The 144179-nt window shown below is 47.2% G+C and overlaps 1 protein-coding gene across 1 annotated transcript; it reads left to right on the top strand.

The window, feature by feature from the left end:
* The first annotated feature begins 42747 nt into the window (after window positions 1-42747).
* LOC144142501 (nose resistant to fluoxetine protein 6-like) lies at window positions 42748-133632 on the top strand. The gene is made up of 15 exons (XM_077674055.1): window positions 42748-43646; window positions 56723-56934; window positions 61645-61756; window positions 64360-64444; window positions 64698-64786; window positions 68856-69032; window positions 69941-70034; window positions 72533-72619; window positions 97651-97816; window positions 112994-113076; window positions 113172-113294; window positions 117816-117936; window positions 121930-122119; window positions 131429-131571; window positions 132628-133632. The coding sequence occupies exons 1-15, from the start codon at window positions 43364-43366 to the stop codon at window positions 132874-132876; spliced, it is 2214 nt and encodes a 737-aa protein (XP_077530181.1). The 5' UTR covers window positions 42748-43363; the 3' UTR covers window positions 132877-133632.
* Window positions 133633-144179: the final 10547 nt, after the last annotated feature.

The raw sequence follows: 144179 nt of genomic DNA, 5'->3' as shown, positions 1-144179 counted from the left end.
GGTAACTCAATAGAGACCGTGATTTTATTAATTTTACCATTATTTCAAAAAATAAGTTGTTTGAAGAGTTTCGAAAGTTTTTTGAGCGTGCCTTTGAAAACGTTGCCTTCGTGGTGAACCGGTGCACCGCGACCGCCAGCTAGTTCAACAAAAAAAAAATGAAAACGTGGCGTTAAACAGCCGTGGACGATGACAAGATAGGACGCATACAAGCGCCCGTATCTGCCGTATCTTGTCTTGGTCGAAGTACGTTTTGTTTCTTCTTTTCGTCGGCTACAAATTTCGCGGCGGCATATTACTCGCTCAGTCATACGTCCTTCGACTGCGGCATGAGCAACGTCAGGTGCGATCACGCATTGCCTGCTGTATCACTGAACACGGCGACCACAGAAACGGGAGGATTTCGGCTTCCTTGTAGCTCGTGAACGTGTGAATGCATAGTGAAGAAAGCAAATCCCAAAAACCGCTTAAGAATCCAGTTGTCATGCCAAGCTCAAGCCAAAAAGGATGAACCCTTGAACCCCCACGACGACATGGCTTACGAGGCGCAGTTTCCTCTCGAGTATACTTACTAAGAAACTCTATGCCGCTGGGGACTGAGGACCGAGGGTTAGTTGGCGTATTCATGGGAGGTTCTGGCCATTACTACACCAGGGTGGCCAATCCTGCTCTGGTGAGGGAGTGGATTACCGGCAATGGTCGCCGGGGTCAGGCCGCACCCCAAGCCCCTTTGTGCAATTCCATCAATACGCGGATTTTTTCCTTGTTCCTTTTTTTTTAATCCGGTGGGAATTGTCCGCCACCGGAATTCGAACCACGGTCCTTCTGCACGCGAGACGGGTGTTCTACCTCTACGCCATCGCTGCATCCTTTTTATCGCTGCAAACTTTTTAGTAGCGCGTAGTAAAACAAAAAAAAAAGCGTGAAATCCAAGAGGGGAAGGGAGGGGTAAGTGGCCCCCTTTGCCCCGAAGACGATCATGTTGGAAAGCAACTCTGTTGCTTAGCAGCGTCAGAAGCATAAAGTTTGGATAGGGGGGTGCACTATTGTCTAGTCCTGCATATCAGAAACAAAGGACTAAATTTTTGGAGTCGTCAGTATTATAACAAAAGCATCGCACCCGGACTCGCCGATGAGCTTCATTGTGTACCCGCCAGCGTACATCAGATCAGAGCAGGTAACAGAAGTCGGTTGTCCACAAAGTTGTCCCTTCAGGCATGCATGGTTTCAACAGGCGGGCGCTCTACCGGCCGAGGCCATCAAACGCAGACAAGGGAAGTCCCCAGCCACATCAAAGGCAAGTGCGAACAAGTACGCGGAATGCCCTGCGCAGAGAAAGCCAGCTTTTCCGCGCCCGAAGGCAAAAATAATCAGAAGCGTCACCCCGCGAACTAACAACTACCGGCCCCCTACAAGGAGAGCTTGCGAGGGACGCCTGCCCGCCGGGTGCAGTCGGAGAGACGGTGACGCACGCCCGTCTTTCCTCAATGCGCGCGAGGAGCTTTTCTTTCCTCAATGGGTTACTGTAAGGTGGTGCTGGCATCGCGCGGCGATCCAGACAACTAACTGTCTTGAAAAACTTCCTTTTGCAGCGCCGGCTTCGGGAAGGCGCAAGATGCGCGAGAAGGGGGAGCGAAATCGAGGCTATGAGTAGACAGCCGTGTGTAACGTAACATCATCAAATTTGTAGTATTCGAAGCACAAAATTTCTTTTTACGGCATTTGAAAAAAGCATTGTTACACCCTCCTTCGCCCCACTTAAACTCTCGTCTGCGTCGTTTGATGTGTTATCTGAGAAAGAATTGGCAAGAACACAGCCCTGACTGCACAAATTCAACAACCCTGTTAAGCCTCGATCATTAGGCTGCACTGAAGTTTGCACAGATGCTTCAAAAACTGCATTTTTATTATCAGTTTAGCTAACGGATAGACTTTCTTGGCGTATTAGACTCTATATCCGAACGCGATCTATAAAAAATCTGCAGAAATTCAGAGAACTGTCTACTAATGCGTATCATGCTTATTTCGCTTGTTTAGAGTGACATCTTACGACTAAATATGGCTGACTAGCGAGAGACCTTGGATTATTTTGTTCTTTTTAAGTGTTCTTTTGTTTCTTTTCGCCAATGATGTAAGTACATACCATTACAGCGACGAAGTGCCTTTGCTTCACTAATTATTGCTTTTTTTAGAAGCAGCAAGGTGCACTGCAGAGTTGGCCCAATTACGCTATTTTTATCCGCATTTCCCACGTTTTTCGCAGACGTTTTTTTGTTTATTTTGCCGTATGGGGGGAATATTTCTAAGATGCATATTTTTCATTTTGTCAGATCATTTTCATCAAAATTTCAGTTTTTTCTTTTTTATTTGTGGTTTTTCAAAATACTGTTCGACCGATAATCTCCATTTACACTGTTAAAACGAGTACAGGAGTTAGTTCCACCAAATTTTTATTTGTGTGGAAAAATATAGGGGGTTACACGGTTTTTCGCCATGTTCATGATTTCTTATCCGCATTTTGAACGTCTTTGTGCGGTCTTTTTTGTTTATTCTTGGGTTTCCGGGAGGAGATGTATAAGAGGCAAAGTTTCTATTTTGTCAGGTCATTTTTGTGAAAATTTTATTTTTTCCATTTTTTATTTTTTTGGTTCCCTAAAATTATGTTCGACCCATTATCTCCATTTACGCTATTACAATGTTCACAGGTGCTACTTCTGTCAAATGTACATCTTTGTGGAAATGCAGGCGTTACACGGTCCTGGCGGTGGAGGTAGACGGCAAAGAATGCTACGCATTAAAAAGAAGCTTATGGAAGTTTGTTGATACCTATACTACAAGCCAAAACGCTTAAATCTACCCTATAAAGAGACTCCTAGAGCATTGTACCAGCCCTGTCTTTAGGAAGGAACCAAAACAATCCACTTTTACTCCCCCCCCCCTCCGCCTTAAAGGGGCCATGCAGACAAAATACAAGTTTGTTTTATTCTAAAGATTTAGTGTTTTATAGTGTCCCAGCGCTTGTCCCGCAGCAAACGATGCCGTATTCACTGAGAAAATATTCAATTTACATTAAAATTTTGATTCTCCCGCCAAATCGTGTGTTTTCGTGATGTCTGCCATGAAGTCACAGGGGCGGGTATTCAAACGAACTTCCAGTGTGCCATTAGGCTCTGCAGCCTTGCTTACCATCAGTCCTGTCAGATGGCCTTCCTCCCAAGTACTGACCGAGCCCAATTCTACTTAGCTTCGGTGATCGGAGGAAGCGCCCTCCTTGCTGGGAGGCATGGGTCACACCCCCTAAGGTGCTTGAAGAACTCTCTTGGACCACGCTTGTGAGCCACATTAAAAACACGCCAGGAATACAGACGAGTCCCTGTAACCCAAGCAAGAAGCCGAGCAGTCCTTTGGACACAAATTTCAAAATAAAGTTTTGTCGCTCTCTCTCTCGCTCTCAGATGGCGCTACCATACGGAGCCGTGGACCGTTGCCCGCTGTTGCTTTATTTTTGACCGTATTTGCCCCTGGCTGGGTTTTTGTCATGGCAGAAAGTTATCGTTTCCTGAAACATGGGGTATGCTCGACAAACAGGGTCACGTAAGACAAAGTCGCCTACACCAATCGGCCAGTTTCGTGTAAGACAACTCCAAAGCGGCGGAATGCTGGGCAGCTATAACAAGCGTAGTGCGCCCAGTACCAACAGCTGTGCGCATCGGTACTTCTATATTTACGTGTATTTTCGTAACTTTCCCGGTTTACTCCTCCATTCTTGCGGCTGTAAAATGAATATGTGTTACATTTAAGCGCAAACTGCTCGTTCTGCAATCTTATAAGCCCTGCCTAATTGGCGTTTCCTTTCGCCGGCCTCAGCCAATCGCAGAGCTGGACATACGACATCATAGGTTCTGTTGCGGGAAATCAGCTAGTGGGTCGCATGGCCATTCCCTTTTTCCTAATTATGCAGCTTATTTGAGCGAAGCTTACGTGAAAAGTGGGGTCAGTATGATTCTAACGAGGCAATCTATCGAATGAACTAAACTTGTGTTTTGGCTGCATTGCCCCTTTAAAGGGACCATGCAGATAAAACACAACTTTGGTTCATTGGCGGAAGAGTTTATGCCCGTGTGTACCTTTCCGTGTTTGAAACAGGTACTACGAGACGCAATTTCCAGCTGGCCTCTAAACAACCGGACTCCCAGGAACAATTGAAAATGGCAAGTAGAATTGTTTTGGCCTTGCTGCCAAGGTGAGAATGCAACGCATGTAGTGCCGTCAGGGCCAGGAGCCGAATCTCGGTTAACCGACCTAAGCGAAACTAAGAGTTCGGCCATTGTGAACGGAACGTCCCTGCTAGCAGCATTCCATTGAGAAGTGTCAATGCAACGTGAATGAACTGTTGGTTCCGAAATGATTTTGGCGCAAAATTCTTCCTCTATATTGACAACATTAACGCGCCGATTGAAGGCTATGGACTCAAAGGGACGCCGCTGTGTCGCTTGTATGCGAAGCGGCCATGTACGGATTTTGTTTTGCCCAAAAAGTTATTTTCTTTACTCTAAATCAATCAAGAATTAGTTCTAAAAGCACACGAGGTCGCGGGTTCGATTCCGGGCCGTGGTGGCCGCTTTTCTGATGGAGGCGAAAATCAAAAACGCCCGTGTGTACGAGATTTCGGCGCACGATAAAGATCCCCAGGTGGTGAAAATTAATCCGGAGCCCTCCACTATGGCGCGCCTCGTCGCCTGCGTTGCGTCGGCGCGTTAAAACCCTACAATCAAAATCAAATCAATCAAGTTCCAAAAGCACGTGTAGTAGTTTGCAGCAGCTTTGCTGGACATCCACTTTCGCTGGGTCGAGATAGCGCACAAAAGTTTTAACAGCGGAGCTGTTTAAGATTTCTTCTCGCCGTGCGTATTGTTAACAGGAAATTCCACTTGGCGAAGCGCAGGGGGGAAAAGCGAGGCCAAGAGGTGTGAGGGTAAGTGGCGAGGAGGCAGGGAGCCCCCGAGGAGGTGTTGGGAGCGGACGGCTGAAGAAAAAAAAAACTTTCTCGTGGTCGGAATCTAACCTGGGCCCCTCGCGTTATCACACCTGAGTCTGTACAATTGCGCTATCATCGCATTCGGGGCTCACATCATTTCCTTTGGGTTCGTAGCGGTGGTGTTGGCTTTGGACATTGACTGAGTTGAAGTGGGTTTCGGCTTCGGACTCCGGAAGTTTATGATGATGCTGGTTGGATGTTAATGGCGCAAGGCCAACTAGGGCAAAGAGCGCCAAAACAGTGGTTAAATATGAGAGGTGAGAACTTAGACACTGATATCAGTAAGCAAGAACAAAAGTAAAATCAATAAAAGACAGTGAGGATGGCTGGTGTAAAGGGCCAGGTTGTGATGGTGCGTGGCATGAAATAAAGCTTTAAAAAAACTACGCGTGATAGGAAATGAGATGTAAAAACTTGATGTCACTGAGGAACTTAAAAGTGCGTTGCACAGGAATCACGGGATCATCCGCTAGAAAGAGTGCTGGGTGTAGTGGAATGTGTTGCCTGTAGAGTTGAGGGAAGTGCTTGCGTCTTGTTGTCTGGAGTGCTTTGCATGTAATGAGGATGTGAAGTACGGATAGGCCCTCCCCACACCTGCTACACAGGGGTCTTGGAGATCCGGTGAGCAGATGGGAGTGTGTCGCGTGTGTGTGGCCTATCCGTAATCTACCTAGGGCAACTTCGATGAATCTGTTGTGTGAGTCACTAGTGTATTGTCCTAAGTGTGGCTTTACTATGTGTAACTTGTTGTCTGTCTGTGTATTCCAGTCGGCTTGCCATGTTTTGCGAAGGTGTTGTCGGATGTGTGGCTTGAGGTCAGTGTAGGGTATTGTTGTTATGTCCACTGTGCTTGCAAGTGCAGCAGTGGCGGCCATTTCATCAGCGGTCTCATTCCCCGCGATTCCAGCATGGCCTGGAACCCAGCACAGGATTAGTTGAAAATTATTTGCATATATAGACATTATGAAATTAAAGACAAGATTGACAATGTGGTTTTTCTTGGGTCTGTGTGAAGACAATGCACGTACAATGCTCAAAGAGTCTGTGAAGATGACGGACTTAGGAATTCGTTTTTTAAGAATGTGCTGAACGATGAGTAAAATGCCATATGCTTCTGCAGAGAAAATAGTGGTGTGTACACTCATGGTTCTGCAAGCAATAAAGTTGGGGCCATGAGCGGCGCACGACACTGTAATTGAAGTTTTCGAGGCATCGCTATAGAATTCGGCACATTTATATTTATCCTGAAGCGACAAGAAATGCTGCAGAATCGCAGCTCTCGGAACCCTGTTTTTATCTATTTTCATAAATGAAACATCACAACAAACAGGCGGCAGTTGCCATGGTGGTATAACGTCAGAAAATGATGAAGATGTACAGACATCTAAAAACCCAACGGAAAGACCTGAAGCTTCCTCTCTCACCCTCAGAGAGTAGGGCAAAGGAACAGATGGACGATTTGAGAATAGCTGGGTTGTAGATGTATCGTTGAGGACAGGTTTAAAAGGATGGTTATTGAATGACGAGACCTTAAAAGCATATAATAAATCTATGTACATTCGTTGATGTTCCAGGCACCATTTGTTACTTTCAGCGTACACACTCTGGGCCGGGCTAGTGCGGAAAGCCCCAGACGCAAGGCGCAGGCCCAAATGGAGAACTGGGTCAAGCATTTTTAGTGCTGTTTTTGATGCCGACCCATACACAACACTACCGTAGTCTAGCCGAGACCCGACTAAGGCGGTAAAAACGCGAAGAAGGAGTTCTTTGTCTGCACCATAGGACTGGTGGGAGAGGACTTTGAGAATGTTTAGTGTTTTCAGGCATTTATGTTTAAGTTGTTTGATTTGTGAAATGAACGTGAGTGTTTCATCAAATATGACACCTAAAAACTTGTGCTCCTTTTTTACAGGGATAGAAGCGCGATGAAGGGTGATCTCCGGGTCTGCCTTAATCCCGCGCTTGCGGGAGAACACAACACAAGTACTCTTTCCAGGGTTCAGTTTAAAACCGTTTGTGTCCGCCCAGCCAGCAAGTTGGTTCACCCCAAGCTGGACTTGGCGTTCACAAACTGAAAAGTTACAGGACTTAAAAGATATTTGAATGTCATCTACATATATAGAACAGGAAATGGTTGGTGGCAGTGCCTTCCGAAGTGAGTTCATCTTAACAATAAACAGTGTGCAGCTCAAGACACCGCCTTGAGGGACGCCATTTTCCTGCACGTATACATTCGAAAGGGCACTGCCAACCCTCACTCGAAAGGTCCTTTCCGACATGTAGCTACTGAGCGTGTTCAGCATGTTGCCGGAAACACCAAACGACTTGAGGTCACACAAGATGCCGTACCGCCAGGCCGTGTCATAGGCCTTCTCCATATCGAGGAAGACTGTTATACAATACTGCTTATGAATGAAGGCATCTTTTATATATGTTTCCAATGCAACCAGTTGATCATTGGTGGATCTCCCAGCCCTGAAGCCAGCCTGGCAGCTGTCGAGAAGACCATTGTACTCTAAGAAGTACATGAGTCTCCTATTGATCATCTTCTCGAACAGCTTACACAGGCAGCTTGTGAGGGCGATGGGACGATAACTTGCGGGAGAGGAAGGGTCCTTCCCTTCTTTCAGAAAGGCCACTACAATGGTCTCCCTCCATGACCCTGGGAGGTGCCCCGAAAGAAATATTTTGTTGTAGAGGTGAAGGAGGGTTTCAAGTGTGTCTGTGTGCAAGTGTTGAATCATAGTGTATGTAATGTTGTCTGCGCCTGGAGCTGAAGGTTTACAAGTACTAAGTGCGATCTTCAGCTCATGCAGTGAGAAGGGGGTGTTATAAGATGAGGTCGACTTATTACTGTCTCGTAAGGACTTCTTCTCACAGGATGTTTTGTGTTTTATGAAAGTGTTGGTGTAGTGCGCTGAACTGGACACATGTTGGAAGTGTTGTGCGAGCGCGTCAGCCTGGTCTTCCAGTGTGTCCCCTGTTGTACTAACCAGGGGCAGGCTGTGTGTCTGTTGTCCTTTTAGTTTATGTATTCGTGTCCATACTTTTCGCGTGTCAGTGTAGGAGTTGATGGAAGTGAGGAAGGTGCGCCAACTCTCCCTTTTCGCCTCACGGCGCACTCGCTTCCCAAAAGCCTTGGCCCGTTTAAACGAAATGAGATTATCTGATGTGGGGTACCGGCGAAGGACACCCCACGCCTTGTTCTGGGCCTCTCGCGCCCGCCTACAGTCCTCATTCCACCACGGCCTCCTTTGGTTGCGCGGAGCGCTGGAGGCGTGGGGAATGGATTTTTCGGCAGCGTCGCGGATGTGTGCCGTGATAAGTTGGGATGCTTCCTCCACGTGTAGGTGTTCTATGGTTGTGTGGTGTAGTTTAGATGTTTCTGTGAATATACTCCAGTTTGCTTTTGATTCATTAAACCTGTAATGGGAAGATGGACTGCATGGGCCTTTACCTATATATGTTAGGGAAGTGGGGAAATGATCACTACCATATGGGTCTGTGCCCACACCCCACTCAAGACATGGAAAGAGAACTGCGGAACCAATAGCCAAGTCGAGATGTGAGTATGTATTATGTCCTAAGTTATGGTATGTAGGCTGCTTTTTGTTGAAAAGGCATGCTCCTGAAGATGTAAGAAATTTCTCTATCAGGCGACCTCGGGCATCCGTTCTGGAGGAGCCCCAAAGAGAGTTGTGTGCATTAAGGTCGCCTGTTAGGATGTACGGTTCGGGCAGCTGGTCGACCAGCGCCTCGAAGTCAGAGCTGGAAAGTGCATAATCAGGACGAATGTAAATTGAGCATACCGTTACCAACCTATTAAAAATTATTGTGCGTATTGCTACAGCCTCAAGGACGGTGTTGAGAGTGATAGGGTGGCATGCTAGGGATTTCCGGGCTATTATGGCTACACCGCCCGAAGAGTGTGTGCAGCCAACCCTATCCTTTCTGAATACCATGTACCTATTTAAGAAATTTGTGTGATTGGGATTCAAATGCGTCTCCTGAAGACACATCACACTTGGCTGGTTCGAATGCAATATCTCATGGACATCATCAAGATTTTTAATGAGGCCTCTACAGTTCCATTGACTAATATTTTCTCTTCCCATTATGGAGATTTAGAAGCTACTGAAGTCTGTGTGTATTTGTGTTCATGTGTCTTTCGGGGCTGTTACTCTAGGATTTGGCTTTTTGGGCCTTTCTGCTGCTGGCTTGGGCGTCGGAGGCCGCTCCTTGCGCTGCGTTGCAGGCAGGAACGGCCCGACATCCATCTCGTCGTCGGATGTCCGAGGGGTGCCCGACGGACCGGGCCCCCCAGACTTGGCCCCCATTCGGGAGCCCTTCGTTTGAGCCGCCACCGCCGCGGGCGTCGGGGACGCCAAAAGTGGCACGGGCGGTGCGGTGGCGGTGGGAGCCGATGCGGGGCCCGTGGTGTCCATCACCTCGGTAGCCTCCAACGCACTGGAGGACGGGGAGGCGGAGGCGGGAGCGGCACCGGTCCCTACAGAAGAGGTTGTCACCACAACCGCTGCTGCCTCAGCAAGCGGCGTGGTGGCGGGTTGGGCTGCCTGAGGCACCCCAGGAGGGGGCGGGGGAGGGACCAGGTCAGACTCGCTGAACTGGGTCCCTGTAGACACCAGACGCCGCTCCGCCCCCCGGCGAGCCGCGTCGGCGTACCTCCCCAGGGGGAAAGAGGCGAACCTCTTTCGCGCCTCTGGGAAGGTGATGTTCTCAGTTATCTTGATGTTGATGATCTTTTTCTCAGTGTGAAATTTTTCACATTTGCGGGAGTACGCTGCATGCGGCCCCCCGCAGTTCACACACGTGAGGGTGTTGGATGGGCAGTTGTCACTGGGGTGATCGTACGCGGCGCATTTTGCACAAGTCATTCGGCCACGGCAAGAGTTTGTACTGTGCCCGAACCGCTGGCACTTGAAGCAGCGGCGCGGGTTCGGAATGTAAGGTCGAATGGAGCATCGGATGAAGCCTGCATTTATATATTGTGGAAGTGCCGAGCGGTCAAAGGTCAGGATGATGTGTTTGGTGGGGATTATCTTGTCGTCCCTGCGCATCGTGATGCGCCGCACAGCTGTGACGCCCTGATCCTTTAAACCTTCGAGAAGGTCGGCATCTGTTTCCGTCAGGAGATCTGTCTCAGAAATCACACCCTGAGAGCTGTTCAGGCTCCTGTGTGGCGTGACCCTGATGTCGAGATCATGGATGCGGGTTTGTGCAAGAAGAGTGCGGGCTTGTTGTTCAACATTGACTTCTACCAGGATTTCTCCGGTCCTGAGCTTTTTAGCTTGATATTTGCCACCTATGGTGCTTTGCAGAAATTTAGAGATCAAGAATACGGACATGGATGCGACAGGTCGTGCTGAGTCAGCAGACTCAATCACAAGAAAGCGAGCATAGTTATTTGCGGTTGTTGACAAGACAGTTGTTGAAAGAGGTGGGTACGAAACTTCGGTGCGGCCCCTTTTCGGGGGCCGATCACGTTTGGGGGGGGGTTTGGAAAATGCCATATGACACATTGGAAAGCAGGGAGACGGGGGTACTTTCTCCTTTGACCTTACCCTGGTAGCCAAAGAGGTCCCGGAGCACCCTGCCTGGTGAACAGACAGGGAGCCCATCCGCCGGAGCTTGACCTGGGCTCCGACGGCCACCGTTCACGGCTTCTAACCCTCCACCTATAAACACATTGCCACGGTTGGATCCAGCGTATGTTTGGGGGCTCGGGGTCCGCGGTATCGCCAGTACCGTCACCAAGATTGCTCAAGGCGCCCCGTGCGGGGACTCCGGAAGTTTAGATTTTGGACTTTAGGAGGGTGAATGGTTGACTTCTATTTAACTCAGTTTGCGTGGAGAATGCGTTGCTTTTTAACCATCATTCTCTTATGGAAGAGGGAGACCTAAGAGCCAAGTTAAAGCTAGTGAAGATCACCATCTCCGCTGTTTCCTCAGTCTTCGAATCTCAATTGCGAAGGTGGCAGGATGTTTTTGTAAAATTTAATTGCACGTACGGTCCTCGATAACCTTTCTATCCCACGTGTATTACGAAATGTGTATGTGTTGTTTTTTACGTGTGGAAGGTTGCCATGTACAAAAAAAAATTAGCAGAGGCTTGCGCAGCAAGATTTGGTAGGGTTGTTATGTTGCTTTTGTTTGGATGCGTTGTGGCCGTGGTAGCACTTCCGCAACTATACAGCGCCCATCATCTGAATTTGGCTTAAAAACAAAGAAAATTGACGGCAATACAACGAATTTAGAAAGCTTAGGTAGGAACGTTAGGTATGAAATTTACCAGTGCCATAAAGTTCATGCCACCGTCCCCAGCTAGGATAGGAACCACTTTTAAGTCAATATTTGGAGGCTACATTGGGGATAGGAGTTGGGAGTGAAATGTGTAAAGGAAGGCCCAAATAAATACGTAGCTTCAGTGGCGTGCAGAAAACAGCGGGAGTAAATGACATGCGCAGTATTTCTTTCTACTCACACATGGATAGGAGAGATTTCTCATTCGGGCGTGTTGTTCCGAATGTGAGGCCGAATGGCGCATTACTGATATATCGAAAATAAGTTCCACACTGAACAACTTGCTTCAGCTAGGTTTTTAGAAAAAGTAAGTGAAAATGAGCAACATACAGAATTTTGCTGCCAATTCATCTGTCGCATGTCGCCCGTTTCCCTGTAATGATTTAAATATACCTCTAAGTTTGTTTTCTTTACGGAGCGTTGTCCTTGCACAGAATGTGGAATCGAAAACAAATACTGCAATGATGTGATATCTCAAACTGTTCTTAAAGCCGTCCTGTAAAAGAATCCAATTTTCGCCTAAATATACGTTGCACTCGCTTCTCTAGAAGATAAAAATAAGGCAGCTTCATCAGATATCGGAACCTGGAGCGGAAAGTATGCGGGGTTAGGAGGAGACAGCGACCTGAGCAAGAGGCTAGCGGATCGTGATGCTATCTCATGGCGGTCAGTCGAAAAGCGAGCGTGTCAACAACCCGATCCTCTATCGCGGGAACGCTCCTGACGCATAAAATGAGGATCTTAAGTTTAGCGGGTAAGCCACACAAACCTCAAATTTAGCGAAATCGTGCACTGTGACGGCAACTGAAGGCTAGGGCGAATGTAGCGGACGATAAAGATAAAGCTATGAGGCACTGTGAACACTGCTTTGGCAGGACCGTGCCACCATGCTCCAATGTCACAGACGGGACCTTGTGCTCATGGCCATACAACATTAAACAATGTAGCAACAGCGAGTGTGCATGATTTTTAAAAGACGATAGTCTTTCTTGGGCTTTTCATAAACACGGACATTTTGGTCTGCCTGTATGTCCGTCCCTCGACTCAGCCTCCCGGCCAAAACATGGAGCACTCAAACGAGAAGTTTATGTAGGCAAAACCTTTCCAAACCACTAAATATGGTACCACTCTTCATACTTGTCAACATTGTTGAGCAAATGAAGCCTTAGGGATCATCATCATCAGCAGCATCACCATCATCATTCCACTAGGTCCCCTGCAGAACGAAGGCCTCTCCCATCGACCTCCAACTGATCCTGTCCAGCGCCGCTAGAGTCCATTCTTTGCCTCCGAAATTCCTCATTTCGTCCCTCCACCGAGTCATCTGCCCCCCCATTCTCCTAACCCGTCTCTCGGTATCCGCACTATCACCCTGGTGGTCTACCGGTTGTCATTTCGCGTAAATACGCCGCCAGCCCAAGTCTATTTCTTTCTCTTTATTTGAGCTATGATATCTTCTACTCTAGTATGTTTCCTGATCGAGGAAGCTCGTTTCCTCTCCCTTAACGTTACTCCTATCATTCGTATTTGCATGGCCGGCTGAGGAAATGTATGTTTGCTTTCAAGTTGTTCAGTAAGGTGTCAAGTTTCCGTTCTATATGTACTCATCCGGAAGGACGCATTGGTTGTATATTCAGCTTTTCGGTGATGGAGGCGCCTTATTTTTCATTGTTTGGAAGTGTTTGTTTGTCGAGTGCACCCCAGCCCATACCTATCCTGCGAGGGATTTCCTTCTCGTGCTTGAGATCAGCACAGACGACCTGACCGAGGTATTTATTGTCGCCTCTTTCTCTTAGCGTTTTGTTACATATTCTGAACACAGCGCTTTCAGAATGTTTATTCGTCGTTACATTAGGTTTATTCATATTTATTTTTAGACCCACGGCCTTACTTCTTGAATTTAGTTCAAGCATTTCTTGAAGGTCTTCTGCAGACTCACTTAGCATGACTATGACGCCTGCAAAACTCAAATGGCTCAAGTATTCTTTGTTTATCCGTAATCCCGTGTTTTTCCAGTCAAGTTTCCTGAATACCCCCCCCCAGACAAGCTGTGAACAGTTTTGACGAGATAATATCACGGTGGCGTTCGCCCTTATGGATCGGGAATATGTCGCTTGATTTTTGAAGAATTACCCCGCCCGTATATCCTTAGTATATGTCACCTAGGACTCGTATATAGGTCTTCCCTATCCTCTCGTCTTGAAGTGTTTCCAGCACTGCTGCGGTGCTCACTCAAACGCTTTTTCGTAGTCTATAAATGTCATGTAAAGGGGTTTATTATATTCTGCGGTCTTTTCTATCACTTTATTGGCGACATGGATGTGATACATTGTTGGGTATCCTTTCCTAAACCCAGCCTAGCTGCTCTCTGGGTTGATGCGACTCAAGGCTGATACTTAATCGGTTAACGATTACTTTGGTAAACAGCTTGTGTACAACCGAGAGTAGGCTGGTGGGTCTGTAATTCTTAAGGTTTTAGGGTCCCCCTTCTTATGAGTCAGAAATATGTTGGTGTTTTTTTCAGGCTATGGGCACATTTAGAGTCTTTAGGCATTCTGAAAATAGTTCAGCAAGTTGTTCCACTACAATATCTCCTCTCTCTTTTAAAAGATCTGCGGCCCTGCCATCGTCACCTGCTGCTTTTCTTTTTATGTCATTGAGAGCTTTAAACTTCGTCTTGGGTTATTAGCGGGCCTTCGCGAGTTAAGCCTGTATATTTAGTAGCTTTCCCTGGTCTGACGTCGCTGGCGTATAGCCTGGTATAAAACCGTTTCCCTACTTAGGTTAGCTCGTTCTAGTTGTGTGTAACGTTTCCCTACTCTTCTCTGAGTTCGCGCATTCTGTCTTTGCCTCAAGCTGGCTTATTTTTAGGTGCTCCTAGGCTTCCTCCCATTTCCAGCATTTTTTTCGATCGCTGCCATCTTGTACGCATGAATGTCGTTTGTTTTACTTCTGTTAATCGATTTCGACACCTCGGCTAATTCAATCATATCCGCCGTACTCGACAGTTTCATTACCTTACGTTTCGCCATTAGTTCCTTCGTTTTCTGAGTTAGTTTTCCAGTTTGCTTCCTACAGGCTACTTCTCTCACAGCTGCGGCTGGTTACCGTTGTGAGGTTTTAATTTAGCTTGTCTACACTAACCTCGTCTTCTGCGGTTAAAAGCGCTAATTTGTTGTCAATGGATATTCTGAAATACTGCATCCTGGCTCTGACTGATTAGATGCTAGGTGTCTTACTTTTCACGTCTTTTTTTTAGAGTTAGACTTTACTTTGCACCTAACCATACTATTGTCACGTAGCCAAGGACGAAGCAGGTTTCTTCAGGGAGCAAATGTTCATTGGAGCGAAGTTGTGCTCCACTAAGAGCTCAAAGATTAGTCAATCGGCGACGAAGCAGTCAACAACGTGACGTACACAGGATACTATCGGCGAATCGAATGCCGCGGTATTTACCTTGAGAGCATTCATCCTTCGGCGCTAATCCTTCGAGAACCATCGAATCAGGTGTAGAACACTGACGATCAAAGACGAACATTGTATGAACTGACGACAGGCGATGAAGACAACTTACAGTCAGTCTATCTATCATTTAATTGCTTAAATCCGGTTCAACGCAAGAGAGGGCGCCACTGCCTCACCAAGCGCGTGATTGCTCCTCCCACCGGCGCTTCTTCTGCGCCCAATCAGCGCGCGCTGTGTGGAAAGAGAGACTTGCAATCTTTACATACACTTCTACACGGCATGCTTCGCCCCTCCCCATGTTTCACGTTAGTTGAGATGGCCCGGGATTCTTTTCTTGTGGAGGGGGGGGGGGAGAGGGGGTATATTTTATTTACTGTTAGAATTTTTGGTCAGTAAACCTTGCCGATGGTCTTCCTATAAAATTATGCCTTCTTGTCATTTTTCTTCACGGCCCTGTTTGTCGATATTTATTCACGAGCTCTGCTCCTCTTTTGCGTTTTTATTCGTTCATTTTTGCACATTCTCTACGCATTGTCGCGCAAACCTCTTTACAGGTATTTTTATTAAGCTGTGGCAATGACCACTCTGTAGAATTCTTTGCAATTGTTTACCTGGGCATGAGCTTTATCTTCGAGTTTGTGAAATTCCCCATTCTGCACGTATCAAAATTGGCTTTTCAAATTTCGAAACGTTGCCGTTGGGCATGGCTGCGTAGTAGTAGGAATATTTTGGCTGCTTCTCCCCATTGCCGGCCTTAGGATGTACAGGAAATAACTAAACACTTTTATTGTCTACAATATCCTGCACTACTCTGACATGTCCTTCAAAGGACACTTCAAGAGAAATTTTCCTTCACAGGCCGCAATATGCGACATATTGGTGGCCTAGTGCGGTGATTTGCTGTTTGACTTCTTTTATCGATATCCAGTGAAGCACTCCTTCGGGCCCGCTTGTACAGTCATGAAAAAATGAAACGCGATCACGAAAATATGAACCAGAACTCACAAAAAGTGCTATTTCTTTCCATGCAGGTCAAATTGACGCGTGGCTTAATTACAGTAACAAAGTTAAACAATGTGGCTTTCAGATATACCAATAACACGCCATTGTTGGACCTCCCCAAACAGTACGTTTTTTTTTAATTTTTCGTGTTCTAGTTAGTATTTTCATGTTCACATTTCATTTGTACATGACAGTACATCGTCAACTTAGGCTGGAATACTTTCGCTGCTTATAATGCCTAAAACACGGACGGATACGGGGAGACACGACACAAACGGAAGGCGAAAACTATCAACTGCCTATTCTTTTGAGCGCCTCCTGCCGCTGTGCAAAAAAAATAAAAAATAAATAACCTGCACCCCTCTGTCTAACGACGACGATGCTTGAACGCGAAGATTTCTCGGAACGGGTTCCTTGGTTGTCCTCTAAGTTTGGAGTCAGGCTCCACCTTGTCGAAATAAGCAATCGCATAGACGCCAGCTTCATAACGCGAGGGGCCCAGGTTCGATTCTGGCCACGGCAGCGTTTTTTTTTTTTTTTTTTCACTTCACCGTGACAATTCATTATCATCATCAGAGCAAGTTGGCTTTCAAGCAGGGCGTTTTCGCGTTACAGACGCCATCACTGAGAACACTAAAGCTTCGCTTTAAAAAGGGAAACACTGGATAAAAGGCAGTGTGGCAGTTAATACAGAAACAGGAAATTATGCACAACATAAAGACCGATGGGGGAGACATGCGGATGCGCAGCGGCTTCAATGCTCTGTTGGTGTAATTTACTGCATACACCTGACCTGGGGTGCTATTCCAGAAGGCCCGAGATAGCTCGGTCCCGAGTTTCCAGCTACTCGAGTTAACAAAATAGTGATAGTACAGCATCCGATAAACCTCAAGCGACACCGGCGCAATCGCGCGAAGCACGCTTAGCATTATCAGCGCGCCCAGCTGAAGCCACTCACGTTGAAAAACCACAGCTTGCACGATTATCCGCGTGCAGCGCCGTCTAGAATCGAGTTGCAATATACATTCCGTTATGCAAGGTAAATAACCCAGCTATTCCTTTTAAAACTCCGGCCTGGCCACAGCCTTCTTTTAAAGCTCCGCCCTCTAAAAGCGGCGCGGGGCGGCTCCAATTTTCTCGTTGTTCTGTTCTTCCACTGAAATGCGTTTGCTACGTGGTTTGAGGGTGGCTCCAGTGCAGCTCAGCGCAAGGCCAAACCAAGTAAGCGAAGCAGTTCACTGTAGCGAAAGGAACGCGCCCTTCTCCGACTGTCAAACGTGACCGGCTTTGTTTACGTGCGGACGGCGGGCGTAGTATCAGACATCGCCCCAATTAGCGTGTCATGAGCGTGTTTCAACATTCTGCGAGTGCGTTTTAGACGTTGAAGGTGTGTCATCTGTCGTAGATTGTGTTTTTGCTGTGTATGAATACGGCTGCCATGGGAAAATCTTGTCGTCTAGGCCGCTCCTATCGTCCGGACTAGAGCGAGCACTTCGTTCGGACCAAACCCCCCCTCCCCCCCCCCCCCCCCCCCCTGTGACTGCGGCAGCATTTGACTGACGGTGGCCTGGGGACGTCATTCGTTCATTGTTTTCTGCTAAGCTTTGCTACCAGAGCATCAAATGCAAGTGACTTCGTAGCTGCGACGCTACCCATCGGCGATGTGAACGCCATGGCAGCCATAGTTAAGTGGGGCTTCGGTCGCTACGCCGCACCCACTAATGGGCTGGGTGTGTGTGATTGACACGAAAACTCGGAAGAAACTCGGGAGAGATATTGCACGGCCGAGTTGAACTCGTGACGCTCGTTTTCGCGGCTGCTGCAGCGTGGATCATGGTTAACGGTCGCCGTAGCAGGCATATATCTATCCCGACAGAGTTTTTCCTTATGCGGAGGAGGAACTTCAAGCCCTTTTTCGTCTCTCGAAAGTACTGTGCATTGGCTGTGCAGCCATATGGCACCCGACCTTCTTTTCGACGACTTTGAGGCGGCTTTCGCTCCATTACCGCTGAGGAGCAAGTGTTGCGTGCGCTGCGGTTTTACGCGACGGAAACCTTCCACGGAAGCGTTGGTAGCGACCGCACCAGCGGCCGCCCTCAGTCGACAGTCAGCCGGTGTGTGCGCGCTATAGGATTACTGCACACAAGTTTTTCGCCTATTTGAGGTGGTTAGCCGGACATGGCTTCCGCAGGTTCTACCATGCGTTTATCCGTCTGCAGCCAGAGCGTACGCTTCAGTCGCGACCACTCGATGGACAGGTTTCCATCGAGTGGCCGTGCTTCAGTTATCGTCTGCTAGCAAATCTTTCCAATGTGGCGTTGCATGACCCTGCGCGTCATTTATCGTCAGCGCGGCAGACGGTTTCCTTGAGGCCTTCCGTGTCACACCATTCTTGCGAAAACTCTACACGCAGGATAGTATATAATCAACGGTGTGTGTCTATTATCGGAGGCGATATTTAAGCATTTCAACGTGTTTTGTCCAGCGTCTTTGTCGTCTGGCTGGAAGCGGACCAGGAAAACCTTGTGAAGGGAAGATTGAGACCGAAAGAAACAGCGTGACGCCCGAAGGAGAGTGAAGGTATAGAGTCCATAAAAAAACCCACGACTGTGCAGAGCTTTGTCAAACAAGAGCTGGGAAGAGCAAAGTGAAATAAAGGAAACAAATTTGAAAAGCTGTGGTTGTTGCTATTCCTTTCTTCGTAGCACATGGCCAACTAGGTGACTTCCCCGCAATTGAGAGCTTTGAGGAGCGCACGGGCTCCGTTTTGAAAATTCAGAAAGCTGTGAATTGGAAAATACAAGATGCAGAATAATGCGTGACACGTGAACGTGATAGCACATGAGAATGACAGGTGCACACAAGCTGCGGAGCACCACGATTATAGGGAGGCTGCGCTGTGTGCCAGCCTTCTTGCTGGCGAGTTCACTACGAAATCAAAGAGAAGAAACTGACGCAAACATGGTATAGCAGCAAAGAAGCCGGTAGAAGTAATGCCAAAGTTCATGCCGAAAGACAAAGAAATAAACGCGAGGAAAAATACGCAAATGCAATATATCAGTTAAGAATTACCGCAAGTAAAACTATCAGTTGCTAATAAGTATCGCAAGTACAATGTATCAGTTGTTATTAAGAATCGCCAAGCTTCCCACTTCAAATCCCGTAAGCAGACTAAAGTGCTTCTAGGAAATTTCGTATCTGAAAGCGGACGGAGGGTTTCAATAGCACCGAGCAGCAAGTACGTTGGATGTGGCCCGTTTCGATCCCTCGCTGTCTTTTTTTGCCAGTCGGCCTTAGTCACGTGATTTCGTTGTCTGCCACCGACGGCAGAAATGGGCAGAAACTGCTACTTAGGATGGCGAATTTCAAACAGAATGCTCATAAGAACGCCTAAAATAAAAAAATAAACAAACTTTGTAGTGAAATACAGATTATTAAAATAAAAGCGCGATAAAGTAATGTAGTTGGATTTGCTTGCCCCCAGTAGCCACCGGTGCAGCAGGGGAACGAGAGACAGCAGTGAAAAACGCGCCACGCCCTAGTCGCGCCTCCTTGAAACGCGCTGCTCTGGACCGGTTACGCCACCCCAATAATCAGCAAGCAGCATGAATTGCATTTTTAAAGCACTTTAACTCCGCCTCTAAATATTATCATTACGTTACGTGGGCGTCGCTAGAGCTCATTGTTTTGCGAGTTTCGCTTAATCTCGGACCTTCTGGAATAGCACACCTGAACTCTACAACCGCGTGGCCGCTAAGGAATTTAGATTGAGCAGCTGCGGAGTCCGTATGTCATTTCATTTCATTTCATTTATTGCATGCTTAAAGGCCCGATGGCATCCTTAGAGGGGGGGGGGGGGGCAACAAATTCTCTCTGAGGGTGTGCAATTCAATGTGAACAAGTTATATGAATTGCAGTAATAAACGCGCATATGGTAGCTTGGTCAACAATGACAACAAAACAAAGGAACAGCTAAAAAAAAATGCTTGAACTGGGTATTAGAGGTTGGAGAGCACTAGTTCATCGGGCTTTATGCTGTGCGTCGTTTTCTGCTTCTGTCTTAATTGACAGCCGTCTTTTTTTCTATGTCCTTCTCGTTTGTGCGTAGCCGTTGGAGACGCTCCTAAGAATAAACAGTCCACAATTGAGGCCCTTCCGTTTATGTGGTGTCTTCCCGTCTACGTCCGTGTTTGGTAGAGCCTAACCACCTGAAAACATTCCAGTTAGAGTTTCTTTGATGTCGCTACAAAATTTATCGAAAGCCCGCATTTTAAGCAGGCATACTGAACCAATGGTACCCTCGAAGGCGCACTTCAATCTAATAATAATAATACATATCTTGTTAGTATTCTTTTCTATTTCGATATTCACAATTGCGTCTTACTAGCCAGAATATGATGCGACTACTTACTTTGTTATCCTAATTACTGCTTTAGCGTTTCATTTTGTATCCTAAGTACTCTGATTTGTAAATATTTTCTGTGTATAGTTTCTACATGTGTATTTAACTAGATGGAAAAAGTGGCTTAGTTGGTGGAAATCCTGTTTACGTCGCGTAAGCCTCTTGTTATGATCTCAACGGTAACACAGCTCAATTTTGTTACTCGGAGATAAATTACTACGCTCGGCGTAAGAGGCTATTCAGAAACAGACAAATTTAAAATTGGGTGATTCTAGTGATTCTGGAAAAGTACGAATTTTCCTTCAACTGGGAAGTTTCCGAGAAAGCTGTACAGCTTTCTTTTGTACCCGTACGGCTGCATTGCGGTGGGTCACATTTTCCTTCGCAGAAACTTACTCCACCTTGGGGATTTATTTCCCCTAAAATGTGGTCGAACGGGTGGCCATCGCAAGTCATTGTAATCTCATTAAAACTCGAACTTCTCCGCTTTGTGCATCCTGATATACCGCTGGTTAAACCAGGCAACGCAGTGCACGCTGCCTTCGGAATGATGACTCGTGTGGTTAAAAGCATCATGTGAAAGCACCCCTAAAATATGGTTCACAAAAAAAAACACACAGTAGGGTACCTCAACCTATTAAAGCGCATACTGGCGTGTATCAGCCTTCCCTTTTTTCCTGATAATACCGAACTATGGAATTAAGTACAAGTGATGTTGTGGAGTGTTCGGAAGTGTAAAAATTTTGAATAGGTGTCCATAGGTTCATGAGAAATGGCGCGTAAATCCCAGTCTTTCATGACTGCGCTTCGTTGGAGTGTTTGTGAAATGTACTGCATTTGTTCTCACCCTGTAATGACCCTGAATAGAAGGTTGATAGTGCGGTCAAATAAATCAGTGCAGAAGGTCAGTGAACGGAAGAAATGCCTCGCCCATAGGCGTTTTGGGTTTCTGCTTATTCCAAGGTTGAAGGCAGTGGTAGAGGGCAGAAATGATTCATCCTGGGTCACCACACAGACCATTTTAAAATCATGGTCACAGCCTTGATTTTTGTCTCTTCCGTCTGTAACTTTTTTTTTCAGACTTCCCGCACGCACACTTCGGTATCATTTCCACTTTCCTTGCGTGCAACATTTGTAAACGAATTAATAACGGCAACAAGCAGGGGCTTTTTATGTGTACGCCGTTGCCAATTCACAGTGACGCAAGCGTGTCGCCTTTTCGTACATTGACTTATCGGGGCGAAAATTGAGCCTGGTTGATCTGAGCAAAGTTGATGTTTGATACCACCTGCTGGCTCAACGGGCTCGGATATTTTTCCTTGCGCAGCCTTGCATCATGGCCAGCGGCATCCCCTTCCCCTTATCATGACCGAGGATAGAACGCTGATATCCTTGATTGATCACGGGGGGATAATGTGCGAGGAATTACGAGGTCGACGCTGCGCGAAAGAGAAAGTCGCCAAATGCCATTGACCGCCCTTTTTCAAGGGCGCATTACCGAATCAGTCGTGAACCGAAAACATTTCCTTTCTCTTTGAGGCTATTCCAGAAGTTTGGCGCGTGAAAAAGACCGGCGGTGTGACGGTTGCAGTTTCGGGTGCAGTCGCAGTTAGACACCATGTTAAGTATTATATAACACAAATGAGTCCTTTCTCAATTGTAGTTACCTGTATCAAATCTACCCTTAAATGATGAGCTGCTGTTACGGACGTCATATTGTGAATAATCTAAGACGTAAAAAGTGAAACATTATTGTTCGGGGTCTCCGTCCTCCTCAACATCAACAGGAATTCTGTGGCCGTGGAACGCCTCAAGGAGCAACATGCACAATAAAAGGAGGATCGTCTCAGAAATTACGCTGCGGGGAGTTTCAGAGAACGTCTTCGACGTGAGCACGCAGCCAAATGACGCACGTCTGTTCCTACCGAAACCTGATTTCCTCATTTGAGTTGCTAACCAGAAGATCTTAGTGTCCATGACGCAAGTGCACGGAACAAGATAACTCTGTGAAAGGCCGGCCTATTAACATTTGCGTGCGTGGCATTGGCAAGACTAATAATTCAAAGCAGCCACCAGCGCGACAAGATAGCACGTTTCGCTGTCTCCCATAAAAATTTACATCCTACACTACGCACGAAAGGCTATATCCGCAAGTTTAACCAGCCAGCCAAATGGCACAGGCTTCCTACTGGCTACCTAGTAAACGCGGCACGTGCAGCACTTTTCCCTCTATTGCGTAGCCACCAGAATGATAACTACTGACCAGATTTTAGGCTATTGCATATTCTGCTCCATGGGCTCCTATCGCGCACGAAGGAATAAGTTAGCGCAAAAGACAAGGACGAAGAGAGGACAAGACGAGCGAAACTTCCAACTGTATTTTGCGTGAAATAACAATACACATATATACCTCCCACCGGTGTTGCCCTTTTTCCCATCAGCAGCCGCACCACCCAACTCGGCGTAACAACAATCACATGTCGAATACAACAAACAAACAAAAACAATTCGATAAAATGGTGTAACCAAACAGTACGCACCAGATAACAGATACTACTTAGACTGTGTACATGCCTTCGACTATCAACACGTGTCGCACTTGAAATTAAAGATGAAACGTATAAAATCAGAGCCAAAATGGCATAAAACCACTAAGAATAAAATGATAACATGACTGCACGGGTAGAAGAATCGAAGTGATGAACAACACAGCTCGCGTTTCCAAGACTCATGAGAAGCCAAAACGAATCAAACTTCGATACTACACAAGCTTTTTAACAGCAACACGTGTCAAACCTAAAACCAAGGATGAAAGAATAAAATAATAAAATCAGAGACAAAAGGCACAAAAACGCTAAAAATAGAATAATGACAGGGGTGGGATGGGAGAATGGAAGTGGTGACCAACACAGAGGGTGCGTTGCAAACATTTAACATTTGCAAAAGCCTGAAAATGCCTAAAAATATCCAATTTCTTTTAAACATGGCCTTCTAAGAAGGTGACCTCAGTGGGTAGGAGGCTTACCGAGGGCGTGCTGACGCAATCTTCTCCATAGTGTCTAATTCGGTAGGTTTGAACAATATCTCTCTCTGTTTGATCTTTAGCTCGTCCAAGGAATTCGGTATCTTCAAGCTTGGGACCGCAGCTTGGAGATATCAAGTTCGAATTTAAAAATTTGAAGATGGCTATGGTTTCTACAGTTTTCACAGTGATTCTTAGACTACATTCCGCGTGCCCTCCGAACATATTTCTTGAAATATGAACAGTCGCCTCTTAATTTCTAGAAGCATACTCAAATCCAACTGTATCTCCAAGGCAACGGTTCGGCATGTAGAACACTCATTTGTTAATCACTCCACATTGAATAGCCAACTGCGAAACATCAGTGCGCCGCTGCATTTCCTTACGCCTTAAAATTCACACTGCCGGCGGGCTCTAAAATGCGTTTTTATATAAAAATATGTTTCGCTGCTAAACACCTATTGAAAAACGCTGTTCAAATGTGGAAGCGTGTTTGGCAGTGCTGGAACATCTGGATTGTTCAAATAGGATATCATCGTACCTGAGGAAATTGTTAAAGTTGTACCCAACTGTCCTCCTGTAAGAACGTAGTATTTTTTCTAGGTAAATTGTGTGTCTTTCTATGGCGTAGTGAATAAATTGTGTCAGGTAGACGTAAACTATACTTGGATACAACTTATGAACGACAACGGGAGTTGCTACAGCGCTTAATCACCCAAGCCGTCTGTTCCTCCGCGTTCAACGCGAAGAACGCCTTACTGCGAGTAATTAGAACTTGACGCGAGTCATTTCAGTTATTTTCATGCCTTATCTGCTTGTAAACGACTGCCGGGACGACAAACAAACTACGTCAGAAAAGGCAGGCGATGATACGCATTAAGCGCACTCCCCTTTTAAACCGGCGCTGACGTAAGGTGTCGCCGCCTCGACGGAGTGAAACACTGCGTCAGCTATTGCCGTTCTTGACTTGTACCCTAGTATAGCGCTTTTTTCAATCGGTAGTTCCAGCTCTTAACTACTTTTTTTCGTGGATGTTCCACTATATACGATGCTCGAGCACGGGACACTGGCCAGTGAACATGAATGTGAGCGCTGCGTTTTTGTATTAAGCCAATGGACATCCATTAGTTCAGCAGTTTTATGGGCAATTGAACGGCTATATTGAACTGTTGCATCCTTGTTTCCATTGCAAACCATAACAATTTTGGTTTTCTTTTCGTACATACAGGTCGCGCACGTCTTCGCTTGAAATTATCTGCATTTAGAAAAAAAATAGTGATGACTACATTTCTAACGTTCGAAGCCGAAAACGTTGCTTTGCCTGCCTGTTTTCGGCGCCTAAAGCGCGCTTTTTTTGTTGCATAACAGTGCGGCCTCTAATGATAACTGATGAAACCGCACTAAAAAATTGGTACGCTTTTAAGGTGCGCGTGTTAGGAACTCCCTGTCAGGGAATGTTAACGTTCAGTCCACCCTGTAATTCGGTTTGCGGCGGTTTGATTTAAGCATTCCGGTGAGCAGTGGGTTCTGAGCACCCGTACGTTCTTGCTCATGCCTTAGACAAGCATTCTGGGAGCCTTTGCTTTCATATGCGAAGTGTAGCTTGCCGAAAGCAGGCAGGGTTTTTGAGGCCATTTCCTGTGTGTCGGCTTCCTGGCGTCTTTTTTTTCGCGCCGTTTACAACTCCTGGGGACGGAATACTGCTACAAGCATCCCTTTCAGAACAGAGTCTGAATACGGAGTTGGTGTAGCGAAGCCCTTTCGAAACTGCTAGCACTCGTGACTTAGCTCATGCCCGTCGACGATGTTTAGCGCAACGGTAACCTTAGTGATATTTGAGGCTAAACATGAGTACGCACAACCGAGAATACCAGCGTTATTTTATTTACAGAAAGTAAAATACGGTTCTGGGCTCAAACACCGCGGGCTCAAAAGCTGTGGGCTCAAACGGCGCGAATACCCAAGTTCTGGTGGTCTAAACTATACTGATTGTTGTTTTTGTGAACAAAAACCAGAAAGAAACTTCTTCACGTTGCCGCGGCCTGCATAAGCTGTGTTGCTGGCGCGGTCCGGGCGGTGTGGCCCGCTCCCCGCTGCTACACTCTAAAACTGGCCACGCATAGTAAGCTTGAAACACGCTGCTTGGTGTCCCAAACTTCTTTTTGAGCACCACGTGACTCAAATTAGCGTTGTTCTCTACCTTCCAAGCGTGACGCGGGTCGATAAAACCTACATTCGCTTTCTTTTACGTGTGGTGCAGGATTGTATGTGTTTGAACCGGAAAAATCACGCTTAAGAAAACCCCGCGCCGGCGATCGCGCCTGTCTTCATCACGCATATACATACCGGGATACATATCCCCATTGTGCCGTGCGACGGGTTGCTGCATGCGGGTGTGACTCACGCTTCCTCTGTTCCTTCTTTCTTTTTTTTAACGCGAAGGCGGCGAAAGGTGGCGCTCGCTTCAGTGATTTTGGCGGTTAAACGGAGTTGGAGCCGTTGGAGGCATCGGCCGAAGCAGGCGCTCTGTGCGTCGTGTCTGCCTGCCATTCAAGTGTGTGCTGTGCGGAGTGCTCGCTTTCTTGTGGTAAAGAGTGGCGAAGAAGGAACAACGTGATGAATAACTTAACATCGACTTACCCGTGTGGTGTGCCGCGGGGTAGGTGCGAGAACACTGAGTGTCAACTGCCGGGAGTTCTCGGGCGGCACGGTGAACTCCACTTTTCTTTTCGGGTGGCGTTGTTACAGTGGCCAGTCAGCTGTCATCCGCGGTCACTTGTAACATCCAGGTTAGCAAATTATTTACTGACATCTTTGCTCATTATGTATCTTAAAACTATTTTCGGAATAACGACATTTTTAGTGCATGTATTGTGTAGGTCTTCCTATTGACCTCGTAACTTCGCGTTAGTGCCAGGCCTAGTTCTCTTTGAAGCTTCTGTCTGACACGGGTCATGCGGTCGGCCGAGAAATATGACCATAAATAAGGAAGGAATGCGTTTTTTGTTGTCGTAGCTGTGAGTCGTTTCTCCTTTTCGCAGTCTGGTTTCCGCTGGTCTCGGAGCCTCGCGCTGGGCATCTTTAGCTCACTGGAGGTAAATTTCGCGGCCGCGCTCGCGGTTATCGTCGGTGGCCGTTCTTGGGCGAGGAGGCGCGACACCTCCGGTGAAAGAGCCGCCTGCTCTCTCCATCCGCCGCAGAGCACCCAGAAAACGACGAAAAAGATTGTATATCGCAATTAACACAGGCCACGTGCACATTACGAAGCATTGAAAATCGTGTCCCATTCTAGAGATGTGCGCATTTATGCTGCACATCGCGGCAGCAGTTTCTGTGTTGTGTGAGTTTGAACGCATCAGTCTACAGGGAGTTCCAGCTATCATGCACCGACATATTTAAAAAAAGCAACGGCGCAACGCGAAGAAAACCTAGTGCATAATGTGTTCAGTATAGTGGATTAGCGGCCAGTATTTTCTAGTTAATGATATTTAATTAGGTAATTGTAATTATTTTTAAAACTTCAGAAGTACTTTCCCAATCATTAAAATGCCAATGAGGCACTTGTAGGTACCAACGAAAGACATCTGACTGCGGCATTTTAACTAAAGTACTTATTGCGCACTAATTTATTTTTACTGATAAGGAAAGCCTGCGAAATACGAAAAATAACACGTGACTGTGCTTTAGCCCGCATCATAAAGCAGTGCCCTCGAACAGGCTCCCTCTGAGTTATCCGGAATGCAATAAACAAGAGAAAGAAAGAACAAATCGCGACCGAGTTTTGTGCCTTCTGCCACATGCGCCCCGCGAAACTTCTGTTGCTGCTCCTTCCATGTATGCCATCATCAAGGTGATGCGCTGCCTCTTTGGGCGTGTGACAGGCAAAGCAGGTATTGCAGTCAGCTTATTTGAAAGCGCTGATTTACGACGCGGGCGGGCCGCAACTCCACTGCACTGGAAACATTATGCACTAAGTTTTCTTCGAGTTACGCCGTTGCTGTTTTTAAACATCTTTGGTGCATGATAGCTGGGACCCCGTGAATGACAATTATATTGAAGCAGCTTTTTATCTTTTCCAGGTTTCACCCGTGGACATCCTTTGCCGGTGCACTGTATGAGGCGACCACAAGCAGCTGGTACGCTGAAGAACCCAGAGAAATCTTGAAGACACGTCACTGGAAAAAGCTTTGGTGCTGTGTTTGTGTGTGTATTACATAGAGGACGTTACGTATCCGTCTGCTTTTGGGCAGTTGCCAGGATTTCTTCAGGTAGCATGTAGACGTGATGGCATCGACGAAATTTCATGGGCGCTCAGAATGGTGCGTGATTTGCTGATGTATATACACTTCGTCTGAGTTAAGGTTCGTCTGGAGTTCGTCTGAAGCCTATTTTATAGTTCCTGTCTTTATTTCTCGGATTTCTCTGTATGGAAGCATTCTTGTAAGTTATTGTGAATAAAGAAGTTTCAGTAAAATTTAAAAATTTTTTTAAATTTTCTGTTTGTGTTGTCCCTCAGCTTTGATTCAAAAGCTTGACCTTCGCAGCAATCCTCACATACTTTTTCACTGAATTTTCTTCACCTACGTAGAGATAATGACGCTGAAAGAATCACATCACAAGCTTAACTGTATGGGATTAGCTTGTTACACTTGTTCAAGATGCTTTATGAACGTTTGTCTTCCACTGCCTTCAACGACGCTTAGGTTTATCAACCGCAATTCAGAGGCAATCCTTAACCCCCTTATTCCGCTATCACTGCTAAGTTTGGTGTCGTGTATAGCGAAGAATTCACGCCGCAATCGCAATGCGAGTTTTCTCGATCCGTGACTGGCGACCTTCTTATCGCTTAGTGAAGGAGAAAAGAGGATATGTGTATAATACGCCTCTCTGACCATCAGAAATCTTTTAAAAAAAAGCTAAAAGAAGATAATGTTTGCTCTGCCGTATTTATGGGTTTGGTGGGTGCTCCAAGCTACACAGACCATAAATACCGCACAGCAACTATTATTTTCTTTCAGCTTTTACTTAAACTATTCCTGGCGGTCAGAGAGGCGTATTATACACAGCTGGAGAATGCCGCATCGGGTAAGTAGAAATCCTCTTTTCCCCTTCACTAAGCGATACGAAGGTCGCCAGTCATGGGTTGCAAGCGTTAGTGCTAAGCGTGGTACTTCACCACGCCTAAAACAAGCGTGCAAAAAATACATTTTACTCACGCTTCGTAAGCGTTGCACATCCCGCGATTCACGCTTAGGAAGAGTGATTTTTCAGGTTGACAGCACATCACGCTTGGAACAAGCGTGCAAAAAATCGCCGACACTCACGCTTGCTAAGTGTTAAAAAAATTAGAGTGATAGTGACGTCGGTGGATTGGGTTGCTACGGGTAGCTACGGCCGTTCTCCCGTTTGGCTCTATTTTTCTTGCTTATGATCTCTCATTCTTCTGGTACGAGAATGCGTCCGCATAAATTGAAGCTCGTCAAATAAACTGACACTAGCCATAGCCTACACATTTGTTTTTGTTTAAACGAAACATGTGATTACTGACGGCAAGTTTTTGCGCCACTGATTACGTTTTCCATCCCCCGAGAACCCTCGTGTCGTTGTTTTAATCTACACTCTAAAGGAATGCCGAGGTTCAGCCCCCAGAATGGACTCGATTGACCATTCCAAGCCACCAACAAAGCGAATTTGGCAAATGACAGCAGCGATCCTACAAATCGATTCCAAAATGCAGTCTGGGCTGTGGCACTGCGCAATGCAGTGGCGCAGCGCATGCGTGATGCAACCGTGAAGCACTGACCTTTGCGTGGCATGGTACGCGCGGCATCGTCATTCGACACTATTTCAATGTCGGCGGCAGTGATTGGCTAGTCGCGAGCATATCAGGGAAACTGATCCACAGGATTGTCTTAGAGCGTTCATTACGCCCTACCCTATAGTACCCATTCAAATGTACACTTACACGGAGACAATTCTGTCATGTGCCGCCACCCTATTAGTGATATCGCTTATGTTAACACACTCCAGACTGACCTAAATCAGGCCCGTATGTAGAAATTGGCTGTAACGACAGGCTCAAATCCTTACACAGCCACTACTGACCGCTTTTTTTTTCTTCTACAGTAGGCAATCGTGCCTTCAACATAATTACGGTTCCAAATGGTCGTCTTCGATATTGTACAAACATTTCTTCGCCAACTTATCCCCTGTCTAATTTTTTAATAACTAGGGAAGCCAAAACCGTTTTCTCGTATTTACGCCGTAGTTTGAGTTCAACTATACTAGCATATTTACCTCGACTCCTTCCAAAACGGATATCCACGCGCAGTTTGGCACCCTCACTATTATCTGTTCATTACCACACTTTCGGAAAAACCAATCCAACGCGCATTTATATACAAAAGAACGCCGATAGTTTCATTTACGTACTTACGTTTTGCCTCAAATAGGCTCTGGCTTTCCGCTACGCTAGAACACTGAGCCTGGCACCAGCTTGCCTATGCCAACGTGCCTTTAACAACCTGTTGTTATCTACCATTGACATTTTCTGCAATGACATGGTTCTTTTTAAACGCGCCTTGAAAATTTTGACATTTTGAATGCACATGTCGCACATGCACTTCTTCCTCTGTTCTTATGTTTCTGCGCTAAAAGCACCACCTTATTTCTGCTTGTATGGGTTGATTAGGGCATCCTCTTCCCACGACCTCCGAGCTTTTGCTGGTCAGAAAATTTTTTCGCCTCTTGCATCAGTCTCCTTCTTTATATACATCAACACACTTATTTTTACCCATTTTCGATTTATTTCCATTCATGTATGTTGTCTTTTGTATGCCTTATATTCATGTACCCAGTGCATCCCCTGAGAAGGCCCTTGCGCTGTTTTGAGCCTTTCAAATAAATAAATAAATAAATAAAAATAAATAAATGCATACATGTATGAATTGTGCGATGAGGGCTACTTGTTTGGAAAGGTGTGGCCTGCATATGCATCGACTTCATGATGTTTGTTATTGCGTAAATGCTTTTTGCAACAGTATACGGTCCGCCGTTAGCTGAAAACGGCTTCTTTAAAAAACCGGGCCATCTCCACTAACGCGAAACATGGGGAGAGGCGTAGCAGCAGTGTAAAAGTGTATTCAAAGTATCCCAAAGTGTATCCCAATTACGAAGACGGAGAAGTGAAATTTGAAACAGAGAACAGAAAATTTTAAAGTTAACGAGAGTACAGAGCAATAGAAGCAAGCAACAAGCGCGAACGAAAGACAAGTGTCGGGTGTGTTCTTTTAGTGGGCGTTTTTTGCCCATGGAGATGAACCGTTCAAGCGCGAGGCGTGGGAAAACGAGTGTCCCGGTGTTTTAGTACCGCGACTGCATGAGACTATGACGACGACAGGAGACGCCAAAGCGCGAACCCCTGAAGTGCTCCGCCCCTAACAAGAACGCCAGAAAAAGAACACCAAAAAACCTGCACGGGTACGCCCACATTTGCTTGGCATATAATAAATAAATAAATTAATGTTAGCATTCACAACTCGCCACGCTGTCTCTGCATCTGTACCGGGGAGCGATGAGGTGAGGCCACTGGAGGGCCTTATATTGGGGATGACAGACGAGTCCGAATGGGCGTAGTATACACGCTGTCAGAGCAATAAAATGCGTTCAGCTTGTCTTGACCTCCGCCAAAAGGGCGATGAGAAAACTGATGGAAGCTGCCCCGAGCCAGCGAGTGGTGACGACAATACCATACTTAATATAGTCCCTGCATTCCTGTAGCTGAGGTAAGCCCCAACCGCCGACAGGTTAGTGCGCAACCGTGGGTGGGATCTTGGGGTTTTCTTAGGATGACCCTGCCACACACACATGGCAGCCTCCGAAGCGGGACCTGTGTACGCAAAATAGTCAGATCCCGAAGTACGTGATCCACGTGTAATGTTGCCATTTGCTTACTCGCCCCCCCCCCCCTTCCCTTTTCCTAAAAAAAAAATTAGACTTGCGTGGCTTGTATACGCTGCTATCCTGGAGCGAATGAAAGTTCAGATTCTGTACTTTTCAAGATAATACGTTCCGACCGGGGAAGGGGGACGAGGGTCTTTACGTAGCCCTCATGAACACTGGATTGATGAACATTGGGAAACTTACTTGGGGTGCCTGATTTCTCGCTGATTTGAAGTGTGGCAGAGCACAGGCATGAGGTTCTGCTTTATTAAAAGGGCATTCTGTAATACCGATAAATCGGACAGTCTCGATAATTCGGACTGCTTCGGGGCGCCACCGAGGGCCCCATAGAGGTAATGTATAAAGTCGACCGATAATTCGCACATTCGATAATCCGGACTCCGTTCCTCACGGTCGCGCACGCCGAATCGGCCACCATTATCTCCTCTGGCACCTCGAAGATACGAAGTTCGGCCTCACAAAAATAAAAGGTATTTGGTGACGTGCGAGGCCTGATTTTGTGAGGCCCCAGAAATAATCTGAAAACGCCGATCTTGGAGGCACGACCTCAATGGTGAGGTCGTATGAACATCGCGATCATGACTTCCTGTTGCAGCATCCCCGCGCACGGGCCGCTGACGCGCAATCACCATTCTCTGGTTTTCCTTCTTGCGTTCTTTACATCGTCCTGCTGGTCTGAATTTGTTTGGGCAGTTCTGCTTGCTAGGCAGCGATTTGCTGTCTCCAAAAAGTGCACCAAATGGCACACTCCGCGCCGGAGACCATGCCGATGAAACGCGGCTAATACGCTGACAATGACGAAGAAGGCGGCTATCATTCATCAAGTGGCGGCTCTCATTTAACACACCTAAATCCAGCCTTAATCAGTGTACAGCGATTATGCCATATTGGTGGATATCTAGGCGGACTTAGTTGCACGTAAGCCGAAGTGCGTGCAGAAACGCATCGACAACTTCTTTTATCCGCAGGAGCCTAAGAAAATAAAATGATTTTTTTTTCATGCATCCGTTTTTTTCGGACACTCGATAGTTCGGACTTACAGTAGCCGACCGATTTTTCGTACCTGGAGGGGAACGAAAAATAGTCCGAATAAAAGATCTGTCCGAAAAATCCGTGAGTCGGAAAAACGAACTCTATTTCATTTAAATAGTGCTGAACGAGTAGCGAATGGTTCAGGACAAACCTGGTGATGACGTTGCTTATAAGTCAGCGTCACCTGGTGCCAAAAAAAAGTGGTGTTTAAAATTACGCCCATCTTCCCGCGAGGGAACCCTGATGTGATGCGACGCATCAGGGGGGAGCGTTTGGACTGACGCTGGTATTGGATTGCGTCAGTCCACTCGCTGAAGGGACTGTCGCTTCCATCACGTCTTCATCCCAAGAATCAAGTCAAGCACGCAGTCGTCAAACAAAGTGACGCGAAGTCGAACGAGAGCGTGCGCTGAGTGAACCGCCGCAGCGCCCTACCCGCTTAGATTCACAACGCCTGAAGGAGAGGAGACAGCGGAGGAGAGTCGCACATGCGCGCACTTGCGCAACGGGAGCGGAGCGAAGCGAGCGAAGCGCGCGCACGCAGCTGTTGTTTATGATAATGAGACGGAGTGAGAGTGTTGCGCACAGCTGTAGGAGAGAAGAGCGGAGGAGAGTCGCGCATGCGCAGTTGGCGTGCGGACGCCGCCGACACCGACGCAGGAGGGACATGCCTCAGAGCAAGAGATGCGTCGCATCTAAAAAAAACTGGCCACGTAGGACCTGTTTCCGGTGTTGGAGATTGCTTCCGCCGCAGGCGACATGCAAAAATATGGCCTCCAAAATGTACGTTTGTTACCCCACCAATCCCCATCCAATCCGTAGCTAGCCCGTTCGCTTAGAATTCAAAATGGCATCATCCAGGAATCGCACCGTGGCTCTGTCACGGAAAAGTTTGTCCGGAAAAACGATCTTTTGGCTTTATTTTGTCCGAAATATCCGTTGTTCAAGTACATTACTCCTATGGGACAACTGGCGGTTCCTCGGGAACGTTGGGAATATCAAGCAAGTCCGAATTTTTGAAGCCCGAAAAAACGGTCGGGTACTGTACTTACCTTCCCCGCGAAGACCGAATTATCGGTCATCAACGGTACCTATGAAGTCGTTTATAAAGTCATGGAATGCCTCTCTATTCATTACATTAAATTACGTAAGCTGACACCTTTACCTGCAACTGTATGGTAGTGTGTATTTACAATTGTGCTCTTCTCGCTTCAGAGGCGCTCCCACTACAAAAAATCGCCCACCTCCCCTCGCGGGAACACTGGTGTGATGCGACACTGAGGGGGGTTCAAGCGCAAGCGGAGAGCAACCGTCGACCGAAAGGCCGCCGGAGAGCGGCACACCGGTCATATGCGCAGCGCGCCCGAAGGAGAGGAGACCGCGGAAGAGAAAGTACTGCACATGCGCCGGCGCCAGTGTGTCTGCCGCGGCTATGACGCAACACAATCCAACACAATCCACTTTAATCCAATCCAAACCAAATCCAATCCAAGCCAAGCCAAGCCAAGCCAATCCATTCGAATCCAATCCAATGCCCCTCGCGAGAGAGGGGCATCGGAGAGGAGAGGGGGTGAGCGGCGGAGAGCGCAGCTCGCGCGGCGAGGAGAATGGGGGAGGGGCGGACGACAACAACGCCGACGATACTGCATGGACAAGGCGAGTGAATGAGATGCAGTCGCATCTAAAAGTCACCTAGGTTGAATGTAAAGTTATAATAGCGGCAGAATATTTTCTGTGTTTGCACCTTGGCTAAAGGTGATGTTTGTATATAAAGGAAAGCTATATTCTTGTGGGAAAGCGTGTTTAAAAAGTGGCTGTGCACTTTAATGGTGCAGTACTCATGCTTCATCTGCAATTAATGAGGAGGTGGCTACTATCTGCTTTTATTTTCCTGAGAACATGAATGTTTTGAAATTTTCTTGATAACGTATAAATTGATTGCTTTTGTAAAGTATTTGCTTTGTTAAAATTTGCGATTTTATTAGTTACTGTTATATTAGACGAAACTAATGTAATCCGCTGAAAAACATTAGTTATTATTCACTTTAGCCTCATCTCCGCAGGTGCTCTTATGCTATGCACTACCCCTTTATTTTTATTTATTAAAGAGAGAATTTTACCATACCAGCTATAGCTACGATAAGGTCGGCGGGTAGCGAGACTTGACTGCGCATGCCCGCGCGGGAGGACAACGGAGGCAATCTTGCGGACAACGGAGGCATAACTTCTGAAGTCCGTGAGCAAACGACGTCCGGAGCATAGTATTCCGCGCAGTACGATTATTAGCAAGAGAAAGAAGAAATGACCGCTATTCTGTTGCCATGCGATACGAACAGCCAAACGGTACTTTATTAAATAGAATATGGTTCGCAAAGGCGACAGGAAAGCGATTCATCACACAAAAACCAGTTTTATACAAGCGCGGGATTGTCTCCGCGCAGCGCGCGGTCACGCTGTCATTTCGCAGCGGCTTCCACTGAACACTAGCAGCGCCGCCCAAATAAGAGATAAAAATAAAAAGACGGAAGCCTGGGATGTTACCAAGAGAACGAGAGGAGAGCAGGAGTGTGCGTCTGTGTGTGCATCGCCTCCCGGAAGCGAAAATGTATGTGTGAGGGCAACGCCTCCTTTAACCCTTCAACTGGGAAGATAAGAACAACAGCGGAAAAAAAATTTTGCGGGTTTATTTCTTCTTTAGAGCAACCACAGAACCAACAAAACAAGTTTCATGATGTTTCATAAAAAACTAAAAAAGATAGCGGAGGTCAACAATTTTGTTGATCTGCCAGTTAACGGTAAAAAGGCGTGGCTTAAAAAAACTTTTTTTGTTTATCTAACTTTCTGACGCATTTACTCCGGTGATTTTTTTTATCAGTTTTCACAAAATGGTAGCGGGCTCGAAAAGTAAGAAAGCAGTTGTTTCCGCTCTTCACACCGCATTTAGCGCACTCGAATCCAAAGACGCCCTTGCGGCACATTGGCGAAGCTACCTCTTGTCGGCTTTCCTTGGTGCGACGGAGAACCAAAGGCACGTTCTAGACCTGCAACTGGCCCGTGGCTGGGCTTGTCGTAACGGGTATCATCAGAAGCCATTGCATGTTTCCTCTTGGGGACAGAAAGCATCAGGGCTTTCATGCGAGGTCTTCCAACTGTGCGTGGTATGACAACTTGGTTCGCTGATTTCAGTGATTTGCAAACCGAGAGGCGAAAATCTTTGAGAGGCATAGTTTTTTCGTTTAGGGCAAAGCAGTGCCCCTTGCAGAGAAGCCGAGCGTTTCCTATGCTAACGTCCAAAGAATACCCAAAAAGCGGAAAGTGCCACCTTTGTCGCAATCATCATCATCGTCCGAAATGGGCACGCGGACGCGATTGCGGCCATTTGCTTTCTTTTATGGAGGGCAGGAGCTACTACCGAGAATGATCATTTCGAGAGCCCTATACTGGTTCTCTTAGAGCGATCAGGGCATCTGGTTCCGCCATCAGCGTGGTTTGGTGGCGCTTCTGAGGTATCCGCGTGCAGAGTTTTATCACTTGAGTCATCATCACTGGAGTCAATTTCAGAGCCACTTAGATGCTGCAGAACAAGAGCAACACCCCTTTCCGTTCCCCGCTTTCCATAGAAGATGTCTGTCCATTCCTGCAAAGAAACAGATCTCTGAGTTACACGAAAATCCACTGGTGCCGTTCCACTCTCAAACATACCATATTCGCGGCCCAAAGCTTTGATTGTGAAAAACTGCAAAATAGTTATGGCTCTGAGTGCCCACGCAATAGCTTATCAGGCTTTATCTGCGATAAGAATATTACAGCCGCCAATAATTAGAATGATAAAAGCGCCCGAACTGAGGCATGCAGCAGCCAAACCCTTCATACGGCACGTGCGGCGTACCTCAACCCTTGCCTGGCAGCTCAACAATTTTGTGGACCGCGGTAGCGGGCTGCTGTCTTAGCGTCTCGGCTAAACAACACCACGATATTCACATAGCGGGTTCCTCGTACCTTGTTCTACATGCTTAAAAAATCTCGATTTGCTTACCTTGTAGGAGCTCTGGGAACCCGAGGCAGAATTCCGCCGTGGTGGTGAACGTCAACAAACCGCAAACCGCTAAATTATTGTTAACAAGGCATCAACTGGCGGTATCTGTCATCTTATTTACCAACTGGAATGAAGAACATGTGTCCTGTTGCCGCTAAACTTAGCGAAATAAGCTTACGTTAGGCGCGCGTTTTGAACAGGGGTGGTTTTTTCTTGGGTCTACAATATTGTTGATCTGCGGGTTAAAAGGTTAAACTAGTTAAAGGAGGCGTTGGTGAGGGAAGGTGTGATCCCTCCACCAGTGGAAAATTTTTTGTGGGGCCGCCAGCCCCCGAAGAGCATGAAATAACGGCATAACATCCCAACGACGCCAGCACCGCCTTGGTTGCTGTGGTCGCTTTGGTGGATTTGATTTATTGAGCTTTAGATCAGAACGGCTGGGTTAGAACTGCTGGCATAACCAAAAAGTTGGCGGACAGCTTATTGTGAGGAGAAGACCGACTACGCGACTTCATGGTGCTTGCAGAAGCGAATTTCTCCCTTGTATACACTCCACTGTGCCTTGTACGTGTCAGGAAGTGATTCGATGTGTGTGCGAAATCGCGGCCAAAGGTTTGTGTGTATATTGCGACACCAATGATAAGCGGCTTCAAGAGCCCGAAGATTCAGGTTTGTAGAGGCAGGTATTTGAAAATGCCAACTGCTTGAGTAAACTCTACCTCAAACTGCTGAAACTACAATGAGTTCGTTGGATGGGCTCATAAAAATATCGCAATGCTTTTTGAAGTGCTTTCATAGGTTTATAAATGCGTACTTAATAAGTGAATACTTTTGGACGTAGATGCGCGAGACGAGGCTTTCATGAAAGCCTCTGAACGTTTATTTACCTTGTTTATCGCTAGAAATAGACACGGGCAGAGATATGGTAGATCGCACAACAGGAGCTTTAATTGCGCACGAACGGTTCCTCTCGCATTCGGAGTGCCCTTGATAAAATAAGACCATTTTGAATGATGGAGATTGTTTCAAAGCTGACAGAGTTGTACGCGATGCTTGTGTGACTACGCTGGCATGACTACATGCCAGCGTGAATAGTTGTGCTGGTGCAAGTTATCTTTGTCAGCAAAAATATTTTCCGCAACAAGCCCCACTTGAACTCGTTTTTCACTGACTGTCGCAAAAACGCAAACTACAAGTTGTACAGGAACATATGTTTGAGATATTTGAGAGTCCTTTAAATAAAAGTGTCCATGCGAGTCTCCGAATTGTGGCTGGTGTGTGTCCATCTGTTTACGGTTGTGTCGCAGTGTAGCGTGAATATTTACGTTTCTGTTTTCATTTTCAAGTTTCATATTTTGCTGGTATGACTACGTACAATTCAAGCATGCATATCCGGGAGTTGTTCCATGTATTTTCTGATGCGTGCACAGATTATACTGACACCAAAGGCTATTTGAGGCGCTACAAATATATGCACTGGATACACGGCATTTTTTTTGCAGCGGTATTACGCGAAGTAGCGTGCACATACGCAAATGCACCTGTGGATCTGTTCTTTTTATTTCTTTTCGGGTACTATGTGCTTCGTGAACGACGGCGTCGCAGGCAGCTGATCCGTGTACTGTCGTCTGCTATTATTGGAGAAGGGGTGCTTTGTAAATTATTTCAGCTTGTATTCCCGCACAACTCGTGAGCGCAATATTTCTATTATTATAAAAAATGTGAATTAAAAAAACGTGGTAATTGTTGTATACTGATTTTACGGTTGTTGTTTAAATTAAGCCGCGTAGCGAACTGCTGTACATGTTTATTTTGTTCTTCAGAAAAAATTCCGCCGCCGCTCCCAGGTGGCGCCACATGTTTATTTGAAACTGCAGTGCACGAGGCCCATAGTGACCGCTGCACCTCCTGCATAAAGGTGTGGACTTGCGGCTATTACGCGCAGCGGTAACGTTCCACCTCCTGACAGAGGGACGTCACTGTCACCCGGCAGCGGAAGACGCCGCCACCTCTCCTTCGTGAGTCGTAAAGCAAGACCACTGCCAGCCAGGCAAGGCGATCCCCTCGTTCCCCTTTTCTTCATGATTTGGCCCCTCCAGCCGATCTGCCACATGCCAAGAAGCTCGCAAATGCGGGGGGTGGACCGTGGTAGTCGAAAAGATTCGCGGATTTTCTATTTAAATACGTTGAGTGTTCCCCTACAGCGGTCTTGTGTAGGGGAACATAAAAATATGAAGGAAGCTCACACTAATGCGTAAGACCTGAAGGTACCGAAGCTGTACACAACCTTCACGACCATCGCGACGGTTTAAGTTCACGATTGCAGCCGATTTGCTTCTTCTTCGCTGCCGCATGCTCCATCGTTGTTGCTATAAGTATCGGCGTCCTCCATTTTTTTGGAAGTGGTAATCGTTGAACGTCACCTTGGAGGGGCGTGCGCTAGACGTGTCTTTCTCGTTCCCACCAAGTGTTTCCACGATTACGGCGAACGCTGGAGTTTTTTTGCTTTTTTTTTGCCAATTTCGGCCAATCTCACTAAGTGGGTATGCTTGGCTTGACAAACGTGGGACGGGGTCGCTGGGCGGTCGCCGCAAGGAACGCACACCGAAGCGCTCGGCATTTTCTTGGGCTTTTCAACTGCCGGGTCGCCGCCGCAATATTGGGCAATCTTCCTGAGGGAGTATGTTTGGCTTGACAAATGGGCGGCTGGGGTGGCCGCGAGGCACGCGCTCACGTGGGCGCGCTGACAGTGCGCTCGGAATTTTCGTGATATTTTCAACTGCGGACACGAAAAAGAACGATTTGCTAAACGGCTTCGCTGTTGAAACAGACGTGTATGTTGGCCATCGTATGTATCCAGAGTTGAAAGAGAATGGTCACGTGGGGGCTAGGTTGAAAGAAAAAAGGTTTGGCCGTAAACCTCTGGTGATTTTGATCACGACAAAGAAGATGACCAGTTCTGAGCAACAATTCTAAAATTGCATGCGGGCTAGCAGATTGAGCGGGGGATTCACTGAGTGGGTAGGAGTAGCGAAAGTGTCGACATCTTGCGCAGTGAAACTTAATCACATTTAAAAAGCCCGAGAAAACTTAAGAACTTCTTATTAAGCGCGAATGCGAAAGTACGGATGACCTATTGAACGCCCGAGGCGCTTTCCTTAGCTTTTGTGTTGTCGTATAGTTGCTTAATCTTGCGGCTTGTGACGCTTAATAATGAATAGTAATTCCTTCATTGCATAATTTCCTTATTGTTTATCTTTTGAGGTGGGGGACGCAAGGAAATAAAGCCGTAAGAACAGCTTGACTTGTCCCCTCCTCCCTCCCCTCCACTGCTCTCCATATGAAATACAACATTACGCGTGCACAATTTTATCAGCGTGCAGTGAAAACACGGAACAGCACAAATAAGAGAAAAATAGACAGCACACAATGGTTCCCCTTACATGAATATTTTACGTAGACATGACAATATCAGAACTGCGCGCCGCTGTCCCTATTACTCACATTTTCCACTAGTTCATGCAGCTACAAGAAATAAAAGAACAGTTAAACGCGTAAAGAGAAAGAGAAAGAGAAAGAAGGTACAAAATGCCTTCTCCAGGGTCCTTTCGAAATCAATATTCTTTGAGTGGCGACCTTGCAGTGATTCCAGATGTTCGTTTCAGCATCCATAATTTGTTCTGCAAATGAAAAGTTTTCAAATTTCATTAGTCAGTGTGGGATGCGCGTTAATTTTTGTGGGTAGGAAGGAGAATTGGGAGAGATAGTTTTTATGTTAAGTTTAAAACTAACAGCCAAGCGATGTGAATACGAGTGATGTATTTTCATTTTGTTATTGCCCACAAAGAGCTCGGCTGAACGGTGATCAAAAGAGGCATTAGACACATCTTTTAAAATGTTCTTTTACAAGGCATGAATTGTATGTATATTAGTGATTCTGGTGTTGCCGCACACCAAATGGCAATAGTTAATACGCGAGTAAAATAACAAGATCTAGCGAATTATTTTACTTCAGTGCGTAGTATGGTCTTGTAAATAAAAGTTATTTCCACCTGTTCTCGATCATTTTGATTTCATGCGATTGATATGCCCATCCTAAGTAGTTTTTTTTTTGTGAGGATGACCTGGAGTGTTCATACGCAGTGACTACCTCTATGGCTGAAATGTTGTACTTAATGGCATCGAAAATATATACGTGCATTTGATGTTGCTTTGTTTTTGCTTTGCTTCGCTATCCGCTTTAGGGGTTTCGAATGGCATCGATCTGTGTCCTAAGTTTTTTGCTGCCTGGTCGTTCCCGCCGCCCTATAATGACTAGGACAGTTTATGACGACGGTGAATTTTGCTGCGTGTCTGTTCGCTCACTGGGTTGCGTTCTTCCGCTCCGTCCACGTAAGCTAGCGCTGGGGAACGCCTCCAAAGGAGGCGTTTCCGTTTTGCGAAGCCGGCTTTTTCGCACAGAGGGCTATTTAACGCTTTCGCATAAAAGTTGGCCCACTGTTGTTCTTTTGAATGCGGGCCTTGTGGTTGCTCAGTTTTTCTGGTTATTTGGAGCAAAGCAGACGCACCAACTGTTTCATGCGTGTTGTCCTAAGTCGCAGTGGCGGAGCGACCGTTTTGTATTCCTCTACCAAAGATGCCACGCCGAATGATGAGTAAATTGGAGGACATTTACACCACGCAGTGCGGGTGTCTCCGGCCCAGAATTTTCGGCCAACTGACCCGTAGTACACAGGTTGTTACTACTTCATTATCCAGAGCGCAGGTGCAAGGTGTATTTGGACGTCAGGAATTTGGAAGGCAGCTCCTACTAATTTTTACTTGTGCATCACCATATATATTGCGACTTAAGAATTTTCTCAGCAATATACATTTCGGAATTATTCCTACGTCGTTTCGACTCCTGAGGACTTTGAGTATTTTCTTGCCCATGAACGCTCGCCGATTATGAATGCATGTTTTAATGCGAGCTCAAAACATTTCTTACCAGTGAATTTTCCTGCTGTTTACCATTTTCGCAATCAGAAGAACCTTCTAAAAACAGCGTCTTCCGAACACCGTGGATGTGGTATACGCACAGTGCATTTTTGCGGTGTGTGTGCTGCATTACGGTATGTTATGTTTGCCAAATCTGTGTTGAGCATTTTTTTGCCAATGGACTGCGCGCTTACAATGGTGAAAATGTAATTCGGTTTTAATATCTGAAAGTTATGAGACACTCCATTTTTCTACTGCACTATAAATGTCTTTTAGTTCTCAGCGTTTCACATATGTCAGTATACTAATATGAGAGTTGTTTTTTAATGAAAATCTTTAACTTAGAGTAAATAATATAACGTTTACACACATAGCTTAAGAAGAATTGTATCTGTAGCCACGTTATTTCATTTTGTTTGTCTAGGACAATTTTATCATCTATAGCATGCGCAAGTGGTTCGCAGGTCTTTTTGTTTCGCTTCAAATGAAGGAATTGATCAACTTTCCTCAGGCTGCATCATGTCACGGACGCTAATGTTGATAAGTACACGTTGTTCGGCAGTCACCCTGATCTCATTCGGACTCAGTGTTGCTCTGAATGTGGCATGCTGTTGTGGGCTTGCACAAGAAAGCTGAAACTTCTCTGTTTCCAAATAAGGAGGTTAAGAAAAGTTGGTGTTCAGCAATGTTACAGCAAATTCTCAACACCTAAAACTTTTTCATAACACAATGAACAGCAGCCATATCCACGTAGCATACATTTTCTAAATTTTGTATTGGAAACAGTTCAGTAGCGTCCATTAGGCACGTAACAACCTGGCACTTAATTGTAGCGCGCCACAACATCACTTGCTTTTCCAAGTATGTCAATACTGCAATGTAAATAAATACCTCGTAAATGCATCACTGGGACATTTTCAGCGGGAACCTTTGCGATGCTGATATGCAAGCTTCCCAAGAGTACTTGATTTCAGGTTAGTGGCTTTTATTAAAGCAATGTCTGTTAGAGGCGTTAAACATTTACTGCCTATTTCTCCTGGGTGTTACAAAAGAAGAATGGTTTGATGGACCACTCGTATTCCTTCTTTAAACAAGGAGCTTTAGTTCAAAATGGCAGCGTTCAGTCTTTGAAAGTAGCAGGTCCATTTTCTCTCTCTCTCTGTCTGTTTCTGTCTGTCTCTCTCTCTCTCTCTCTCTCTCTCTCTCTCTCTCTCTCTCTCGCTCACTCTCGCTTTCGCTATCTCTGTCTCTCTTTTTGTGTATGCTGCTACGCCTATGAACAGGGGCCAGGTTGGCGAACGTGCTGAAGGTCGTAACACGCCCGTGGCGGCGCACACATGTATATACATGAGGCGGACCTGATAAAGCGCTCCGGGCCGTGTCGGTGGGGCCTCAGCGAAAGAAATAGAAAAACGGCACCGATGACGCTCAGTGTGACGCAACTTTCTGAAGCGGCGGACTGGCGCGGTACAGTTCAGTTTCAAACAAAATTGCGCTAGGAAACGTGTTCGAGTTGCAAACCGCTACAGCAACCAGCTCCCCAATCGAGTGATCGCGCGTGCTGGCAAGGGAAGATAGGCAGTTCACCGTGCGAGTAAACAGCAGAAACAACACGGTGACGTGAATTAGCTTAATTTCAGGAAGGAGGCGAAGGCTTTTTTGACCCACCTTACGTCATTCAGCGTGGATCCTTCTCTCACTAGGAACGTGGGGCACGGGAAGGTCGTAAATGTTTTCCTGAAAAAGAGAGGGCACTATCGTCAAATCACAATTCCACATTAACTCGCCATAGAGGCCACCAAGGCGTAAGTCACGTGAGAGGTCAACCTGAGAATGACGATTGGCTTTCGTTCAACCCCGTACTTTGCTCGGCGACTTTTAGTTGGCACAGACGTTAAACAACAATACCACCAGCGTTCCTGCCAGTCAACTCTTTATTAGTGCAGTGCGAACACGGTGAGCAAGCTCTCGCTTTCCGCGCTATCTGTGGAAGCGTCCGTTCGTAAGATCATTTTGTGCAAATGATCTTTTTAAGCATTTAATACTGTATATTTATTCCGCATGTTTAACAAGAAATCCAACTAAAGAAATAGTCCTCCCGCCAACATGCTTTTCTCAACCTTACAATGGCTAACTGGCGTCGCATGTTTGGTTTGCGTGGCTCCCTGGTGCAACGCATTGAGTGCTGCCCCTGTAAGTGAAGTTCCTCCCGAGGCGACCGCTCAGTCAAGCCTGGTGGACTCTATGCGTTCCGCCCTCGACAATGTGCTGGACCCCGCTAACCCGCTGGCACGAAAACTTCTGGAAGCCGAAATGTCGCCCACCTGCGGTTTGGGTCTGCTCCGACTGGTACGCTCCATTCGAAATCTGGAACCCTGGGCGCTACGAAGTAAGTACGTGCCGCACCTGTTCAGGCTTATGCAAGACAGTTGTGTTAGGTTGCAGGCAGTCAGTTTGCAGTTCTGTCTGCGTTCGTTTAGACAGAATCGCAAATCGGCGCGTAGAGTGCCATCTCTTGCGAAAAACGGCACGTACCAGTACCCTATTTGCTTTCACAGAGACAGTGATTTCCCCCAGTGCTTGCAAGACTTGGCTGGTGGTATCTCGGCGTTTTTCACCTTTAACAATACTAGTTCCCTCCCGAACGTAGCCACGTTTTCTGCTTATAATGGCACTGTTTCTGTGCCTACCCAGAACATGTCATTGAGTTCACACCTGAACAGCCCAATATTGTTGGAACCTCATGGTGTTTTATCGTACAAGTGTTTCCGCTTTCTCCGCTTCTTTGTCTGCTTATTTCTTTCTCTCCATCTGTATTTCAGAATACTTTTATTGCGGCTAATCAATCAGCTTCTACTCTAAAGCTTTTACGGACCAAATTTTGACGCCCGTTCTGAGCCTTCAATAATTTTACATCGCTCAGGCTTGGGGAACTTCATTATTATCGATAGGGAACCCTCATTGCGGACCAACGACTACTATTCGGAAGGTTTAGTATCCAAAGCATAATGGCTGCCCTCATAACCTCTCTGCTCCAATAAGCATACTCCACCAAAATGGCTTTCCTAATATGCGGGACTCTCGTCTTGGCGCCAAGTTTTTACTGGAAAGTGGTCATGCATGATTCAGAAAATATTATTTTCCTTTCTGGATCTGTGAGACGATCTGCAGCCAAATACGCCAGTAATATTTTGAGGTATTGATTTAGCGGAATTAATTTTCGCACCTAATTCTGGTACGCTAGAAAGTCATCATCATCATAATTATTATTATCATCATCACCAGCCTATCTACGCCCACTGCAGGGCAAAGGCCTCTCCCATTATTCTCCAATTACCTAGGTCCTGTGCCAGCTGTGACCAATTTATCCCCGCAAACTTCTTGATCTCATCTGCCCATCTAACTTTCTGCCGCCCCCTGCAACGCTTGCCTTCTCTAGGGATCCACTCTATTACCCTTAATGACCAGCGGTTATCTTGCCTTCGCATTACATGCCCTGCCCACGTCCATTTCTTCTTCTTAATTTCTACTAATATGTCTTTAACACCAGTTTGCTCCCTGACCCACTCCGCTCTCTTCTTGTCCCGTAATGTTACACCTATCATCTTCCGCTCCATTGCTCCCTGAGTCATCCTCAATTTAAGTTGAACCGTTTTAGTGAGCCTCCAAGTTTCTGCCCCGTAGGTGAGTACCAGTAAGATACAGCTGTCACACACTTTTTGTCTTTAGGTACAATAGGCTGCCATTCATTATCTGAGAATGCCTGCCGAATGCACTCCACCCCATTCTTATCCTTCTAATTATCTCTGCCTCATGGTTGGGATCTGGGGTCACAACTTGGCCTAAGTAGATATATTCGCTTACCACTTCCACTGCCTCGCCACCTATCTCAAACCGCTGTGCTGTCCCGAGGCTATGGAGCATTACTTTAGTTTTCTCTATATTAATTTTCAGGCCCACCATTGTATACGCTGCTTGTCCAGTCCGGTAATGGTGTTTTCCAAGGCGCCTTTGGAGTTACCTAGCAAGTACGAACCTCTCAAATAGGGCGCTTTTTGTACAGTCTAGGGGAGAACTGATTTTCGCATACACCCCAACAATTTCTCCGGAATACCCAGGCTCACCAATACGGTACAGCAGAGCTGTTGCAAAGGCATAAATACTCGGTCGGAAATATACAGTGAAACTTTTTTACCCTCGTAGGTAACGTTTCCCCCTCTCATTGGGGCAGTAAAGTCAGTTAAACATATTGTCTAACTAGCTCAAAAAACCAATGTCTATAATTCTTTGGCTATGGCCTCAGTTTTCTAAACAATTCACACTCCACGCTAAGGTAGAAAAAGGGCTCTCGAAAGGGATTTTTTTCTTGCACCATCCTCCCTGCCGATGTGCTGACGGTGGTAATGAAGGCACGCTGGTAGGTCCGCTTGATTATGTTTAACAACTGCGATCATATTTAAGCTGTACAGCCTGTACCTGACGAAACAAAAATTTAATAGGAATGGCGAAATTAATGAACATCTCAAATTGCAAACCGGGCTTATTCGGCGCAGCAACAGCGAACGGTTCTCGATTTTTTTCTCTTCTTCCGCTAATTACAGGTGAAATAAAGCTCCCGAATTCCACTTAATTGTCGTACAATAGATGACGTGGGTTCAACAGAGGAATGGAGCCACAAATAAAATCTAGACACATAGACATCGGTGGCCCTTAAAGGGGCACGGACACAAAATTTTGAAGGCGAGATAACTTCGGAGATAGATTGGTGGGAACACATATACATCATCTGCAAAATATCAGCGGCGAATACAGCCTAGAACATATTTAAAATCAATTTTAAAGTGTGCGAAACGCAATCGAGCAGCCAGCAGAGGACCACGCGCAATCGACATCCCGAGGATATTGTGTAAATAAACCACATCCAACACGTCACGAGTTTGTGTTTGCCGCTTCCGCACTGCCGGCGTTTTTCGCCGGCTCGCCCGGCTCGCCGCTACAATCGGAGGGCCGGAGGGCGGAGCTTCTGCTCTCGAGAACGAACGACCCGATCGTTGGCGGCGGAGGCGCCGTGATTTCGTCAGCTAATCGGGCAGCTGGCCGCGACCAAAGTTCTACAGCGATTTTAGGCACTCTGTTTCTATTACTGTTTATTACCATTGGATGCGAAAACGCGCCGGAGGCACGAAAAGCCCACTGCGCTAGCCGCACGGTTGCTGTGCAGGCGGCGGCCACGGCCGCGAAGTGGCCCAGGCCGGCGCAGGTAGCTCGAGTGATAGCTTGTTACCGCTGCACGAAATTGTCCCCAAGTCCCGACCATGGTGGCTTACATGAGAAAGGAGTTAATGAAGCGATGGCGGGTTGCATTAAAACTTGTCATCTGCACCGCTTACGAGATCGGCACTCGAATATCCGCCGCAGTGCTAAGCCGAACACATCTGTAGGCGGACCTGTAGGCAGACCGGCCGGCTGCTCCCAGCGCGCGTCTTGCCACCCACCGTCTCGAGCGTCGCACCTCCTTCTTTAGCCGCGGTAGCATTTGCACTCGCAGCGCCTGCGTCACATCCACGGTCGCTTTTTAATTAAGCGCCACACGAGATCAGTACGTGGGGGCATTCGTAGAAACTGCTGTCGATGCGGATTCGACAGTGCTACGGCGGCTCTGCTATGTGATATCCCTCCGACGGTCACGTGGTCAGCTTTGTTCCACAAAATCCATCGTTTCGCGGCACTCGCTGAAACCGAAACTGCGACTGGCCGCATTGAAAATGCCTCTAATTAAGCAACCGTCGCACGCTGAAGCAAATGAGGTTTTTACAGGTTATAAGTAGGTCACCAGCTACTTATCGCAACAAAAAAAAACAAGATGCAAAATTTTTGTGTCAGTGCCCCTTTAAGGAAGCAACAAAAGAGCCCATAGTGACGAAATGAAAACATTCTCTTTCGGCGGGGAGGCGCATCAAGAAAAAGTTTGTAGCTTATATTTTAATAGGCCAGCCTTGTTGGACGCGGGTTCAATTCGCGGCCGTGGCGGACGCATTTCTGATGGAGGCGAAAAGAAAAACGCCTATGTGTGCGAGTTTCGTCGCATGTAAAGACACCCAGGTGGGCAAAATTATTCCGGAACCCTCCACTACGGTGCGCCCCATCGCTTGCGTTGCGTCGGCGCGTTAAACCCTACAATCAATCAATATATCCCATCAGCATGTCGAAAATGCTGCACCTTAATTGTTCGCATTTCCTTTGTTGCTGGGTGCCTATGGCTGACAAGGCGAACACGAACTCGCATACAAAAGGCATAGAGTTGCCGACTTAGATTATTATAAAATAGTGCTAAGATTCAAAAAGTAAATGTCCTGCACCTTCTTCCACACCACACCCTTAAAGGAGCCATGAAGACAAAACACAAGTTTGTGTTGTTCTTCGAAAGATTTCGTGTTTTGTAGTGCCCCCAACGCTTGCCCGAAAGCAAACGATGCTTTATTCACTGAGAAATTAATTATGTAAGCTAAAATTTTGTTTTTCCCGCTAAATCGTGCGTTTTCGTGGTCTGAAATGACATCACAGGGCCTTGTTTACCGTCAGTGAACCTAGATGGCGCCACCACACCGCGGCAAGCTGTTTTCTGCCTTTGGTTTGTTTGTGAACGTATTAGTACCAGGCTTGTTTTGTTCATGGAGACAATCGTTTCGTGAAACATGGGGCTCACTCAACAAATACGGTCACGTAAGACATCGTTGCTTGCATCAATCGGCCAGTGTCGTCTGATACAACCGCAAAGTCCCGCAGTCCTGTGCAGCTAAACCAAGCATAGTGCGCGCAGTACCAACAGCAGCATACGCATCGGTGCTTGTATATTTTTAGGTGTGCTTTCGTAACTTCCACTGTTTGTCCCACCATTCTTAGGGCTTTCAAAAGAATGTGCCCTAAATTTAAGCGCAAATAGCTCGTTCGGCAAGCTCATAAGCTCTGCCTAATTTGCGTTTGCTTTTGCCGCCCTTCGCCAATCGCAAAGCTGTCTGGTATGACATCATAGATTCTGTTGCGGGAAGTGAGGTAGTGGGTAGCATGGCCATTCCCTTTTTTCCTAATTATGTAGCTTATTTGAGCGAAGTTTACGTTAAAAGGGGTGTCAGTATGATTCTCACGAGGCAATCTTCTAAATGAACCGAACTTGTGTTTTCTCTTCCTGGCTCCTTTAAGTGGTCAACCATAGCAATGAAAAGAAGGAGGCGAATGAAAAAGTACAGCTGACAATTTGTTTTAAAAGTTGAACTATGCCACCTCAGTGGCGACAATAAATTTTGGCATTGCGGCATCCAGAAATAGATAATTTTCTTCAGTCAAACGGTATTGTTGTTCATGAAATTCGCTCCCTTTAATTAATAATCGGTCGTTAGGTGAACTGTGGCCAAGCGGGTACGACAATATTTTTAGATGCGGAGCGTCTTATGCTCGGGGGTATGTCCCACGGCGTCGGCGGTGGTCCGGCGTCCGCACACCACTTGCGCATGCGCCACCGTCGTCATCTTCCCATCATAGGGGAACCGTTGAAGACGAAGATGGAGAAGAAGACAATCTTGTGCTCGGGGGTATGTCCCGCGGCCTCGGCGGTGGTCCGGCGTCCGCACGCCACCTGCGCATGCGCCACGGTCGTCATCTTCCCATAGGGGAACCGCTGAAGACGAAGAAGGAGAAGAAGACAAAGCTGCGAAGAGGAGGGCGTGTACGTTGCTGTCGCCCCGTCCGTAGCACTTCTGATGATGATTTTGGCAGGATGCCCCTAGGGATTGGCCTAGGGATTGGCCGCATGCTTCGCTTGACTCCGGTTGTGATTGCGCTTAACTCCGTGATTCTTCAGATGAAGTAGGATGGAAGCAACAGCCCCGTCAGTGAGTGTGCTGACGCAATTAAGTGAGCGCATCAGCGCAAACACTAACAGACCTTTAGATACCACTTCAATCTCGTCTCACTCGCGTATATACGCATGCAATAAGGAAAATTACACCCATCTCCCCGAAGGGAACCATGAGTAGGATTTATGAGCATTACGGGGTTCACTGAATTTCCACCAAATTTGGCTAACGAACATCACGGAAACGCAAACGGAACCCCCATGACGCCCCGCATCCTACTCATGGTTCCCTTCGGGGAGATGGGTGTAATTTTATTCCACAAGATGGGACAGTTCTGCGAAACCATACGCGACAATCAGTCGCATCCGTTTGTCATAACACTATTTATTTGGTTGGAATTAATCAGCGTGGCAAGAAATAACGGGCTTTGGCGCTTTCTATGCACGTGCACCATGATTTCACTTCAAACGACTGTTCCCGATTTCGTGGACTTTTTAGGTAAATAACAAGTGGCAAGGTCGCTGTAAAAAAGTGTAACAGACTCTACTTTTTTGTTAATAAAAAAAGCTTATTCTCTCCGTCTGTCTGCAACGTAACCATATTGCAAGCCGTTGCGCAAATTATCTATATAATAATACGCCTACCATAGGGACAAAAATCGCAGGTTCAGCACGCTTAGAAACGTTCTCTGTCGCTGTCTAATGCAGCGCAGCTGAATTTCCCCACCTTTAAAAAGAGCCTGTGGAATATCACTGCACAATACCACTGCCAGAACTAACAACTTTAAAGGTACACTGAAGTGAATTTCCGGAAATCTTATTTTTAGCAGTGATGCGCATTTCAAGCCTTTATTTATATACGGTATATTTGGCTCTTGGCCGAAGGGCAAGAAAGAGATTGCAACGTGCACCGCAGTGACGTCACACTGGTTTGCAATGTGTTGCGCTCAGCCTTTGTCGTGAGGTATCCCAACACATTGCAAACCAGTGTCGGTATTCGATTTCATGAATGATTTAGTATTTTTGTGTGTTCACGCGCATGTTTTGGTGACTAAAGCTGCTGGAAATTTGCGAAGTTTAGCCGTGCCGATTTGTCATTGCGTCGTATTAGCCTACGTCAGCAAATCGTAGGGACTGACAATGCGAGGGAAGCAGCCGCTTACAAGTCACTTGTCTGGTTAAAAATGCAGTAAATCGGCCGCAAAAACTTGGAACTTGGGCTACGCATTCTGAGGTGGTGTTCGGTTCCCGGCCGCGGCGGCTGCTTTTCTGATGGAGGCGAAAAGCAAAAAAGCCCGTGTGTGCGAGATTTCGGAGCACGTTAAAGATCCCCAGGTGGTCAAAATTATTACGGAGCCCTCCACTACTGCGCGCTGAGGCGCCTGAGCAGCGTCGGCGCGTTAAACCGTATACAATCAAATCCAATGTGGCAGATAATTACACGATGCTTGAAACTCACTTTGGATTTTTTAAAGGGCCCATACGAGGAAAATAATGTTTGTCTTACTTAAAAAAAACACTTGAAAACTCCCAACTCCCCATCGTTGTTCCGAAGGACATGGTTGTCCCAAGAAAAAAATCACTTGACGAATACTATGCTCCCTAATGCGAAATATGTGTGCAGCGCTAACTGCAGTCTTCTTGGTCACGGCGCATATCTGCTGCGTCTCAGGAAGTAACCGAATGATCGGCGAACGCATGACAGCGCGGGCTGCTCTGCCGTTATCTCGTAGCGCTTCGCTGCTACCGAGCATGTTGTTGAAATCGTGTTTGAACCTCCCGCGCAAATGTCACGTGGTTCGGATGGGCAAAAAACGGGGAAGGAGCCTCGCCAAAAGTGTGAGGGGGAGGGCGTTCCTGACTGGCGGCGCATGGCGAAAGTGTGAGGGAAAGGCAGTAAGACATACTAGGAGATCACGCCTTCGCAGCACGTCCTAATAACTCCCCCCCCCATCATTAGACGCCCCTCCTGCGCTCGCTGGCTTGCTCGCTCGGGCGCCAAAGCACTGCGCACTAAAAAATTCATCAGCAATTACTATTCTTCTTACTGCGAAATTTGAGAGCAGCTGTGTCAGTATTTTATTTTGCGATACGTTGAAGGGAATGATTTGAGAGGCACATGCAGGTGAGTACAGGTAGCGACTCCTCTTTAGTGTCTTATGATTCCGATCTGATTATAGCGTTTTACGCGCCGCCGCACCGCAGGCGATGAGGCGCGCCGTAGTGGAGGGCTCCGAATTAATTTTGACCACCTGGGGATCTTTAAAGTGCGCCGAAATCTGGTACACACTGGTGTTTTTGCTTTCCGCCTCCATCAGAAAAGCTGCTGCTGCGGCCGGGAATCGAACCCGCGACCTTATGCTCAGCAGCGCAGCGCCTTAGCCGCTGAGTCACCACGCCGAGTTATGTTATTCACGGTGTCGAACCAGAACCGAACTGAACCGAAAACCGGAACTTAACCGGTATTTTTGCCGGAACTGAACCAGAACCAGAACCGTTATTTTTTGAGCACGCTGAACCCGAACCAGAACTGAACCGAAAAAGAAATAACGGTTACCGGTTCATGCCGAAACGGTTCGACTCTCCGTTGTTGATATTGCACAGTCAATGCAATTCAGACCTTTTTTTTTTTTCACGTACCATCAACTTCGTACCCGCTCGCGCACTTTCCCCTCCACACAATTGAACACTATCACGCTCTATGTAACAACAGGGGAAATGAATGAGCACCAATGTAGCAATGGTCTGTTGCTGCTAGAAGCGCGAGCGTAGTGCAAGCTGGCCAAACAAAACGTCATTCTCGGCAGCTTGCGAGGGATATAAAACCACTTTGCCCTTCCCTAGCTGCGACTTTATTCGAGCAATCAGTCTGCAAGAGAGCTCCACTGCGCAACAGCGAAAGCCCACACCCGATGTGTGCAAACTTTTTTGCATTTCGTAATTTGTTTAAAAGGTCCGACACCTGCAAATTGTTAATACTTCACAAGTGTTACCGCAGGAGCTGCTCAGTGGCTAAACCATTTGCTGCTGATGCAGCTTTGTATCTTTCAGATCTGCTTTTTTTCGAAGGTGCACGTGTACTGGCTGCCCAACTCGCTACATTACTTCTACTGGTACTCGTTCCGGAGGGGAGTACTGCTGCGGACGAATTAAAGAGCGTCTACCCAAACAAAGTCCCATCTTATGCTCTGCGTGTCAAATTTCCTTTTCATTTTGTAACAACATAATCTGTTATAAGATTCCGCAATGTAGCACACAGAACTATGGCCGGGGGTCAGGCGGTACGATGACATACTGATTGTAATGCACACATCCGGTATAGCTATTGCAAAAGGAATTTCCATGGTCAAAGCAATAATGCAGTGGCTGAGCGTTAACTAAAGCTTACTTTTAGCAAAAGTAAGTCTACCTTATCTAATTCATTGGTAATATTTATGTGCGTGTTTTCGGATTTTTCTGTTTCGTTACAAATATAAAAATGTGCGCCAATGGTTTTAAGCGCTGGTATTTGAACGCGCCAGAACGCAGGCCGAAGTTTAAAGCTCCAAGGTTAGCGTGATGGGCGATTGCATAGCGGCGATTGCGATTTCAACAAAAAAGGAAAGGGCAGAAAACATTCCACCGACATATCCCTTGGCAGTGGCTTTATCAACAGAGAGAGAGAGAGAGGGAGAAACTTTAGTCACAGTTGAAGTGAGCATATTTGTGATCGGGGTCTTCAGTCCAAGACTCCGTTCGCTAGGACAACATAAAATCTGGGCGAGAAAGTCGGTGGTAAATCGTCGCCACTTCATCTCTTTTTTTAATATCTCGTAATCGTTTAACGTTTTCTTTGCAATTGCGCCACTGCCTTTGGGGAAAAGCAGCATTTTGAATTTTTGTTTGTATTTTGATGTGACTCGTTTTAAACTACTAATTTTTTTTTTTTTCTAATTTCATTGATAATTCAACTCATCGAACCAGTTCGCGAACCGGTTCAAGCTTCGGAACCGGTTCGCGAACCGGTTCGGTACGTGATTTTGTCGAACCGGAACTGAACCGGAACGAAACGATTTCGCCTTAACCAGAACCGTAAACGAACCGGTATTTTTTTCGGTTCGACACACTGGTGTTATTATTGAAAGACGCTGTAAGTTGAGTGGCTTTCGTAGAAAATGCCGAAGTGGCTTTCGTAGAAAATGCCGAAATGCGTTATGCCGAATTCATCGCCAAATTTCTTGTAATATTCGAAGCGTCCTTGTTAAGCAACACTACCACGTGACTGGAGGATAGCTAGAGTCATCCCTATCTTTAAAAAAAGGGATCGATTAATTCTGGATAACTACCGTCCTATATCTTTAACTTCAACATGCTGCAAATTATCATATCATAGCCAACCGTATTCTTGAATTCCTTGAAAGATACTCGGTTCTAACAAGCTTCCAACATGGCTTTAGGAAAGGCTATTCGACTGTGACTCAACTGGTCACCGTCACACACGAGTTTGCAAAGGCCCTTGTTAATAATGTTCAGGTAGCCAGAATTTTTCTTGATCTTAGCAAAGCATTTGACAAAGTTCCTCATCCAAAATTAAAAAATATAAATCTTCCGGAAAGTTTGGTAGCATGGGTGTCTAGGTATTTGATGAATAGAGAGCAGTATGTTTTGATTGATGGTCATGCGTCGAGCTGTCTTCCCGTCACATCCGGAGTGCCTCAAGGTAGTGTTCTGGGGCCGTTGCTGTTTCTTTTATACATCAATGATATCGTCACTGTAGTTGCACCCACCACTCATATCCGGCGGTTTGCAGATGACTCCAGATGACTCCAGATGACTCCGTGAAATCTCCAGCATGCAAGATCAAATAGAACTTAACACAAACCTGGACAATATATACAGTTGGTGCAAGGAATGGGGCATGGTTGTCAACGCAGAGAAAACTGTTTCCCTCCGCATAACGCGTAAAAAAATCTCCATTCGAATTTCAGTACACACTGGGATCGTGCGTGGTGAAGCAAGTCAACAGCTTCAAATACTTGGGCGTAACGTTTACTAATAATCTTTCCTGGAACTTGCATGTGTCCCCTTCCAGGCCATGTTGCATATTATGCCTTTTCCACCAAAAGTCAATCGCACAATGCTTTACAGTCAATTTAAATAAAGTTTTCATAAGAATGCAGCATCACTATGGGTTTTTTAATTTAATAAGAGCCACATCCAAACTTATCACCCCAATATTGCTCAAATTCACGGCATAATTTCTAATTACTTGTGGCCATAAACTTACCATACCGGACATGTAAAATATATCATATAATAGTTTGGACGGTGCATCAATTAGGTCGGGTAACAAACTTCCGGTTGCTTCCCAAATTCGCGTTAGGTGGATCTGGCTCCTTTCGAAAAAAAAAAAAAAAACCGCCGCAAATAGTATTAAGCATCGCGCTACTCTGTGTCAGCACTCCCGTTATTGGTTAAACATTAAAACGAAGTTATCGGATTCCGAGTCAGGATCCCAGCGTTACCATTAAACAGCACCAGGCACGATTTTTTTAAGGGGGGGGAAGGGGTGGCTTCGGCCAGCGGTCGCCAATCGCATAAACGAATCCTGTAACGTCATAACGGCAGGGCGATAATTATTTGATTGATTATGAGGTTTAACGCGCTGACGCTGCTCAGGCGATGAAACGCCTGTAGTGAAGGTCTCCGGATTAATTTTGACCACCGGAGGATGTTTAACGTGCGCCGAAGTCTCAAACACACAGGCGTCTTCGCTTTTCGCGTCCATCAAACAAGGGGGCCGCCGCTGCCGGAAGACCAGGGTGATAAATCAGCTGGTGAAGCGTAACTACTTCCCCGGTTTTCCTTGCTGTCCGGGTTAATTGTTTGATGTTTGCGTTATTCTTACCGCTATTTAGCACTGTTTTGAAATAACCAAACTTGTATTTTGCCGTCGTGGTCACTTTAGTACTCTTTTCTTCCTCGCACAATGACTAGTTCGAACAAACTGCCGCATTACATAGTTTTGCTCTAAAATTACACTAAAATATCTCAAAAATTTCCTGAACTGTTTTTTTTTTTGACGTTGTGAGGTCTTATGCCGGATATTTGACTGTCATCTTCCCATACACGGAATAAATCTAATTCGTCAAGTTTCTCTCTAAAGCGAAACTTTCTATGTCTCACTGATGTCGTACGTCGCGTCGAAAACGCACTTCAGGAAAGGCAACTTTCTCTGACGATGATGATTGTCGTGGGTGAAGTGAAAGAAAAGAGCGCCGCCCGTAGTCGGAATCCAACCGGGGTCCCTCGCGTTATGAGGTCGGCGTCTATCCAGTTGCGCCATTCCGACACCTGCGAAGCAGTTCGGATTTGGAGATGAGTGCATGGACTTGCACTCATCTCATGGACAGATGCGCATAGACAAAATGAGCTTAGTTGAGATGAGTGCATAGACAGGAAAATATCATTCGCTCTTCCGTCTAACAGCGACGATGGTTGAAGCGAACCTTTCTTCGTGCGAAATCAAATGGCGAAGGGTCAAAGCGAATGCCGCTGAGATCAAAAGTACAAACTGTGTGCGAGTCAAAGTCAAAGCTCCACGATTCAAAGTCCAATTCGTCTGCAAGCCAGAGTCCAAATTCAGACGACGACCAAGGAATCCTGCACGAGAAAGCTTCGCGTCCAACCATGGTCGTCGTTAGACCGAGGGGTGCATGATTTTTTGTAACACTTCACCTTCCTGCTTGGGGCTTTTTTGGGGGCTACTGTACTTTATAATTGAATTAAAACCGACAAATCATGCTCCTTTCTTTATTCCTGCATATACACCATTTTTCACTGTGTTATTCCTCTGTATCGCGGCCGCGATTATTTGGCAGCGCCGGTTTTAAGGGGCTATTAAGACAAAATACAAGTTTGATTTATTAGAAAAACTGCTTCGCCCCGAGAACAATACTACCAATTTTATCGCAAAATTCTGAAAAATAATAGATATATAACGAAAACTTGTCAAGTAGTGGCAACTCCCTTGCCACTTTCCGGCAACTTTTCTATGACGTCGCAGAGTCTTGTTTGTGCGATTGGCGGCCGCCAAACTAGCCCATCTCTAGACGCATGACTGGACAACTGCAATGAGGCTTCTATTTCTGTTTAATCACATCACTAGAATGCAAACGTGCAGTTCACGCATTAAAAAATATGCTTTTAGGGCTAGCCCATATGACGTCATTCCTTCCCACAACACGTCACTGTAGCACAAAATTTGAATGTTTTTCAACACTTCCTGCTTATTTTTGCTAAAAAGCGTCTCCCCTGATTGGAGCGAAGCTGTGTAAGGTACCGAAGCCTAGTTCTTTCAGATTAAACAAAGTTGTATTTTGTGTTCGTGGCCATACATTAGGCTAAAACGTTTTCAAGTCCTTTAAAGAGCCTCTAAAGAGGTTTCAGAAGAGAGATGTGAAGATGCGGTATCATTAATTTCATTTGTAATATCTTTTACTATTTCCACGGTAGATTTACTTCTGTCCGTGCACGTACTCAGCAGAACAGGTCTCTATGCGATGGTGTGGTTGCTTTTATGATGCTTATATCTCTTTCATTGTTTCTGTGTTTCTCGCCTGTTTCCACCCAAGTATTGGACGCCACTGGAAAATACCCAACGGGACTAATTGAAGGTACAGTAGTGGACCTCGGTTCGTACGACGAGTGCGTAGCGACTGTGCTGCGGGACAAGTACGGAGTGACGAAAACCAGGGGCCAGTACTGCGTTCTTGAGCTGCGCGTTCCAAGCGACGACTTGATGACGGAGCACTTCGTTCCAGCCGCCGCAATCACGCACAAAAGGGTACGTTTTTTTAGTTGTGAGAACCAAATTTGGTTTTTAAAATGTCCATCGTTTCTCAATGCAACAAAATTAATATAAAATTGCCCATGAGTACGCTTCTTTATAATGTGAAGTTTGAGCTTAACTTCTTACATTTTGTGGTTGCTGTAACTTTATGTTTCATTGCCATGGCATACGGCTTCAAATGACTCCTGAACAAAAAGCAATCACAACAAAAATCAAAATGGGATGTTGAGTAAGTGGTTCTGAAACTCCCTATGAAAGTGTAATTCCTACACACCCGTCTGCAACGGTGCTGACGCGGTAACTTATCACCAGTGCTTCCTTCGCGGCGCAAAAACCTGGGCCGCTTTCAGAGATAAGCCTCCCCACTGTATACCTTGACTACAAACCTCTTCCAAATTCTCTTAGCAACGTGCCTTCTCTTTGCAACCGTAGTGATGGCTTTAATCAAGCAGTGGCGCACAATGGGAGTTTTTTGCGTGAGTGTGCAGGTATTTTTAATATAACGGCCGCTTTCCCTACTATAAATAAATTAATAAATCTGTAAAGTCTACTGGCAAGGAAACCGCTGAAACGAATATTTTTGGAAGACGCTCAACAACCTGAAAACTAAAAATTTCTCTCTCGATAAAGTATTTATAAAGCTTTAGTTAATTTGCATTGATTCGTTTTCTGGGGCAGAGGGGGAAGTGTAAGGGGTATGCTTTGTCCAGAAGTCTCTGGGCCGTCACTACCGGCCATCCAGCAGAAGCCGGTCGTGGAAATCCGAGCTGGCAAGCGTGCCCTCCCACTGCTCAGGGGTTGGTGTAGACATGGGAGTAATGGAACGGATGAGGGAGCATTCCAAAGTCATGAAGAGAAAAAAAAATCATGCACCGCTTCATATAATGACGACGACGAATTAACGCGAAGTTTTGTCATGCGGGATTTCTGGGTTGTCGTGTGAGTCGGGACTTTGCCTCGGAGACCGTTTGGACTTTCATTCGTTAAGCTTTGACTTTGACTCGTATGCAGTTTCGACATTTTATCAGACTGGAATTGACTTTGACCCTTCACCATTTGGTTTCGCACGAAGAAAGCTTCGCGTTCAAACATCATCTTCAGTAGATGGAGGGGTGCATGATGTTTTCTGCCTAATTTTGCACGGCGATGCACCGATTTCCAAATCCAAACTGCTGCGAAGCTGTCGGAATGGCGCAATTTGATAGACGTCGGCTTCATAACACGCGGAACCCAGCGTCGATTCTGGCCACGGGAGGCGTTTTTTTCTGTTTCACTTCATCCACGATGATCATATTCGCAAGAGAAAGTTGGCTTTCGTGTAGTGCGTTTTCGACGCGACACACGCCATCAGTGAAACATAGACAGTTTCGCTTCAAAAAGGGAATTCAACCTGACTGACGTGACGGCCTACAGCATTACGGTGGTTTGATACCGCGAAAGTGGACATTTGCGTTTCTAGACTGACTCAACTTAAGTGGCCCCCTGTATACGCTTAGATACATTTTTCACGCGTGTTAGTGCTGAAGGAATAAACGATCACGTTCGGTTACCGCTTGAAGGACACACTCGCAAGCACAAAACCCAAACGAAATATGCCATGACAAACACGCCGAAGCCAGCAACATTATCTGGGAAGAGCAGCCGCCTAACGTATGCACCATTCCGAACTCGTTAGCGAAAGCGATGAGGCAGGAACGATACTGCCTGGTTGTCACAGAAAGTTGGGCCAATACATTTGAAAAGTTGTTCTCCAAAACTTTCTCTCGTCGGTGCCCCCTTTGAAGGACAGGGTAACGATTCTCTCCCTCACGAGGGCTACCTTTTTCATCCTACCAAGAGCGGGTTCGGTACAGGTGGGGCTAATGCTTATGGGCATTGCCACTCACCGCAATCATTCTACTATACTACGTCTTCCTCGTATCTCATTACGAAGGGAATTTGCAGCTGTGATCTCTTATGAGATCTTGCTCGCACTCCTTCTTGTGCCAGAGCGCCCGGCCCAAATTCGTTGCACGGGGTGACGCGCCGATAGCGAGGCCGATTCGCGCCTCGACCAAACCGCCCGCGGATGACACGCCCAAACTTTCCCCACCGCAGAGTCGCCTCTCCTTTTCCCTTCGTGGCGGCTCGACCGAATCATGCATCGGGCGATCGTCCGGTGGCCGACATGCCGCTAAATGCCTGGAGACGGCTCCGCTGAGACGGCGACGGCGTCGCCTTCCCTTTCCACATCGTGGCGGCTCGGCTGACGCAACCGCTTCGCCGCCATTAGTCGGATTTCAAACTTCAGCCAGCGAGAGTCCTGACTGGAGCGATTCCAACTTCTTGGGGCTGCAACCAACTCCCGAGGGGTCCAAAACCCCTCGGGAGTTGGTTGCAGCCCCAAGTTGGTTGCCACCAAAACCCGCCCGGAAGCACAGCGAGCGCGGCACTTATCGGCAGCACTTTTCGGAGGCACCGAATGGAGACGTGTTATCGCCTCTGTGCCAGTCATGTAACTTTTTTGTTGCCCTTGTACATACTGAATATAAATGTTGCTTTAACTGTTTGTCGGCTCGAGAACTTCCTCGCTCTGCTGTGCGCCGCGTCGATAGCGGACGGAGCAAGGCAACGTCGCTACACCGGGGGCTGCACTGGGATGGCCAGTCTCATCAGAGGTGGCTGTGGTGAGAAGGCTCAGTGCCAACAGGGGCGAAAGTGCTGTGATGGCTGATTTACAACTTTGGTCACAGCGGTGGGATGCCCAGTCCCAACATCCTCTTAAAAATATGTTTAGCGCAAACAACCAACGACAGCACACAAGAGAGGAGACGGGAGAGGCGCTAACTTGCAACTGAATTTTATTCACCGCTGGAGCCGGTAAATATAAAAACAGGAGCATTCGCAGCATGCGCCACATTAAGAGTATCACATACGCATAGGTGTCAATCAGCGAAACGCTCGAAAAAAGATTTATCCGAGTTAAACAGGACCAACGACGGATCGCTGATACACTTATCGCCTTTTTGCTTGATATAAAAGGCTTGCAAGAGTTCCCGTGCTGTCACATCTCTGCCCCTGCTAAGAATCTCAATGTCACCAAGAAGTGGCTCACACCTCGCAATGTGCGGGTAAATGATCATTTCCTTTATTCTTTACCGACAATTGATGTTCCCGTGCTTGGTCGTTGATACATTGTTGAAACATAGACTTTTCCACATTTAAGTGGAATCTGATATAAGACGCCTATAGCGCAGCACACAAATTGCCTAGTGGGCTTCTTGTCGCATCCATGCTTTTGGCGCCCATTGTAAGAAGTGCGTGCGCAAAGTCGGGCCAGCTTACGCGACGGCGAAAACAGATTCCACTTAAATGAGGAAGAGTCTATGTTCGCCACACCGGCCGATCTATCAATGACCGAGCACGGGAACATGAATTGTCGGTAAAGAATAAAGGAAATGCTCATTTACCCGCGCATTGCGATGCCTGCAAGTGTGAGCCACTTCTTGGTGAGATTAAGATGCTTGACAGGAGCAGACATGCGACAGCACGGGAACTCTGGGAAGCCTTTTATATCAAGCCGAAAGGCGATAAGTGTATCAGCGATACGTCGGTGGTCCTGTGTAACTCTGAGAAATCCTTTTACGAGCGTTTCGCTGATTGACACATGTGCGTACTTGTGATACTCTTACTGTAGAGCATGCTGCGCATGCTCCTGCTGTTGCTATATTTACCGGCTCCGGCGGTGAATTAAGTTCCGTTGAAAGTTAGCGCTTGTCCGTTCTCCTCTCTTGTGTGCTGTCATTGGTTGTTTGCGCTAAACATAGTTTTAAGAATCATGAACCAACTACCCCCCCCCCCCCCAACAAGCTTTATTTAATTACCAACGTCCTCCTTCCAGTCGCTACGTTGCTGATGATGACGATGATTCTGAGCTACATAGAGGTTTTTTCTTAAAGCAAAGCCTTACTACTTTCGTCCAGCTGTTTCGCGGAGGATGCGCAAGTTAACCTTTGTACCGGAGACACACCCCCGGCGACACACCCTTCGAAGTGCAGCGCGCGATTCGCCGGGACCTCTGTCGGCGCTGCCCACAAGGCCCCGTTTTCAGTCGTTCTGCTCACGTTGCGGCGGCGGCTGCGACGGGAGCGGCGGCTCAGCTGATCGGCAGCCGACCAAACCCGCAGCCTCCCACGCTTGCGCCGCTGGGTCGTCTCCGGCTATGTGACTCATGTTGCGCCGCGTTCGCCGTGAACGAGGAACGCCGCGTTCGCCGAGAATGAAAGCGGGCCGGGCCTCCTTCTCTGAGCGTTGCTCGGGAACGAACAGCTTCAAGCCGTGGTCGGAAATACAGCTACATCAAAGGTCAACCAAGTGAAACCAAGACTCAACTAAACTAAGCCAAGCTTTTTCTTTGCATATCCAAGGTTAGCTGAGCTAAGCCGCAACCATTTTTTCACTCGGTAACAGATATGAGATAAGTTTTCAGATGATGTGGCGGGAAATATGCTGGTCCCATTAGTTAACTTTTTATCATTTGCCGATATTGTATGTAGTTGTACTAAGCTCGGAAAGCTTCCCATCAAAAGATCTCTTTTGCTTTTGACACCGTCACCGCGCCATCACCGACGCATCCACAGCTTTCACTAATCCCCTAACTTCATGGTATCTGCCTTTTTGCTTCGTTTGAAGAAAAACGATTTAAATGAGCCTGTATGCATGCAGGCAGAAAAGTTCACGAGCTACTGGACGGACCCAAAGACGCCTGGGCTGCGGCTGGGAATCTGCCTCGTGGACCAGTGCAACGAGCGAGACATCCAATCTCTCGTTCGTACAAGTGAGTAATTACTAATTACCAACACTGAGCACGGCGCTGATGAAGATTCGTGGGAGGAAAGAAAACAGTGCGCGTGGAAACGCAAACTGTGGGGGATTTGTAAAATCAGCGGGAGCAACAAAAAAAGATGGGGGAAACTCTGTATATTGGAGAATCGCCTTCTGGTCCGTAGCACTCGTAGTTGAATCGCAATCCTCGCGCTTTCGTTTTCTCTTTTGTAACTTAATCACGTGATGACGCTGTACTATAAACAGATTTTTGGGATTTTCGTTTGTTAATCTTTAGATTTTTATGTATTTTTTCCCTTTATTTTTACCTTTTTTGTGGCGTTACGACTGTGTTACGTCCCGACCGTGTGTGTGAAGAGCAACGACGACATATACAAATATAGTTCAGGCTTTGTAGGCGCCGTTACTTGCCATGGTTCACATTTATCGTGCATCGGGGATGCTCCGCGGCTGCAGGGCGGTGATTTCCCTCCGGGAGCTCCACTTCTCCGCGTGGTTGCCCCTACCTTGCGAGACTTCATCAATTGCCATATATGACGAGTGGCTCGACATGGGGTTTTATAAACTGTTAATGGTGCGGTCATTGACTTCCGCGTCACTGCAGTCTAGACGCAAATGTGAAGGAGTGCGTCCTGGCAATCCTCCGTGCACGCGAGGCGTCGATATAGTTGCCTGCGCCGCTAGCAGTCTGGTACGAGTACACAGTGCTCATGCGTTTATTTCCCCTTAAAAGTGTGCGCGAATGTGAAGGAGTGTGCACTGTCGCTCCACCGATGACATGCAACCCTGTTCCTAGCGACGCAGCCAATCGGGCACGTTACAGGCAACAAGAACCATTAGTGTAAATCTTTGCCCAGTAGCTCAAGAATGCTACACATTAAAAGGGAGCCACGCCCGACAAACGGCGCCAGAATTTTACGGTAGGGAGTCGCAAAGGATTATCAAAATTTGAAGTCTTGAAGTCGAAGCTAGAACACGAGTGGCCATTACCGCCGGGTGAAAATGACGCTGAGGTCCGGAAATGAGCGGTCACTAGCGCTTGCAGCTCATAGCATGTCGTGTAATGTGGGGAGCACGCTCTTGATGCTTTTAATTTCCCACTAGAAGACTAGAAGGCAACAGAGCCATCCATCAAGCAATTGAATCTCATGATCATGCTAACCACACGACACAACCTGACAGCTGACGGGTTTTCGGAAATCTATCCCCCCCAAAATAGCAGGCCCCCCGCCTCCTCCCCATACAAAGATTTACACGCTGTCACGAGCAAGCGTTTACTTTTTTAGTCATTGACATTTACTAAGCTTAGTAACATTTATCACAAGAATATTCCTATTCACTAGCGTCAGAAATTTTCAAGCAGTAGAAATCTTGATAGACGCGGCCCTGCTTCATTCGCGCGAGAGCGAGCGAGATAATTGATGTTTTATTTAAACCGATAAACGGCTTCAGGGAGGTCTCCTCCGCTCAAGAATGCCTTGAGCTCGAGCTGCGTCGACAGGTCTTCCAATCAGGCACTATCTGACCTTCGAGGCCGGAGCTGACCAAGGCTGTCTCCCAAAGCACCGTGGAAATGCGTGGGTTGGGGAGAGTCTAGTGGTTATCCGTCGCAGGCACTCGCTACGTGCTTCAGGGCCCCGCATTCTGCACAGAGGCAGCGTAGCGGAGCCAAAAGTGTCGAATCAAAAAGGTGCATTCTGGTGGCGTGAGAGAAAGTGCCACTAGAATGCCGGGAGCGGAGGAGCCTCTTTTATTCCCTCGGTAGTTATTTGGGGCGGGCAACACGGTCAGCGGGAGAATATTCAGAGTATTCAGACGAGCTGTGTGGGGAATGATTGGTGTGTTTTCACACAGATTTACAAAAGTTTAATTTACGGCCGTAGTTATCCAGAGTGTTTTCGGCGAGCGGAAAGTACAGTGAACAAAAAGTGCTTTCCCATACACAAATGCGGGGTACGAGAGCAGCACATGCTACACTATGGGTAATATGAAGAAATCGGAGAGGCGCGTGTTGTATCAATGATTCTTTTAGCTTTCCATATCTGCATGAAACTCCTCATTCCTTCAGGAGACATAGATCAGACTTCCCAACCCACTCCTGGATAAGTGGGAAGAGAAAATATAGTGAACTACTCTTAACACGAGTGAAAAGCAGGATTAGAAACAACTGGCCCAGAGCGCAAAAACACCACCCCTCCCATATTCAAACTCGCTGCGTGTCTTCGAGCCCACAGGAGCAATATTGTGCAGAAGAGCACCGTGGCCTTTCATAATTTTATTTTCACGTTCTTCAGGTTTCAACCCATTTTGAAATTCAAAAACCCTGAAAATTCGCGGCACTGGCCTCTGTGCTTTCACATAAAATTCGTCCCTGTATCCTCCCATTCAAAGGTTGGCTCACCTAGACAAGCGGAATCAGTTATGTTTAATGTACATGCAGTTCACGTGAAAAAAATCTTCAAGCCGGGTCGACTAGCTTAGGGAAGAAAATATGTTTTTGCACTTCATTAGCTCATAGGCAAAAAAAAGAAAAAAAAACCCGGGAATACGCAATAAGCCGTGAAAAGAGACCAAACATTGCTTCTCCTCTTTCAGTACTGCCGGAAACATTCAACGCTACCGTGTACGATTGCGTCACCGGGGAATACCCATCCATGAGCTCCTCGCAAGCCGCAATAATGTGAGTTCATGACGGGATCATTTCAAACCAAAGTTTGCGCAGGCCCCACCTGCACTGATATTAAACCATGGCTGTGATGCAGGAAATACGTTCTTCATTGCTTTCATCACGACTGGATACATAAATATGTGGCCACCAATAACAATTGTGCTGTGCTAAAATTATTCGTACATTCTAATTTACGACTATGGTGGCGCCATAACCTATGAATTCTTATCGCATGAATCAAAAGTTTTTTTTTTGTGGTTTTCAGATGTATTCTAGCGTGCGTAGCTGCTCTAGTGCTGCTTAGCACATCGTTCCATTTCTATTTGTGGTTCAGAAAGCGCTCTCCGCAAGAAGGTAAGAATGAATTCTTCACTATACGTCTTGAATTGTTGTCACATGGCGCGAACGAGACTACATGGTAACTGTACCGAATTAATCAGCTTTAAATACCAAAAATCTCAGCCATTGACCTCTCAGTGACCTCTCTCGAGCGGTACGTGGCAAACGTGCTTACTCGTATGTTGTTTTGTAGGGGCACGAACGAAAATGTAGATGCAACGCCTGCTATCCCGAACTGCCGCTGCGCACCTCGACTGGAAGAAAAGTGCACACTCCGTGTTTGCGAACCAAGCAGGGGAAACCATGCTCTTTCGCCCCGAGAATGCCCACTCTCTGAGGGCAAAAAGTCTGGGACAGATAAGCGCCCCTTACGATGTAGTGAATGACAAATCGTTATGGTTGAATTGTCAAACAGACATGCCGGTATTGTGTGCTCCGCCAAGTTTCACAGCTCCTGCTCATGTAGTAGCTTCAGAGTCAATCGGCGTATACACCGCACCGATTAAATTTACAGAACAAGCGTCTCATCGAAGGCAGCGCGTTCATTCTATGCCCGTTAATGACGTAGGGCCCGCAGTGGCAGTTGTCCAGTGGCACCCATGTGGGTTCTAATTATTTTCATCCTTTTCCCTTTACAACATATTTTTTCAAGACGATAGTCTTTCTTGGGCTACCTGAACGCGGAAACTTTGGTGTGCCTGTCTGTCTGTTGAAAAGAGAATTTATTAAAACTAGTTACAGCAGGACCCGCTGTAGTTACCTACTGCACGGGTCGACAGGGCACAGGATATACGCAATGTGCTCTAGAGGAAACAAAGTGAAAATCACATACGTTCAGAAACCATTAGGCAAATATGAGGTACAAAATCAATACATAAGCAACAGTTGCAGTGTTCCTTTATTTAAAAATTCATAGATGCTGGATTTTTGCGATACATCCACCTGCAGAAAAAAATTCACTCTTTGGCCTGCTGTTACCCGCGCCACTATAGCTCCTGGCAGAATTTTAAGAAATCAGGCGGCAACAGTAACAAAGGTTCCGCTATCTAGGTTCCACATTCTGCTTGGAAAGCCCGTGGAGTAGGGCAACGTGGTTGTATAAACGTTGTAGAAGCGTGCCTCGATGCCAGCGCTGCCCACGTTCGTCAAGCCAAGCCCACCCTCTTAGGGAGATTGGCCAAGATTGCTGCCATCGCCCGGCAGTTACAAAAAAAAAAAAAAACAAGAAAATACCGACCGCTTGTGTGTGCGTGCCTCGCGGCGACCGCCCAGCGTCCCCGGCGCGAATCGATTCACGCGCGTCTCCGCTGTACAGCAGCGCTGGTACCGAGGCACGCCGCCTGGAGAAGTGGAACGCGGTAAATTTAAATTGACTTGAGCAAACCTTTACCGTGTTTATTTTGGGAGGAGACAGGCGGGAGAGTAACGGCGTAAGAGGTGAGCGGGAAAGACAAGGGAGGCAGTTACTTGGCAGGGGCGGCCGAAGACTATCGTCTTTCGGCGACATTTGCAACGAAAGGAGAAGGTACGCGGCCAGTTTTTTTCGTCTTTCGGCTACTACGACAAGAGAGCCTTAAGCACTTGCAATACCTACTAAAGCTTGACTTCGGGCTGGTTGGTTACTCATTGATAGAAAAACCGCGCGGAAAATTGGGGCGAAGTAGAGGACAGCGCTCGTGGTTGTCCTCTACTTTGTCCCAAGTTTAGGCTGTTTTTCTAGCTGTTGTTTATACCCACATTTAGCGCACTCCCCCAATATAACGTTGTCAAAAGTGCGAAAATCATTATTGTTATAATTCATCATCGCTACATCTTGTCTGCTATTAAAAAGGCTGCCAAACATAATTTCTATCTCCTGTCTCAAAGTTTCCACTTAAGCTAAAAATATAAATTACAAGACACACGCTTCGAGGATCAACGCGTTTATTCGTCACATTTTATGAGCGCCTCAAGCTGCCGGTGCGTTAAAGGCACAGGGTAAGGCGAAATTTTGAAAGAAATGACATTTTGTTTTTCTTCGCAATGAGGGAAGTTCAGTTCTTCGTGCACATTTTCCATATTCACACTTGCCTGAAAATGTCTTATTTCTCGCTAAAAAACAGTTTTCCCGTAAGCACGTAGTAGTGCCCACATCCTCTTTAAGAATGTTCTCAGTGTTTATTGTCATTTTTTCATCAAAAAACCTCTAGTTCGAGATCAAAACACTTTTTCTGGAATCAGCTGTATTAAGAAATTTCTGAGCAACCATTGCATAGCTGATTTTTCAGCGAGCGCAATCCAAAGACCCGGTTGCTTGTTTTTTCCAAATTTGCCCTTCGAAGCCGCGCCCGAAAAGACATCTTTTTTGGGCTTCACACTCATGATTGCAACATTTAATGCTGTTCTTTCATTAAATGATGATAGCTAGACATGATCCAGGATTTTGAAATCATTCAGACCAAAACCTGGGCGCAACACCACCATCAAGTGGCTTAAAGTTGTTGACCAAAAGCGAAATACTTTGTGAACAGATCTGTACGAAGCTGGTGCTTTTTAAATAAATGGTTCCAGTGGTGTTTTTGGCAAAAAAAGTATCGTGTTTCACCTCTTTTTTTACTTAAACTCAATTATCTCAAAACAATGTTTTTTATTACATAGGTACCATTATTTCCTATATCTGCCAGGACAACGAGCTGAATTTTTCCCTGTCATCTACATAACTTGTTACACCTACTGTACAAGAATTGAAAATATGCACGCAGCAGTTTTTTGTTACACAACTTTTAATACTAAAATTATGCCAAAATTTAGGTACTAACGGACAAAAAAATTATAAAGAACTGACTTTTTTAAGGATATTCATAATTCTAGTTCAATTAAAAGAGCACAAAATTAGAAAGAAAATGTTATATACGTTATGTAGATACCTTTATTAAATGCCCAGAAAAATGTACCTAAAAATGGCCAAAAATGCATGGGAAGTATAGGGCTTAACCTGTGCCCTTAAACTAGTTGTTTGCGCGGCAGCTTCAGCTGTAGTACTGCCGAGTGCGCCACGTCCAGCTGCTGCGCATACACATGGCCGCTCTACCGCGGGCCTAATATTGTCGTGCGATTCCGGTTTAGACAGCGCACTTTGCGTCGTGATCGGTGGGCCAGTGTCAATGCCGTCGCCACTGTCGCTACTGCCGTCACCTTCGCACAACGCCGGGATTTGTCATGACGACACATTCAAAGCAAATTTTGAAAAGCAGCCCTGTAAAATCTCTAAATTTAAACGAGCAAATAAATGTTTTTTTTTGTCTGGGGAAGAAGCGACTTGTGGAATGGGGTGGCGTTATCATTAGGGGTTGTTTACATAGTCCTCGAATTTCAAATTGTGTGTAAATTTTGTTCTAAAGAAACGTTTTTTGAAAGGGAAATGTTTTAAAACCGCGAGGGCGACTCGTTTCAAAGGGCCGCCTTCATAGCAATGTAAACGTGCAATCGTCGTCGGCCCCGGGCCCCGCGTGCCGCAATGGAAAGGAACCGTGGCAGAGGAAAACAGTAGCAATCTTTGTTTGATGCGCTTATTCTAAAACACATAGAGGCAAGGCTTTGCTAGATACTGTCATGTCGCGTTCACGCGCTCGCGCCGCGTTATCATTATTTATGTTATGCCTGGAAGCGCCGACGTACTGGTGCTGATGCGCATGGGTCACTGATGCCTCATGTGTAGATACGCTCATGCATTGTACGCAGCTGGGATTGTTGCGTTGAGGCTGCCAGTGTGCGCGAGCTGGTGGTGTTATAACTACGTTAGTACGCCGCTTGGAAATAATGTTTCCTTTTGTATTGACCACTGCCGCCCGTGGCTGTTAAGGCTTGTCTTCAGTGCACATCCACATGCTGTTTCGTGGTTCACGGGAGGCTGTTGAAATTTAATAGTAGGAACGTACGTATAAATGCGCTTTATATCAAACTGATTAATAAACCTTCACTGGTGGCGACTGGCGTTAATGTGGTTAAGCCAACTTGTCTGTCGTTTGTATGTGCAGCCATCGGACTACTCATTTTTAAAACTACTCGACAAAGCGCCGCTTCTCACCAACTTGTATATTTTCAGGGCAGCTTGTTCGTGCCATGACTTCATTTTCTCTGCTGAAAAACACGGAATACGTGATCCGCCTGGAAGACGACGGCCCAGAAAAGTTAAACTACAGCTTTATGAACGGAGTGCGGTTCCTGAGCGTTACGTGGGTTGTACTAGGACACGTCAACGCAGGCATGACAGAAGTACTCTGTAAGTACGCCTACACAATACGCGGCAAACCATCGCTTTACTCGAAATCTTTCTTTATGCGGAGTATTCTATGGTCCTTGCTGTAATGCACAGCGAGCGAATACTCTCCGTTTTGAACGAAGTGATGCTTACAAGAAAGCCAGTTTCCCACCCTAAAAACTTCGTTTTAGAGTGGCTGTTTGGCTCGTTCGCGAGCTTGATGTTATGGTCAAGTATAAAAAAAACATCCGACAGCTAACCACCCCAAAGTCGAAGAGCGGCTAGTGAAAGGCATGTATACGAGGGCTTTGGAGCGACTTCGTCGGCGTTCTTTTTTTTACCGAGAGACCACCCATGGAAGAAATTAGCATTTATGACAGCTACAACCGATTTCACAGATTACACAAAATCACATTCAGTGACAGCAGCCAGTGGACCACAGGGAATACAATAAACGTTCCCGGAACATATCAGTTGGGCAAATGATGGGGTGCTTGCTTCATCGACGAATGAAAAGGGCAGCAAGTTTGCCTAAAGGTAGCCACTGTCACATATGAGCAGGAAACGTATTTCGTCGTTTAAACACCTTTGCATCCTCGCACTTGCATGAAAAGGAGGCATTTAATTTGTGCACCAAGCAGTAATAAAGGATACCCCCCCAACGAAAAAAAAGGGTATAGAAGTTCACGCTTCCTGGGGGTGCCCATCCTTTTTATCGTCACAAGGTAAGTAGGTGATGTCAAAATAATAAAAAAAAATACGAGACCGAACACAAATGAAGTGTATTTTCAAACTCTTTTCCTTATTGTTTAGAGCAGATGAAGTTCTTTTTAAAACTGCAATGTGTGCCGTTTGCTCATGCCTTTGACGCAGGGAACCGACAATGTCCACAAAAAAAAATTCGTTTGTTTTTTTTCCTGTCTTTGCAGCGGGAAGACTGAACATGCTGTTCTTTTTCGACAACTGGACTTGCACCATTCTGTCGGCTGGTTTCCTGTCGGTGGACGCATTCCTGTTTATCAGGTGCGCTACTCAGTTATTATTTCGAGATAAGTACCGTGGTACATAGGACGTACGAGCCCGCGGTAACGGTGGGAAGGGAAACGGTCGCAGCTTGCGCTGGGCATGCAGTTACGACCTTTAGGAGATAACAACATGCCATTTGTGCGGCTGGGCAGTGGGAACAGCAGGTTCATGTCCTCCGGCGAAGACCGGGGAGACTAGGAGGCAGTATCAAATAGCCGGTTGTCAACGGCTGCGGAAGTTTCCAGTCATGCCCCTCCGTTCGTATATGGTTTACCAGTATATCCTAATTTCGGCGTTTTGTACTCCTCGCTGTGAGAAGATATCGTTTCGAGTGTGGAGTGATGACATCAACCGAGCAGCTCATTTACGCGAGCACTTCTTTAAGGCGTGATGAGCACACCAAACACGGAAGAGAGGGGATCGAACCCACCCCAACACCTCAGCTTCTTATCCACGGCCACAATCATGGAGGAACCTGTCGTGCAACGCATTGGAAACGTCTTGATACCTTGGGGAGATTCACTGCATCGGCGTCAGCGTACTTCTGTGTTGGCTGCCCGTTGCGTTCAGAGCGGCACCGACCTAAGGGTCCCGTGAGTTTTCTTGAGCTATGAGAGGCCCTTGCGACACAGTACGGTGACCCGTCGGGAACTCTTTCCAGCCTATGTTCAGCGTTGTGAACCCTAGGGAACCGCTAAAAGCATACAGCACGCCTGCGGTGCGACATAAAGGTGTTAGTGGCCAAGCTCGTCCAAGCGCGCTCGCATGGGCGCGCTGGAAAGTGGCCAAGCTGTTGAGCGGGCTCACAAAAGCCCCATCCCATGACATTTATCGCTATTGCCCTGAGAAAATGGGTAAAAGTGAAGCAGTAACGAGTTTCATCAACAAAAACCATTCGAGAAACAAACACGAACGTTCCCAACTGAAATAGCGTGCTCAGACAATTCAAGAATGGCTCCTGCTGTCGCGCGGCCCTTTGCCCATATAGAAGCCCCAGTACGCGGCTACGCAGACCTGCAGGGACCCCTTTTGCGCTAGCAAACACACAGGCTCTTCAGCAGTCACGTTGCTAATGCGGCCACGTCAAGCCGTCAAGCACGTGCGGACAAACTCCAGCGGGTGCTACAGAAAGCGGGTCAGTGTTAAACTGGCATTGGAGTGAAGATGGACAAACTCCAGCGGGTGCGACAGAAAGCGGGTCAGTGTTAAACTGGCATTGGAGTGAAGATACACTTGCATAAACAATAACAAGTTAAGGGTGTGGCCGTAAAAAATGTAGGGGAGATGGCCAGGTAATTTTATTGCGTAGGTGAAACGTCGGCCATTGCTTACTTCCTTAACCAACCACAATATTGTTCCAGAACATGGTTGAGGGGAGCGTGACTCACGACCAAAGAAATCCGATAGTAGTGGCTAGCTAGCGCCCTACCCGTGAGTCATCAGTGCTGTAAGCCACAGATAATTTGCTCGGCCTGTACTGACCCATGAGTAACTGGTTACTGGTGGTTACCCAGCCAAGTCACGTGACCTGACAGGGGGCTATGTAAAGGGAGGGTGAGGGGAGCTAAAGAAAGAGCGGGAAGGAGATGGCAGAAGAAAAGGAGGAGGTAGAGAAGCGATGGAGGAGTGAGTGAGAAAGGCGGGGGAAGGGTACAGGTGAGCGTAAGGGAAGTGGAGGAAGAGGAGGCTGTTACATGGCAAAAATTATTTTATGGGACTTAACAGAAACATGTGTTTCACAAATGTGTTTCACAAAATGTTGTACAGACAGCCTAAGAAAATTCGCCCTTAAAAGAGATTTCCCTGCTTTGCACTCAGGTCGTTATCCCAGATACCAGAGACAGAACCTGTGCGGTGGCTCAGGGGCTAAGGCGATGTGCTGCCAAGCCTAAGGAGGGGGTTCTATCCCGGTTTCGGAGGTCGTTCTTATGAGCGGGACAAAATGCAAGAACGCGCCCATTTGTCGAGATTTCGGCCAACGGTAAAGATGTTTAAGTCGCCTAAACTACCCTGGAGCTCTCCATGAAGGCGCTCCTCATAGCTTCGGTGCAGCTTAGGTGCGCAAAACACCCACAATTTATTAACAAGGAACGAAGGACTATCTCTCCCCCAACGGGGTCAATGTTCATAAAGCAGTCAGCACGGGAGTATCGCAAGAGCAGTTTGTAAACGGCTTGTGCCTTGGCTAGAATCTCGCTGCTAGCGAGGAAAGAAACTGACGCAGACGCTGGCCAATCGCAAACTTCTCTTGCGATACCTCCCCTGTGAACTTCCTCTGGAACCTGACCCCAGAAACGAACGACAAGTGACATTTAGCAGTTCCTCTCAAGTAAATGGGTTATATTCACAGTGAACAATTAGATGGCGCACAGTTTGCACATGAAGTTCTGGTGCTGCACCTTTCAGGAAACTGATTTATTTGAGCTGAATTAAATTCAGTTTGCTTTACAACCAAGTTCCGCGATCTTGATCTGTCTTGTGCTGACCTTTTTCAGCGGTTTCCTTCTAGCGCATTCGGTATACAACCAGAAGCGCCACCCGATCTTCATCGCAGTCATTGGGATTGTCCGGCGGTACATCAGGTGGGTTAAGCGTTCTTCAGTCGCCACTGCCTAATAATGCATTCTTTGCTGCGGAAAACGACGCTGTTCGTTGCTTGCAGTTGCACATAACCAAGGTCAGCCAGACATTTAATGAGAACGCGCATTTGTCAGTACTCCAGATGATTCCCTTGCTTCCGAAGCCTGTATCATAAAAACTCGACCAAGGCAATACGACTGAAGAATTCCATACAATGGTTTTATAGGGTAGGAGTGCGGCCACAAAGTGAAAGACTACTTCATCTTGCTTTGTAGATTTGGGCTCAAATGAAAACAAAAACGAGAAAAAAAGGACTTCATCACGGATTCTTCTCGGTTGTCAGTTGCTAACAAAACAAAATTCCCGTTGAACCCAAATATAGTGCCATCCTCGCCCACTACCTGCATTCCAGGAGACGATAACCTCCCCTCCCCCATCCGCTTCCCTATCCACCAACGAGGCCTACGTCTGGCGCAGCCTCCAAAGCCACCCCAATTACAACCACATCCTCACCCTCACCCTCATACCCCCTTCTTCTACGAACCCTTGTGCCAACCCTGTAAACTCCCCTTTAAAAGCTCCCACTTCGTCTTCTCTTGCCCACACAATCTACACCCCCCACCAAACCACACGCTGGAACGATGGGAGACCACACTGACTCAAACTGTCGGGCTTAGAACCGCACTGACTCAACCATAGCCGGAGAAACAGCCAGCTGTCGTGCTTAGAACCGTGGAAGCAGAGCCAGATCGCGGCCTCCTGGACCGCGGAGACTGAACTCACGCCCTACTCTTCATTTCACGTTAATAAATGCTTATTACTACTTCTACAAATGCCAATAAGAAATATATCCCCGCAGCCCCGTGTGGTCCATCCCATTTGGAAGATTACCAATAAATAATAGGCGAATTCTGTGCCCCCTGGAAAAGTTTGAGTAAAAAAAATGTCCACGCGCCTGAGCAGCACACGCTGATCAACGGCATATGTCCATTCGAGGGTACCTGGCTGGAGGTGACCGGCATCTCCTCACCAAAGCTACAGCTCCTGACCACCACTAGGGCTCAAGATTACCTGGCGCGCCTTCCCCACCTAAGGGACACTCACTAGGACTAAGCCTCACCAGGAATAAAAGTTTCTCTCTCTCTCTCTCTCCATTCGAGGGACTGTTGAAGAACGAATAGAATCCGCGCACCACATGCTGAGGATGTCGGCTGGTTAGCTTGTTCACTCGCTTTATTCACAGCATTGCATGAGAGACGCGTTTGGCCTGGGTGAGGGTTCCTGCGTGACGCGACGAGCTACCGAGCTGCTGGTGATAATGGTGATAAGGATTTTATTTGGTCCAAAACTGGTGGAAAGGAGAAAGGGGAAATGGGAGTCTTACTGGATTCCTCACCCTCAGGTGGCGGCCTGCGGCTCTTGCGTGCGAGCGGCATCTTCGGCCATTTAGACCTTGAGTTATTTTTAGGCCCGACATAAACAAAAAAGTACCCCTCTGCTACGTACCAGTGAGGGTTAAATGTGTTTGTACAGTTGGTGGCCGAGAATCGCAAGTCCAAGCAGTGGGGTTCCGTACTCGGGCGAAAAATTCCCATTTCTCGGATCAGAAATTCCCTATTTTTAGCATATTTTCCCCACGGGTTCTTCAGGAATTCTCTGCAAAATTCCCTGCGTTCTCTTCTTTCAGCTGACAGATCTTTACGTGGATTCTTGTTAGGTCTTCGGCGTGAGCCAGAGACACCTAGGTCTACTGTACGTAGCCTTCCGCGACGCAGATTCCATTAAGAGAATCGGAGTTTCAACGTGAACTAACTTCTTCTACATCTGCCGCTCAGGATCCTTTGACTATGTATGCATCTCACGTTTTGTGTCAAACAACATGCTTACTTTTCATGCTAAAGATCTAAGTAAAAACAAACCGTTGGTAAAACCTGCCCGAATGAAAAAGAACAAGACATATTTGGGTAATCAGGTAATTTCAGCTCAGCGCTAGTACTCTGGCGCCATCTCTTGTTGGCTGCGAGCACGCGGACTCGAAAGGCGCACCCGAAATACTTTTTTGTATATTGCGCAGCCCTTCAGCCGCCGCCGCTTCACACTTTCCTAGCTCGTCCTTATGGAGTGCAGTTTCCTCTATGCTCACTCCTGTTTTATGAACTGTATTGGAAGCGGCCTTGGATGCTTTTGGCTTGCTGGAATACGACTGAGGATATTTGAACATAAATCCGACGAAGTTTTAAGGAAACTTCTTAAAACAAAATAAAGTTATAAATGATCTGAAGTCCGGTTAATGACATCAGTTTTCTTTTTTACCCCATGACTCCAAAAATTCCCTCCATCTATTAAAGATTCCCCTTTTCCCTTTTGGCCAAAATTACAGAGGAAAATTCACCGAAAAAGAGAAAATTCCCCGCACGGAACATCACTGAGGCCAAGTGATACGAGTGTCGCTCGCTGTGTGCACCACTTGCAGTGGTCTTTGTATATCTCGATATAAATGTGGCTGAATGAAGTGATTGATTATGAGGTTTAACGCGCCGGCGCTACACAGGCGACCACATGGGGATTTTTAACGTTCGGGAATCGAACCCTCGTCTTTGAGCTCGGCCACACAACGCCATAGCCACTGAGCCACCACGACGGGTGGCTGAATGAAGTCAGGGAATGCATTAACCTGCAGTTGACGCCGGGTGACTGGTCGGCGTCTAGTTAGCTTGGGATGCGCGGCGGGATAATTCTGGCGGTCCATGCTCTAATGTCTTGCGATGTCCCTGTATAGATCACCAGCATGTCCTATAGCTCATTTGTTCAAGCCGGTAGCGTTGTCGAAGCAATCCCGGGAGCTTAAACCTCGAGCAGCCTCATCAGCCCGCTCGTTTCCTGGGTCGGATGCATGGGCGGGTGTCGGGTTTCGCTTCGAGGAAAAACTGTGCGAAGACAGGACAACGCGCGTGCAGTTTCAAGGTGAAAGCCTAAGGTGTATCATCAAACCCGAGAGAGAGAGAGAGAGAATAACTTTATTGTGTGCCCGGTGGGAAAAGGAAGAGGTTGGAGATCCTCCTCGGTCCTCTTCCCCTTTTTAGGCGGCAGCCAGGAGTCCTTGGACCCCGGCGGCGTCTTCAGCCATCCGGACGAGTTCGACTTGAACTTCGGGATCGGAGCTGAGCAGCGCGGTCTCCCACTGCTCCACGGTTCTAATTTCTAAGAAAGGGCGTCCTTTCTGCTGTACCTGTTGACTCTTGATGGGACACGACCAAACCATGTGCTGGAGGTCCGCTCTGCCTTTACAAATTTTGCATTCAGCTGTGTACAGCCCCGGGTAACAGCGGCTGTAGGCTACAGGGTTGGGGAACGTGTTGGTCTGGAGCAAACGCCAAGCCACCGATTGCCACTTAGTTAAAGTTCTGTGTGGCGCAGGGTATCTCGCTCTTTCAAGGCTGTAATGATCTAGTATTTCCCGATAAGATACCAGCCTGTCCCGCCCCGACCGGCGAAACGAGTGCGCGTCGACGGTGGAATCGTCGGCGTCGGCTCGGTTGGTTAGACCTCGAGCCGCGGCGTGCGCGTTCTCGTTCCCCGGGAGACCGCAGTGGGCCGGCGCCCAGACTATTTGGACCTCTCTGACCCGATCGCCACAGAAACCGGCCAACAGGATTTTAAGCGCTTCCGATGACACGCGCCCTCTCGAGAAATTGAGGATGGCCGACTTCGAGTCGCTCACTATAAATTTGTATTTGCTGGATGCAGTCACTGCCAGGGCAATGGCCGCCTCCTCCCCGACTTCAGGCGACGTCGTGACGATCGTGCCGGAAGCGACTGAATCGCCCTGTCGATTTACCATGGCTACGGCCATGGCGTCGCGATCGTCATAGTCAGCGGCGTCCACGTAGACCACGTCCTCAGACCTCTCAAATCTTTTTTGCAGTGCCTGTGCTCTCGCGCGTCTGCGTTCTGCGTTGTGTACGGGATGCATGTTTTTGGGCAGTGGCGGGACGTATATGCTCGCCCTGATCTCAGTTGGGATGTCCAATTTAGCTCCAGCTCGAGATTCATAGTTGATGCTAAGGGAGCTTAAAATGTGTCGCCCAGTCGGGCTCTTGGAGAGCCTTTCCAGTTGTGCGATCGTCTGAGCTTCGATCAGCTCGTCCAGGGTATTGTGCAGGCCCAGTGCCTCGAACCGTTCATTCGAGGTAGTGACGGGTATGCCTAGTGCCTGTTTGAAGGCCTTCCTGATCTTGGCATCTATTTTGTTCTTTTCGTCCATTCTGAGCTTCAGGTACGGGGCGACGTAGACCACGCGGCTTACAACGAATGCCTGAACTAATCGGATGAGGTTACTTTCCTTCATCCCGTGGTGCCGGCTGGCAATTCGCGAGACGAGTCGGCTTGTTTGAGAGAGGCTAGATTCGAGTGCCCTTATGGTTTCGATATTATGTCCGTTAGCCTGAATTCGGAGGCCAAGCACCCTGATGCTGTTTACCGTTGGGATGAGCTGCCCCCCGTTGGCATAGAGTTGGATTGGTGACGTGGTTGTCGATTTGCGTCCCCTCAGGGCCGGTTGGTAGAGCAGGAGCTCTGACTTTTGTGGGGAACAATCCAAGCCTCTCGGCTTAACGTACGCTTCAACTGCATCTATGGCCCGCTGCAGGACGTCTTGTATCTGTCCGTCGCTGTTTCCCGCCGCCCAAAGGGTTACATCGTCTGCATAGATGTTGTGCTGTAGTCCCTCTATCTTTTCTAGCGTATCTGGGAGGCCGATCATTGCGACGTTGAAGAGGAATGGCGAGAGGACCGAACCTTGCGGTGTGCCCCTGCTTCCCAACTCCAGCTCGCCAGATTCGATGCCCCCGATCGTTAGGGTGGCTGTCCGGTCCGTTAGAAAGTCTTTCACGTAGTCGTAGGTTCGGGGGCCCACGTCTAGCTTTGCCAAGTTTTCTAGCACCGCGTCATGCCTAACGTTGTCAAAAGCCTTAGTCAAATCCAACCCCAGTATTGCCCTGGTGTCTAGAAGAGAGCAGCCATCCCCTTCGATAATCTCATGTTTAAGCCTCAACATAACGTCTTGAGTTGATAGCTTGGGTCGAAATCCTGTCATGGTGTGAGGGAAAAGCCCCTTCTCATCCATGTACCCGTTGAGTCTGTTCAGGACTACATGCTCCATTAACTTCCCCAGACAAGAGGTAAGCGAGATTGGTCTTAGGCTCTCTAGCTGTAGTTTTTTCCCTGGTTTCGGGATCATAACGATCTTAGCAGTCTTCCATTGTCTGCGGATCGCGCTTACGCTCCAGCATAGATTTATGTATTTGGTGAGAGCCTCGATAGAGTCCTCGTCTAAGTTTCTCAACATTTTATTAGTAACACCGTCCGGTCCCGGGGCAGACCTGGTACGGAGTTCGTGTATGGCCCCCCGCACCTCCGCCGTCGTGAACGGGCGGTCTAGAGTTGGGTTTGCAGCTCCCGCGTACGGTCTAAGATTTTCTTTAGGATTTGTCCCGATATATCGGTCCCGGATTTCTTTGATTAGGGCATCGTCCGTTCCCTTGTAAGTGTGTAAAATTTTGCTTAGGTTTTGCCTTTGTTCAGTCTTACTGCTGGTTGGGTCAATGAGATATCGAAGGATATTCCACGTTTTCGCCAGGCCTATCTGTCGTTCCATGCCATCGCAGGTGTTGTGCCAGTTTTGGCGCGACAGCTGAGTGGTGTAATCTTCGATTTGCTTATTGAGAACCGCGAGCCGCCTACGGAGTGGACGGTTGAGTTTTTGTTTGCCGAGCCGTTTCTCCAAGCCGCGCTTCGCTTCCCACATGTGTAGGAGTTTCGAGTCTGCCTGTTGCATTCCGGCTTCCTCTGGGATAGTTTTTGTGGCTTTCTCCACACAGGTGTGAAGCTGTTCGACCCAAGATTTAATGTCCTCAATTTCGTGCGTCTCCGCTCTATCTTCGTGCGAATCCCTTTCAGCTGCTCTAAGTTTCCTGAACTGGTCCCAGTCTGTGATCTTGATCTTCGCACCTCCCTTGGGTTTTTGAGGGCTTGCTTCGAGGTTTGTGGCGACTATATAGTGGTCACTTCCCAGATTTTCTTGTGTGTTTACCCATTTGCTGTCATGTCGGGTGTTTTTTGTGAAAGTTAGGTCTGGTGAGGTATCCACGCTTACGCTGTTGCCCGTCCTAGTGGGGTACGTCGGGTCGTTGACCAGGGACAGGCCCTCCCGCTGGGCATCCAGCCAGAGACTCCGCCCCTTGGTCGTTTCCCGCCTGTACCCCCAGGCAGGGTGGTGGGCGTTGAAGTCGCCCGCTATCACTAGTGTTTGATGCTTGGCAATGTCTAATGCTTTGCGGAAAAGGTTCGCGAATCTGTGTTGTTTTCTCGGAGAGCTGTACAGGTTTAGAACGAATAGGCTCCCCCGAGTTCTTTTTTTACTCGCTATGAGTTCCACGAGGACGTGATCTACAGTCGTAACGCCGGTGTCGTGACGAATGACAGGTATGTTACGTTTAACGAGAGTTGCTACTGAAGCACTTCTGTCGCCCGAAGCCGGCTCGCAGGCCTCATAGTAAGGTTTGTATCCTGCAAGTTTCGCCAGACATCCGGTTTCCTGCAAACATATAACGTCGGGTGCCTCCTCCGTGATCTTATTACTTATGAACTGCTCAAGGTGGCCCCGTTTGCGGCGATACCCGCGGCAATTCCACTGCCAGATTACGTATTTTGCGTTATTCCGGTCCATGGCTTTTGACTGGGGCGTTGTCGAAGCTAGTTCTAGTTCTGTCCTGGGAGGCCGGTCTGGCATAGGGTTTAGTGGATTTTATGGGACCAGCGCACCCTCCACCGCCTGGGTAGCGTGGCAGTGCGGCCTCCAGCTCACTTGTTCTTGCAGTAAGGGCAGTGACCTGCTTGCCTACATTTTCTGTGAATTTCGTGAGCAGGGCTTCAAACTTCCCAGTGAGTGTATCGGCGAGAGTTTCGTTCAAATGGCTTAACTTCTCTTCTAGTTGTTCCATCGTTACGAGTGAGGGGCCCCCTGCCTTTTTGGGTGGTCGCATAGGGGTCACGGTCGCATCCTCTGCCTTACGTTTAACAGACTGGGATTCAACTTCCATATCGTCGTTAATGGTGTTTTTGGGAGGGACGGTCTCCGCATAGACTGAGCCCTGTTCGGAGCTGCGCTGCTGTGAGGTCGCCGTGCCCACTTGTGGACTTTTGACCTTAGTAATTTCTGCCTTCAGAGCCTTGTTTTCCGCAATTACTATTTCTAGCATCTGTTTTATTTTAGTAATTTCTGCCTGATGGACTTCCTGGTTCGAAAGGGGTGGGGAGTCTTTCCTGCCAGCCGCGAGTGGAGCAGTGTGCGAGACCGCGTCAGCCCAGCTCACCTTGTTTTGTTTGCTGCCTCCGGAGGTTCGATGCTCAGTGAGCCGGGGAGGCGAGCTCGAACGATGTTGGCTCCCGCGTGAAGCCGACCGCGATTGGTGCCGACCCTTGGAACCCGTAGAAGTCTCCGCTTTGGCCTCGTGCTGTTGCTGTTTCTTGCTCTTGTGGTCCCGGCTGCTGCTGGTGCCTCTCCTTTGCCCCTCATTTGTAACTGTGCTGCAATGGCGCGCCTGCCGTGATGCTGACCGCGAGCGCCGACGTTGTCCGCGGTGGTGGCTGGGAGAGCGGGAGGAAGCACGGCCCCCGGCGCTGTTCGCCTGACTCGAGGCTGAGCGGCTGGGCGTCCGGCTCCGAGATGCGTGGCCACTGGGATCGCCATCCGCGTGGAGCGCCAGTCGAGGGAAGGATTCGGATCTGTCCCTAATGTTCTTGAGGATTCCTTTCTCTTGTCCATCTTTACTTTCGTTCGTGGCGTTGAGCTCCTTCCTGCGCTCTCTGTCCCAGTGCCGCTTCTTTAGCAGGTATGGAACGCGGTAACGTTGCTTGCAGCGTTTGTCGCCAGTTTTGTGGCCCTTGCCGCACACTGCGCACTGAGGTTCACATGGGTGATTGTCCTGCGGATCCCGGGTTCCGCACGTGGAGCATATCTTCGGGGGTGTAGTGGGCGATGTTGGGCACACGTCGGTTCTATGTCCGAAGCGTCCGCAGCGATCACACACCTCGTGTTTCTTCCGGTGGAGGAAACAACGGTATTCCGCGCCGCGGTAATAGACATAATGCGGGACTCGGACTCCTTCGAACACTATGATGGCAGTGTTGGATGAGCCCAGTCTTCTCGCTTGGAGGATCGTGGGGTTTCTTCGGTTAACGAGGCTTCTGGTGATATCGTCCGCGCTGTCTGTGTCCGGGATGTTGTGGATGACTCCCTTTGCGCTGTCTTCGGGTGGCGTGGCGTATGCGCTTATCCCGTGGGATTTGTTGCCGAGCGTTAGTGCTTCCACCTTGCTGTAGCAGGCAGCTCTCTGCAGGCTTGGCGTGCTGACCACCAACAGGTTACGTAAGGTATTGACTCGAAGCGTGTCGTCTTCGACTTCTTCCGACTTGAGCTGTGCGGCGCGGAGCACGCAGTCTTTTATGAGCGCCTGGCTGCAGCGCTTTAAGTCCAGGCCGTCTCGCGGCCGCAGAATTATTTTCACATCCTCTCTAGGAAGGGCAGGAACTCGAGGCTTCTTTTGCGATCCGTAACGTGACACGTGAGAGCGGCCGCGGTATCCCGTTGAGGCGGCGGCGCAACCTCCGTCGCTGTGCGGCGGTGTGCCCTCTTCAGTGGTGAGGCCTAGCTTGGCGAGGGTTCGGGCGCCCTTCCGGCGGTGGCTTTCCATCCACCCAGCATCTTGAGAAAACTCTTCCGGTGAGATTGACTCACCTTCCACTTCCACGGCGTGCATACTCGATCACGGAGAGATGCTGTAGAGACCGGTGGGGTGCCGCGGCGGGGGGGGGGGGGGGGACGTGGCGGCTGGGCAGGCCGCCGCGCCGGGCTCCGTCGGCGGCGGTCGGTCTCTGAGGTAGGCCTAGTTGACGGCGCACCGCAGCTCTTACTTCGGGCGAAGTAAGCGCAACACAAGGTACAAAAATACCTCTAGAGGTATCGGGCGACGTTGGGAAAAATCCAGTGCGGTCTTTCGCCTGATGCAGTCCGATAATTACCGCTAGCGGTTGATTAAACACGGAGCCGACGTGAGGTGCGTCCGCACTCCATGGCCCCCTAGCGGCCATCCATCAAACCCGAAAAGGTACCGTAGTTGTCGTCGTCGTAATGGTACCAAAACGGCCGCCGCTGTAAGAACAAAATGAATTCGGTTTGTGTGTGATTGGAATCCGGTTCACCAGGGGAGCAGGTAGAAGAGTTAATCCCATTACCTTGCCGGAACGGAACAAGAATTAGCCTGATGCTTGCGCCGTGGGAGTTGCACGTGGGGGCACGTGCGTAAACCAAGTAAGCTGGCTTAGAGCGGGTGCACGCGAAGGAAAGCGCACACTGTGGGGAAGCTGCAGCGTCAAGTGCGCCCAGTCGGGGTAATTCGCTTTAAATGGGACACCGAAACCAAAGTGCAAGTTGCTAGATCGATAGATTATCTCACCGGGAGCACAAATATACCACTCTTCCGCGTGTTTTTTTTTTTTTTTAATAAGCTAAAATATAGCGAACACGGGAAGTCAGGTGCCGCCGTCACTGGGTATACCACGTAACTTGCACCTGAAGTTCTTAAATCGTCTGGTTTGCGAAACGTCTCTCCTGGCTGCCGTTTGATGGAGCTATTCGACCATACTTGGAGCGGCGGTACCGCTTTTCGAGGAAGCGCACGAGCTGCGTGCGAGCGGTTGGTTCGACGCCAATATTCGCGGGCCCTCAAAAGGACAGTATGGGTTCCTTGAGTAAAACGTCAATAGTGATCACGGGTCCTATGAAGGAACATTCTGCTTAGCGGTCCAGAGCTGAAAAGGACGTGGGAGTTCGGGAAAATACGACTGATTTGACCGAAACTGACGGGACCGCTCGGTACGTTGTAGCGTTGTATTGCGTTGCTTCTATACCTCTGTACATCACCGGTGCCTTGCTTGCTTCCGGTTTATCGGCGACTGCAGTCGCTGTTTTCGTCACGTTTGATCAGCGTTTGATATATATATATATATATATATATATATATATATATATATATATATATATATATATATATATATATATATATATATATATATATATATATATATATATATATATATATATATATATATATATATATATTTATATATATATATGGTACGAAAGATGCGTTTTCGCCTATTTGACCATCTTTAGGCTTAGCTTGGCTCGCTGGGCAGAAGTTCCTTCAGCGGTGGTCCACTCGGTTTATCTGTGCAATAAACAATCAAATAGAAGTCCCTACTCTCCCCTATTTATTGTTGTGCTGATGGCGATATGTTTTGTCGTGAACTGTTGGCGTTGTGATCTATAGTGATCTGTCGGTGCATTAGTGGTTGCAGTAGTGCGTGTTGGCGGTGGTGAAGTGTAGCGAGTGCACGACACGATGCTGTTGTAAACTGTTACAACGCATAGTTAGCGTGGTTTCCGGCTTGGTACAACTGTCTTACTGTGTTTTCGATTTTAATCATTGGAACTGTTGCTATTTTTGGCGGCCCGTCTAGTATTTAGCTACAGTGTGCCTTTGTATTAGTTATTATTAAATTCTCCTTTGCACTCCAGCAGTTTTCTGTTTCAGGGGGGGGGGGGGAGGTAGCAATGTTTATGGTTAACAACATTACAAAATATAAAATATGCGTCAGCCACAAACAGATATTTTGTGCGGCAGTACGCCTGTTTTGCGGCGGATGCCAATGTTTGTTCTGTGAAGCATTTGCGACTTGAAGTCGGCTGCTTCAATATTCACGGACTACTGCGATAGTCTACTTTAGAAGCAGTCTTGGAATGAGAACGCAGCGCTTGTTTGAACACAAAAGCAATAAGTTGCTCATTAAGCGATAAAACAGGACAGAAAATCCACTGGCTGTGAAACGCCGCTAGAAAATTCTTTTTGGCTGTGGAAGAGCGTGTCGTTCCATTTGAAGAAGCGCGCAGCCAGAGAGGACGGCGGTGTTTATTTCGAAGGAGTACGGTGCTTTATTTGACACTCGGTAGCACAGGTACGCGCCGGCCCCATGACGATGAGAGGATCCGCGCGGCATTTGGCCATAATAAGACCACATTTCCAACTCACAAGACGTGCTTGTGTGTCCCGACGCAAAGGAATAGAATGGTGGTGATCAGGACACGTGTCGTAAAAATCGCCAATGACGAAGAAAGTGGAACGGGCAGCGGCGAAACTTATCGAGGAGGCCGTTTTACGCGTCACTTGGCTTTCAGGGCATTGCTGAGAGAGTGAGCATCGCAATCGATTCTGAAGGTTCAAAGCCTCGCTAGCTCCGGCATCGACAGGTTCGCAACGCGTCTGCAGTTTGTGGCCACCGTTCACGCAAACGAGAAAATTTCAAACACAGCGAAAAGCGCCGAACATTCACCAAAGCTTTCGCCTACACTACATGACAATAGTCGTCGTAGTTTTCCGACTCCCTTTGTCCCGTTCGTTTTGACGCTTTTTGCAGACAATATGAAGAAAAAGGAAGAAGTACGAACATATTTATATGTTATACCTGTTGACACACAAACAATGCGAATCAGTACAATCGTATTCGTAATTGGGTCACAACTCCAGATTCGTGACTCAATAAAATATTGAGAAAAAACAATTTAAAAAGGATCTAACCCACGCGTAGCTAAATTAAGGAAACCCTGCAAACCTTTTCACCACTTTTTTCTACATCTTAAATGCTTTCAGAACTCATGTCAACAGGCACATGCAGTACCTTGAAGAGGGGCCACAAAGTACCTAAGCTGAAAATTGCTGCTCTATGCCCATAAGATAACTTGGAAACCTTCTCAGAAGGTTTTTCTCTCTTTCCCGAGTCTTGGCGTTATTTGAGTGCTTGAATTACGTCACTGCAGCAATGTAACCGCTATTGGCCGCTAATAAAAGCATAAAGAGAAGGCGGATGGTTTAGCTGCGACGAGGAAATCACGCAGTGCCGCTCCGTGCTGTTGATATTGTAGCTTCGACAATGCTACCAGACACGAAGGCAAAAATGAAAGCCTGTGTTAGGAGGGTTGCAGAGTCCATTTAATAACTGAATATTTCCGAGTGCTTTCTGGCACAACTTCTTTTATTTAGACCACATCTTGATTCTGGCCTGTTTGTTTGCGCAGCTTTTTAAGCCGATCTCCTCTTACCGGGACAGTATGTTTACAATACGCACTTGTGTCACAAGTGTCCAAGAATGTGAGGTATATATTGGCGATCGTTTCCAGCAGTGGAGAAACGGTGTGACCAACATTGTTACCGCATGCGAAACCTTTGGCGATTATCAGATGAAACAAGAGTGCGTAATGAACGGCAGCAGGGTTAATTTATTTAAAATACTGCCGCCAAGCGTGCAGTGTGTTTGTTTAGTTTTGTTTTGGTTTTGCCGCTTTGCTGCGCCGGGCAGTGTTATCGGTGTTGTCTGTGGGCCAAGTGAAGCGCGTGTACCATTCTTTTTTTGTTATGCCGCCTGTGTTATCGCCTTTGATAGCGAAAGTGTTTTCAACTAACGTCACCAGCCTAGAATAATCTTCTTTGGTCTACAGTGTTCTGGATGTAATTCGACGGTTCGAGAAACACTCGCGCTGAAAGATAAACGCCCGCAGGGCGGATGCCGCGGTATTCGATTCGCCGACACTCGCCTACGTACGTCACTTTGTTGACTGCTGCTTCGCCACCAGTGTATTCTTTGATATGTTAGGGGAGCACAAGTTCGCTCCAATAAACTTGTTTTTCCTTCAAGCCAACTGCGTCGTCTTTGGCTTCGTGACAATACACATTGATTTTTTTTTCCCGAAAACAAACAGAAATAGCCTTAAGCGCTGCGTCGGAAAGAAGCGAGACAACTGGTAATGAAAAAGGGTACCATCGTCCTCCATTCGTTCTCAGGGTTAGCCCGCTGGAATAACCAAACGGGGCCCATGGCACCAACGCCGGTAACTGCGTTCGGTGGGCTTAGCCGCCTAGAAGCAGCCAATACCGCTACCGCTCGGCCGACCTATAGGAATGGTGCTGCGGGTGATGTTGTTACAGATGGCCTCCCTGTAGCAAAATCGGCCGCAGCATCGTTCCGTCTAGAGCACGCCGCAAATAATGGTTGTTTGTAGCGTACTACTACCACCATGACATTTTTTTATTTCCAATATCCCTCCATTGAGCTACTTTTCTTTCATTGCTCGTAGTACAATCGCTGGATAGCCATTTTGTCAACCTTATTGACACTTATAATCCACCTGTTATTAATGCTCCGCATTAAATGCTGAGCCAAACCTCTATCTCTTCACTTAACCCAGAATTTCAAGATTCTAATTTTCTATCCCCAAGCGTTACTCCTTTTGAGTCTCATTTCCGCAGCTCATTGGTTAGACGTAATTTTTTTTACGCGTTCATACGTTCCAAATCACCTGCAGCGCTCCCTAATTGTATATACACTATTCCTTTCTGGTAGCGTACTGTTCATCAGCTCAGGGTGCTTGCCGAATGCACGTCCCACTTCATAATGATTCTACTGCCTGCTTTCGTTATCGCGGTGTGGAGCAACACTCAAAACTTGACAAAGCTAGTCAGATTCTTATGTCTCTTCTAGTATTTCATTACAAAAGTTCAAGGGGAGCCTCTCTGTACTCCTCTTTAACGTTACTTTCGACTTTATGATATGCTTAAACCTAAACCACTGAGCTGTCTGAGTACGTTTCCTGGGGCATTCTTTGCAGTTCTCTTTCTGATTCAGTGAAAAAGACATTGGCATCCGCAAATTTAAGCCGGCTCAAATATTTTGTATTCACTCGCATCAAGCTACCAACTACCGCATCGAGGCATGCTGTAAATAAAATTTCGGTGAGATAGCGCGTCCTTGTTTGCCGCCCTTCCTGATACGGAACTTCCCACTCTTCTTATAAAATGTTATCCTTCCGGAATACTCCTGGCACACAACTGGTTATTATGAGCAAAAACATTCCAAAATAGTGTGCGGCAAAACACTCCCAATAAATGCAATTTAATGGCCCAACCTCACTCAATTTTCACCTCGACAAATTTATTTTGGATTTGTAGTACCTGCCCCAAATCAGGTGGGACACGAGTGGTAGCCCCGTGCAATGCCTCGCTAATCAGTCAGAAGCGTTTAAAAGAGCTCCGCCGTAGACCACGCTGCACCTACCGGCGGATCACGTAAACAGCCATGACGTGCCGGTAAAGCTCCTGCCATGCGGGAGCCGGCTGGCTGAGGTATTTTAAATGCAGAGCATTTCTTAGCCTCGCCTGTTCCTGCGTCGGACGGTGTCAACAGTTTCGCGTCCGCAGCAGGTGCGCCTCTCCTTCCCTCCTCTCTCTCAACAGCAGCTGGCGCGCGCATGCGTCGTAGTCAGCCCGTTCGCTCCGTCGCGGTCTCGGCCTAACAGGTGCGTGTTAGAAGCGCGGTGGGTAGTGGAAGGGCGCGCGCTGCTTGCGCATGCGCGCTCTCCCCCCCCCCCCCCCCCCCCGTACTGCTCTCCCTCTACTGCGCGCGCTGCAAATATAGCGGCTAGCGGTCGCTCGTGTTTCCGTCACTGCGTTGCTCCTTCCTTCCTTGGTTGACGCTCGTGCCCACGTTTACTCGTGTCTGCTACTCCCGCATCACGGAAGAAGCGATGGAAGCAACACTGCCTTCAACCAGTACTGAGGCCCCAATGCTCTGCATTTACTCGTGTTCCCCTCGCGGGAAGGCGCGGGAATTTTTTTTGGCTGAGGTACTTTGTAGCCCCTTTGCAAAGTACTGGATGTGCCTGTTGACATGCGTTCTTAACTCTGGCGAGCCACGCAGCTGGAGAACCGGTCAAGGCTCTGCTGTGGACTCTTTTGCTGCCCCTTGCGCGCGTAGAGCTTGCGCGCAAACTTGCGTCCTTCCTGCTGGCAGTCCGACCGCTCCCTCAACGGCTGCAACGTCACTTCAATAGCCGCGCTATCCTCTTTTTTTATCGCTCACTTTTGCTTAACGCTTGCGGCGGCCACGCGCATATTTCAGCGGTTATATTTTGCATCTTGCTCTCTTTTTGGGCAGACTATACGGTAACCGGGTTTTCAAGAGGGCGAAATTTTGAGTGGAGTTGGCCTTTAAGGCGCTAAAGCTCCGGCGGAAGATCAGGCATAGAGTAATGTACGAGTGCAAAATAATTGGCACTGACCTGAGACTCTTTGGTACGCAGGAAATGTTTACCGGCGATTCCTGGTAGAAAAAATACGTAAGGCTTCGAGTACACGACAAAGCAGTACTTGATCTTGGGGTGTTGTAGCGTAAGAATGCGAATTTGTCCAAGCTTTGTGGTGTTAACTAACTCGCGGTGTAATCTCGTTCACACGGGCCGCGTGTTTGTACTTTGCCTACACGGGCATCACGACCTTTGCTGCGGCATCACAGCAGTGGCCATTTTCTGACATGAGTTCAGGTGTAGCTACCGAAGCCTTTCTCACCATTTAGTGACCACCGTGGGCAAATTTCATCTATACAGTAAATCATAGTTGGTTCTTATTTAACGCACGCATATCTCTGGTCTAACTATGTAAAAGAACAACCTGTTTAGGCTGCAACGTAAACGCTACTTTCAATCTTCTTGGTGAGTGCCCTGCCATGCTTTATGAATTTGCGGTTGCTGGTCCTTCTAAATTGGAACATTACGGAAGGCGTAAGGAACTGGCTTTGTTATCCTAGACAGAGCCGGGAAAAGACAGGAGAAGTCCCGATAGCTTGTCCGCCCGGTTTCTGTTCGCCGGTATGTCGCTGTATGATTAGGGATCTTAGGCGTGCAAACAAAAGCAAGGACAGCTTTGAGTACAATTCTTTTTTTATCCAGAAGATTCTTTTTTCAGAGTATTGCAAGGAAAACTGGCGTGTGCCATGCTACTTTAACTATTTATGTCATAGTCCGCGTACGGAACATTTAATTTGTCCACGTTAAATGAGAAATGGTTGTAATGCTCCTCCATGTCCCTCAGTTATATTTATTGTTGAGATCATCGCAGAAAATCGCGCATTTTTAGTGCCAAGCGCATGAGAAATCTAACCACTTCTTTCAGAGACACCTCCAGACTACATGAAACATATTTCTCTTGCGCATTGTAACAAGTTGCTTACGTATAATGCACAAAAAAGGGGCGCTGCAAAAAAAAAAAAAAGCAATTGTTGACTGCCCCACCACGGACGTTCATGAGTTACAGAATATCTTTCATGATGGCAGGTATTGGAGCGCTTAATAAAAAATAACTCCCCATGTCGGACAATATGTATTCTATCCCGGTAATTCTACGTAATGCCCACCACGTATGAAAATATCTACCGCTGTTTCAAAGCGCTGTAACAGATACTGAATTGGCGAGCTGAACGGAATGACATAACAGCAGTAGCGCAGTAAATTGTCATGACCGAAGCACGAAGGGTCTAATAAATTGCTTCGGAATTCGACTATAACGGATGGTATACTAAAATGCTGTGGCTAGCGTTCCGTAGAGACGGAACGATATACAAGTGCTAAAGTTCCGTCCAGACGGAACGGAGCTCTGCGGGTTATCCCTCCGTCCAGACGGTATACAACTGAGAGCTTAGCGTTCCGTCCAGACGGAGCCGGCGGGAAATTTTAGTTCCGTTCTGACGAAAGTTAAAGCGGCTGATTATACGCCATGCGGACTATTCAGATTTCTGTAGAGGTTGCGCCTCGGATAATGGCGCTGTTGTACCACGTTCGATTACCCCAGGTCATGCTTTATTATTTTTTTTTTTGTTTGCGTGGTTGTGCCAGCGTTTAGTAACAGCTAACTTCGCGCCCACTTTACAATTGACGCAGTGAGAGCAGTCGGTCTTGACTCTGCACTCAACCGGCCGCTCCGCTACTGCTCACTAGAGCCAAGGCCGACGTATCCCTCGCCAGAATTTCGATCATCTGTAGTTTGTAATGGTGATCACTAATTAACGGTTATTCTGTCTAGTCATTGAGCGGAAGTGGTTCATTCGGCTGGGTAAATATCAAGAAAGACTGCTCTCGCTGCTTGTTGTGAAGCGGGCGTGGTCGAGGTGGCGGCTTGGAGTTCCGTTTGACGGAATTAGAGTTTGTATGGAGACTCGGCAGAAGAAACCGCAGGTAAGTCTAACAGTGGTTACTAAACTCTAACCGCGGTTATGGCAAACTGCGGTTTTGGCTGTTACACTACAAATTCAAAGTGTGGTGATCATGGTCACTTGTTGTGAGCGTAACAAAAATAAATGAACACACTTTTAACTTGACAAGAAAAAAACAAAATGGAAGCAGTGTAGACAAAAGGAAATATTGTTAAAACAGTCGCTTCAGACCCAAACGCAACGCACTCGCGCGCGGCGAGAGGGGCTTCCACAACAGCTCGCAACCGGCTTGGTTTTCTCGCGTTTGCTCGGTGTTGGGAACTTTAGGCTTAGCATCGCGGCGGATATTTGACCGCCGCTATCTCTTCAACTGCGAAGTACAATCCATAGCACAATTTTTCACCACATTAGCATCCACTTTCTAGCATGTGGAAGTTCTTTTCCGCGATCAGAATGATTTCGAAGAGCGGCGACAAGCTGTTGCTGCCGTGGTCTGTGCCGGTTCGAGCCGGTTTCAGTGCCATGCGGGCAGGCGCGCCGGCATGTTTGCAGGCACGGCCGACGTGCGCGCCGATCGTTTTCGAGTGCTGAAAACGCACCATGATTGCCTGATCTGGCGAACGACACGCGGAATTGACAAATATAGCACGGCTTTTGTCGTAGTTGATCGGGTGGATCGGGAAACGAGCCGCTGCTGACTGGCAGTCGCGCTGACTGCGAGAGCGACGCAAAGAACGCAAGCGCCTCTTGGGGGCATCTTTGGGGCGCCCGCCCTTCGTCTCCTCCGAACGCCAGGTGATTTTTTTTTTACCTCCGCTGATGCGCCGCAACTTGCGTCCCAACTGACTTGTGCGATTTTGAGCACTGCGGCTGCGGGAACTGCGGTTAGCGTGACCGAATTGAGGTGGTCAAGCTCAGTGTGCATGAAGCACGGTTAGCGGGGTAACCGCAGTTTCATCTGTCGTGTAACGCAGCAAACTGCGGTTTTGTCTAACCGCGGTTCGCTTAACCGTGGTGAACATTGCCCGTGTAACTGGGGTATTAGTCCGATCGCCTTTCTTAATTTTTACCCAACCGGTCAAACCGCTTCCGCTCATTGACTAGCCAGAGTCACATTTGATTTATAATCAATATCAATAAGCTTATCAGCCGTCAAACGAACCGCCAAGCTCGACCACGCCCGCTTCACAATGAGCAGCACGACCAGTCTTTCTTGATATTTACTCAGCCGAATGAACCGCTTGCGCTCATTAACTAGCCAGAATAACCGTTAATTAGTAATCACCATTATGAACTACAGATGATCGTAACTCTGGCGATGAATACGTCGGCCTTGGCTCTAGTGAGCAGTAGCGGAGCGGCCGGTTGAGTGCAGAATCAAGACCGACTGTTCTCACCGCGTTAATTGTAAAGTGGGCACGAAGTTAGCTGTTACTAAACGCTGGCACAACCACGCAAAAAAAAAGTCAAGGCGGGCACTGCGGCATCGGTCACGCATGATCTGCACGGGTCAGTGATATCGATACCGTTCTGACTCGCCCTCTGCGGTGGAATGCGCAACTCCCTTGGCACTTCCAAAACGTGGAAGTTGCTGCGCTTTTTTATAGACCCCGGCCAGAGCAAGACGGAATCCCAACGCACAATGTCCAGAATCCTTCATCAACACTCGGGAAACGCACGAAACCTGCTCGCCACTCTTACAGCCCGCTATCTTCCTACTCACCCTACGGAGCCCCTTCCCCCATACTCTGGACATCCATCTGCATGAGGTTACGGCCGCTTTGGACAAACTTCGCCGCAATTCGGCGCCAGGAATGAACCAAATAACCAAAAAGACCCTGGCTAACCTGGACACCCTGATTATCACTATAACATCTGGCAGACGGGCTTACTCCCAGATGAATGGAAAACAGCGGAAGTCAGGCCAATAGCTAAGCCGGGAAACCACCGAGTACTGATAACCTTCGACCAATTTGACTCACATCATGTGTAGGCAAATTATTGGAACACATCGTTTTAAACAGGCTACAAACGTATCTCGAACCCATGTTTGGCTTTCGCCCTCGCCTGTCTACGCAAGACATCTTACTCCAGCTCAAGAAAAAGGTAATGTGGCCGGCTACCCGCAACTCACCCACAGTCATCCTTGCGCTGGACCTCAAAGGGGCGTTTGACAATGTTAAGTATGCAGCAATCCTCTCGCAACTAAATACTCATGACTGCGGGCTTAGAATGTATCAGTACATCAGAGATTTCCTCACAGGTCGTAGGGCAATACTTAAAGGGGGAGACCTAGCCACAGATCCGGTCCTGCTGGGCAGCCGCGGCACACCCCAAGGGGCAGTGCTCTCCCCTTGGTTGTTGAACATTGCGCTCCCCGGTCTCCCTCCCTTATTGGATTCAATACCGGGCATACATCACGGCTTGTATGCAGATGACATTACCTTCTGGTCGAAGACAGGATCCCTAGACGAGATAGAGGAGCGCCAACAAACTGCAGCGAACACGGTGAATCGTTACGCCAAGTCTTGCGGCCTCCAATGGGCTCCACAAAAATTGGAGCTCCTCCTTGTTTCTACAACAAACTCCTCCAGAGGCCACCCACTGCCATCATCCACATGGACGGCCACAACATCATTCCCTCCTCGCATATCAGGATCCTTGGTATGACCTTTCAAGCCGATCGAACAAACTTCACCCTAATAAATAGGCTGAAACATACCTCGGACCAAGCCACACTTATGATCAGGCGTGTAACCACCAAAACACGGGGGATTCGCGAGGCGGCCACCCTCCGCCCCATCCAAGCATTCATAATCTCAAGAATTGCATACGCCATTCCTTATTCTCTTCTCTCTAAGTCAGAAATGGAACGGCTAGATGTCGTCATTCGGAAGGCTTACAAATAAGCCCTCGGACTTCCCGTCAGCACGGCTACCGACAAGCTATTGAAGCTAGGCCTGCCGAATACGGTCGACGAGCTCATAGAAGCCCATCTTCCGAGCAATAGATTGAGGCTGGGAGTCACAAGCACAGGGAGGACTCTTCTCTTTCGTCTGGGGCTCACTATCCCTCTGCAGCGTCAGATGAAAAAAAAACAGCGTAAAAAGGGCGCAAACAACGCAGGAGAGACGAGAGAACACAACGTTGTGTTGTCTCGTCTGTTTTCGTGTTTCGCGTCCTTTTTCGTTGGCTTTTTCATCCGTCGATATGTACCAACTGGCCCAGCAAGCGGCACTTCTGCAGCGTCAGGCATCTCAGATGAGAAATCTCGACCACAATATCAGGAAACAGCTGAACTAATCTCGACCACAATATCAGGAAACAGCTGTACGTTTCACCTCCCCTTAGAAACATGCACCCCGTGCATCACACTGGGCGCAGGGCGGCAAGAGCCAAGGCCATCCACATATACTACGGGAGGGAACCAACCACAGCATACACGGACTTGTCTTCCTATCCCGGCATAAGATCAATGACAGCCGCGGTTGTCCATTAGAATAAGCACGTCAGCAGCCTAACCCTGCCCGGATACGACCCCTTAGAAGCGGAAGAAGCGGCCATCGCTCTCGCCATAACGCAAACTAAAACCAGAGTATCATCACGGATTTGCAGCAAGCGTGCCGTAACTTCTTGTGCGGGCGAATTCACCGGACAACCCACCAAATCATCTGCCAGCGTCCACCAGACAGATCCATCATGATCATATGGGCACCCGCCCACTCTGCCGTCACGGGCAATGAAACCGCCCACCTGTTGGCCAGAGAGTTATCCCGTCGGACCCCGGGAAGCGAGCAGGAGAGGTCAACCCCACTGATCACGTATCACGAGATAACACACCACTATAACTTGGGACGTATCACCTACCCAGCACAGAAAAAACATCTAATGAAAGAGGAGGAATGGCAGCTCCGTGCACTCCAGACGAATACTTTTTCCCATCCCACTGAATGCCATATATTGCACCCCACCCCCGCTATGCCATATCACTGAATGCCATATATTGCACCTATTCCCCGCTATGCTGCTTCTGCGAAGCCCCCAGGACGCTCTTTCATATGGTAGGGGGCTGCGTGAAAGCCCCTCTACATTCGCGAAATCTCTCCATTTCACCTCACGAGCTTTGGGAGAGAGCTCTGACCAGCTCCGACCTCAATGACCAGCGCCTGCTTGTGTTAAGGGCTGTTGAGGATGGGAAAGCTCAAGCAGTGTTGGACTGAAGACTCCTCCCCATTGCTTTTCGCAATAAACACGTTTACTCCCTCCCTCCCTCCCTCCCTCCCTCCCTCCCTCCCTCCCTCCCTCCCTCCCTCTAGACGAGATGTTTCTGCTCTTGCGTCTAGGCAGCCTGGAGTTTTCAGCTATCAATGTGGGCTGTTGCACCTTAAAATTACGCGCCGCTTCACTCCATAGACCCGCACGGGACGTTTAGGGTGCCTGACAGACACTCCAAGCATGACGAAACGGTTCTTCACCGCGTGCGACTAAACGTCGCTTACACAAGTTATTTTCGTTTCAATATGAAACAGGCCTCTTCCACCCTCTGCATTCTTTGTGACGTGCGAGAGGATTTGAACCACGTAGTATGTGAATGTACGCGGTACAGAGCAGCTAGGACGTCCCTTTTAGTGTCCTTTGGCCTTCCGAATTCTAGATAACTAGATATAAGTGTCGTGTTAGTCCCTTGGTCTAACTCCAAACGAGAATCTCGAGCGACAAAAGCTCGATTGTCTCTCCTGCGAAGCACAGGACTTGACCAGACTCTCTAAACAGGACCCTATTAATGAGCGCATCACCGTCATCCTAGTCACCAATTTCATTTTTTTCATACATCTGGTGTAGCAACCTAGGTGCCTAAACTGCCGGGTAAACTCACCAGTATATTTAAATACCACTATATCTCTCTCCCACTCACTTCCGTCTCGCAAACTGCTGCGTACTCATAAATATCGCTTTGCTGCTAGGCATGCTAATGCTGTGTTTTCATAAGGCCGTATTAAGCAGGAGGCAACATTTTCCAAAGCTCTAAATACATGAAAAAGGTACACACGCAGAGCATGCATAGGCAAGTACAGTGGCGACTTCTGCCTTAGAATTGTATATTGCATTCATGAAGATTTACGAGTCGCGGACCAATCCCAACCCACGTTCTTCCGATCCACCTTGTGGTGTCCTCAAGCACTTATATATGTGTGCCTAAAAATTGGCCGCGTATCTGCTCCTTTCACCGCAACTGTCGACAAAAGAAGATAGTCTTTGTCGACATCTGCCAAGTAGGTGCCTCACTTCGCTTTCCCGCTCACATCTCATGTTGCCCTCTTGTGTAGCGCTCCTCCCAAGGTAAACACGCTCAAGGTTTGCTCAAGTCAGCTTACATTTACCGCGTTCCACTGCTCCAGGACGGGTACCTCGTTGCCAGCGCTGCTGTACGGCGGAAACGCGCGTGAATCGAGGCGCCCTACTTCAACGTTTACAGAACCGCGGTGCGCTAGTCCACGTGCGTTGCAAGCAGAACGTGGAACGTATCTAGTGGTACCATTTGCAACTGCTGCCGCTTGATTTTTTTTAGATGCCGCCACAAGCTATAGTGGCGTGGGCGACAGCAGACGACAGTGTGATTTTTTTTCTGCAGTAGATGTAGTATGTCATTTCGCAAAAATCAAGCATCTATGAATTTTTGATAAAGAACACTGTAAATATCCCTTGTGTATTAACTTTCTGTCTTATATCTGCGTAATGTCTTGTCTTTGTTCAACATTGTTGACAAGTATGAACATATAAACTGGCCTTAGACGTTTAGATTTGGCTGTGAGTATATAAGACTATTGCGCAGACTTCGTTTCACTTTGGCCGGGTGGTTGAATCGAGTCACGGACTGACAGACAGACAGACCAAACAGTTTGTTTGTTTAGACTTCTAGTAATAAACCATTGGTAAGCAGGGAACTCTTTTACAGAACGATAGTTTTTCTTGGGCTACTTAAACCCAGAAATTTTGGTCTGTCTGTCTGTCTGTCTGTCTGTCTGTCTGTCTGTCTGTCTCTCTGTCTGTCTGTCTGTCTGTCTGTCTGTCTGTGACAGGCGTTAAATGGACAATGAGTTGACTACAAACCGCTTCACTTCAGTAAAATGTATTGACTGCCGGATCTGAACAACAAATATCTCAGGTTTAATGCAAACTGCACATAATTGTAACCTCCAAGTTCAAACCTATTAAGGTAGTGATATGCCACATGGTGGAATTTTCCACAATCACTAAGTGATGTCCCTGTGTAACGTCCTCTGCCAGCTTGCACTTGATTTGCTAATGGGCGTGAAACAAAGGCAATATGGACAACACCTTTGTGCCATCTCTGTGTGTCTTGTAACAGAGTGACCTAGGGGCGCCGCACACCTTACTCTGACTTCGAGCACTGACAACGTTTTAAAAATATAATAAACTCGTATCTCCTGCTTTCTCATTGCACAGTGCTTGGCATGTAGTCAGCATGCTGAGTGTCCCATTTTGTTTAGGGACCCACATACGCCCCAAGAAAATTCCAGCACGTAATAGGGGGTGTGCAGGGATCAGGTAATTCGAAGTCTGCCCTTCCAATTGGCCATACGTCGGTTAGGAAGCATTGTTTCCGGCCGAACTAAACTCCAGTGAAGCATGAACTCCCCAATCTTTCCAATAAAGCAATAATAGACGTCTTTTAAACGGCACGCAGCTTTTTTTTTGTCCGAGAGCCTCATGTGGCCAATTTTTGGGCGAAAAATCGGCCTTGCTACTTGGCACAGAAAATGTCCGGTGTAGCAGAAAAGAAGTCATTAATAAGTATCGCCCGGCAGAGCAAAAACCTTTCGCCTTCAAACCACGTAGAAGACATTAGTGCCCGAAAATTTTTATTTAAAAGGTGTGGTGTTTTATAGTGCCCCGAGCGCCTGTTCTGCCGCAAAGGATGTTTTATTCATGGAGAGATCTTACAATAAAGTCGATCTTTCCATTCTCCAGTTGAATCGCATGTTTCGTCACGTCAGCAGCTATGTATGAGAGTTAGGTACCTAAACCGCGGAGTTAAATTGCTGTCTCCGTGTAAAATCCTAACCGTGAAATTCAAGACGACCCAGAAGCAAGGCCAAACGGACTCGATACCAAAACGCTCCTGGTTACCGTTGGCCTGCCTAGGTGGCGTTCCGGGTTCGCTACCATGTTCAGTCCACTTCTCTCTGAATTTGTACGTGCTGTATTTTACTACGGTTCATAATAATAGTTGTGTGAAAGACTGCATGTGTCTCGACAAACAGAAACAGGCAAGTGGCAGTGTGTCACATATGCCAGTTGGCCCAGTGCCGTGGCACGGACTATCAGCGCGACTGAAAAACGTGTGCACGGCAGCGGGGCGCGCGCCATCGACCAGCGATAGTGCCGTATGCAATGGCGTACACGTTTACGTGTTAATTCGGAGTTTCTACTGTTCCCTGCACCATTCGTACAGTATTAAAATATGCACTAAACTCCAAACTCATTCAACCTGTTTTGCTAATCTATAGGGCTGGTTTACCTTTTATTCGATTGTATTCGATATTGTCGGCATCGGCCAGTTGCAGAAGCCAACCGTAATGCTTTGTAACTCTTGTGGGGGAATGTAGCTGGTGAGTTGCACGTCTATACTTTGTTTAGTATAGACGTGCAACTCACCGCAGCTACAGCTAATTTATTTGAAGCTTGCATTCAATGCGGTATCAGCCTTATTATAAAGATGCATTCATTTCAATGAACCAAACTGCCATTGTGTCTTCATGGCTTCTTTAAAAGATAGGTTTGCGGCTCACACGACACGCATGGATAACCCGCCAGCCTTTACTGATTGCCTTACTTCCTGTTTTCTTGTTTTCAGGGTAATGGTACCTGTCATGTTCCTGATTATATGCATGCAGTTGCTTCCGCTGGTGGTTCAAGGACCTACCACTGGACAATACTACCGGAACGTTCAAGATATGATTGACAGGCACTGGGCCGACTTCCTGCTCCAGATATACAATTTCAAGCACGAAGTACACTCGGTAAGAGGTCTTGCGCTGAACGGACAGCTACTAGAGGTCACATTCGACACAGTTGGGGCGAGAGGGGTAGGGTTTAATTAAGTTGAATTCATTTTGCTCTTTCTGTTACCCTGCTAACCCTGACTGTTAAGCACTTTTTGTTACGTTTACTTGGCACATGTTTGAGGTTCTTTAGATGCGAAGCAGCTTAAGGTCGAGCCTGTTCCCTCCGCCGTTGTGTGGGCGCCGTTGTGCGGCGTCCACACCCCCACTGCGCATGCCTGGCCAGGCACCGCTGATGATGATTGTGGCAGGATGCCCCTAGAGATTGGCCAACCAAAGAATCCATCACGAGATAGCTTCGCGTTCAGCCACCGTCGTCATCTTCCCGTAAGGGAACACTGAGTAGTATGCGAGGCATTCCTCCTCTCCTCTCTGACGCTCCTCTCCTCTCCGACATTCCTCTTCTCCTCTCCAGTATTGCGCAACGAATGGCAACACCTGCGGCTCCGCGCGCAATAATGCGAAGCAGCTTAGGGTTACAGACGCGACGGTAGCCGCTGCATACTCCGCTGGGGCCCCACTGTAGCTCCGCGGTATAAATGACGCGCGCACGCGCTCCGCTCTCTCATTCTCCTCCCGGAACACCGCGATCGAACTGAAAACAAATGGGAACTTGAGTCGACCCCATGGCTGCTTCGCATACTACTCAGGGTTCCCCTACGGGAAGATGGTGAATTTTTTTGCTTCTCTTTTGTTTTCTTTTTTGCCCTCTGCTGTATCTTTCAATCTGTTCGACGCCGTTGCTGTCAATCACATGGTGGGCAGTCGCCCCGTCGAGCTGCTCCGTGCAGCTTTTTGCGGCCACTCCTTTCCCTGTACCCATCTGTACCCATCTGCCATAGTGAATGATATCAATAAGATCGTGACTTTAGGATGAAATCCGCCAAAAGATAACTCACTAAGCTGGAACCAAGTGGCCCACCTTTTCCACCTTTGCGGTTGATAAGAGCACAGCTTGGAAAGTAAGTAATCATGATTATGTTTTTGATGCGGTAGAAGCGTAGTAGCGTATTTTTTCAACAACACGGAGGCAGGGGCGTTGTTTTCGTGAATTCTCGGCCAAAGTGGACAGGAGGGAGTGGTAGAGCGGTAGGAGGAGATAGAGGGACGAGGGAGGAAAGTGCATAAAGTTCGTAAACACAAATATTGCAAGCATCCGGAATTGCACTGCCAGTGCAAGCCCCACAGAGAGTGGGTCGAATGATTTTTCGTGAATTTTTGTTCTAATGCCCGATACCCCGAGGAAAATTAATCCTGTTGGCATCTCTAACTGTTGTTCAAAAAATTTCTGGAGTTTCACGCGCGAAAGCTACACTTAGGTTATGAAGAGCGCCCTAGAGAAGAACTGAATATTAATTTAACCATTCCGAGGTGTCTTACGCGGGCCGGAATTTCGGTGCACACGCGTTTTCGTTTCTCGCCTCAGTCACAACATACAAGGCGCCATGGACCGGTTTGAACCCGTGGCCTTTCGGGCAGCAGCGTGACGCCTTAAGCACTGCACCAACCCAGCGAATATTTTAATGGAGGGTAGGTCGTTTAGATGTTGACGATGTTATTTCGGACTCATGTAATCAGTTTTTTGACCCGCTGCCACAAGTTTGTTGTCATACTAGTTTGTAAATCTTATTCCAAGGACATTTGATGGCATATTTGGCCCACCCCTTATTTTCGTGTTTTTGGGGCTTATCTTAAAGGCTCTAAATGAAAGAGGCAACTATATTCTTAGGGGTGAGCAAAAGGGTGACGACAATTCAAGGCTGCAGTATGCCAGACGAATACTGACAGCTTTACCGTAAAGTTCCGTTAGAACGCCCACCCAGACTACACAGATGTCAAGTGAAATATACGGGATGGGCGATCTTTCGTGTCAGATGGGAAAAAAAATAGAAAGTGGCCGCACAGCCCACCAAACCTGCGGGGATATCAACAACAAATACCAGATGAATGTCGGCTCAAGTGCGGAAAGGACAAGTAAGTGACCGCATCAACACATGAATAGATGATTCCCGTTTATTTTTTTCACTCTTCGGCGCTGAACCCATCGAGTTCTGGGAGTGGGCGACTTTGGGATATTTTAGTAAATTGAATATTGCACCCCTAAAGGGGAGTGAGCGATGTTTCGGGGATGGGCGTTCGCTCGGAACTTCACGGTATTTGTGCCTACAAAAATAAGCTTGGCAACAGGTAATTGCTAAATAAATCCATGGCACGACAGTGTTTGGGCATTCTATGCATTGGGCACTCTATTGGCATTCTATGCATTCACTTTTATTTTGTGAGTATAATTGATTGCACAATCGAAACTTACGAAAGATTTGTTGCTTCAGACTTGCAAGCATTTTTGCAAGGAGTAATTTAAAATTTGTCCGAAAATTGCTACTAAATTGGACGCTGAACGTATTAAGATGGTGGCATTTATTGCCTGGAATAAAAGTTGAGGGACGCTCTAATGACATTTTTATCGCGTATTGAGCTATTTCCGCGGGGAAAATCTGCATGCAAACTACTTATTTCGTTTCGATAAACTCATCGGCCCATCTTTTGCTTTTTTAAAGCGACAGGCTCGTGTGCAACAGTGGTGGCGACATTCCAAGTATTCAGCGTGTTTTTTGGCCCATTTGATCGGCCTACCTGTTTTTTAATTTTTTTTAATGCAATATATGTCTAACCCCCAAGTTTTCATTCCGGTGAAGCCGATACACTTGGCGACGCTTCGGTGCTCCTCCTCGCCACTGCCGACCCCGCTCTCCAACTCTTATCCCCCTCGTCACTCCCGATGCCTCTTTCACAAGCTGCGCTATCGGATGATAACGGTGGTAGCGCCGTTATCAGGCGTTACCAGAGCAACTTGCCCGCTTTAAACGCCAACGTGAGCCCATGATTCTTTTTAAGCATAAAAGGCTCTCGGCGCGACATTTTCGCCTGGGTATTTTACGTCTAAGCACGCGCCCATCACCGGTTGCCGGTTTATGCGTGCAGTGGTTGGCGGTGAAGTAGGGGGGTGTGCATGCACAGGTAGCCTTAATGCCGCTTCCGACCACATGTGCTTTGTGCTGGCGGGAAATTTAAACGTGGAAGTCTCGCTGCGCAATGCGACGTCAGCTGTCCTCAATGGTCGAGAGGTTTGGTTTTGGGTTTGTGTGTTACAGAGGCAGTTAAATGCCTACGACGCGGGACGGAAAGAGACGGCGACTTGTTTGTCTACTAGAATAAAGCTCGAGTTCTTTCAGGTTTTAGCTCCATATGAACAAACGCGTGCAGTTCGTTCGGAAGAAGAATAGCGGGAATCGAAGGAGCTTCTACCGGAACAGAAGCGGGAATGGGTGCGAAAACATCAGAAAGCCGCCACCTCCGCCGTTTCCACTGCAAGTTCCAGCTCGCCGAGTAGCTGGGAATGTCTCCCGGATGGACAGCAACGTTGACGTTACCGAATATTTCTTGTTCAGTTTAAAGGGCTTTTAGAGCGACAATTCTGGCGGTGCATTTCACTTCTAAGCCCACGCATATAACTAGTTCCTGGTTTATCAGGCACGAATTCTTAGTGGCGGGAAGGGAGGAGGGGGGCCGTGCACCACAAAAATAGGTTTGATGCCCTCACTGATGATATGTCCGTTGTGGTGGAAGGAGTTTTAATTGTTGACGTCTACCGCCTCAATGAGGACGTTCCCGTGTCCTCGGTGGACGCGCGGATTGGCTTGGTGTGTTATGCACAGAGTAAGATACCTACGACGCGGGAGCGAAACAGACAGCAACATGTTACTCCACTAGAATAAATCTGGATCGCTTCAAAGTTTTATTGGGATCAGTGCTAATCGGCGATCGGAAGAGAGTTTTGTTTCGTGACTTTGTGCACTTTGTCCAGCTTCGCAAGTCATCCTTGTTCACAAAGTGGAAGGGCACAACTTTTTTGTTTTTTTTACTTACCCTTCCCATCTTTTTCTTTCCGGCTCATTCTCTATTTTTGCACCCATTATTTCCCTCTCCATCCTCATTACCCTTCCGTATGTGTAGGGTAGCCGAACGGACGCTTCCCTGCACGTTTGCCTTTGCCGTTTTTCTGCTGTTTTTTTTATTCCTTCCTTCATCTGCCTATGCATGTGACTATCTTTTGGGAATTCTCCCAGACAGCCGGGCTTAGTGCACAGTTAAAGGAACAACGCATGAACACAGCGGTTCACATAATTGTCAGACAATAACGGTGCCTCGCGGGGGCCTTTGATCGCAGGGTCATAAGCTGGCAGCAATCATAATATTGGAGCTCCTAAGACGTGGCGTGGCTCCACCAGATGGCCGTACTGTTGTCAGTCCGCATAAACACCCAATTCAGTAAAACTTTAATGCCTTTCCACTCGGTGAAGAAGGATGACCGGCGAAGCTGGGCGCAGTCCAAGGAGTGCAGGAAACAATATGTTTGTAATTTTCGATTGAGCATACTTGGAGGTACTGGAGCTTCATTCTAGCGGACAAACATGGGGCTATTCGTTTCACTCCCGCATCGTAGACTCCTTACTGCCAGTGTAACACACCACTCCACACCGCCCAAACACAGATGACAGCAGCCAGGTCGCATTGGGGCGGGAGGCGCAGCCGTCCACGTTTAGATCCCCCACCAGCACAATGCATATGCCATGCGTGAGGGCATAAAAATAGCTACGCGTGCACACCCCCCCTCCCCTTTCGTTCCTTCCAAAACCAAGCCATGCACGCATAAATCCATGTACGCATGCTTATACTTGAAATGAAAAAAAATGCATTTTTCCAACCGCTTCATTACAGAGGGGCGATTTCCCTTACAAACCGGGTGAACTTCCCAAGCGTTGTAGTCCCACACAAGCGTCGAGCGCCAGGCTGGGGCGTCGCTTGTACCCATTAATTTTCCGGTGGCTGCCCGGCGCCACCAAGCAACACACATGCACATGGGGGCTTCTACCGCTGCGGTGGAGGCTCTACTGGATGATCGCCTGTGGCAGGACACGCCGCGAGACTGTTTCAACCCCCGCCAAAGCGGTGTTCAGAAGGCCGGGGTTGCCCCGTCAGATCGACAAGGGTCAGGGGCCCCTCGCAAAGTAAAGGAAGCTTTAAAAGTGTAAATTCCCCTTTCAAAGGTCCGCACTCGACCAGGGACGCCTGATGCAATTAAAGGAAACGGTGGGTACTCGGCGCTGCGCGGATTCGAACACGATACATCCCGCATACGAGGCGAGTGCAGTTCCTCTCAGCCATCGCTGCTGCACGCACGCGAGAATGAATGAATGAATGACCTTTATTTGGGAAGAGGCCTGAGGCACTGGTGGGGGTTGGGGGGAAAAGGAAAAGGGAAGACCCGTATTACAAATAATGATCCCATGACGTTGTAATCGTTTAGAGTTCCTCTTCCGGTTAGCTGCAGGCACAGCTTGAGTGTTCACATAGGCACTAATCGTTAGTATGTGGAGCACTGTCAGGAAGGTTCACACGAGTACAGTCGCGTGCACGAACACTTGAAAAAAGGGTGCGAGTCAGTCAGCCACTATACAACTTTGTACAGACCACTTTGTACAGCAAAGTTTGCTACCCTTTCAAGGGTGCGTGGATCGCCTCTAATAAGCTGCAAGTGCTCAGATAGTGATTGTGGGGCCGCCTGGGACTCTAGGAGTTGCTCTCTGCTACTTGAGAATGTTGCGCAAGACCAAATTAAATGAAAGAGGTTGGGGATAGTATGTGACGCACAGAAGGTACATTTAGATGCCGAAGCCTGATTTCTTGTCCATTTAGAAATGACGTCCGGTGTGTAAGCCGCATCCGCATACACCTTGTTGGCGAATACTTCTTCTCGTCTCGATAGCGTCTTTAAAGGTGTCAAAAAACCAGGTGGGGAGCCTTCAGCTAATCGTTGTCTGCTGAGTAGTTTGAATCTTCGGTACTCTTGTTGACAGTTGGTAGTGGGTACGTCTGTTTGGGCGGACGCAGCGCACTCAGTGACGACAGGGGGGACCAAGGGAGGATTTTGTACACACTCCCGGGCGCGCCGTAGTGGAGGGCTCCAGATTAATTTAGATCACCTGAGGATCTTTAACGTGCGCCGAAATCTCGTGCACACGGGCGTTTTTGCTTTTCGCCTCCATCAGAAAAGTGGCCGCCGCGGCCGGGAAGCTTCGCTCTAAAAAGCCGTTGAGGCAGAAAGTTAGGCTACTTTGTTTTGCTTGAATACATTTCCTGGCGAAAACAAGACAAGAATGCCTAGCAAGCGTCCTGTGGGCTTCATTCGTTGTCGCTGTACTGCTTTCGCTGGTGGAACGTTTTTAAAGGTAAAGTGGCGACAGCTCCTTTTCCCTTGCTCCTTTCACTCCGGCCTCACCCGCGTCGCCGCGCGCCCTTCAACGCTCGCGGTGGTATCACGCCCGGTTATCCCCCTCAGGAATCAGGCGCCCCCTGAAACTCTACGGGGCTGGAAACGCGAAGAGATTTTCTTGTGGAGTACTTGTCATAATGATCCACAATTTTGTGAAGAGGCGTTTGCACAATTTAGAGGATCACATTCTAGCAGAGCCCAGCAAATGATGCGATGTTTGCTTACATGTGCAGCCTGCTGGAGCAAGCACAGTTAGTGAACACCAGGATCAAACTTCAGCGTAGCAAGTTCCCCTTTCGCGGTGGTTTTGTCCTCGCACTCACGTGAGCGAGCTGTGGTCGTGCAATCTGGTGGCCGCAAAGAGTGCTCACGCTCGGTATTAGGCACGTCTGATATTGAAATGAGGAAGTCTGAAAGTTTGCTTGGGCTTGTACAGCAAAGCTGTCTATAGCTAGGATCCAGCAGATCGTCTCCGTCAACAGAGCGACGTCGACAAGAATCGCACGCGAGTGTAGTACCACGTTGCGCCGCCCACTCAAATCCGCTGGATCGTAAAACTGTGCGTCGAATGTTCGTGGTATGAAGAAAAAAACTCATAAAATCAAAAAGGTGGCCCTAAAGCCTTCATATTTAATATAAAACGGCTTTTATTTCATAAAAAATGTCTTCCCGGAAATGCACTTGTGTTCAAAGATGAAGCCGACTTTAAGGGTATTGTTGTAAGCTTGGTCTTCATAAGATGCATTCCCACGTTGAGGGTTGCACAGTGAAGCGCGTCCATCGTCGCAGGAAGTATCATTACAGAAAGTGGCTCCAACTCTTGTTTCATTGAAACTATACTGAAAAAAATTATATGACAAATAGTCGGTAAGACGAATGTAACATTACGCCGAGTTATAATTAGATTACATTGAACACAGTGAAGTTGTAAATATTGTGAAATTCTTGTCTGCTGTAAATACACGAGTGTCTGCAGGTGGGAATCGGACAGTCCCATGTTTGTCCAAGGAATGATACCCTACTTCGTCGAAGTTTCATTCAGGTAATTAACCAGGAAGTAAGCTCAATGGCTAATTACAAACAAATGTGTTTTGCTTCGCGCACCCCTTGGACTACAGCACGGTCACAGCATATTCTCGCTCACGTTGAGGCACAGAACCACAGCTTTGCCGGTAAACCTTCTCCACAGAGTGGAATAGCGCTGTATTTTCTTCCGTTCGTGCGCTGAAGTTATATATCAAGCCCCGCTCAGCCGACCTCCTTCGGAATTTGACAGACGTAAATACAACCTTAAAGTTGTATTTATGTGGAAGTTTGTGCGGAATTAAGTAATTGCGCACAGCTTAGAGCACTTTTTCCGAAAAATTTTAATGCGAAAGGCGCATCAACTTACATGGACCAGCCAGATGCCATTAGCACAGTAACGTCTCTTAAAATGCTGGCGCATACTTTGGCAAGAAATGCCGCAGGCTGTAGTGGATCAATCCCCTATAAAGCATTTTGCGTCGAAGCCACAAGTGCGCAGACCAGTAAGCAACTAAGCACGATTGTAGGCGCTTAGTCTCTTGCACAGCCACAGTTGGTTTATTTCCCGTGTTTGAACAATAACGTTTTGCCACAGGTTAGCTTTCCTACTAGTATGTCCCAGAGGGAGACTGCAGGCCTTAAAGGTTTAGCCAACCTGGAATTTTCGAAAGGTGAAAATAACCTAGTCATATTTCTTGATGCATGGAAGGCGCACTGCGAAATAGCTGATCGTCACGTGTAAAGGACGCAGGTTTCCCCTGCAGTCCCTTGTCCCGTGGCAACAGTGCACTATTTACTTAATAAACTCGTTTCCGACCGCCTTTTTCGTGCACATATATCGAGGAAGTTCAGAGTCCCTGCTGTTTCAGATTCGGAGCCGGACACATTAGATGCCACATACGGCTGTCACTTCAGCTGCGAACCGAATTAAAAATTAAAGCTGCCTAATTTAGCAAAAACGACAAAGAATACGTCTCTCAGTCGGTGAAAATAAGTGGAGATGTGCAGGGAACTTTACATTTATGACCTCTTGGTTCCCATAAGAACAAGTTATAACTACTCGAGTTGCTTAGGTACAAGACATGATTCAATCAATTAATGAATCCACACCCTCGGTTGTTTTTTCTTAATGGACGTCATCGCATAAAGGCGCTATTAGCAGACGCACGGGCAGAAAAAAATCCCGCCATCTCCATGAAGTGAATAATGATGAGAGGGGCAAAGCTAAAATTCTTATCGGTAAAACCGTGAAACATTCGCCCGAACATCATATAAAGACTCGACACGTCAAGCTTACCACCGCTCCGTTGACAAGCCCGTCGACGACATCGATGTTTGTGGTGATTATGTAAGGCTTGTTTGGGACGATGAGAATCTCCATTGGTAAGTTGGCGAATTCGGTGTGTGACATTTTAGCCACCTTGGCCGTCGCCTTCTGCAGACCATCTTGTGTCGCGTACCCCCGGTACGTGTGGTGGTGGTGGTGGTTCCAGTGAAATGGCGCGTACCCACTCAGGGGGATTGGCCAGGAAATGGGCGCCTTACCGAAAGAAATTAGGTAAATTTTGAAGGGAAAGAAAAATTTTTCATTATTAGGATGGATCAGCAGTAGATGAGTAGAGAAATAAAAGTAAGGAGATTAGAGAAAGAAAGAAAAAAAAGGTAAAAACGAACACCATTTAATGAAAATTGGAAGTAAGAAACACGAAGAAAGTGGTAGAGACGAAGCAGTGAGCTTGGCGCGCATATTCTTGACAAGAAAATCCAGTTAAGCTAAATGCTGTCTACCACGGCAGACGGCCTGATTCCAGGATGAATGAGCGCAACGCACTGCAAAGATCCCCGTAGCAGAATCCCAGTTCCTTCGCCCCGAATGACAAAATAACTGTAGCAGACAGCGGGAGGTTTAGCCGGCTGCATGTACTTTCTAAGTATCTTCGTCTTATCGAGGAGAACCGTCGGCAGGAGAGGAAGAAATGGTCGATTGTTTCTGGTTCTTTGCAAAAGGCGCATAACGGCGACATAGCCAGATTAGAGCGGTGCAAGTAATAATTTAAATTTAGCACGCGACAGCGAAAGCTAGTGAGGGTTACTTCACAAGCTCGCGACTGGCTAATGCTGCACTTCCATGAGTACCGGAGGTGCTCGAGCTCCGAGCCGTCGTAAGTAGAATCAGGCAGACTTTGAAGTAAGCACAGCCTACGGAAGCGAGCCGAAGTTATGAGGGAAATGGGCGGCAGAACCTCCACTAATGGACCGCCCAATGCCATTCCCGCCAGAGCATCCGCCGATTCGTTAAGCCAGATACCTGCATGTCCAGGTACCCAGACCAAACGAAGTTCACGAAGGGAGGAAGGCGCTAAAGAAGCAAGGACTCGACGTAGGGGGGATGAAGTTGAAGAAGTAAGGGCAGCACAAACAGAAAATGAATCCGTGAGAATTATTGCCTGTCGTTTCGAGGAACCAAGCTTACGAAGGGCCAAGACTATTGCGAGAAATTCTGCGTGGAAAGATGTAGTAAAGTTGGGCAGCCGGAGGGAAAAGGCCCAATCTAGACTGGGAGAAAAAATACCTACGCCTGCCCTCTCCTCCCGGACAGAAGCATCGGTTGCAACAATGGCGTGGAATGGGAAACCGTTCAGATGATCCTGTAGGAGGCCTGTTAAAAGGTTCAGAGGGAGTAATTTCGCGTTAGAGGGAAAGATTTCATCAAAAGAAATATCTAAGTGCGACACTCTGTCAAGTACTGGAGCCGACAAGGGGGCCACATTTAATGGGCCAAGCAGAGATTGTACAAAGACCGCCTGTGGATGTTTGAACCGCGGCCATGAACTACCGAAGAACAACGAAGGCCATGTAACGAAGGCAGTTTGCGGCCGGGATATGGGCGATTCCATGACTCGTAAAAATGCATCTACGGTGAGGGCATGCATGCGTGAGACTAATTGAGGAATACGGGCTTCCATGTATAAAATTTTAATTGGTACATAACGGGGAAGACCCAGACATAAACGTAGAGCTTGTCTTTCGAGCATTATCAACGGGCGAAGTTTGTAGTGGAGACTCCCGGAGAATAGCACACATCCAAATTCTAGAATTGGTCGGACGTACATTTTGTAAATCATTAGTGGGGTGTCACGACGCATGCCCAATCTTTTGTGACTTAGCCCTCTCAAGAATGGCACGGCCCGAGCCCCTTTAGTAGTAATGTAATCTATTTGTGGACGCGAATTGAGGGTATATTCATATAAAATACCCGGATATTTTAAGGAATGGCCCTGAGGAATGTCCTGTTGCCGGCAACTAAGAGATATGAAGACTGGGCCGCTCGCTGGAAATGGAAGCAGAGCACATTTGTTCACATTTAGGGTCAAGCGAAGGCCATCGAGCCAAGCCTCTAAGGCGCTTAAATACGACAGCATACGCCGATACAATGTGTGTATATCCCTGTCTGAAGTGAAAAACGTAATATCATCCGCGTAAATATACACCTGAATGTCTGGAACCGAGCTCATTAAAATATTGAACAGCACGGGAGAGAGAACAGAGCCCTGGGGAACACCTCGAGTTTGACTGTATATTGGAGAGGACAGGCCCTGCTGTGAACAAAAGAATTTTCTATCCGACAAAAAATGCCAATCCACGAAACAATGTAGTCTGGAAAAGGATAACGCTGGATTGTGTCAAAAAGAATTTGGTATTCAACGCTATCGTAAACTTTAGCAATATTTAGGGTAATCAACACGCCCACTTTTCGTTGGCGTGCCAGCTGAATGCGACTCTCCAAATCAATGTGGGCCGACCAAATTGAGCAGCCAGGCCTGAATCCTATCTGTTTAGGGTTCAAGGCGTTCTCGCGTTCTAAAACGTTTTCAATTCGATGTAGCAAGATTCTTTCTACTAGTTTTACGAAATTCGATGTGAGGGCTATGTTTCAAATATTATCTAACGCGTATCCAAGACCTTCTTTTTTAAGGAAGCGGACGATCTTTGCCAGCGGTACGTGTCTTGAGCTCGCAGGCGACGAACGACAACCTCTTCTTCTTCCTCTCCTCCTTGTTGGGTAACAACGAACGCGTTGAACATTTTGACCTCTTCGGACAGTCTTTGGTTGGCCAATCCCTAGGGGGATCCTGCCACAATCATCATTAAGGTGCCGGATACAACAGCAACGAGGGACGGGACAGGGACCGAGCAAGAGGAGCTTCGCCCCTAAAATAGCATGCTCAGGCACATTTGTACCACATGCAACTAACCGAATAATGCATTCTAAAGAAGCAAAACAAACCCGAAAAATAAACATCGCATCAATGGGGAACAAGAAAAACAATGAGCTAAATCACAAAAAGACACAAAAGGGGACACAGAAATTTAAAAAAAATTATTAAAGCACAGGCTCTTAACGACGACACTTCATATACCATTGGTTACCGCAAACAGTCCGCTTTGTCGCAGACACAAGAGGTACGCTTGGGTCACGAAAAAGTTACAGGCTTTATATACAACAATGAACATAAAGAATACATTAATAAAAAAACTGTGGATGAAGGGAGAAAGGCTGTGGGATAGTATGGAACTCATAACGCGAGTAAAAGTGGTGCACCCCTCCATCTAACGACGAAGATGGTTGAACGCGAAGCTTTCTCGTGACGGATTGTTTGTTTGTCGTCTGACTTTGTACCTAGTTCGACCATGTCGTAAGGAAGCACTTGGATAGACGCCGGCTTCATAACGCGAGGGACCCAGGTTCGATTCCGGCCACCGGTAGCGCTTTTTTCTTTCACTTAACCCACGGTCATTCATCATCATCGTCAGAGGAACTTGGCTTTTCTGCAGGGTGTTTTCGTGTTACAGACACAATAAGTGAGAACACAAAGGCTTCGCTTTAAAATGACACAAAAGTAGCAGCGGCATGCAAATAGATTGCGCACAAAGTTTACACAATGAAGGTGCACAAGCTCGGACTGGAACAGCTGTTCGCTAAGCAGACACCAAATCGAGCCTCACCCCCCAACGGCAGCGTTTGTAACTAGCCGAGAGTATGTGTTATAACACAACACATACTTTAAAACATGAAAGAGGTCACAGCTTTTCAGGACATATTTCAAATTAGGTTAGATACTAAGAAGCAAGGTGCCACCGGCAAAAACAAGCTCAAAGTCATGTAAAGTTTACCGCAGTGGCACGGCAATTTTACGCAACCGAACATTTTCTAAAATTATAATGGCTCACAGTAAAGTTCATACTCAAACTTAGTACTGAATAGCTACACAGAACGCATTGATTTGCAGGGAACGCACAGGGAAAGATGTACATTTGGAGCGTTCGTGTTTTCTTACGTCGAAGTTACACATGGGGTATAAGGTGTGCCGTAGTTGAGTGCTCCGGGTTAATGTTTAATCGCCTGTGGATCTTTAACGTGCGCCGATGTTTTCTTACGTTGGTTCCCTCGCACTTCCCCGAGGGGGAGAGTGTGTAAGTGCGAATGCACGGTTGTTGATTGCGCGATTACGGTGGATATCGTGATCTTGGAGTGGAGAGGAGGCGCCCAACACCCGCAGTCACTGAGCCGAGAGAGGAGGAGGAGAGTAGCGCCCGCCGTTACGGCGAGGGCTACACGAGCGCCCTCACGCGTCGGAATGCGGAGCGCCCGCTACGCGAGCGAGAGCTCTCCCGCCCGAAGTGGAGAGGAGGCGCCCAACACCCGCAGTCACTGAGCGGAGAGAGGAGGAGGAGAGTAGCGCGCGCCCATCTCCCCCCGTTGCTAGGGAAGACGAGGAGGAAGACGAGGAGCGCGCGCACCCGCAGCTGTTGCTATGCGGACGACAGCGGCGGACGATTCAGGCTTGCTTAAGAAGTGCATTCGCACTTAAAAAACATTTGCCGCGTATCTGCTCACTTCACCCAAATGACGCCACAATACGATAGTCTTCTGCCGCATCTGCCACATGAATGCCTCTCTTCCCTCCCCCGTCCACCTCTCATGCTCTTCCCCTTCTTTTAGCTGCTGCTGCGACGACAAACACGGAGTTAGTTTGATAAAGTCAATTCAAATTTCCTGCGCTCCACTGCTCGCGCCCTCTACTGGAACCTATTGTTACGGCTGAACTTGGAACACTGGCGCGAGGTACATTCTCGCGTGAAGTTTTTCTGTGTATATTTTGATCAAAATATCTTTTCAACACTTTTTTATCTACTATCGCAAATATCAAGCAGCAAGACAAGTTTATTGAATGAACACAGCGAGTACCAGTTTTGCATTGATGTTTTGCCTAAAATGTGCCTAATGTTTCCTTTTTGCTGAACTATGTTGGCGAGGTTGAAATCTTATTTCTAGATCTAGTGGTTTGGAAAAGTTTTGCCCATATGAACCTCCCGTACAAGAATTCTATTAACAAGCATTCAGGCCATAAGGCTGAATTCAGTGACCGACACGCACAGGCGCTGACCGAAATTTTCTGTTTTAAGTAGCCGAGGGAAGGCTGACGTCTTTTAAAGCAACCAATGGTGAAATGAAGTGCGCGCAATACTGTGTTCTGATTTTTGGCTTGCGGGGCGCATGACAGCCACTGTTCCTTTTCGTTTTAAATGTTACCCGAAGGCCAGAGACTTCGTAGACAGAGCAAAACAAATCCAGGCCACTGTGCTCACAAAACCATCACAAACACCTGTTGGTCCCAGTTCATCAGTGTCCCTTCAAAATGAACCTCTGCTGCATTAAATTTCAGGAGGGATCAGGGATCTAAAGTGTCTACTGCGGGGCTTAGTTGATATGATTACGTTTTACGTTTTTCTCAAGTGTATCGGATTAAGCACTGACGGAGATTTCTCCGCAAATTAAGTAAATTCGACTAGGCAGCAAGAGGAACAGATAAAATGGCGCCAATTCAGCAGCAAAATTCCGGCACTTCCTCTGCGGAACATTCACGAGGCCAAATTTTTTATTGCCTGTGGCTGACCAAAGCAATGTCAAACTAAAATTGTATTCGAGGCTTATAAAAAAAATTTGTGGTAAAAATTACAAATAGTGTTTTTATAGTGACAAGGCTATTAACCAATAGCTGTGAAAGCCACATCGGCAGTCAGTGTGATTGTTCGCGGAAAACATCCATTGCGAGACGCCTCTGAAGCGCCGAGGACGTCGTGTACTCTCGGAGGGGCTGTTGTACCAACGCAACTGCTTTTGGACAGAAAAAAAGCATTATCAATGCGTCATAACCTCCCTGCCTCTTCTGTTGAGGAGAGTTGCCCAACTCGAGCAAATAATATCGTACGAACCAAGAAGGGAACCCATGGCGGCGCCGTTACTTAATAAAACAGTCTACTGGGTTTTACAACGCTTTATCGGATATAGTGAACTTTCGGTTGGCGGACACGGCGAGCCAAGTCAGTGTACTGACTGCCCGCTTTCGATTGCTTTCCTAAGTACTTCACAGGCCCCTTGATACGTCTTGTTCAGTTGAAGGAAACGGGTATAGATTCAGCCCTTTTAAACATAAATTCCTCGGTAACGTTTGCTGTCAAAAAAGTTTCATTCAGGTATAAACTTCCCGCTATTCAGAATAAAGGGATGGATTGTCTCCCTGTAATACTTGACAATAATTAATCGTTGTTGCAGGAATGTCAACCTACAAAAAAGACTGCTTTGTATTTACGCAACAAAGCAAGTCACGATAAAAGCCTTGAGTTTATAACCAGACTGTTTAGGTACCTGTTTCTTTTTAAGCTGCCGTTGTGTCTCGTGCAATCACAGTATTTGTTTTTTCATGAAACAGATAGCGCTGATCCACGTGTGGTACGTTTCCGTCGACTTCCAGCTGTTCTTGGTGTCACTTGTGGTCCTTCTTGCGTTCCGATGGCAAGTACACTCCCCGATACTTTTCAATGGAATGGTTGAACAATTACAGAAAACATCGCCTCTCAATACTTCGTAAACAAAGGTTTCAAACGCAGGTCCAAATTTTGGTGCGGAACGGCGTTTCTCGTGCTATCATTGCTGAGCTGTGTGGTGTCTGCAATGCAAGTTCACAAGACGGAGATGCCGCCCTTTATGATCGCCATTACAGAGAATTTCAGGTAATTCGAAAGCATGAAAACAGGCGAGTATTCACCACGTTTCTCATTGCACTCGTCAAGGCCAGCAGGGTGGCTGATTCGGCTTCATCTATCACGGCACAACCATGGTCTTCATCCGGGGTTACAAAAAGAATTTAAACAATTAAGGAGGAAGTTTAGTTTCCCTGCTTTGTTTATTTGCATTAAATCTTTGTTGAAGTCGAGGGCAGTGCAACTAGAGGCACGTACGCTTGGGTGGAGTCCGGCCTCACTGGAGACGCCAGGACAAAACTAATGTGATGGAGAGAAAAACTTTAAAGCGATGTCGAGGTCAGCAGAGCTAGTTGCCTGCATTAGTAAGCCTGGAAAAAGTAATGACAATTGCGAAGTAAAGCTGCGAACTTCTTTTCCGGTCCGCCTAAGGCGGCAAATTAAATGCCGCCTTAGGCGGCATTTAATTTGCCGCCTTATGGGAGGCTGCATTTAATGCGGCCTCCTACCGCATTAAATGCGGTGGGAGGCCGCATGCCTCTCACCGAAAAACAGATTGGGGAGGTCGGGAAAATTGACTAGCTTTGCTTATTGCCTAAACCGCACCCACAGTTAATCAGGCAACAGCAAACGATCCTGCGGCGCATGCAGGCGGGATCGCTAGCGCATCCCGTTCTGTTACACCGAATGTACCCGGCGCAGCACGACACACCCTGCCCTTTCTGCAAAACCGAAAGAGGCACTCTGGCACACATCATAGCCGAGTGCAAAGACCTCAAGAACCCCCCACCACCCTTTCCCCCAAACACCCCCAATCCCCAACCCCCCGAGCGATGGGAGACCTTGTTGTCCAGCCCCGCCCTGCCAACTCAGCTAGCACTGACGGCCAGGGGCCAGGAGTTGCTGGATACATATGGGTCCCGTGAATAGGGAACCACCCCGTCTGGTGCCTGCGCGCACCATCGAATTTTCGAGCTCAGTAAAGTTGATTCTCTCTCTCTCTCTTCAGTTCAGAAATATGAGTGCCTGTCAGGAAAACCGTAAAAAATAATTTGCTCTTTGGTCATTTAAGTGGCAACGACAGCTGCCATTCAATTTCAGACAGGCTGCATGTTTCACCGCGATGGAATAGTATACATGTACCTCTGGGTGTTTCTCTAAAATGCTAACGTATAATATACGTCCTTTGTGTACACCCAAACAAAGACACCCCATCGTGTGTGTTTATGCAGACGAACAAGAAAGTAAATCGCAAGACATAACAAGACACTTAAAAAATTCCCCCGCATTTCCCCGAGGGGGAGAATGTGAAAGTGCGAATGCACGGTTGTCGGCCCGCTTGCGGCGCCTGCGCTCGGCCCCCGCAGCCCACCGCCTCGCCGCCTTCTCTTCCATCTCTTCCATCGGGTTTGTAGTATCACGTGTACACCACGCAGTTATCAAGCCGCTATAACGCCGCTGAGTCGCCAACGCACGCCGCTGACGACGTAGTTTGAATGCGTTAAAGATACAAGGCGCGTTACTCACACTGATATCAGCGTGGCTTCCGTGGCTTAGTCGGTAGCGCGTCGCGCTGCGGCCGCAAAGTCCTCGGATCGAAACCTGGCGCCGGATGCTGTTTCTTTTTTAAATGTAGAGGAGCACTGCGGACGCCGCCGACGCCGCCGCCGCCGCCGGCGGTGGATGGTTTGGGGTCGCTTATAAAGAGCATTCGCTCTTAAAACGCAAAATACGCCAGCTTTTCTTAAAAGAAGTCGCCGAGCATAATCAGACACGCGTACGATGCTAGAGAATGCGAAAGGTACCATCGGGATCAAAACAGAGGTATGTCGGGAAGGGCAGTGTTCCTTGTTGAAAAAAACGTGTTGGGAGACGAAGTGAAAGGCGTGGATGGGTTGAAATTATCAGCGCATGCTCTGAATGAAGAAACCTATTGACCGTCATCTTTAAGTCAACGCTTACATCTCGCACAAACTCGAGCAGTTTTCTTGGTCCTTTGAAACATCAAGTGGACCTATGTCGAGCATCCCCACCTCGCCCCTCCCTCATACGAGCGGCGTTATTTTCTAATCGTGTTTTTACGCCACTGAGCCAGAGGCCACATTTGTGGGTGAACAATTCAATTACATTTTATTTTAGCCATTGGAACACAGTGAGGCCATTCCTGGAGCACTAACGTTCTTTCTATGGATTTATTAGAGATTTGCAGCAGCATCTTAAAACATTGCCGCCTTCTTCTATGCGAGAAAGCACATCCTAATTTGTTTCATTCACTGGCACAAGGCGATTCAGCCAACTGCACGCAGATGGTATGTTTAGACTTAACCAGTTTTTTTTTTTTCCGTGACGCCCACATAGTACCCAACTAGTTCCGGCGCAGCCTCCTTCCGTGCGTGCCCAAATCTCCCCACGTTCTTCATTATTCGTTCTACAAACAAACAGTTCATCCGGAGCTGTTAATTCGCTACGGCGTTACCAAATATACTTAAACTGGGTAGTCGTTACGCGAAGGAGTTCAAGCTCTCCGATAGGGACCGTCGGCAAGCCTTACGAGGCTATGTCCACCCGTTAATTACACAACAACAACAACAACAACAACAACAACAACAACAACAACAACAACAACGTATTCACGTTGGTACTTCGTTTCCGAAAAAACGCCACAACGTGAAAACTGTCAAGGCTGACATTCACCGAATATCGCAATCTCCATGGGCATATATGGTTACGGGCTAATACGATCCTTGAATACACACTTGCCCATTTCAATAGGAGCTCGAACGTTCGTAGTAAAATGCAGAGACGTGAATACACCCTTTTTAAACCGTACTTGTGTGCGTGCTCGGAACTCTAGAGCGCTTCTGTAGTACAGTAGCGCGCTACAGTGAATAATAGAGGCGGGCCCATGCACTCAACCTAGAAACGTCAGTGTTTGAAGCACGGAAGGAAATTAATTAGCAATGCGCTCTCCCACCAAACACCACGGCATTGCGTAACAGGATCGCCTCCGTTTCGTACACAGGTCCCGCGTCCTCCCTACAGGGCACCACATTCTTAGCTCAATGCTCGCACTCCCCCCTTCAACCATCCCGAACCCTCCTCCCCATTCCTCCTCACATCCGTAACAGCCTCCGAATCCACCCCATACTTCGCCACATGCACCCAACTTTCCCCGCAGCCCGACAACTAGCACGAGCCAATACCCACGCCGAACAATACCCATTGTCAGCATGAACACTATACACTGATGCCACCCCCTACCCTCACAAATCTTCACACTGTATAGCTGTTGTTGGCCAACACACACCACCAAATGTCACGGCGGCTAGCATCCTAACTACCAACCCAACCATGGCACAGGAGGCAGACATTGCCCTTGCGCTCACCCAGCGACTCACACCTGAATTCGTCCTACCTGACTCTCAGCAGCCCATCCGCAATTTTATTCGCGGTAATATCTCTTCCCTGGCCTTGCGAATTCTCTCCACGAATCCTCCATCCGACATCCTGACCCTGTTGCGGACACCATGCCACACAGGCGTAGGCGCTAATGAAGTGGTGCACGTACGTGCTCGCGAACTTATTGACGGAGTCGCCATTTTCACTACGCCTAAACGCGATTCCCTTGCAGGCAAGCCAACCTCCCTCCTGCAATACAGGGATATTTCCTTGCACCACCAGCTCCTCCGCCGCCGATACCCATCCCCGCACCCACACCTCTCCCCGGAAGCAGGAGAAATGCTGCGCATCCTAAAAATACACACTTTCCAACATCGAACACACCTGATACACACTCTTCCACATCACTTTACTACCGCTACCTGTCCAGACTGCGGGACACTCGACACTCACTACCATTCCCTCTGCGAATGCCCCGCAGACTCATACCCCCCGTTCCCTCCCCTCACCTCTGGGAGCAGACGTTGCGCGACCCAGGGGAGTCGGGCCAAGTCCGAACTACCTCCCAGGCCCTGGCGGTCGCGGCGGCCCAATGGGCCTCCTACGCCCCCAGTACCTGACCCCGAAGGAGGAAATAACGTCTCTCTCTCTCTCTCTCTCTCTCTCTCTCTCTCTCTCTCTCTCTCTCTCTCTCTCTCTCTCTCTCTCTCACACACACACACACACACACACATACACACACAAACACACGCACGCACGCGCACGCGCACACGTGCACGCACACGGGCACACTCACGCGCACACACACACACACGCACACGCGCGCACGCACGCACGCACGCACGCACGCACGCACACACACACACAGAACCTCGGAAAGCAAAGTGTTGTGCCAATGTTGTCGGCATATCCTCTGCAGTTTGTGCTGGTAACCGGGATCAAACAAACAAGGCGGCCTGCATTTAGTACGGAACTCTAGTTAACATGCAGAACTGTAAGCGCGCACTTTCTACAGTAGTAGTACCAATGTAGTATTGCACAGTGGTTAGTAGGTTGTCTGGCGGAATAAACAGAAAAATAAAGGAAGGAAATTCGACTTACCCAGGCTATAGCTGATATGCCACGGTACTTCTACTGTTGTTTTCTTTACAGAACAGCGCAAGATATAATGAACAAGTACTACGTGCTACCCTACTATCACGCACTGTGCTTTTTCTCTGGCTGCACCGCGTGGCTGGCTAAGGATTACTTCAGCGGTCGGACGCTGCCAAAGGTAAAAATAACTTTTTCTCGCACTTGAATTTCTGCGTGAACTGTAAACTAGCTTCAACTAGAAAACCTTTTATTGGTTAGCGTCAAAACAAAAACATAATAAATGGGTCTTTAGTGCCTGGGCGATGAGAAAATGTCTAAAAGTTCCAAGAGCACATGATTCCAATGGTTGCTTCCAACATCCACAATAAAAATACCCGGCGCCACAGTAATGACGCAGAGACCACAAAAAAATATTGGCTGGGAGAACCCTTCAGCATCTGAGGCACTACAATTGGAAACAATAGTGATGTTTGGATTTTATTGGCGCAAGGCCATCTAAGGGTAAAGAGCACCCTTGTGAACAATGCTAAAATGTTCTATATGGATAAAGAGGGTCTGTAACACGAGCAGGTAGGCGAACGTTCTTACAATTTATATGTGTACGTACAACAATGATCTGGCGTTTTATATTTTGTGTTTTTTTCTCGCTCCGGAGATATACCTTGCCTGTAAGGCATTCCGCTAAGGATTAAATTAGGCGACCTGCTGACCTCTAATGTGCTCGAAAATCTCTGCATTCACACCGGTGTTTTAGGTTTTTTCGCTGCATCAGAAAATCAGTAAGCTATTCCACTATGTGAAGGTAGATGAACAGGGAAGCTGAAGCCAAGATCATACGCGGCGTCCCCATTACTACTACGAAAGAAGAGTGAAATTCCAAATCGAGTACCACAATTTGTTGGGACGACGGGACCGCCGACTCGAGGAGCCAGAGGAAACTAGTCACGCAAGCGCTTGGTTCGCTGACAAAGAGAGGGCGGGGCGAACAGGCACGTGGCCGAGGAGTATTGTCATCGGTGAACATTTGATACATGATGCGCTACTACATGGTACGCTATTTTCTTTTCACGTGCGGCCTATTAATAACAAATCTAGTCAAAATGCATGTCCAAGTGATGAGACGTAGAGCTTGTGATTAAAATCAATTTTTTATCATGATATTGGAGTTTATTATTAACTAACCTACTCAAGGTGCATATAGAATTGATAAGAGATATATGCTTGAGGTCTAAATTATGTTTTCAGCGTCGCGCTGCCTTCGTGGCGCCCGCGTGCAAATAGCACACACACCGGGACGTTCATTTTCCAACGCATCACGCTACACGACTCTGCACGCTGCAAAAACACGTGACTTTTTGTTAATACGTTTTTTGTTAAACATGTTTTTTTTTTGCTCTTAGGTACTCTCGAACTCAGTTAGGTGAGAAGAACTCATGAATTCGTTTGATAAGTCCCCATTCTGTTTCCTTGCTTCACCCAAAATTTCCGGGTTTTTTTACCGAGTGTCTGGAGTGACATTCGCCGAAACTCCATCTCAGCGCTGCAGCCGGGACTAGAGTGCCGTCCGTACGGCGTTCGAATTTTTGAAGAGTGAGCTGACACAAGCCAAAGCGCTTCCCGTTGTGGGCTAGAGGGTTCCGCCTTAGCTTCTTGTTACGAAGGGTGGTTGTCCGGGTCCGGATCTTGTAGTCCTTTATTTTTAACAATTACAATTTTCATGTCATAGGTTAGTTTTCGGTGTTTTAAATGATTTTCTTCTTTTCGTTAGGTTACGTTAAGTTAGTTTGCGTTACGTTATTTATGAAGAGCGAAGTAATGCAGGACGCGGCATTTTGTTATCAGAACGCCGGTGGACGTCGTTTTAGAGGAGTGGTTATAGTACCGTCTGAGAGCACTCCAGAGAGAGCCTTCTTTTATTTGCGAAAGTAGTAATTGACTCAATATGTCGTAAACTGAAGCTGTACCTTCCCGTTAACATTGAAGTGTACAAGGTATAGGTAGGCAGATTTTATAGTGGGATAAAAGTTTCTCTGTCTAAGAACTAAAAATATATTTTTTTAAGAAGCAAATCTATTTACCCTACCCGAGGAGCCTCAAAGGCGGGCAGTTGAAGAGGCTAAGCGTTTTGCAGTCAAGCCTTCGAAAGTACCAGGTACAACGGAAATATACTATTGACCGCGACGATCGCAAGTTAAAACTTCTCAGTACCAGCAGCGTGGTTAATAGCTTGTAGATGGGATAAATTACTCATAATGTGCAATTAGGCGGCGTCAGAAACCTAAAATATGGGTTTCTGACACAACAAGGCAAGGCGGTAACAAAATATTGCTAAAATGGTAACCTCGGTCTCGTAGAAGACAAAAGCTGGTAACCTCACAATTATTTTAATCCGTTCCGCAACTAACAAGCTGAACAAGAGGTAAATATGACCACTCTGATCCCTTTTTTACATCAGTCGATTTAGTTTTATAACATCTATAAAAACAGCCATAATTATTTGTTTTGTTCACTGCGAACTGCTATTCAACTGTTGATCGGACAAAAAAAAAAGTGTTGAATGTGACGCAATTTTTCCAACTTAAACCACAAATAAGCCAATACATTTCTAGCTTTCTAAAATGCTAATTTATTTAGTGCCATTTTGCGTAAACATCGCAAAAATTCAAAAACTTTCTTTATTAAAATCACGTCGAAAGGTAGCCCTTTTTTACATATTTTCCTTTTTTGGCCCATTTAACGAAGCAGTATTTTGAAACGTTTGCTTTCTAGAGTCTTAATGAGCAGTGTACGAAGTGTTCAGCAGCCCCTGATCAACAAGTAAAAAAACCAGACAGGTTAGCTTTAAGGCCGATGTGTAAAAATGTTTTTTTAAGAAGTGCCACTTTTGAACGACATTGCTCTCGCTGCTAAATTTGAGAAAAGTTTTCTCAAAAATGTAAGTATGACAAATACAATTTTTCTGTATCCAGTAGCAAAGTTTGCAAGTATTTGGCCAAAAACTTATGAAGTTGTAGAAATTTTTTCCCTTTGGTTTACACGTGCCCAAATTTGCCACATCATGCAACGTGGAAAGTAGCCTTGCCGATCTTGTCCTAAATATTTTTTACTAAGCCAACTATGGCGTTTCTTACTAAAATATTGCCAGTTCCGTGGTAAGGATAGAGTTTTCTACAGAATATTAAAGTTTCATCTCAAGGAAAAATTGTCACGGCACCACTTTGGCTGTCCTTATCTGAATACAACATGCACTATAAAAACCTAGCTCATACCCGAAGCCAGCACCATTACCGATTATGGCCCACCCTAATGGAGGAAATGGGCCGAGAAGGCAAAGATTCATAGTAGAATGGTTGTTCGATAAACCTCAAGGGTCATCTGGTGTTACGTCGACTAAAGTTATTCCGCTCATCTGGTGTGGAAATAAATGAAATTGCTCAGTCGAAACCAATGACACATAATATCTCGCGGGACTGTGGGAAAGAAAGGGCTGCGCGCACTATGCTACGACTACTAAGATGCTTCATTGCTTGCTCAATTGCTGTCCGGCTCCATTAGGCTAACGGATCGGTCTCGCATTGTACGTACTCGAAGACTTTCTCGCGAAAAGGTCAGTTGTTCTTGTTATTTGTATTTTGATAATTTAAAGATTTTACAGCCAATATATTATGCATTTACGGGAAAGTATAACTACGTGCACCGCCCTCACACCCAAACTCACGCTTTGAACTCCGGTGACTCATCGTGTTCACTGCACGCGACTTTCTGCACGGGAATTCCAATATGTTTGGAAAGGAAAGTATGCGACTATCGGCTCTAGACATGCGCGAAATAGTGCATTTATTTTCAAGGATTAAAACGACATGAAGCGCTCTGGGAAGGTATGCTACGCGACAACCTCTGAAGTAGTGCCATAGCATCACTACATGAAGTTTTTTTATGGGCCGAAGCATGGCCTACGTGAAAACCGCTTCTGGCTCACCACAAGTGGAGCGCCAGTGCGCAGTTGAGTAAAAGGAGGGAAGAAAATGAAGCAGTCTGACATCCGGTGGGGTCTATGAGGGGTGCATCGCTGTGTGACTCTGGTGCCTCCCGCTTCCCTGGAAAAGCAGGGAGTACCGCCTACATGGTCCCTGTCCTCAAGTGACTTTGTATTCTACTTCTCTGCCTTCAGGTAGCCACCGCATGCTGCTGGTTTGTCAGCCTAGGATGCGGCGTTACGTGCGTGTTCATCAGGTTTGCCTGGTACCATGAGAGAGAGCCGACAACGGAAGTGGGCAAACTGAGTATCGCGTTCTTTGACCGAATACTGTGGTCCATTTGCCTGTCCTGGATCACACTGACATGCTCAACAAAGCGTGGAGGTAAGTTCGAGGTAAGCAGGATGACAAGTCCTGCTTTTTGCTGTTGCCTTTGCATCCTTTCAATTGATTCCATGAAATACATCAGCAATATCAAGCATAGCATAATCTATATATAAGCCGCTGTAGAAGATTAAAATCACCTGCGTGACTCGGCTCGCTCACTCCCTAACTCACTCACTCACTCACTCACTCACTCACTCACTCACTCACTCACTCACTCACTCACTCACTCACTCACTCACTCACTCACTCACTCACTCACTCACTCACTCACTCACTCACTCACTCACTCACTCACTCACTCACTCACTCACTCACTCACTCACTCAGCTATCCCACATTTTAATTTTCGAAGGTATGCTGGTTGAGCTTGACCCGAACACGTCACTTTGCTGTCACATCCAGATTTGTTGGTGTCTGGCTGTCACGATTTTTTTCGTTTCGTACTAACTTGCCGTTGGTGAGCTGCATTATTCTAATGAGAGTGATCACACGCCAGAACCCTGAATGTTGTGTGGCGCCGCACAGCAAAAACCTCAGCAGCATTTGGTACATATTGCTCGGCGGCCAACTTCACACACCTGTGAGCGAATCGTCTTACATCGCTAGAAAATTCTGTTGCTATGCGCGGCCTCCATTCTTCGCAAGCAAGCTGGCACGATTAGTGCATAGGTATACGCAAGGCTAGACTTGAGAAGGGACCGCAACAAGCTAGTACGAAAGAAGCCGATAAATGAGCTAACAGTAAGACGTAAAGTAGAAGAATCCAGGATAGCACTGCAGAACCGATATTCAGCTCTTAACGAGGAAGCCGAGCTTACGACACAGGAAGCCAGCGACAACCTTACACGTATTATCACGGAGTGTGCAGTAGAAGTCGGGGGCACTATGGCTAGACAGGATACTGGCAAACTTTCACAGGAGACGAAAGATCTAATTAGAAAACGGCAAACAATGACAATCTCTACCGCAGCTGACAGAATAGAACTAGCGGAGCTTTCGAAGTTAATCAATAAGCGTAAGACAGCTGACATACGGAAGTATAATATGGAGGGGATCGAATACGCTGTAAAGAACGGGGGTAGCCTGAAAGCTGTGAAGAGGCGTCTTGGCGTGGGGAAAAATCAGATGTATGCACTTAAAGATAAGCAAGGCAATGTCATCACAAATAGGGATAAAATAGTCACAGTGGCCGAGGAGTTCTACAGGGATCTGTACAATAGCCAGGACATCCAGGATAATACCTAACGAGACAGTAGCTCAGACGAGATAGACATCCCAACAGTAGCGACCGAAGAAGTAAGGAAGGCTTTGAAAGAAATGAAAGGGGGCAAAGCACCTGGTGAGGATCATATAACAGCAGACCTCTTGAAGGATGGCGGAGAAATTGTACTTGAAAAACTGGAAAACCTGTATACACAATGCGTAATGACCGCAATGGTACCGGAATCTTGGAAGAACGCGAACACCATCCTAATCTATAAGAAAGGCGACATGAAGCACTTGAAAAATTACAGGCCGATCAGCTTACTGTCAGTCGCCTACAAGGTACTTACCAAGGTAATCGCTAGCAGAATTTCTGCAACCTTAGATTTCAGTCAACCTAAAGAACAAGCAGGGTTCCGTAAAGGTTATGCAACAATGGACCATATTCACACGATAAATCAGGTGATAGAGAAGTGCGCTGAGTATACTGAACCCCTATATATAGCCTTCATAGATTATGAGAAAACATTTGACTCGGTCGAAACATTAGCAGTCATTCAGGCATTACGGAACCAGGGGGTAGATGAGCATTATGTAAGAATACTAGAGGATATCTACAATGGGTCGACAGCTACCATCATCCTCCATAAGGAGAGCAGTAACATACCTATAAGGAAGGGTGTCAGACAAGGAGACACAATCTCTCCAATCTTATTCACAGCATGTTTACAACAAGTATTCAGAACGTTGGATTGGGAACAGGTGGGAGTAAGGGTTAATGGAGAATACCTGAGTAACCTCAGATTTGCTGATGACATTGCCTTGCTAAGCAACTCGGGGGACGAATTGCAAAGCATGCTTTCCGCACTGGACGAACAGAGTAGAACTATGGGCCTGAAAATTAATATGCAGAAAACTAAAGTAATGATCAATAACCTCGGGACAGCACAGCGTTTTGAGATAGGTGGCGAGACAGTGGAAGTGGTAAGCGAATATATCTACTTAGGCCAAGTTGTGACCCCAGATCCCAACCATGAGGCAAAGATAATTAGAAGGATCAGAATGGGGTGGGGTGCATATGGCAGGCATTCTCGGATAATGAATAGCAGCCTACCATTGTCGCTGAAGAAGAAAGTGTATGACAGCTGCATCTTACCGGTACTCGCCTGCGGGGCAGAAACTTGGAGGCTCACTAAGAGGGTTCAACTTAAATTGAGAACGACTCAGCGGGCAATGGAGCGTAAAATGATAGGTGTAACATTAAGGGACAAGAAGAGAGCGGAGTGGGTCAGGGAACAAACACGTGTTAAGGACATATTAGTAGAGATTAAGAAGAAGAAATGGACGTGGGCAGAGCATGTAATGCGAAGGCAAGATAACCGCTGGTCATTAAGGGCAACAGAGTGGATCCCTAGAGAAGGCAAGCGTTGCAGGGGGCGGCAGAAAGTTAGGTGGGCAGATCAGATTAAGTACTTTGCGGGGATAAATTGGCCATAGTTGGCACAGGACCGAGTAATTGGAGAATAATGGGAGAGGCCTTTACCCTGCAGTGGGCGTAGATAGGCTGATGATGATGAAAATGATACGTAAGGCCTAAATAAACTCACATCGTACAACCTGTAAATTAAACGCTGTCGACAAGGGAAAACGACCGAAAAGCCGACCCAAGTATGCCTAAAGGAGTTTTTTGAACGCTGCGACTGGTTACCACAGATGGAGGCTATCCACGTTACATCCCAGAAAAAACAGGCGCCTCTCCTCATCCAATGTGGTGAATGGACCTACAACCCGTTCCCCACCTTGGTTCACCCCGAGAGTAAAAAAAAGTTGAGTGCTCCAAGCTCCTATAATTTTTAATGGGGAATTTGACCGTAACAAATAGGAGATTCTCGGTCGGCCCAAATTTCATACGAGACACCAACTGCTGCCGCGACCATCTCACAAATACGTCTCGGAGCCACGAAACAGTTCTGAACAGTCAAACTGAAATATTTTACGGTCACCAACTGTAACGGGACCTCATACCGGCTTTAGCGGGACCTCCAAATTTTCACTAGGAATTCCTAGTGCAGCCTTGGAGCAAAGCAAGTATCAAATGTCGGAGGACAGGTTGCGAAGTCCACATCCACAACTGCCTCTACAAAACTGCCACTCTAATTCATGCCACGCGACAGTGGGCTGTATGGTGTAGAAGACACGGCTTTTGAATAAAGGATACTTAATCAGGGGGAATCACGTTAACGGAGCTTTCGATTTCACTCTCGTAGCAGAGTCAGGGGTCAGGCATTATGCCTAATCAACGACAACATTGAACCCTGCCTGCCGAAATAACTGCGGTCGAAACCCACAGAAATCGTTACGGTAACCAGAAAACCGCTCCATTTTTTAATACGCTTTACCGGAAATATCACCAAACCTTGTGTCGTCTTAAAATTGTGACGTGCATCTTTTTCAAAAAGGCGTTCACTTATAAACATGTATTGCAAAGACAACGCTCTCAAAAGAATGAGCCATCACGTCGATCCGCAGTGAATTTGCACAAGTCAGAGCCAAATCTGTATAGCTTCATAACGTACATCCAGGTGAATTAGCGATGTTTATCGTGCACCTGGTGTTAAATGGCAAGCCACGTGCCATGGGAGTTGACTTCGGAGTTGCGTTCTCACTCATAAGTGAGGAAACGAAAAAACCCCTGACCTGTCAAGCCATTTCCCCCAGAGGCAGAAAATATTTGCTACGAACCTGGTTGGGCCGGTAATTACTCCTCCGACCAAGGATAACAGTAGCCCTTCAGTGCAAAATAAACGCAGCTGAGATGTCATCTGAAAAGACGAAGAAGGAGCTCGGTTGGAACCTTTTATATGGGACTGCTTTCTAGCCGAGTGGTCTGTGTGTACAGTGTTAAAGAGACCCTCACCGTTCCAAACATGAATTAAGGTCTCGCTGTACATATTAACCCTTTAAGGTAAGTGGTAGTAAAAATTTTACCAAATGCCGAAAGGTGGCATTCACTTTGAGTGGCAACCACGATGACACGACGCCCTACGAATGTTTCAAGACCAAGGTCTCTTCGAGCCGGTTCAATCATCGTGATGAGCGACTGCAGCCGCAGTACAAAGAAAAAAGGGAAACTGCACATCTGCGGAGACCATCGTAGAACCGTTAACGGGAGATTCCGGTTACGTTCACGCTGGCTTCCTACAATTTATGAACCGTTGACTACGTTGTTTGGCACGCAAAATCTTAGCAAAAAATCACGTACATGCCAAACATCTGTTGATTACGACAATCAATGGACTGTTCAGAGTAAACGAATGACTCTCGGCCTTTCAGCATGACTTGTATTGTTACAGTTCCCAAACAAGCTTCTTTTCAACTTTATGCAATTTGTATCTCAACTACATCCTCTTTATAGAGTCCACAGAGGCAAAACAGGCCCATCGAGTCGATGCAGTTCTCAAGGGCCTACAGCGGCCTGGAGTCAAAGCAAACGAAAACAACCGCCCATTGGCTCTAGATGAAATCGAATTCCCTGTATAATTGGCGGTAGACCGAAAGCGCACAGCCGATAGAAGACAAGCATTATGCCGTCATCGATGCTCCAAAGCACAACTACAGGAACGAAATACAGACGTATATCTAACTGCTAGCATTTTACTGCTGAGGTATTGAGTAGCGAGCTGCGGTTGACAAGAGTCTTCGACCCGCAACGGTGGCTCAGTCGATGCGACCTTATATGCTGCTGAGCCCAAGTACGCGTCTTCGATTTCAGGCCGCGACGGCCGCTTTTATGATTGAAGCGAAAAGCAAAAACGCCTGTGTGTTGAGATTTCGGCGCACGCCAAAGATCCCTGATGGCCAAAATTAATCCGATGCCCTGCAATACTGCGCTACTCATAGCCCAGGTGTAGCTTCGGGGCGCAAAACACCCAAAGTAAATCAATCATCAGAGTCGGCGCGTTCTACCGGACAAAGACACCGAATGTGCCTGGCACATCGAACACCAGAGAGCGGTGTAAGCCTTCAAAAACATTTGTCCTCGGCACCAGCCCTACGACATTTCGACGAAACCACGCCACTGTTTTTAACGCCTCTATGTGTGGCGTTAGCTCTATTATCTCACAAACAATTGACCAAAGAAACCAGGAGCCAGTTGCCCCGCTTCTGAAACGTTGGAAAATCAGGACGCAACTATTGTCACCCGGACGATGAAACCTTACAATCAGTTTTTCCCGTGGCGCACTTTCCTCGGCACAAGGCCAGACGAGGGGTTCTATTTACATGAACTTACACAAATACCAAACTGTGACGTGGTATCATAAGACCAACATGTGAAATTCCTCAAATCGTGTTTTGACAATTGATGTGGTGTTGCCTCACTACTGTATCAGGGCTTACAACTACGGGCTACTGGAACGCCCAAAAGCAGTCCATCAAAATGCTTACGTCTTGAGTTATAGTCCCTCCTAAACTGTGAAGACAAACCAGCCAAAACGGGCGACATTCTCATGATAGTTGCAGCCAAATTTTTCCTCTCGTCGCTGAAAATCTCCATAAGCCAGAACACGCGAACCTGCAACTTCTGCTTTGCGTCAGTTTAGGCCTAACGTAATAACACCCCACCTTGTGGGAAGACCCAGAGCTTGTAGCCTAAAAGGCAGGAAAAAGTGAGGAGGAGGACCAAACTTTTATTGAAAAACAAGACTTTTGGTGTCGCTGATGGGTGGGGTCCCTAGTCCAGGACTACACTGAGCACTGAGTCTGGCATTCTCCCGGGTCAGGTTGACCAGATGATGCTGGTCTTCCAGGCTCGAGCTCGCCAGGGCTGCCTCCCATAGCTAAAGTTTTTTCTCTGGTGTTGTGCCTTCTCGCCAATTGCTGTTTCACTCCCAGGTGATGTGGTATAGTGTGGTAGTGCTGCTACAGGTTGACATTCTGGTCTGTATTTTCCTGGATAAATGAGGTTATACCTGTGGAGGTTTTGATAAGTATTCGTTTGAATCTGTTTCCAGGAGGTGGCTTCCATTGCGTTTAGCTTTTGTGAGGGGGCGGGTAGAGTGCGCTGGCTGCACTGAGTGCTTCCAGTCTTTCCTCATAGCCGTTGGGAAGTGGGGTGAAAAGCGGCGTACTGCACCCGCCGGGTCCGTCAATTCTCGGGAAGTGCTGTTAACCGCTTCGTTCCCCGCCAATCTCTCGTGACCGGGGGTGCAGATCAATCTGTGCGTGCCATAAGGTCTTCCCATTATCTTTTTCAGTATGTTTGCTGCAACCCGTTATATTCTTCCTTTAATGAAGTCGTAACATGCTTGCTTGAAGTCCGTAATTACGTGCAGGCTCTTCTGTTGTCTCTCTCCATGGGCGATACAAAAGGCTATTGCTCCGGCCTCCGCTTCCTCGGGATTCGTGTTCTTAATAGTCATGCAGTCTATTAGGTTGTGGTCAGAATCTATGAGAGCCGCCACCGCATCTCTGTTGTTTTGTACATTGCTGCGCCAGTGTGGACTGTGTTACGGTCTCCATGAAGTTTTAAGTGCGCGACCCCAAACCATCCACCGCCGGCGGCGTCCGCAGTGCTCCTCTATATTTAAAAAAGAAACAGCATCTGGCGCCAGGTTTCGATCCGAGGACTTTGCAGCCGCAGCGCGACGCTCTACCGACTAAGCCACGGACGCCAAGCTGATATCAGTGTGAGTAACGCGCCTTATATCTTTAACGCATTCAAACTACGTCGTCAGCGGCGTGCGTTGGCGACTCAGCGGCGTTATAGCGGCTTGATAACTGCGTGGTGTACACGTGATACTACAAACCCGATGGAAGAGATGGAAGAGAAGGCGGCGAGGTGGTGGGCTGCGGGGGCCGAGCGCAAGCGCCGCAAGCGGGCCGACAACCGTGCATTCGCACTTTCACATTCTCCCCCTCGGGGAAATGCGGGGGAATTTTTTCTTCTAGATATGCTATCCTTGCTTTTCTTCTTCCTTGGTGAGCTGTCTTGTCCATGTGTCTTGGTATTGGTGATATAAATAATTTTCTGCGTATATAAAGGTCGAATTGAATTGCGATGTTATTTTATCAGCGGGCGTGCCTACTCTTTCACGTATGGCTCGGCCTATTCTAGTGAGTTGCAGCCTTTGTTTCTGAGTGATCAGCGTGGCTTCTTTGATCTCTTCAAAAGTGTTTGTTATGCCCAGTTTTTGCAGCTTACTCGTGGCCGTGCACTGAGGAAGTCCGATTGCGGTTTTATAAGCTCCCCTTAATGTCGTTTTCATATGATCGTTCTCTTGTTTGTATAGCCGGTGAGGAAAGGTGAGTTTTCATGAACAAGGAATGCGTCCTTTGGGCAACAAGTCATGTAGTTTCCAGTCACTTCCTCCAAGTAGCTCTTATTGAACAGCACGCATACCACAGAGGTATGAAAGGCGTGAAGCAAGGAGCAAAAACCCATTCTTGTAGATGATGCTACACAAAGCGACCACCAATGTGTAGCAAACTTCTACACGTGCAGTCAAACGCCAAGGCAAAACTAGCAGCTCCAGTCTCTACACGGACCCGCGCTGTGCTTCGCATTGACTTCTCAGGACCCATATGACTAGAACAACTATGCGGTGTGGCCACGCTGCTGCAAAGCCGCCCGATGTTCGCCTAATGCACAGAACAGATATGCGTCACAGTGAGGCAACTACCCTTTTTATTAGCCACTCCGGAAATTTTTCACCCAGTTGTCAGCGATAATGGTACTGAATTTGCCTGGATGGAATGAAAGAATTTTCAAACAAGGTACTTCGTTCGGCGACTTTCATGCATTCCATATCACACAGTGACCAGTGGGCGAGCGGAAGGAATGGTGAAAAAAAAAACGCTGAGCTTCATGAACTCCCAACCAGAAACGTAAGCTGTGTCCTTGCTACGTTACTGTCCAACCAGCGATTACCTCTGAAAGCTGCCTCATAAGACTACAGCCAAACCCACGTTTGGCAGAGGGATGAGAACAGTGCCAGACCTGCTACATGAGGCAAACGACACCACAGCAGCAACACGAAAAATGCAACTTTACACTGAGGGGCAGCCTGTATTTTTTTGAGACTTCATTGGTTGTCCCAAGTGGACGACGGCAGTGTCGCAGCAAGTAGGTGAGCGTTAACTTGATGTTGCCCTGAAACTGACATGGTACAAAGAAGGCACGTTGATCCCGTGCGATACACAGTTACCGCTAACTCGAACCTACAATCACTGCTTACTTCCGTTTTCGTGACATCATCTCAAGTATGTCAAAAGGAACAATCAGTGACATGACTCGGCCCGCAGGTAATGCTGCGTCACTGACTACTTGGCGTGGACAGCGGCCCAGCACTTTTCCGTAGTGCGGTGCCAATGATTACCCTGGAAAATGACGCAAAATGAAAGGCTTCCAGCCAGAAGAGTGGCACGGGAGACTTCGGCCAAAGTCTGGGACAATATCTCTGTGGGACTGACAACTCAACCCGCATGATCGCTTCCAAGAAAAAAATTGTTTTGGAGAAAGAATTTCCGTAGAGCCATCACTCCCTGAGCTCCCGAAAGCTCCATGCTGCCACCGAGCCAGCAAATCGTACCCGCCATTCGCGGCAGCGCACTCGCATGCCGAATTCGACACTTGCCTAGGCATACTCTTGCCTCGCTCGGGTGTTGATTTTACCTTTGTGGCTTCCCCTCTTCTCAAGCAAGCGGCCACCATGACAGCGTGGTAGCATGCTGTGTATTTATGACTTTATTATACATGCATGAGCACTCTGAACGTTTCTAAGGCCGCCCAGAGGTTCAGCTTCACTCGAATGACGTATCCATGCCACCAACAAACCGAATGAGGTGCATGGAATGACAGCAACTGAACTTTGTAGTTAGACTGTATGATCGACACCGCCGTTCGCTGAAATGTTATTGTTGGATGCATGGATTCGTATTCGAGTTCACTGTGGTGAATCAGAATCAGAGGACTGCCTTAGAGTGTACTGACAACATATTGTGAAATAATAATCGAGGGCACTGTGGTGTATATACTAAACCATGTACTCTCATCGCTATTTTAGCACGCAAGCGCTTGCTAAAACTAAAACGTCTGTTTTCTAGGCATCATGGAGTCCTTTCTCAGCTGGAAAGGCTTCGCACCACTGGGCAAGCTGTCCTTCGCCGTGTACTTGGTGCACATGCCTTTTTACGATCTTATGAACCATGTCGCGAGGGAGCGAACCTACTACTCGCACTTCAGCTTGGTAAGAACTTTATGCATCAGCTCATTGCGGGGAATAATGTTAGACTTTGTCGTGATTTATTAAGGTTAAGCGTTCAGGAGACAGAGCGGGTCATACACGCCTGCTTTAGAGTCTAAATACATCTGTGGAGCTATTTTAAAGAGAACACACAATAGTTTTTATTTGAAAGCGCGTGGATTTCCATAGCTAACACAAATACATGATCAACTTTCCGGAATTTCGAGGCGGAAGTGCTATCCGGTAATCGCAAGCCTACCTCTATAGCAAGGGCATCATTCAACTGCAATATTGGGAGGATCCGAACCGCTCCTTTGGGAAGTTTTAACTCTGATTGAGATTATTAATGTTTTTTCCCTACAACCCACGAGCCATCGAAGATATGTAAATTATTCATCAAAGAATAGAAGCAGTGTTGCCATGCGAGTGCTCCAAATACTTTGACTATTCTATGCTCCAGCACTGCATACTTTACTAGCTAAATATTATGGACGACATGTCGAGCACCAGAAACAAATGGCTAAAGCTAACGTGTTTAATACAATGACATCTAAAAAACTATTTAAATCATACGGCATAGGGTACTTACAATTGCAAAGTAGCCACAAGGGCTCGATCAAATGATTCTCTCTTTTAAAGTGCCCGGTGTGTCTCGCTTTCGACCTTTTCTATGCAGCCACTCCCCTCCCCAAGTGAACTAAGTTTGGGCTTCTCACAGTTTCGACTACGTGCGGTCGTAATGTCCGCCTAGTTGGAATCTATTTTGTGCTCTATGCTTGCCTCTGCCACATTTAAAGCTCATTGGAAGTTCTATACACCCGTGTCCCGCTGTCGTACGTAGAGCTCCGAGCATTCCGTGCTTTACCCTACGAGGATTAGGCGACCCAACTTCTCTTCGTTACCGTGCAATACCGGGTTTAAATGGGAAGTCACCGAAAATGGTGCAGTTTTTTGGTAGTTCTTTCCTAGCATATCTAGTTTGCGTAAATAAGGCGCTGGCATTATGGAGCGCGTTTTGAAATCGTTTCTTTTTCCACCTTTTTTATTGCATTTGCGAAGGTTACGCAGTTTTTCGGAGTTCTTATGTGGAGCTACTTCCTCGGCTACCTGTTGTTTGTTGCCTGCGAAGCACCACTGGGCAACCTCGACAGATTGGTCTTCAGTGGTCGTGAGACACCGTCGACAGGAGCTGAAAGGAAAGAGTCCAACGATGGCGAGCCGAATAAGAAGCTGAAACTTTTCGCGGTGAAAACGGGTTGGCTTTTTCCTAGAAACACTGCTCAGATAACGAATATAGCACGAAATTAATTTATTATGCTGAAATAAGGTACAGCAAATCTTAAAGAACGTCGGGGCTATTATATATTGTTTTTTTTTCTGCTCTGTTTTATATGTTTGTAACTATTGTAACCCACTCCCCTCTCTAATGCCTCTGGCCCTGAGGGTACCTAAATAAATAAAATAAATAAATAAATATATCATGCAACACACTTCATAAAATCTTCGGCCAATCGATGCAGCCTATAGCTGGAAGGGTACTTGCGAGAAAATGCATATAGTTTACCAAATATATAGACAGAACTATTGAACGGGTGAAGCATAGTTGTCTTCTTATCGAAAATCATGCATCTCGTCAAAAAAAGTACACTTCATTCATATTGTTAAGAAGTATGTTGTGGCCTACATTTTTGAATGATTCCCATCGAATCGCAGCCCCGTAAGAGCAATCGCAGCACACTCTTTACGCATATTAAACTGATGACATCATCACATTGTCTAGTGGAACTGTTTCCTTCAGTGCTACTCGTGTTTTTATTTGTCATGCACTCGCTAAATAGAAAAAGAGGGTGCGAAAGTTGTGCATTTAGCTGCAAATAATCATTCGTATATAAAGGAATGAATCTTTTGGGTTTCCTACCACGGGGTTTTTAAATTATGCAACCTAACCACTATTCCCATGGTCACATTTAGACCACCCGTGCTTGAATATAGGTGGTTATTTACTCCTGCCTATGGAACTTGAACATGTGAAATAAAAACTGGTATAAATGTTTCGTTCTCAAATTTCTAGTTTTTGTATGTTTTTCGCTTTATGAACACGCACACACACAAATATATAAATATATCTATATCTATATATACATATATATATATATATATATATATATATATATATATATATATATATATATATATATATATATATATATATATATATATATATATATATATATATATATATATATATATATATATAGCGAATCAGAATAGGAAATGAGGGCCTCGTTGAAAAGAAGACAGATATAAGGGTTGGCAGTCAAGAAAACCTCGGAAAACAAAGGGGAGGATATGGTAGGTCATTGAAACAGATAAAGAATTTGGAAAGAAAGAAAGTGAAGAAAAAATGCCCGCCAGTTGGGATCCAAACCCACGACCTCCAAAATACCGGCCTGGTGCGATGACCACTACGCTACCGGCGGGGCTATTTTTCCCCTTGACTTTCTGGGGTATTTATGTCAATGTAATTTTTTCCTGTGCTTGGGGGTGATAGACAGCGCCACTCCGACTTCTCGGGGTGAAGGGGACCTTCTTTTTAACCCCCGGGCCGTGATTCGAGGGTCTACGACATGTCGAGAGTGGTCGACAAGCGTTGAACCCTCTTAAGCTCCCTATGGCACCAAGACTGCCAGAACAGACTGCCTCGCGGAGGTCGTGGGTTCGGATCCCACCTGGCAGGCATTTTTTCTTCCCTTTCTTTCTTTCCAAATTCTTTATCTGTTTCAATGACCTACCATATCCTCACCTTTGTTTTCCAAGGTTTTCTTGACTGCCAGCCCTTATTTCTGTCTGATATTATAGTATATATATATATATATATATATATATATATATATATATATATATATATATATATATATATATATATATATATATATATATATATATCAGGGTGTCGGACCGGAACTGAACCGAAAAAGAAATAACTCGTACCGGTTCATGCCGAAACAGTTCGACCCTCCGTTGTTCATATTGCACAGTCAATGCACTTCAGGCCTTATTTTCTGTCCCGGATCATCAACTTCGTAGCCGCTCGCGCGCTTTCCCCTCTACAATTGGACAATATCGCACTCTAGTAAAAACAGGGGAAATTAATGAGCACCAATGTAGCAATGGTCTGTTGCTGCTGGAAACACAAGCGTAGTGCAAGCTGACAAACGAAATGCCGTTCTCGGCAGCTTTCAGGGGATATAAAACGAACTTTCCCTTCCCTAGCTGCGAGTTTATTGGAGCAATCAGGCTGCACGAGTGCTCCACTTCGCAACAGCGAAAGCCCACCCCCGATGTGTGCAAACGTTTTGCATTTCGTAATTTGTTTAAAAGGTCCGACCCCTGCAAATTGTTAATACTTGACAAGTGTGACCGCAGGAGCTGCTCAGTGGCTAAGCAGTTTGGTGCTGACCACAAGTGACCTCGATTTCCCTTCCCCACGACCGTTTTCAGAAGCAGATGGAAATCGAGAACGTCCGTGTATCGAGGTTTTGATCCACGTATACTATCACCAGCTGGTTAAAATAAGTCTGCCGGCCTGCAACATAAACTGCACCTCAGAACAGAGATATAGCACGGGGCATCAAATGCACCAGTTTTTTCCAAACAATTTGTATACACGGAAAACAACAAAAAAGAACAGGCGAATCACGTTGTCTAAAATACTACGCAAAAAGTAAGTATAACCGAATAAGTACAAAAAATCACCAAAACATGGATATTGCTCTATGCTTTTCTTTGCTGTGCCTTTCACAACAAAACGTGTCATCAATGCGAAGGAAGTGAGTTCCGTGGACAGTTTTTGAGGACAGTACAGTGGATAGTTTTCGTTTTTTACAGATACAAATAACAGCAGATATGTCAGGGAAAACTGTTAAGGTGCACGCTTAATCCCCTGGCAAGAAACTGCAGCCCTCGACCTTATCTTGGAAGCAGAAACCGTAATAAAGCAGATGACACATGCAGAAAGACAGGCCGGTACCTCACACTGCCCCATTCGCCCAGCGATCATCTTCTCTGATTGTTCTCAAGTTTTGTCTCCTTTAGTTCTGCTTTTTTAAAGACGATAGTCTTTCTTGGGCTACTTAAACCCAGAAATTTTGGTCTGTCTGTATGTCTGTCTGTCTGTCTGTCTCTCTGTAAGTCGATTCAGCCACCCGGCAAAAGTAAAATGCTTATTCCGCAATAGTCTTATATACTTACAGCCAAATGTAAACGTCTAAGCCCGGTTTATACAGGGTGTCCCAGCTATCATGCACCAAGATTTAAAAAAAGAGTAAAGGCGTAACTCGAAGAAAACCTAGTGCGTAATGTTTGCAGTACTGTGAAGAAGCGGAGAGTATTTTTTTCGTTAATGAGACTTAATTAACTAATTCTAATTAATTATCTAACTCGAGAAATACTGTCCTAATCACTGAAGTGTCAATAAAGCACTTGTAGGTAACCACGAGGGGCATCTAACTACGGTATTTTCAGCGGTGAACTGATTGCGTACACATTTATTCTGACTGATAAAGGAAACCCGCGAAATATGAAAAATACCACGTGACGGCGCCTCCGCGCGCACCGTAAAGCAACGCCCTCAAACAGGCTGCCTCTGAGCTAGCCAGAATGAAATAGACAAAAGAAAGAAAGAAGAAATCGCTACCGAGTTTGTTCCTTATCTGCACACGCGTCCCGCGAATCTTGCTGCTGCTGCTCCTTCCATGCATGCTATTATCAAGGTGATGCGCTGTCTCTTCGGGCGGGTAACACGCGAAGCAGTTGCTTTCAATCAGCTTTGTTTGGGGACGCTGCTTTACAATGCGCGCGTAAGCGTCGTCACGTGGTATTTTTCATATTTCGCGGGTTTCCTTTATCAGTCAGAATAAATGAGTACGCAATTAGTTAGTCGCTGAAAATAGCGCAGTTCGATGCCCCTCGTGGTTACCTACAAGTGCCTCATTGACACTTTAGTGATCAGGACAGTATTTCTCGAGTTAGATAATTAATTACAATTAATTAATTAAGTCTCATTAACGAAAAATTACTCTCCGCTTCTTCACAGTACTGCAAACATTATGCACTAGGTTTTCTTCGAGTTACGCTATTTCTCTTTTTTTTAATCTTGGTGCATGATAGCTGGGACACCCTGTATGTTCATGCTTGCCAACTTTGTTGAAAAAGAACAAGACATTACTCAAATATAGGACAGGAAATTAGTACACAAGAGATATTGACAGTGTTCCTTTATTACAAAATTCATGGATGCTTGGTTTTTCGATAGCAAATGATAGTCTACATCTACTGCAGAAAACCGCCGCCTCCTGGCGGCATATGAAAAATCACGCGGCAACGGCAACGAAAGGTTCCACTAACTAGGTTCCACGTTCTGCTTGGAACGCACGTGGAGCACGGCAACGCGGTTCTATAAACCTTGAAGTCGGCCGCCTCGATTCACGCGCGTCTCCGCCGCACTACAGCGCTGGCATCGAGGAACCCCGCCTGTAGCAGTGGAACGCGGTAAATTCAAATCGCCTTGACCAAACCTTTAGTGTGTTTACTTTGGGATGAGCGTGACGGTGCAGGAATAGCATGAGAGGTGAGCGGGAAAGCGAAGGGGGCGTTTCCATGGCAAATGTCTGCAAAGACTATCGTCTTTTGACGACATTTGTAACGAAAGGAGCAGATACGCGCCAATTTTTTCGAAGGTGCACTTGTACTGACCGCCCAACTCCCTACATTACTTCTACTGCTACTCGTTGCGGAGGGGAGCACTGCTGTGGACGAATTAAATAGAGTCTACCCAAAAAAGTCCCATCTCATGCTCCGCGCGTCAAGTTTCCCTTTCATTTTGTAACAGCATAATCTGTTATAAGATTCCAGAATGTAGTACACGGAACGATGAAAGGGGGTCAGGCGGTGCGATGACATACTGATTGTAATGCACATATCCGGTATAGCTATAGCAAAAGGAATTGCAGTGGTCATAGAAATATTGCAGTGACTGAGCGTTAACTAAAGCTTACTTTTTACAAAAGCGTGGCTAACACCTTCGATCAGGTGACAGCTAACAAATTATTCAGGGTGAACAAATCATCCAATTCATTGGTAGTATTTATGTGCCTGTTGTAGGATTTTTCTGTTTTGTTACAAATATAAAAAATGTGGCCCATTGGTATTAAGCGCTTGTATTTGAACGCGCCAGTACACAGGCCTAAATTTAACGCTTCAAGGTTAGCGTGATGCGCGATTTCATAGCGACGATTGGGATTTCAACAAAAAAGGAAAGGGCAAGAAATATCTCCCACCGTCACATCTCTTGGCGGTGCCTTTATGAATAGTCGCTAGGACAACAGTAAGTCTGTGCGAGAAAGTAGGTGGTGAATCAAACCGACTTCATCTGTTTTTCTAATATCTCGTATTGTTTAAAGTTTGTTTTGCAATTGCGCCACTGCTCTGGGATGAACAGCAGCATTTTGAATTTTTGTTTGTATTTTGATATGACTGTCTGTTTTACTATGAAGGTTTTTTCTAATTGCAGTGATACTGCAACTCATCAAACCGGTTCAAGCTCCCGAATCGGTTCGCGAACCGAACAAAAGGATAACTGGTATATATATATATATATATATATGTATATATATAATATATATATATATATAAACGAACCCAATTAGCGTTACTCACTACATGAACGCGGGGGCGGTCGGTTATAGAGAGCGATCTTGCCTGAACTGTACCTGCACTTTTTTTCCCTAAACAACGGGGAGATGTATGACAAGCACGAGCGGTTCAGTAGGTTCGAGCGGTTATGACTATTTAAACCGCGGTGTTTTCAAAGCCTCAGCGTGACCCCCTGACGACGGTACGCCAGGCTCTACTTGGGTTCGTTATCTCGATGCGCCGCTTGATGCCGGCAGTCGCATCGACCGATAACGAGCTACGACAACACGGCAAGCCCATAAAGTGCCCTGCACTTAAAACGCCTGTGTATAAGAGATTTCGGCGCACGTTAAAGATCCCCAGGTGGTCAAATTTAGCCCAGAGCCCTCTACTACGGCGCGCCTCATCGCCTGCGATGCGTCGGCTCGTTAAACCCACAATAAAAAATCATATATATATATATATATATATATATATATATATATATATATATATATATATTGTGAGACCCAGTGACTACGTTCACAGTACTTTGGGTTCTGCTACCGGCGCTTCTTCGTAATCACCCACTATCATCAGTGCTAGCCCCGATGGGCCCGGCATCATCATCACCTGCAAATAATCATGATCACCGCTTGATCTTATTCCTTGGCCCGAGCATTGGAATCAACGGCCACGCCAACCGTCGTCTCTAAATATATATATATATATATATATATATATATATATATATATATATATATATATATATATATATATATATATATATATATATATATATATATATATATATATATATATATATATATATAGCGAATCAGAATAGGAAATGAGGGGCTCGGTGAATTAATACAGAAAATAAGGGTTGGCAGTCAAGAAAATCTCGGAAAGCAAAGGGGAGAATGCGGTAGGGCATGGCAACAGATGAAGAATTTTTAGAGACAGAAAGAAAGTGTTGAAAAAATGCCCGCCGGGTGGGATCCAAACCCACGACCTCCACATACCGGTCTGGTGCGTGGACCACTACGCTACTGGCGGGGCTGTGTCCCCACCACTTTCTCGTGAACCCACGAGGTCGTGGGTTCGGATCTGATTCGGACCTATTCTGATTCGCTACATGTATAGCAAGGGCCTCTGTTCTGGCAGTCTTGGTGCCATAGGCAGCTTATGAGGGTTCAACGCTGTTCGACCACTCTAGACATGTCGTAGACACTCGAGTCACGGCCCGAGGGTAAAAAAGAAGGTTCCCTTCACCCCGAATAGTCTGAGTGGCGCTGGCTACCACCCCCTAGAACAGGAAAAAATTACATTGACATAATTACCCTTGATAGTGGAGGGGAAAAATAGCCCCGCCCGTAGCGTTGTTGTTATCGCACCAGACCGGTATTCTGGAGGTCGTGGGTTCGGACCCCATCTGGCGGGCATTTTTTCTCTACTGTCTTTCTTTCCAAACTCTTTATCTGTTCAATTACCTGCCATATCCTCCCCTTTGCTTTCCGAGGTTTTCTTGACTGCCAACCCTTATTTTCGTCTTATTTCAACGAGCCCCTCATTTCGTAATTATATATATATGTATATATATATATATATATATATATATATATATATATATATATATACAGAAAGATAGGTCAGCAGTCTACACAGAGCCTAACCACACCCCTATGCCTCCTTTGGCATTGTAGACTGCTGACCTATCTTTCTGTATTTCCTCAACGAGCACCTCATTTCCTTACTATATATATATATATATATATATATATATATATATATATATATATATATATATATATATATATATATATATCAAAGTTGCAGTCCTTATTGCCAGTGCTGTTTGGCGTTTTAACAGTGTTTTTTATAGTACCGAATGAGGTATGATTGCCTTTTTTTATGCAGGAATAACTCATCGAAAATTAAAGTAGAGACAAAATGCGGATCCCTCGTCCCGTACCTCTCTGTTCTACAATATATATATATATATATATATATATATATATATATATATATATATATATATATATGAGGTTTTCTGAGGTTTTCTTGACTGCCAAACCTTATTTTCTGTCTTATATATATATATATATATATAAATATAAATATATTGTAGTGGTGGCAGAACCATCTGCATTTAGCGCCACTATCATCCGCATCAGCGGTGCCTGGACAGGTCAGCAGTGCCACGCAGAGGATCGAAGGCGACTGCGCTCCAGGGGCGGTCGCATGTCTAAGCCATTCTCTAATTTCCGGCAGGGCCTTACGCACCTGAATAAATGTAGGAGGCCACAGCGCATCAACGAATCCACGGCCCTCTTCCTACATGTGGTGACCCGGACGTGATCCCCGGCCAGCGGCACACCGACATGGTGGCGTTGGGGGACCCGCCGATACCGGGGCTGGAAACATGTGACCTCAGAGATTGGTTTTTCAAGCTTGAGGCCACCTTCTCGCTTAATTACGTCACCATTCAGCCACTCAAGCACTCCATCCATCCTCTGGGAGCCGCTACCGCTAGAGCTTCGCGCGTCCTCGCCCTCCCACCACCCAGAGAAACGCCCTACGACAACCTTCGCGCTGCCGTGGTAGCACACTACCACTTCGGAAACGACTGCTTTCGGCCTACAGCACCGGAGGTACCGGCACGGGTAGCGCACGCTTCGCCATCACACATCGTACCTTCTGCACCGTCGGCGTCGTTTCCTGCCACGAGTGTCGCCATCATAGACTCCACCTCCACCGGGGCAGCCACACATGCACCGACAATACTCAGAGCCGATGACGTCACGGACGTCGACCTTAAGGAGCCCTCCTCCTCCCCTTCTACCACCCCATGCAAGGACTCCGTGCAGTCGCAGCATAAGTGGCAGGATACGCACGTCGTGGCATTCAAATACAACCCCGACGAACTCACTTCTCCCATTGTGCTGCTGTCAATGCCCAAGTTGGAATATCAAGGGAGGGAAGCCGCTCTCCATGACGTCTACATTCCGGGCTTCAAACCCTCGGAACAACACGCCCAAATCCGCGATGAACAGTACGTTGACAAAGCATCCACGACTACAGCGCTGCTGCATGCTGTGCAAGAGCTTTCTCGCGGCCACGACCAGCTAGCACTGACAAAGCCCGATGCTCCGGCAGGACGCGCCCAGGTGCGTTCCGGCTCGATGTCGCCACCAGTTCAGCGTGCTTCTGCGAAGCGGCACTGACATCACCATCAACGCCCTAAGCACCTGTCGCCAAAACAAGCTGCATCGCGGGCACTCCTGAAGGGCACTCCCACCCAAGGAGGTTATACTAGAAAGTTTAGTAAAACCTCCTTGCTCCCACCAGTCATTAGCGCAGTGTTGCCCAGCACCTTTCGTACATGCGCTGTCAACAGCAAATCCTGTTTTGGGCCCATCATCGGCGTTCCGGGACTTGCGCGCCTCAAACCCGCGCCGAAAAGCTGCTCCCAAACCAGTGCTCAAAACGTCGCCGTCAAGGCTATGAGCCTGCTCGTACTAGCAGCCGAACACCAGTGGACGTTCGTCACAAAAGGCTGCGCGTAGAGCGCGCATTCTGCAAACATTGTCTTGTCGTCCACGCTGCGGCCGCAGCTTGCATCACTTTACTTCAGGACTGTTTCACCCTCCGCCAACTCGTCCTATCGTCCACTCTCAGCCAAGGCCACCGGAGGTCGACCCAATCGCCGGACGCTCTTTTGGGATTGACCATGACAGCCTAAGGACCTGGAACGCGGAACAACATACATAACTGGTTGTGTTGTGTGTCCATGTACATACTTTCGTGCATAGCTGCACATATGCAATTATCATAACACGCTTCGCGCTAGGTGGGTAGCACTGAAGTCCCTCGATCGGCGTTTAGCCAAGTAGCGACAAGTTCCTCCTCTCCACCCCTCTCCCGCTCCCCTCGCGTCGTCTGCTAGCGCTGTCCGCCATGAACTTCCTAACTCGCGGCAGCTGCACGCCCGCCTGGCACATAGGCAGCGTCGCGCGCACTGCCTGCGCAGTAGTGCGAAGCGGCTTCCCCAACGTTTCGCTGCAGAATACAGCGGTAACGTTATTATTCATGCCATACCACACAAAAAAGGAAGTCAAGCGCTGAATATACCCGGTGAAAAGCCGATGAAGGGACTTCAGCTACGCGTGCCGTGGAGCGCGGCAGTGAGCATGGTTTGCTGGCTCTCAGATTCAGGCCAGCGTGCGTCGCATTCGGTGTCTGACGGTTTCTAAGGCTTGTGGATGACGTTTAAGTGCCTTCATGTTCGGATTAAGTATAGATAAAGGTAATCAACATTAGCTAAAGCTGCCTCGACGGATTTGCTTTTATATAAGCCCATTGATCGGCGGCGATGCTCGCCGTGCACCCTTCGCGAGTATTTTAAATGCAGAGCATTTCAGATAACTCACGATGTCACCCGCGTTGGCGTCCGTAGTCCGCGTCCGCATCGCTCCCCCTACACTATATAAAAAAATAATACTTGCCGGCGCCAGGTTTCGATCCTACGACTCTGTGGGCGGAACGCAAGGTGCACGGTACTCTACCAACTGAGCCACAAAGCCGACACAGAACGGAAGGTTACGAACGTGCCTTATATCCTTGACTCATTCAACCGTCGGCCAGAGGTGCGCCCTCTCCCCCGCGTCCTCCTCGCCTTCTCTCCGCTAGCAACGCCCTCTCTCGCCGCGTTCGGTTCGGGCGCACAACAGGTGGGGACGTGCGCAACACCCTCTCTCGCCGCGTTAGGTTCGCGCACAAGAACAGGTGGGGCGCTCGCATCGCGCTCTCTCGCCGCGGTCGGTTCGCGCTAAACCACATACGTCGTTCGCGCGCGCTGCGGTCGCTAACATCTGTGGCGTGATCGTGACGTCAGCATCACGCGTTCGCGTGGTGGCGATTTCGGCGCTATAACACACTCTCGCGAGGGGCATTGGATTGGATTAGATTGGATTGGCTTGGATTGGTTTGGATTGGATCGGATTAGAGTGGATTGTGTTGGATTGTGTTGCGTCATAGCCGCGCCACGTTGCGTCATAGCCGCTCCACGTTGCGTCATAGCCGCGGCAGGGGGTTCACGGCACGTTTCACCATCGACTTCATCGACAATGTCTACGCTGGAAGACAACAATTACAACGACAACAACCAATACGTAATCCATACGACTTGCAGGCGCGCCCCCCCGCAGAAATGCTCTGCATTTGATCGTGCCCCTCGCGAGGGGGATGATTTTGTTTTGTTTGTTTTTTCGCAGTGTGCCTTTCTAACAAAATTTTTTGCGCGCTCGGAGTTCCCCGCCGCAGTAGTTAAGGTGCGTACTGTCACATGTACGAATGCAGCCTTGAAAAGTTGCGGGACAAGATTGTTTATGTACCGCAATGTTGTACTATTATGACACCTAAGTAGATAACAGCTTGGTAATTACTCCACACGGACGTTTCTTAGTCGCAAAGGTAGAAAAGCATGCTAAGCTTCTGTAAAACAAATGCAATTTTTCCCAGAATAGAGTGCTGCCCAGTACCTCTCAAACATCGTTCTACCCACAAGATCTCCTCAGAACTGCTTCATAGACAGTAGTGCTTTGCCCTGTCAGTCTCGCGTATATGCTCCGTACAGCCGCCGAGGTTCGAAAAAAACATGGAATGTAGCCTTTAATGCTTGCAGTTTATTAGTTTCAAATAAAAGCAAGCCTATTTTATCAGGCAGCAATGCTAGAAGTTCATAGAGTAATTCTGTTGAAGTATTTTTTTGCTATCTTATATAGAATACAATATAGCCTCACTTCAGGGATTTCCGTTATTTCCTGCAATTTCGCATATGAAATGTGGGTAAAACTTTGACATACTTCCGAGTCTAAACCATGTAGTTCGCTCAATGGGAGCTGCATTTCATTTTCGTATTTTATATTTTTTGTAAT

This window comes from Haemaphysalis longicornis, unplaced genomic scaffold, assembly GCF_048455015.1.
Source record: "Haemaphysalis longicornis isolate Haplotype H1 unplaced genomic scaffold, Haemaphysalis longicornis Haplotype H1 scaffold_1, whole genome shotgun sequence".
Lineage (NCBI taxonomy): Eukaryota > Metazoa > Arthropoda > Arachnida > Ixodida > Ixodidae > Haemaphysalis > Haemaphysalis longicornis.
The sequence above is the reverse complement of the archived record's forward strand: the minus strand, read 5'-3'. Positions and strand labels throughout refer to the sequence as shown.

Excerpts from the sequence above, each read along its gene's own strand:
- LOC144142501 (XM_077674055.1), top strand. The coding sequence starts at position 43,364 with ATGCTTTTCTCAACCTTACAATGGCTAACTGGCGTCGCATGTTTGGTT. Across the intron at positions 113,077-113,171 it reads GTCCTTCTTGCGTTCCGATG|GTCCAAATTTTGGTGCGGAA; the intron begins GCAAGTACACTC and ends TTTCAAACGCAG. Across the intron at positions 131,572-132,627 it reads ACTACTCGCACTTCAGCTTG|GTTACGCAGTTTTTCGGAGT; the intron begins GTAAGAACTTTA and ends GCATTTGCGAAG.